Source organism: Balaenoptera acutorostrata, chromosome 16 (assembly GCF_949987535.1).
Source record: "Balaenoptera acutorostrata chromosome 16, mBalAcu1.1, whole genome shotgun sequence".
NCBI lineage: Eukaryota > Metazoa > Chordata > Mammalia > Artiodactyla > Balaenopteridae > Balaenoptera > Balaenoptera acutorostrata.
This window is the reverse complement of record NC_080079.1, coordinates 18,242,826-18,387,004: the sequence shown is the minus strand read 5'-3', so window position 1 is coordinate 18,387,004 and position 144,179 is coordinate 18,242,826. Positions and strand designations below refer to the sequence as shown.

At 43.2% G+C, this 144,179-nt stretch overlaps 1 protein-coding gene across 8 annotated transcripts; it reads right to left on the bottom strand.

Annotated features, from left to right (window-relative positions):
* Nucleotides 1–63,976: 63,976 nt before the first annotated feature.
* On the bottom strand, nucleotides 63,977–132,981 carry GPAM (glycerol-3-phosphate acyltransferase, mitochondrial). Of its 8 annotated transcripts, XM_057531050.1 has the most exons (23): nucleotides 106,393–106,538; nucleotides 105,906–105,958; nucleotides 105,339–105,418; nucleotides 104,450–104,581; nucleotides 102,835–102,957; nucleotides 100,549–100,622; nucleotides 98,087–98,200; nucleotides 96,216–96,362; nucleotides 85,556–85,652; nucleotides 84,777–84,913; nucleotides 81,843–81,942; nucleotides 81,303–81,515; nucleotides 79,400–79,513; nucleotides 78,178–78,263; nucleotides 77,325–77,440; nucleotides 75,278–75,348; nucleotides 74,200–74,464; nucleotides 73,508–73,644; nucleotides 72,263–72,340; nucleotides 71,499–71,639; nucleotides 69,998–70,187; nucleotides 68,622–68,680; nucleotides 63,977–67,788 (listed from the first exon to the last, which is right to left on the bottom strand). In XM_057531050.1, the coding sequence occupies exons 4-23, from the start codon at nucleotides 104,576–104,578 to the stop codon at nucleotides 67,672–67,674; spliced, it is 2,508 nt and encodes an 835-aa protein (XP_057387033.1). In that variant the 5' UTR covers nucleotides 104,579–104,581; nucleotides 105,339–105,418; nucleotides 105,906–105,958; nucleotides 106,393–106,538; the 3' UTR covers nucleotides 63,977–67,671. The 8 variants fall into 8 exon arrangements, with proteins under 8 accessions (XP_057387033.1, XP_057387031.1, XP_057387030.1 ...); XM_057531048.1 differs by lacking the exons at nucleotides 105,339–105,418; nucleotides 106,393–106,538 and adding an exon at nucleotides 132,776–132,981; XM_057531047.1 differs by lacking the exon at nucleotides 105,339–105,418 and having other exon boundaries at nucleotides 106,477–106,547.
* Nucleotides 132,982–144,179: the final 11,198 nt, after the last annotated feature.

Genomic DNA, 144,179 nt, shown 5'->3' with positions numbered 1-144,179 from the left:
AACTCAGGCACTAGTTCCCTCCACCAGGAAGCCTACACAACCCACTGAACCAACCTTAGCCGCTGGGGACAGATACCCAAAACAACGGGAACTACGAACCTGCAGCCTGTGAAAAGGAGACCCCAAACACAGTAAGATAGGCAAAATGAGACGACAGAAAAACACACAGCAGATGAAGGAGCAGGCTCAAAACACACTGGACTTAACAAATGAAGAGGAAATAGGTAGTCTACCTGAAAAAGAATTCAGAATAATGATAGTAAGGATGATCCAAAATCTTGGAAATAGAATAGACAAAATGCAAGAAACATTTAACAAGGATGTAGAAGAACTAAAGAGGAACCAAGCAATGAATAAAACACAATAAATGAAATTAAAAATACTCTAGATGGGATCAATAGTAGAATAACTGAGGCAGAAGAAAGGATAAGTGACCTGGAAGATAAAATGGTGGAAATAACTACTACAGAGCAGGATAAAGAAAAAAGAATGAAAAGAACTGAGGACAGTCTCAGGGACCTCTGGGACAACATTAAACGTGCCAACATTCGAATTATAGGGGTACCAGAAGAAGAAGAGAAAAAGAAAGGGACTGAGAAAATTTTTGAAGAGATTATAGTTGAAAACTTCCCTAATATGGGAAAGGAAATAGTTAATCAAGTCCTGGAAGCACAGAGAGTCCCATACAGGATAAACCCAAGGAGGAACACGCCAAGACACATATTAATCAAACTGTCAAAAATTAAATATAAGGAAAGCATATTAAAGGCAGCAAGGGAAAAATAACACACAAGGGAATCCCCATAAGGTTAACATCTGATCTCTCAGCAGAAACTCTGCAAGCCAGAAGGGAGTGGCAGGATATACTTAAAGTCATGAAGGAGAAAAACCTACAACCAAGATTACTCTACCCAGCAAGGATCTCATTCAGATTCGATGGAGAAATTAAAACCTTTACAGACAAGCAAAAGCTGAGAGAGTTCAGCACCACCAAACCAGCTTTACAACAAATGCTAAAGGAAATTCTCTAGGCAAGAAACACAAGAGAAGGGAAACACCTACAATAACAAACCCAATACATTTAAGAAAATGGGAATAGGAACATACATATCGATAATTACCTTGAATGTAAATGGATTAAATGCTCCCACCAAAAGACACAGGCTGGCTGAATGGATACAAAAACAAGACCCATACATATGCTGTCTACAAGAGACCCACTTCAGACCTAGGGACACATACAGACTGAAAGTGAGGGGATGGAAAAAGATATTCCATGCAAATGGAAATCAAAAGAAAGCTGGAGTAGCAATTCTCATATCAGACAAAATAGACTTTAAAATAAAGACTATTACAAGAGACAAAGAAGGACACTATATAATGATCAAGGGATCGATCCAAGAGGAAGGTATAACAATTGTAAATATTTATGCACCCAACATAGGAGCACCTCAATACATAAGGCAAATACTAACAGCCATGAAAGGGGAAATTGACAGCAACACAATCATAGTAGGGGACTTTAACACCCCACTTTCACCAATGGACAGATCATCCAAAATGAAAATAAATAAGGAAACACAAGCTTTAAATGATACATTAAACAAGATGGACTTAATTGATATTTATAGGACATTCCACCCCAAAACAACAGAATACACATTTTTCTCAAGTGCTCATGGAACATTCTCCAGGATAGATCATATCTTGGGTCACAAATCAAGCCTTGGTAAATTTAAGAAAATTGAAATCGTATCAAGTATCTTTTCCGACCACAATGCTATGAGACTAGATATCAATTACAGGAAAAGATCTGTAAAAAATACAAACACATGGAGGCTACACAATACATTACTTAATAACGAAGTGATTACTGAAGAAATCAAAGGGGAAATCAAAAAATACCTAGAAACAAATGACAATGGAGACACGACGACCCAAAACCTATGGGACACAGCAAAAGCAGTGCTAAGAGGGAAGTTTATAGCAATACAAGCCTACCTCAAGAAACAGGAAACATCTCGAATAAACAACCTAACCTTGCACCTAAAGCAATTAGAGAAAGAAGAACAAAAAAACCCCAAAGCCAGCAGAAGGAAAGAAATTATAAAGATCAGGTCAGAAATAAATGAAAAAGAAATGAAGGAAACAATAGCAAAAATCAATGAAACTAAAAGCTGGTTCTTTGAGAAGATAAACAAAATTGATAAACCATTAGCCAGACTCATCAAGAGAAAAAGGGAGAAGACTCAGATCAATAGAATTAGAAATGAAAAAGGAGAAGTAACCACTGACACTGCAGAAATACAGAAGATCATGAGAGATTACTACAAGCAACTATATGCCAATAAAATGGACAACCTGGAAGAAATGGACAGATTCTTAGAAATGCACAAACTGCCGAGACTGAACCAGGAAGAAATAGAAAACATGAACAGACCAATCACAAGCACTGAAATTGAAACTGTGATTAAAAACCTTCCAACAAACAAAAGCCCAGGACCAGATGGCTTCACAGGCGAATTCTATCAAACATTTAGAGAAGAGCTAACACCTATCCTTCTCAAACTCTTCCAAAATATTGCAGAGGGAGGAACACTCCCAAACTCATTCTACGAGGCCACCATCACCCTGATACCAAAACCAGACAAAGATGTCACAAAGAAAGAAAACTACAGGCCAATATCACTGATGAACATAGATGCAAAAATCCTCAACAAAATACTAGCAAACAGAATCCAACAGCACATTAAAAGGATCATACACCATGATCAAGTGGGGTTTATCCCAGGAATGCAAGGATTCTTCAATATATGCAAATCAATCAATGTGATACACCATATTAACAAATTGAAGGAGAAAAACCATATGATCATCTCAATAGATGCAGAGAAAGCTTTTGACAAAATTCAACACCCATTTATGATAAAAGCCCTGCAGAAAGTAGGCATAGAGGGAACTTTCCTCAACATAATAAAGGCCATATATGACAAACCCACAGCCAACATTGTCCTCAATGGTGAAAAACTGAAACCATTTCCACTAAGATCAGGAACAAGACAAGGTTGCCCACTCTCACCACTATTATTCAACATAGTTCTGGAAGTCCTAGCCACAGCAATCAGAGAAGACAAAGAAATAAAAGGAATCCAAATCGGAAAAGAAGAAGTAAAGCTGTCACTATTTGCAGATGACATGATACTATACATAGAGAATCCTAAAGATGCTACCAGAAAACTCCTAGAGCTAATCAATGAATTTGGTAAAGTAGCAGGATACAAAATTAATGCACAGAAATCTCTTGCATTTCTATACACTAATGACGAAAAATCTGAAAGTGAAATTAAGAAAACACTCCCATTTACCATTGCAACAAAAAGAATAAAATATCTAGGAATAAACCTACCTAAGGAGACAAAAGACCTGTATGCAGAAAATTATAAGACACTGATGAAAGAAATTAAAGATGATACAAATAGATGGAGAGATATACCATGTTCCTGGATTGGAAGAATCAACATTGTGAAAATGTCTCTACTACCCAAAGCAATCTACAGATTCAATGCAATCCCTATCAAACTACCACTGGCATTTTTCACAGAACTAGAACAAAAAATTTCACAATTTGTATGGAAACACAAAAGACCCCGAATAGCCAAAGCAATCTTGAGAACGAAAAATGGAGCTGGGGGAATCAGGCTCCCTGACTTCAGACTGTATTACAAAGCTTCAGTAATCAAGACAGTTTGGTATTGGCACAAAAACAGAAATATAGATCAATGGAACAGGATAGAAAGCCCAGAGATAAACCCACACACATATGGTGAACTTATCTTTGATAAAGGAGGCAAGCATATACAGTGGAGAAAAGACAGCCTCTTCAATAAGTGGTGCTGGGAAAATTGGACAGGAACATGTAAAAGTATGAAATTAGAACACTCCCTGACACCATGCACAAAAATAAACTCAAAATGGATTAAAGACCTAAGTGTAAGGGCAGACACTATCAAACTCTTAGAGGAAAACATAGGCAGAACACTCTATGACATACATCACAGCAAGATTCTTTTTGACCCAGCTCCCAGAGAAATGGAAATAAGTACACAAATAAACAAATGGGACCTAATGAAACTTAAAAGCTTTTGCACAGCAAAGGAAACCATAAACAAGACCAAAAGACAACCCTCAGAATGGGAGAAAATATTTGCAAATGAAGCAACTGACAAAGGATTAATCTCCAAGATTTACAAGCAGCTCATGCAGCTCAATAACAAAAAAACGAACAACCCAATCCAAAAATGGGCAGAAGATCTAAATAGACATTTCTCCAAAGAAGATATACAGATGGCCTACAGACACATGAAAGAATGCTCAACATCATTAATCATTAGAGAAATGCAAATCAAAACTACAATGAGATATCATCTCACACCGGTCAGAATGGACGTCATCAAAAAATCTAGAAACAATAAATGCTGGAGAGGGTGTGGAGGAAAGGGAACACTCTTGCACTGTTGGTGGGAATGTAAATTGATACAGCCACTATGGAGAACAGTATGGAGGTTCCTTAAAAAACTACAAATAGAACTACCATACGACCCAGCAATCCCACTACTGGGCATATACCCTGAGAAAACCATAGGTCAAAAAGAGTCATGTACCAAAATGTTCATTGCAGCTCTATTTACAATAGCCAGGACATGGAAGCAACCTAAATGTCCATCGACAGATGAATGGATAAAGAAGATGTGGCACATATATACAATGGAATATTACTCAGCCATAAAAAGAAATGAAATGGAGGTATTTGTAATGAGGTGGATGGAGTTAGAGTCTGTCATACAGAGTGAAGTAAGTCAGAAAGAGAAAAACAAATACAGTATGCTAACACATATATATGGAATCTAAGGGGAAAAAAAAAAAAAAAAGGCCATGAAGAACCTAGTGGCAAGACGGGAATAAAGACACAGACCTACTAGAGAATGGACTTGAGGATATGGGGAGGGGGTGGGGTGAGATGTGACAGGGTAAGAGAGTGTCATGGACATATATACACTACCAAATGTAAAATAGATAGCTAGTGGGAAGCAGCCGCATAGCACAGGGAGATCAGCTCGGTGCTTTGTGACCACCTAGAGGGGTGGGATGGGGAGGGTGGGAGGGAGGGAGATGCAAGAGGGAAGAGAAATGGGAACATATTGTATATGTATAACAGATTCACTTTGTTATAAAGCAGATGCTAACACACTATTGTAAGGCAATTATACTTCAATAAAGATGTTTGGAAAAAAAAAAAAGATGATTGGATAAACAAAATTTAGTATATCCACACAATGGACTATTATCCAGCCATAAAAGGAATGCAGTACTGATACACGCTATAACATGGATGAACCTTAAAAACATGATGCTAAGTGAAAGAAGCCAGTCACAAAAGTCTACATATTGTATGTTTTCATTTATATGAAATGTGCAGAACAGGCAAATCTATAGAGACAAAAAGTAGCTTGGTGGTTTGCTACAGCTTGGGGAGTGGGGGAATTGGAGCTAAGAGATTCAGCGTTTCTTTTTGGGGTGATGAAAATGTTCTAAAATTGACTGTTGAAATTCCACAACTTGTGAATACATCAAAATCATCAAATTGTACACTTGAAATGCGTGAATTGTGTGGAATGTAAATTATAGCTCAATAAAGATGTCCATGGTTTTCCTTGAAAAAAAAAAAAAATATTAGTCGATTTATGGAATGAATGATCAAAAAAAGAAAAAAACGTCAGACGTCTCTGGAAAGTGTAATTGATCTTATGGGTTCAGAATATCTTCCACTGGCAAGATGTTTACCCTTAAGAGAAACCTCAGGATGCAGATGAGAGCTGTCTTCAGGTATCTACAAGGCTGTCATGAGACAGAAGGCTGAAGCTTATTCTTTGTGGCTCCAGAGGGTTGATCTAATACCGAACGCTTACAGAAAGAAAGAAATCCAAGATTTAAAAAATCTGAGTATCTGAAAACAGGACAAATTTCTGCATTCGGTGGAGAAATGCCTATAACTTAGAGATATTTGAACGTAAGCTAGTAGTGCATCTGGTGAAGGGCAGAAAGGGGAATTCAAGGACCAGCAGGGCAATTAAGTGGCCTTTGAAGTCCCTGTGAGCTTTGAGATTCTATGGAGGTATGATTTGTTAAAAAGATTATCTCTGTCTTTGCCATGCTGATTGCATTCTGAGACCAATGCTGAATGGAGTATGGGTTCTTCCTTAGAGTTTTGGAGAATAAGTTTCACTGTGTTTAGGACTTGAAAGAACATGTGATTTCCTAACATGATCTGTACCACTAATTTCAGCTTAGATTTACATTGTCAACCTCTTCTTGGGATACACCTGAAACAAAATATAACTAAAACTTGCTTTAGATACATTATTTTCTCTGATAACTGAAATTACATTTTTTTATTTAACTTTTACTGCATCACTGATAACATTTACTGATAAACTTTTGAGAATACATTTGGTTTTGGGAACAATAAAATTTGTTTTTTTTTTTAAAAAAAAAAAAAAAAGAAAAGAAAACTGAAATCATATCAAGCATCTTTTCTGACCACAACGCTATGAGATTAGAAATCAATTCCAGGGAAAAAAACGTAAAACACAGAAACACATGGAGGCTAAACAATACATTACTAAATAACCAAGAGATCACTGAAGAAATCAGAGAGGAAATCAAAAAATACTTAGAGACAAATGACAATGCAAACACAACGATCCAAAACCTATGGGATGCAGCAAAAGCAGTTCTAAGAGGGAAGTTTATAGCAATACAATCCTACCTCAAGAAACAACAAACATCTCAAACAAACAACCTAACCTTACACCTAAAAGAACTAGAGAAAGAAGAACAAACAAAACCCAAAGTTAGTAGAAGGAAAGAAATCATAAAGATCAGAGCAGAAATAAATGAAATAGAAACAAAGAAAACAATAGCAAAGATCAATAAAACTAAAAGCTGGTTCTTTGAGAAGATAAACAAAATTGAGAAACCATTAGCCAGACTCATCAAGGAAAAGAGGGAGAGGTCTCAAATCAATAAAATTGGAAATGAAAAAGGAGAAATTACAACAGACACTGCAGAAATACAAAGCATCCGAAGAGACTACTACAAGAAACACTATGCCAATAAAATGGACAACCTGGAAGAAATGGACAAATTCTTAGAAAGGTATAACCTTCCAAGACTGAACCAGGAAGAAATAGAAAATATGAACAGACCAATCACAAGTAATGAAATTGAAACTGTAATTAAAATCTTCCAACAAACAAAAGTCCAGGACCAGATGGCTTCACAGGTGAATTCTATCAAACATTTAGAGAAGAGCCCACACCCACCCTTCTCAAACTCTTCCAAAAAGTTGCAGAGGAAGGAAGACTCCCAAACTCATTCTACGAGGCCACAATCACCCTGATACCAAAACCAGACAAAGATACTGCAAGAAAAGAAAATTACAGACCAACATCACTGATTAATATAGATGCAAAAATCCTCAACAAAATACTAGCAAACAGAATCCAACAACACATTGAAAGGATCATACACCATGATCAAGTGGGATTTATCCCAGGGATGCAAGGATCCTTCAATATATGCAAATCAATCAATGTGATACACCATAGTAACAAATTGAAGAATAAAAACCATATGATCATCTCAATAGATGCAGGAAAAGCTTTTGACAAAATTCAACACCCATTTCTGATAAAAACTCTCCAGAAAGTGGGCATAGAGGGAACCTACCTCAACATAATAAAGGCCATATACGACAAACCCACAGCCAACATCATTCTCAATGGTGAAAAACTGAAGGCATTTCCTCTAAGATCAGGAACAAGACAAGGATGTCCATTCTCACCACTATTATTCAACATAGTTTTGGAAGTCCTAGCCATGGCAATCAAAGAAGAGAAAGAAATAAAAGGAATACAAATTGGAAAAGAAGAAGTAAATCTGTCACTGTTTGCAGATGACATGATACTATACATAGAGAATCCTAAAGATGCCACCAGAAAACTACTACAGCTAATCAATGAATTTGGTAAAGTTGCAGGATACAAAATTAATGCACAGAAATCTCTTGCATTCCTATACACTAATGATGAAAAATCTGGAAGACAAATTAAGGAAACACTCCCATTTACTACTGCAACAAAAAGAATAAAATACCTAGGAATAAACCTACCTAGGGAGACAAAAGACCTGTATGCAGAAAACTGTAAGACACTGATGAAAGAAACTAAAGATGATACCAACAGATAGCGAGATATACCATGTTCTTGGATTGGAAGAATCAATATTGTAAAAATGACTATACTGCCCAAAGCAATTTACAGATTCAGTGCAATCCCTATCAAACTACCAATGGTATTTTTTACAGAACTAGAACAAAAAATCTTAAAATTTGTATGGAGACACAAAAGAACCTGAATAGCCAAAGCAGTCTTGAGGGAAAAAAACGGAGCTGGAGGAATCAGGCTCCTGGACTTCAGACTATACTACAAAGCTACAGTAATCAAGACAGTATGGTACTGGCACAAAAACAGAAATATAGATCAGTGGAACAGGATAGAAAGCCCAGAGGTAAACCCACACACCTATGGTCAACTAATGTATGACAAAGGAGGCAAGGCTATACAATGGAGAAAAGACAGTCTTTTCAATAAGTGGTGCTGGGAGAACTGGACAGCTACATATAAAACAATGAAATTAGAACACTCCCTAACACCACACAGAAAAATAAACTCAAAACAGATTAGAGACCTAAATGTAAGACCAGACACTATAAAACTCTTAGAGGAAAACATAGGAAGAATGCTCTTTGACATAAATCACAGCAAGATCTTTTTTGATCCACCTTCTAGAGTAATGGAAATAAAAACAAAAATAAACAAATGCGACCTAATGAAACTTAAAAGATTTTGCACAGCAAAGGAAACTACAAACAAGACGAAAAGACAACCCTCAGAATGGGAGAAAACATTTGCAAGCGAATCAATGGACAAAGGATTAATCTCCAAATATATAAACAGCTCATGCAGCTCAATATTAAAAAAATAAACAGCCCAATCCAAAAATGGGCAGAAGACCTAAATAGACATTTCTCCAAAGAAGACATACAGATGGCCAAGAAGCACATGAAAAGCTGCTTAACATCACTAATTATTAGAGAAATGCAAATCAAAACTACAAGGAGGTATCACCTCACTCCAGTTAGAATGGGCACCATCAGAAAATCTACAAACAACGAATGCTGGAGAGGGTGTGGAGAAAAGGGAACCCTCTTGTACTGTTGGTGGGAATGTAAATTGATACAGCCACTATGGAGAACAGTATGGAGGTTCCTTAAAGAAATAAAAATAGAACTACTATATGACCCAGCAATCCCACTACTGGGCATATACCCTGAGAAAACCGTAATTCAAAAAGAGTCATGTACCACAATGTTCATTGCAGCATTATTTACACTAGCCAGGACACGGAAGCAACCTAAATGTCCATCGACAGATGAATGGATAAAGAAGTTGTGGTACATATATACAATGGAATATTACTCAGCCATAAAAAGGAATGAAATTGGGTCATTTGTAGAGACGTGGATGGATCTTGAGACTGTCATACAGAGTGAAGTAAGTCAGAAAGAGAAAAACAAATATCGTATGTTAACGCACATATGTGGAACCTAGAAAAACAGTACAGATGAACCGGTTTGCAGGGCAGAAATTGAGACACAGGTGCAGAGAACAAACATATGGACACCAAGGGGGGAAAGTGGCAGGGGGTGGTGGTGGTGTGATGAACTGGGAGATTGGGATTGACATGTATACACTAATATGTATAAAATGGATAACTAATAAGAACCTGCTGTATAAAAAAATTAATAAAATTCAAAAAATAAGCCAGGAAGAGAGCTCACAAATAAAAAGAACACAGTGACAGTCTCAGGTCCCTCTTTCCCAATTTACTCTACACAGGCTCAGGCAGGTTTATACCCTCCAGACAGAAAATTGGAAAAATTTTCCTCTGGGAAAAGTTAAAAGCCCAAGAGAAATGACCTATGGATATTGAAACAGTTGGAAGTTCCCCATTGAAACAGAGCTCCCCAGTCACCCAAGGTGGAGCCCACCACTGTACCTAGCTGCCAAACATTCTCATCTGCTCCAATTAAGGACCAAAAAAGCTGAGCAGAGAGCCAAGGATCCTCAAACATTTGAGAAAAGTGTCTACTAGGAAAGGTAGAAATCAAAATAATAAACAGAAAAAGAAACTCCAAGGAAATAGAGTATGCTCTACTTAACTACTTAACTACGGAAGCTGTAGTTAATATTCTCAGAGTGATAGGAAAAGATATTGCAACCATGAAAGAAGAACATGATGTTATCTTTTAAAAAGGAACATGCAGATATGAAAAATATATTGAACATTTAAAAATATGATAGCAGAAGTGAAAAATTCAATGAAGGTCTGGAAAATGAGGTTAAGGAAATCCCCCACAAAGTAAGTCCAAAAAAGGTGGGAAATAATAGGGGAGGAGAAAAGATAAGACAATTAGCATAGATCCAGGAAAACCAACTAACAGGAATTCCAGAAAGAGAAAGCAGGAAGACAGGAAGAGAGGAAATTACCAAAAAATTAATTAAAGAAATGTTTCAGAACCAGAGGTTTGAGTTCCAGATTTAAAAGGCCCACCAAGTACAGTTCAAAGAAAGAAAAAATGAATCACACCAAGACCATCATCATGGTCCACGGTTCACAACATTGTGGACAGAGTGTGGACACTACACACTTCCAAAGGCGAAAAGCAGGTCGGTCACAGGACTGAGAGTCAGAATGGAATCACATTCCTCAATGGTGACAATGAAGGGGATAACAAGGTAAAAGGAAAAGTCTTTAAAATCCTGAAGGAAATGATTTACTACCCAGAATTCTGTACCAAGTCACACTACTGATCAAATGTGAAGACAGAATAACATCTTCAGTCACACATGTTTTCAAAGGTATATTTACCATGCACCCTTTCTCAGGAAGCTACAGGAGAACAATCCTCACCCAGACAAAAAATAAAAATAAATAACAAATGGGAGACAGAGGAGCTGGGAAATGGGGGCTCCGGTATGGAAAACAGGCAAAGGGAACCACTAAAATGGTGAAGGAGGGAGATTCCAGAATGACAGAGTCTGTACACATGTATGTGTGTGTATGTCTTCTCAGTTGGGACTACATATATTCACAATAAACACTGGATGTCGAATTAACAAAAAATTTTAACTACTGAGAGGCAGAGTAGAGAGAAGATGTCATGATAAGAAAGTATATCATTATCTTCAATACAAGGAAATCAATGGATAATACCTGACATTGAAAAATAAAAAATAACAGTATATATGCCTGGTACTTAGAAATATGAAAGTTTTTGTGGGAGGAATGTAACCGGTAAAGTACCAATGGTCATTGCCTCTGGAATGAGGGTCAGAGGTGGAGACAAGTGTGACACAAGGCTGCCTCTTTTTGTTATAAATCTTAAGGAAAAGATTGGATTAGCTAAACTGCAGTTCCTTGAGTTTCTAATTGGATTTTTAGGACACCTATTTTGTAAAATGAGATGATTTGTAAGTTTGAATTCCAAATGTCTTACGTGAATCCCTCTTGCTCTAACTAAACCCTTTCACCTCATCTGTTATGGAAAGAAACTGCTCCTGCTGCCCCATTCGTGCCCAATGCCAAGATTACACACACCCCATATTCTTGGAGGCAGACTGGGCTCCCACATAATTATTTACAACTTTCAGTTTTTTGGGTTCCTGTTTGAGCAGTGACTTGGAGTAGGTTTGTGTCATAAAAGGAAATAAAGCAGGTGAGGAGGTGCCTTAGCGAAGCAGACCTAGAATAATTAAGAAAGTCAAACTACTTGTTTGAAAAAAAGAAATAAAAAACTTCTTTTTCCATCTCATCCAACCTTCCAACCTCAAAGGGACCTTGTGGAATTTCTTTGACCATCACTAAGCAGGGAGCATTGGCAGGACCAAAATAGGTTTATGCCCTGGCTAATTTTATTTTAAATGGAAATTTCTCTGTGGTACATTGTTTAATGATGGAAAACAGGAACAATCACATCTTAAAGCTCTCAGCCTGGCCATTGGCTTTACAAAGTGAGAAATAACCTGCCCGGGCTTCCGAGCTGATAGCCTCTGGCCTCTGGCCTGGCTGTCGCCTGGCTCTCCATTCCTCTCCCCACCGCAGGGCGCGGACCTCCAGACAGAGAAATTCATCTCACTTCACCTCGCTGCTTGTCTCTCTCGGCCGTCTCCACTTCACCTTCCAACACAACAACCCTCGGGAGCCCCAACATGGAAAGCAAAAGCAGAGATTGTCCCCTACCCTGCAAACCGATTCCCCGGGGAGCAGGTAGCTGGATTAGGATGTAGGGTAGGCTTTGTGGCAGGAGGCAAGGGTGATGGATGGGAGGGGCGTGAACGTGTGCTCTCACACCGGGGCACCCAGCTTTCATCTTAGTAATGAAGATGCATGCAGTAGACGGGAAACTGTCTGTCTCACTCGTGTTCCCTTTTGCAGTGACAGGACATGCTCAAAAGGCCAGCCTCGAAGTGCAGAAGTCTAGACATACTGGGAGTGTAGGTGGTCTGTCAGGGAGCCCTCAGCATAGCCCTGGTGGCCAAGGCATGTGCCTGCTGCGCCCACCCGCCACAAGCCCCAAACACAAAGAGTGCAGCCCCGCCACATTTCAGGGAGATCGAGCCTCTGGTTTCCGCAATCTCTTATCTTATGGCCTAATTTCAACATAAATATAACTGCTTAGAGCACAGTCCTGGTTCGGGTGGAGGAAAAGACACAGTGAAAATATATGCGGTGTTGTCCCTGTTCTCTGTTCTGATATGTATAATAGGACCTTATAAGCATTTAAGGCTCTGGCACAAATCAGCCCTCACCCCACTCCATACCCTCCCCCAGCCGCCTCCCCAAAAGATAAAACTATGTGTCACCAGAATGTATTTCATTAGCCTGTAAAGGCTAATTAAGTCACCTCATTTCAACACGCTGTACTTTCCAAGGTTTGTTGGGTTTCAAACATGTTATTGCCCTGGACAAGGCTAAATGAGCCAAAAATATTAGCATCCTTACGAGAGTTCATTCCAACCACCCGGTGCTTCAGAGAGGACTCCTGTGGGAGATGCATTCAGTATCAGGATCGGGGCACTTTGATAGGGACCCTCTCATGAACACCCTCACCAAATCTTACGGATTCTACCCCACCATTCCTTCTTGAGTGGGTATCCTGTGCTGGACACACAGAAGGTTTCAGGCATGGCGGACACAAGACCTCTTTTCTCAAGCAAGCTCCCTGTGTTAAAGAAAAAGAAACAAACCTAAAACCCAAAGAAAAAAGAAGTAAAGATTCCTGGAGTGGCACAGAGCACTAGGAGAGTACCAAGGAGAGGGCAGTTCATACTGGCTGAGGGAGCCTGGGACATAGAAGGTGGTTCTGAAGATGAGCCTTGGGAAGCCACAGTATTTCCAAGAGCTTGGATGTGAAAAGAGGGTGTGCTGGGCAAGGGGATGGTGGGAGCAAAGGCCCAGAGATGAGTGGACGTGACCCACTAGGGGAAGGTGAGCTCTCCGAAGCTGGCAGCTTGGGGCACATGCCGAGGATGGGATGATGGTGGAGCCGGATCTTGCGCTTGTGGAAGTCACAACCTGAGTCTCAGTTTTCCATCAGAGTAAAGGAGTTAGACTAACTGATTTCTAGAGTCCCTGCAGCTTTGTAATTCCATGAGACTGGAAAGAGGGCTGCTGAGTCTAGAACTGGAGAGCCTTCGACGTCAGGATAGGACACAGGAGCTACTCTCTGAAGCTGATGGACCCTCACGGCAGGGTTTCAACCTGACAAGAGCTGGGCTGTTTTGATGCAGTGGCAGCAGCAGAGTAAAGAGGAACTGGAGAAGGCAGATGTGAGAGGCAGAGGCAAGGAAAGGAAGGGCTGGAGCCCAGATTTCAGCTCATAATGTAAAGGGGAGCAAGCACCGCCCTCCATCCCTTAAAGAAAAGGAGGGTAAGCAGCTTTACTAGCTAGACCTGTAAAGGACCTTGATAAAATCTAGCTCCTCGACTCACTCATTTTAAAGATAAAGAAATTGAAGTTCATATAGCCAGCCGGAGACAGAGCAGGGCCAGGATTCTGTTCTCTAGGTTTCCAATTCATCATCCTCCAGGGGGTGCCTTCTCACTGGTCCACCCTTCCAGGAGAGCTCACTGGCAGCTTTTACTAATCTTCACGTTCAGTCCTCTGGGCTCCTTCTCTACCCTCTGAGATTCCCCATCCACACATTGTATTAATTAGGGATCGGTTATTAATCAAGCTCAATCAAATAGAAGGGTGAATTTATTAGCCTTCACCATCGGGAAAACAGCTCAAAAAATTGAAGAACAAGATGCACGAACCAGAGCCAGATGTTCATCACTATTCGGTACGTACTGGGCGTGTGTATCTTTTTCTTATCCATGTTCATTTCTGCATTGTCTTACGTGTCGCCATTTGTATACGCTGGGAACATGGCTGCCAGCAAATTCAACTTAGCAAACCCAGCAGAAGGGGAGAGAAACTTCTTCTCTGTGTTCATATATCAATCACAGAGAAGGACTCTGGTTGATCTTGCAATGATTACCTGCCCACCCCTTAGAGGTGTCATTGTTGATTACAATTAGCCATGCCTCTCTCACGGGATCATCCTCTAGCCAGAAGGGCAAAGTCTGTTTCTAGAGGAAGAAACTTGGGGAAATCTTTTATGTAAACAAAATGGAATAGCTACTCTAACTTACTAAGCCCATCTCTATGTGAAGATCCTCAGGAAGTTACTATAATCCACTCCCTCTACACAGGGCACGTCTCCCTCATGGTAGGACACGAGATTGGAAGTATATACTGGCCACCTGGGCAAGCAGGTTCTAGCATGAGCCACTGAAGAATATTCAGGCAGTGGCATGATGTTTCACGCAACCATTTTAACGCAGCTCAACTGATGTTTAGGTAAGAGAAATGCATATAAGGTTCACACTGTGGGCAGGTTTACGCCAAGGTATCAGACGTTGCTGAGATCAAACCTGTATAAAATACCTCTCTCCAGAGCAGAGGCCAGCTAGCCTCTGTCTTAAGGCTCCACCTTGCCTGTTCTCTTGACACAAGCCTGTTTTCAGGCAGGAGGCACTTGGGCGACTCCGGCATCACATTTACCCACTTCCTGGGTGTTCTGGCCCTAACTTTGAACCCAATTTGAGTAACTGGTGTCTGTCTTGTTCCTAAAACTCAGTGCCTCATTCATAGAACCTTGCCTCTTTCTCCATGCTTCAATTCCAGACTCGGACCTCCATCCCCAGAGGACTGAAGCTCAACCTTATTCTCATCTGTCCTCTCTCAGACCCTGATAGACGTCTCAGCCCAATCACAGAGGACTCATACCCTTACCGGTACCATCCGCCTAGGTCTCCAAGCATCACCTGCCCCCGAATTCCCCACTGTCCTGCTCCACCCCAACACTCCAGCATGGCCCGCCTGGTGCTAACCATCAGAGAAGCCACTTCTTTTTTTTTTTTTTTTTAATATTTATTTATTTATTTGGCTGCATCGGGTCTTAGTTGCAGCACGCGGGATCTTCTGTTGCAGCACTCGGGCTCTTCGTTGGGATGCGTGGGCTTCTCTCTAGTTGGGGCTCGTGGGCTCTAGGGCGCGTGGGCTCAGTTGCCTCGCGGCACGTGGGATCTTAGTTCCCAGACCAGGGATCAAACCCGCGTCCCCTGCATTGGAAGGCGGATTCTTAACCACTGGACCACCAGGGAAATCCCAGCCACCCCTTATTTACTGACATTTCTTCTAGATACTGCCTTGAGTGCCTGTCCCCACTCAGGGGCGTGGTCTTGCCTGGTCCCAGCCTGACTCATCCAGCTATATTAAGCAATATGCACCATGGCAGCTCTGACACTAAGTCAACAGTCCCATAACCCCATCCCTTAAACCCAGCCTGCACACAGGTGAGGGCTGAAAGTTTAGAAACGCCCACAGTCAAGTGACCACCCGCCCAATGTTGTAGCTACGTTTGTACTTGCCCACACAAGCACTGTAAGATACACTTACGCAGTGGAGTTCACATAGGAAAAGAATTATGACAATCTTGTCATGGCCCCTAACTAAGCAATGAAGGACTGTAGACCAAACCATTTGTGACTTTCTAAAACTGTTTCTGGAGCTAAGGCTCTCCAAGGAAAACATACTACTAATCTGATTTGTCTTCAAAGTTCTTCCAGACACGGTGGAAGGAAAGACTTGAGGCCTCACAGAATAAGGTTAGAGGTGCAAATGCATCTGGCACCGGTATCCTAAGAGCGTAGAGCAGTGAATCTCAAAGTGTGGTCTCCGGAACAGCAGCAGCAACAGCATCGCCCGAGAACCTTCTAGAAATGCATATTCTCAGGCACCACCCAGACCTACTGAATCAGATACTCTGGGCCCCTCCTCCAGTGTTTGAACAAGCCCTCTGGGGACACTCACGTCCATTAAGGCGACTACACTAGGAGTTTTAAAAAATACAGATGCTCACTCCCCACTCCAAAGATTCTGATTGGGTCCAGCCTAGCTGGGACCTGGACACGTGTATTTTAAAACTCCCCAGGGTGACTCTAACAGTCACTATGGAGAGGCATGCCTCGGGGTATGCGGAGTCCTACAGTTTTGCTCCAAGACAGGGCTGTATCCGCTTCCTCCTCCCCACCTGTCTTGCTTCCCTGCACATGGACACCTGCCCTTACTCTGCTTGTTCAGCCCCTGCAGAATGGACCGGCCAGGCTTGGCAAGGCTCATTTTCAAAGGCTCCATAAATGTCAAGCTTCTTGTTATTCACAGTGTTTTTGTGTTAGTTATGGTTGTTAATATCACCATCAAATCAAATCAGGAGATTTCACGGGCATGCTGTGAAACTGCATCCAGGTGTCTGCAGACCGAGCTGAAGTCCTATTTAGGTGAGGTCACATATGCGATCTGTAAGGACTGCAGTTTGCAGGGAGAAGAGATGCCAGTGTTAAATAAGAAACGGAGAAGCAGGAGGAATCAAAGGAAGAAGACATGAGGACTTCAGTTAAATCCACCCCCTGTTCTTCATGGAAGTCCACTTAAAAGCATCTGTTTGGGTTGTATCCAAACCTGTACCCAGTAATCAATCAGGGCCCGGTGATAGGTGGGGTCTGAGGCTACATTTCATGCTTCCCTCCAAAAGGTTGGGTGGTTCTCAAACTTTAAGTATGAGGACATTTTTAATGACAAAATACTTCTCAGAGCCCCACCTAATAGTAATTTGCCTTGTAGCTTTGTTGGATGGCGAAAATCCACAAAGAAAACTACTCTGCATTCATCCCACTTAGAAATGAATTCATATTGTGTTTATCACGTGAATTTGAAGATTCACATCTGCATAGTAAACGTTTGTTTACTCAGCCTAGAGGCAATGCTTGAGGCATAAATGGATTCCAGAGGCCACTGCAGTCACTCCACAGCCCCAGAGGAACCACTGCCTTATAGGAGCAGGGGTAATGGGAACTCAGCAGCTGTTTTGTGCCAGTTTTGTGTACATAAATGTCACAATTCTCTTGCATCCACCACCAGCCGCAGCCCTAGAGCTGCTCAACCATCACCAGGTAACCTGTGATGTCTAAAAAAAGCACTTTGAGGAACCCTCGTACACTTCTGGCAGGAATGTAAACTGGTGCAGCCACTATGGAAAACAGTATGGGTTCCTTAAAAAATTAAAAAGAGAACTACCATACGATCCAGCAATTCTACTCCTGGGTATTTACCTGAAGAAAACAAAAACACTAATTCGAAGAGATATATGCATTCCAATGTTCATAGCAACACTATTTACAATAGCCAAGATATGGAAACAAGCTAAGTGTCCATGAGCAGATGAATGGATAAAAAATGGGGTATATATATACAATGGAATATTACTCAGCCATGAAAAAGAATGAAATTTTGCCATTTGCCACAACATGGATGGACCTGCAGGGTATTATGCTTAGTGAAATCATTCAGACAAAGAAAAACAATTACTGTATGATTTCACTTGTACGTGGAATCTAAAAAATAAAACAAACAAATATAACAAACAAAAATAAAAAAAGTCCTGTCTACATTTTTCTGAACCACTCACTCTTAAATCTGGTCTGTTTAACTGCAATTCCTTAAGAGAAAAGAGCAAATAAATTAAGGTTGACTCTTTCTTTTCTTAGAATGACTTGAGCCTGCATCTCCAAGGCTGGGCCACCTCCTCACTCTCCCAATCTGTTACCAGCCTCTCTGTCTCCTCCAGTTTCTTGTCCTCCTGCAATAAGAATGGACATTCTAAAATGCAAGTCTGATTGTGACTTTTCCAGTCCCCCACTGGCCTTGGGGAAAATCTCAATTCATGACCATAGTATAAAGGGTGCTTCAGGAGCTGGCCCCTGTGTATCTCACTCATCTTCTGCTTAGCACACCCTGTCTTGTAGAACATGCTAGATCCTACCTAATCACCACCAGGCTTTCTGTATCCCCCTTTCCCTGACTAACTCTTCCTTATTTTCATGCCTCATCCTAACCATCTGCCCCCCCAAGCACCTTCTATGACCACCACTGCTGTGGACTTGGTTTCCCTCTTGGATATTCTCATCGCACCTTATTATTCCCCAGTTTTAGCATTCAATCACACCATATTGCATTTGCTCATTTTCAGTGAATCCTAGAATATATCACAGAGCAAGAAGGCAGGAAAAATTGATTCAAGTGAGTTGTGCTCACACATGAGATGTAGAGACAATAGTCCCCAGATAACATTCTCCTTCTTGCCTGGTTCTTTGGGATGAGTCCAGAGATGCCTACTGAGGCTACAGGACACACAAAGGCACTTTCCATCCAATTCCTCAGCTCGCTCCACTCCCCACCCTTGTCATTATTTGGGCAGGATATGACCAGCCTGGCCAGTCTTTACTGATTGAGGGACTGGAGTTGTCCCCACCGTTAGGAAGAAATTAAAAGAATATTTAGCAACATTTCTTCCTTAAGGGTTTGGGATCCAGAGGCCTCCCATGAATTTCTAAAACCCATCTGCTTCCACCAAGGGGATAAAAAAATGTTCTTTGAAGAACAATTCAGATCTCGTATTTTCATGAAAGGGAAAAGGCAGAGTGAATCTATGCAATCAGTCCTTTGCAGGGTCCTTCTTGATAGTAAAATAGAGCATTCCTATGGCCAATCCAAAATAACACACAATACAGAGAATCAACTTCCCCTGGCAATCTAAATAAAGCCTTGGATAATTTCACAATTTCCTTATTATGCTCAATTCATGGAGCTTTGGTAAGATTTACATGCCATTTTCAGAACAAAAGCTCTAAGCCACCTAAGTAAATATTCTAGACAGCAAACATGTCTCTTTTTTTTAAGCAAAGATAAATTTATAGAACTTTTCCCATTGGACAATAAAATATGTTCATTATATGTATATTCACAAAATAGATATTCCTAAAGAAGAAAGTAAATAAAACTCGAAATTTCAACACCCAAAAGTACCAATGCTATTTTTTTTTTAACTGCAAGCCAAGCTGAGTTTTATTCAGTTCCTCCAATCAAGGCCTCTCTCAAGCCTTCCTACATGGAGACCCCTTGTCCGAAAGAGTTTTCTCATCCCTCCAAACCCCTGCCTTCAACCTCCTTCCCTGGTCCTAGATTAGACATTATTACTGACAATAATTAATTATTAATTATGTCATTGATTATGTGATACCATGCAATAAAATACAGCAAAGCACACTGCAACACAATATAATATAATAATTATTGCATATAATTTCCTCCAGGAAGCCCTCCCTGACTCCCCAGGGCTGGGGTGGTTGGTCTGCCTTGTACTCTCAAAGCACCAATCACAGGACTGTTCACCCTGTCATAATGCAGTTACTGCTGGTTCTTCCCTTTCTCCCACCAGACTGTAAGCTCCATGAGGGCAGGGGCCAGTTCTATCCAATCCACTGCTGTCATAAGTGCCCAGCACACACCCGCTGTCTCTTTAAGCAAGGGGCAACTCTACATAAACTGTAAACGGACTTGTTTCTCAATGACAGTGAGCATACTTCTGTGTCAATCAAGACAGAGCTATATTGTCATTCTAAATGACTTCATTCCATTGCATGGAAAGCATAATTTCTTTAACTGTACTGACTGTTGCTATAACATTCAATGAGACCAGAGGATCATTTTTTTCAGAACTCTGGGTTCAACAGGGGTCGCTGAACTGTAAGTAAAATCTAGGAATTCTGATATGAGGAAATTTAACACAAGAGTTTTCTTATGCCTTCCATCTGCTCCAAAGGTCTTTTGTTGCTTACTTCCTGTGTCTTAGCTGCATTTTGATGGTTGATTATCACCAGATTCATGACCTTCAGCTAAATGATGCAACACTGTTTTAAAGTACTTAGTATTTTCCAGGCATCTGTAAACTGCTATTTTGTAGTGTCAGCCTAGGGGAAAGATTCCATTCTGAGATAAATACTTTGCCTAGAAGAGACCATGAAATAGATAACCCACACTGACAAAGTAAAATTGACCTTTTTTGTACATCACCCAAAAATCTTCTAAGAATCGAGCACATTCCAGCCCTAGAGTTAAAACAGGCCATCTATTCCCTATCAAACTGGATTTACAGAGCTCCTGTTGTAACCCCAGGACCACGCTAGGTACTATGGAAAGGATAAGTCAGACCTTTTTTGCTCTGGGAAAGTTTATAGTCTCTCTAAAGGATAAGATGTTTATATCAAAAGCTTTGGACCTCCAACATTCAATTCAGAGCCCCACAATTGTACAAACACTCTTGCATTTGTGAACAAACATGACCCACCTTCTCTTGGAAAAGCAGATGAGTCAGTATAACAGCTCTCTGAAAGTAATTCAAGGACTTAGGGGAAAATGACTCATTGCGTTAAGAAAGGAGTCTTTAGGGCTACTGAACCAAGGCAAGAGGAAGCTGAGCAAGGCTGTAGGGCATCATTTTTCTCTCTAAATGTAAATAATATCACTTTTTGCCATGTCAGGATGCAGACACACAGCTGAGTAATGACTGGAGCTTCTGGTACCCTCAAACAGCGTGGTAATGACACCAAACATTTACATATTTCCTGCCCCCGAGGTGCTCAGAGGCTCTTTACAAATGTTTTTTTAAAGATAAAACAATCTTATGGCCACCAGAGAAGACTTCTCTTTCTACTGGACTTGAAGCAAGTCACACTTGAAGACCATCATGCAGGAAAATCTGCCTAAGGGAGAGGCCAAGAGAAGGGGAGGACAGATAAACTGGGAGACTGGGATTGACGTATACACACTACTATATATGAAATAGATAACTAATAAGGACCTACTGTATAGCACAGGGAACTCTACTCAGTGCTCTGCGGTGACCTATATGGGAAAAGAATCTAAAAAAGAGTGGATACATGTATATGTATAACTGATTCACTTTGCTGTACAGCAGAAACTAACACAACATTGTAAATCAACTATACTCCAATAAGCATTTTTTTAAAAAGATATAAACAAAAATCTCCCTAACGCACCAGTGCAAGTGGCAACTGGTATTCCATCCCAGCAGCAGAGAAAATGGGAGTCCAAAGAGATTGGAAGCAAAAGCTGGTCACACAACCAACAAGCATGTTTGGACCCAGAACCCTCTTCTTCCTCTGAATTACGCCTCTATTTCTGATTTAGTTGCCTGCTATGGAAAAGACCGCTAGTTCTCATGAAATTCTCCACGTGTTCCCCAACACTTCCCAGACACCCTTAGAGTTAGGTCAGGACTCACTGACTAGATCCAGTCAACAGACAATGAGCAGAAGTGAAGTGTGTCACTTCCGGGTTGGAAGTTAAAATCAATGCCTCTGCTATCACTCCCTCCCCTGTTGCAGAAATCTCGGAGGCCACGTGGTGAGATGGGGGCCTCACAAGATGGAGGAACATGGGAGCAGTGTACCAACTCACCAGTTAGAGAGCTCTGTCTCACCTGAGTCAGACTTTGTGCTTGTGAAGGAAACTTTGGTTGTGCTAAACCACAGGGATGCTGGGGTTTACTTGTCATTGCAGCACAGCCTACCCTCTCTTGCCAGATACTATCCACCAGCCATTCCTACCCCCTCATTCCCTCCTGACAAAGTCCCAATATTGTTTGTGGTTCGCTCTCTGCTTGGCCACAGGCTCAGAGTAAGTGACTGCCTCTCCAGCCCAAGGAGAGTGAGCCACGAATTGATCTCAGCAGATAACAATGGTTTTCCTTGCCTTGCCAGAGGCTGGTTAAGGCTTGGACATGTGATCCTATTCTGGGCAAGAGGTTAAAAGGGAAATCTCCTGGGGGAATTCTGGGAAAGGCTTTATTCACTCTTAGAAGGAAATCTGTGTGGAGAAGTCACCCCTGTTACGTTTCAAGATGCAACTCATCAGGAAGTGATGCTTGGCACCACTGCAGCCATCTTGCAACCATGAAGCTGAGGCAAAAGCCAACAGGGTAAAAACGGCAGAGAAGAAATATGAACATAACATGAGTTCTTGAAATAATTGAGCCATAAATGAACCAACCCTGCAACCACTCTGCTCTTTTTATTCTTTGAGATGTGAAAAGTGCCTGCCATTCAAAGTCAGCAAGTCTCAACCCCTGCTGCACATTAGGAAAAGCCGGGGAACGCTTGAAACATACCAGTGCCCCAGTTCCCTGCCCTGCCCCAGAGATTCTGGTTTATCAGACTGTGGTGGAACCCAGACATCGCTCTCTTAAGCTCTCAGGTGATTCTGACAGAGAGTGACAGACCACCTGAGGAATTTAAGCTTCCTGAGGATAGAAACTACGTCCTTCCGATATTTGTGGTCCCTGTAAAGCACCAAACACAGAGCCTACTGTGCAGACAGGTTCCTCCATAACTGGAAGATAATAATCTATAAAGCAGGTAACCTGGGCTCCTCTCTGGAGGTATATTTTCTCGCACAGGAAAAACAGAGCTCCATCTTAGAAGGACATTAGTCGTGACTGGTAGCAGGGGCCTGGGAAGAGGGGTCAGAGGCAGCTCTCCACTAGATGTCTGTGTCCTTGGGTGCCCAGGTGCCCTTCACTGCCTGACACCCACCTTGCTTCTCTGTGCCTTCACCATTCAACCCCTCGCACTTCCCGGGCCTGGGGAATTTTCTGGTCATGTGTGGGCAGATCTTTTTCTATGTCTGTGTCTACTGAAACCTGAGAGAGTGAGATTCACCAATATTGCCACCAACTAACATAGGAATAAACACCAATCTGGTGTTCCTTTATTTTGAAGCATCCAATTCCATAAAGTAAATGATTGCTTTACTTGATGCTCAAAGCTCAGATTCTGTGGATTCAGTGAAAGCAGAGCCTGGGCTGCAGAGAGCAAACAGCCTGGACTCGGAACATCCCCTTCCCTACCCCACGGGCCCCAGGAACTGGCACAGACTTCCCTCCAAAGATAAGAACTGCCTCTCTCCCTCTTCCCATATTCCTAGAACCAGTAGAAAAAGCCCTGAAAAACCTCCACCTACCTATTCATATTTCCTCTCCCTCCCAGAGGGACACAGAGGCTGAAGCCCTCTACAGCTATTCCAAAACAAGCTCAGACTGAGCCTGACCGTAAATCCTCCGTGTGAATAATGACTGACACCTGTTACCACTTATTCTGCACAAGGCACTGGGCTGAGAGCTTCAAGCATTGCTCTGAGGTAACAGTTCTATACCCATTCTTCAGTCAAGGGAACAGGAACCAAAAAACTAAGCAACATGTCCCATGGTGACTTCACTAATGTGTCAGTTAGCTATTGCAGAATTACAAAAATTCCCAAAACTTCCTGAAAACTCAAGCTTGCCTCAATTTTGCATTTTTTTCCCTCTTGGCTATGATCCTTCTGCTTTTGCCATCACCTGCAAGTTGATGTTTCTGAATGTTTCTAGGCATCTCTGTTTCTGGCTGTTGGCTGAGGTGCCTCTGTTATCCTCCACATGGTCTGTCGTGCTCTAGCAGGCTAGCTCTGGCAAGTGCACAGGGCAGAAACAGTGTTCCCAAGTTCACAGGGCAGAAATAGTGTTCTGAATGAAAGTACAAGTATGTAAGGACTCTTAAACTAAGGTGTAGCCTTGGAATTGACACAGTATCATTTTCCCTGCATTCTGTCCACTGGAGCAGGTCACAGGGCTAGCCCAGATTTACGGAATAGGGAAATAGACTCCATCCCTTAATGGGAGGAGCAAAGACACATTGCGAAGGGCATGGATTTGGGGAAGCTATTAATCTTCCACAGCTAAAAGTAATGGAACTAGATTGGAATCTGGGCAGGGTGGATTCAGGCCCTGAACTCTACCCACTACACAACCCAGTAAGTGCCCACACTCCCAGATATCCAGATTCTACAGTTCTGCTTTGAGTTCCCCACGTATGCTCCTTCCAAGTTAAACTTCCTAGATATTATGCAAACATATGTTCAATGCCACCTCTATAAGCAGTAATTTGCACCTTAGTCAGCCATTCCAAAAACTGGAATTAACAGAAGGGGGAAATATAGAAATCTTTTTAAAGCCAATCTCAATTCTACCCAACTAAGCATTGCCATTGCTAAAAACCTCAAGAACCAACAATATCATAAAGAACATCCACAGGATTACGTGCTGTGGTAAAACTAAGTGCTAAGAAATGAAGAGTCCATTTACATAGAACTGCAAGAGAAATCATTGAACGGTGAAGGATTTTCAGAATAGTTGCTTTCCTCTTGGTGAGAGCAGAGTTCACCCCAAATGAAGAACCCAGTCCCTAGACTGACAGCTCAGGACTCAGACTGTAATTTCCAAGAGAGCTTTTACCCAAAACTCCATCATGTAAAGACTGTTTGATGTCCTTGAACTCCCAGTACAAGCACACTTCATTTTTCTTCAAATTACCTCCAAACAATTACATTTGTATTGCACTCATGTCCTGTAATCCAAACTCCATCCCTCCAAATTGTCTGCAATAGGAAACATGACTAACTCTTTTCCTGCAAGAATTTTTTTTTTTTTTTGGAACGTGTGTGTTGACATCTTTTAAACAGATTCTTACAAACTGAACTTGTTACACAGTCTATAAGCGCTACTTGGAATATGCAAGGAAATCTTACTGCCTGAAGCTGGTAGCTCACTGAGAACATGAGCTCTCGTCCCTACTCTGCCCTCCCTTGTCTTTGACCACATTGAAGTTCCTGGGCAAAGCTGGACACACCCAGAGCACTGCACACACCCCTGCACTCACCCTCATGGCCCCAGGAGGTCCAGATGCAGGAGATGTTATTTGGTGAGTGGTTCCTAGACTTTTTCACATTTTCAAGGTAGATGGAAATTTTTGCCTGGAGCAAAATGTCAAGATCATCTTTCTCACATCTTCCTTCTCTTTCTCCCAAATAAAAATATTAAGAAAATATCGGGAGATTTATTTCATTGAGAAAGAGAGACTCAAAATGAGAACCCCACTTGGCAGCCAAAAGAATTCAAATGGATTTCGGTAATAAAGGACTTGAACTTTCTGGTGCTACAGGCATCGTCCCTGATCTAAACATTCTCTTCAGCTCTTCTCTACTTGAGGCCAGCATGTGCTTCCAGTTCCACAGAACCACCTCGCCTTTTTACGGACTGCTGGCCCGTCCCACAGCCTTTAGGTAGCCCCACACACCTACACCCTGACCCTTCAACACCTGACTACTCCCCAAGGTTACCTGGGTTAGGTGCCCAAGGACTGGCTGAGGGCTCTGCACTCACCTGTGGCTCAGGTGAGTGTCCCCAGACGCAGAGGGTCATCACCATCACTGACTGAGAGAGCCCCTCACAAGTTCAGATTCCTGTCCTGACTCATCAGAGGCCCCAGAGGAGAGGGCTGGGCATGTCTACTTTTAGAAGGCTCTCCTTAGCATTTTGATGATCGGCCAGGTTTAGACACAAGTTAAGTAGAAAACCTTTGAGGAACCAGACATTGCCAAAAAGACACAAAACAGAGACTCTGACTTGGAAGGGCTCTGGGAGGCACCTCATGCACCTACCACTGCCCCCAGACTTTATTCTGAGGACCCTGGTGGCCCACAAAACCACACCATTATCAATTGCCACCACCCTTAATTTTTTTTATCTTAAACCCTAAATTTCCAGGGGCACATAGAAGAAAGCCCTCCTCACAGAACTCAACATTCTCAAATCATTTTTTTTTTCCAGGAATTAGTCCATGATGAGTTAGGCAACGACCAAGTTCCTCCCTTCCAGTGGTTCAAAGAGTGACAGATCATTGTGATAGAGTCTCATCGCTATAGGTCGTCATTATAACTTCTGACCCTGGTCTCTGTCCCTAGGTCACCTAGAAAAGCCGAAGTTGATTTTTGACCCCAGGGGACATTTGGCAGTGTCTGGAGACATTTTAGTTTGGTTTGGTTTGGTTTGGTTTGGTATAACTCGGGGCAGGGGTTCTACTGCTATCCAGTGGGTAGAGGTCAGGGACGCTGTTCAACCTCCTCTGATGCATATCACAGCACCCCTTCCCTCAAAAGAATTATCCAACCCGAAATGTCAGTTATGCCCAGGGTGAGAACCTCTGGCTTAGAACAATGTTCTGCACTGTATTTAATCAGCAATTGCTAAACTTCTTTTAGTTCTAACTGAATGAAAATCCTTCTTTATTCTGATGATGGAGTAGACAATGTGACAGTTATAGTTGCCACAAACCTTTTGTTCATTCACTCAATGTCTGTCTGAAATTCCAACTCTAAGCAAGCATCATGCTGGGAAGAGGGGTTTAGAGCAAAGAAGACACGGCTCCTGTCCTCATGGAGCTGACAGCATTGTTGGAGAGATGGGCACTAGGCAAAAAATCACTGAAAACAGTGTGAAATTGCAACTGTAAGTGCTATAAGGAAGTGTGATAGTGAGCGATGGTGGGATTTCACCTAGGGGTGTGTGTGTGTGTGTGTGTGTGTGTGTGTCGGGGGATGGGGGATGTCAGGAGAAGCCTCCCTGAGAAAATGGTCATTGGGCTAAGATGTGTGGGATGTCTAGGAGTTCACTGGAGCAAGAGAAATGAAAAGCGCATTCGAGGCAAAGGAAAGAGTGCATCCGAAGGTCATTGGGGGAAGGAGTGTGGTACATACAAGGGGCTGAAAGAAGGACAGAGAAAATGAGGGTGGTATCAGAAGAGGCTGGAGAGGGGATGTAGAGTCGAGATCATGAGAAGCTTTGGCTTAGGGAACGTTCAAAGTGTGGGTCTTTCTCTTAACAGCGATGGGCAATCATTCAAGTCTCTTAAACTGGAGCTGGGGGTTATGAAGGATTGAGGTATCTCCTTGTCCATCAGTTCCTAACCCTGTTTACACACGAGAAAAACCCTGGGGAGCCCTTTAAAAATACACATCTTCAGGCCCCACCCCAGACCAAATGAATCAGAATTTCTAGGGGCGTTTCCCAGGCATAGGTCATTTTTTAAAAGGTTGAGAAACAGTGTTCTAAGCTATCACAAACCCCACATTCATGTATTTCTCTGTAATCCATCATTTAGTCCTTTAATATATGCCTGAGGATGAATAAAGATGAAGTTACCTAGAGGCAGCTAGTACCTTCCATGGATGGAGAGGCAGTTCTATGCAAAGGTTTGGGGTCAGGAAGGTGGCTTTATTAGCAGAGGGCCTCGCTCTAGCTTACCAGCCTACGGTAGATACAATTCTAATTCTTGTCTTTATAAAACTACAAACAACATCAGGGCCTCTAGAATATAGTTAATCCCATGAGTTGGGAAATCTGCAAATGCCAAGGATCTGCTGTATTCAGAAGATGCAAATGCTGAGGCAGAAAGCAGATTTACATGATGCAGCCAAGCAACGGTAAAAGAGGGAAAAAGAAAAGGTGAACCAAACAGCAGACTCTGCAATCATGCAGAGAGATGTTAGGTTTTTAAGTAATTTCAAGGGGAGTAGGGATGGAATTTGTTTCTAAAGTTTGAAGTTTCAACACTGCCCGGAATTACAAATAATTTATGAAGTTACACGAGATACTTTCATGTAGTATGCTCAAGCAAAGGGCATGGTCTTCCACTGACTTACCCCACTACAGTACAAAGTAGGGACTAAACCACAGTGGACGTGACAAAGACCATTGCAAATCACAGTAAAACCTATTCTAAGCACCAACAGTAAAAAAGACCCAAGTTTTAAGCTAATAAAGGCAGGCAGAGACGTGGGAAGTTTTTCAACACAACTTATTAGACCAAACAGTGCAACTAACTCAATTAAACAAAACTAGTTCCATGATGTCAGCTTTATACCAGCAGATAATTCATTTGCTTCCGTTGATCTCACACACAGAGCACTGATTATTAGAGACACCTGGGAACTACCGCGTGTCTCAGTGGAGTTCATGACCCTGACTCCTGGTCGCGGCAACTGGCAAAATGAGTGAAAGGTGACCAATAATTCCTTTGGTGCAGCTTATATAAGGACAGTGGGGGAAGGCGCAAAGGAAAAGAAGAAAAGAACGCATTTGGCTTCTTGGGCCAAAGTCAGGCCCAAGTACCTTCAGCTTTGAACACAGAAGACCAAAATGGACTGAGAATCTTTCCAGAAGCTTCCAACTGGGGATGCTCTCAAAGTACTATACTGAGCTAACATTCTATGATTCTACAACAACAGATATCTAAGACTAAGGGAAATAGAGCAAAGGAGAGTACCCAGGCAACCGAGATACTAAGAAATTTGGAATATTTTGACCAAAAGAGAGGCCGGTTCTTACTTTTTATTCCAATTATTTGTAAAATAAAACAGTAGGGCTCCTTTAAACCCTTTAGTAATCCAGTGATCTGTACCCATTTATAAGCCAAACTCCTCTAGTGATATAAATTTCACTACCTATCACAACCCATCTTTTCTATTCCAACAACACACACTTGAGAGTTAGAAAGGGTCAAATCGCTATCAGGATCACAGATTATGATATCACAAACTAAATAGAATTTTCTCCAGGAAAGAAAACAACATAAATATTTCATAAGAATTGCTTATTTTGTTTTCTCACCAGTCAATCAATTGATTAATGGTGAGTGATACACAAGGAGTTTTGGATTTATAAGACAAATTGTGACTTAAAGCATTAATCGGGAAAACTCTGTTTAATTATGGATTTCTGTAAGATGTGCATTTGCACTGTTTGCTTTACCTTTTAATATATATTCCTCTCAACTTAAAGATGCAGATGACATTTACAGAAGGCACACACTATAATTTCCAAACAAGTATTTTGTCTTTTTTGATTAAATTTATAGCTCCATCAGCTATGGTGGAGTCGTTCTGTTTACATTTCATTTACAGCTAAATGAAGCAGATAACTGGTAATGTTCCTGGAAGGAGCCCCATTTCCAACCAAAGAGGCCAATGTCCCTCACATTTAGGAAAGATTTTGCTATGGACAAGAACAATTACTGGCAAACAGCAAATCAAATGATAAACTTTTAATAAAAGAACAAGCCCATATACTCTGTATGTATTTCTTGACCAAGCAACTTAATTTTTTAAAGGTTTGGTTCTTTGTAAATATACAGTTTCATTATTTGAGAGATGTCCCCGTATGTCAGAAAAAAACAAGGTTACGTCTGACATGTCAGGCTGAGGAATGGAGAATTAGGGAGCACACAGGACTTGCTGTGCTTTCATCTTCCTCTTTGTCCTGAGGCCCAGATCTCCACGTGGAAGGTCCACTGTCAGACATACCATCGATGAACTGTAGCTAATTGATTTCCTAAGACACACTGAGACACAACAGGAAGCTATGAAATTATTCCCACCTTCCTTTACAACTGTGTTTCCACTTACTCCTTAAACAGTGACTAAAAGTCTACTGTTCAAAGTCTATTCTTTCCCCAGCACCATTATAGGAACTAAGGAAACAAAATCAACCTGTCTTCATCAGATCTGGTCGAGCTATGGGTTCACAGACGTAAATAAGGACACGTGAAGGCATTACCTTCCTAGGTTGGGAACTTGCTCAGAATATCTGGGGGCTTCAAATCGTAGGAAACATTTACTGAGGGCTTCCCATGTGCCAGGAACTTTACATGGATTATTTCATTTAACCCAGAACTGAGCAGGGTACTATAATCTCCACATTTTAAGAGGGAGAAACTGAGACCTAGAGAGGTTCAGTAAGCTTCTCTGGGTCACACATAGAATAAATGATGGCACTAAAGTGTGGACTGGGATTTTCTGCCCCCAAACCCTCTGCTCTTGATTTCTCTGCAATATAATCCTGCAAATTGGAAGTGGTGAGTCTCATCTTGGATGGGGTCTGAAAGAAGAAATCATGAAAGGCTTCATAGAGGAGGTGACTCTTGAGCCAAGTCTTAAAGATGAGGGTATAACACAGGTAGGCAGAACAGGAGTGGGCAGCGTGAGCAAGACAGGGGTGCAAACATCTTAGCCCTCAGGGAAGTTTCAGGGCAAGGTTTGGAGAGGTGGCAAGCAATACACTGGAGACATCCACGGGGCCAGGCAGTGGAGAACCTTAAATCCACGCTAAGGAGTATGGACTTGATCCACAAGCATTGGGGGCCACCAAAGGCTTTTAAGCAGGAACATTAATGTGGTCATATTAGCATTTTAGAATGATCTGGGGACACAGTGGAAGATGGGTTACAGGGAGACCAGATGGAAGGCAAAAAGAGCTGGTAAGAAGCCATCGCATTGGTTGTGGGGTAAAATCACTCACACAGCAGCACTGGGGATAGAAAAGAGAGGATAAACTCAATGAACTATATAGAGTGTGGTGAATAGGAATGTGATTGATTAGCCCTGGGAAGATAGGGAGAGGGAGGTAGTTTGGAAGCCACTCAGATTTCCAGCCCAGGGAACTGAGTGATGCCATTTACCAGGTCAGAGACTATAGAAAAGGACACAGCTGGGGAGGTGGAGGAGCACAAGGTAATGAGCTCATCTGGGGATATTTCAATTACCAGGTTTCTATGGAGCTTCTAAGCGGAGACATATCCAGTAGGGTGATGGATATGGAGTCAGAATGCATTACAGAGACTTCCCTGGTGGCACAGTGGTTAAGAATCCACCTGCCAATGCAGGGGACACGGGTTCGAGCCCTGGTACGGGTCCAGGAAGATCCCACATGCCGCGGAGCGACTAAGCCCGTGCGCCACAACTACCGAGCCTGCGCTCTAGAGCCCGCGAGCCACAACTACTGAGCCCACGAGCCACAACTACTGAAGCCCGCGCGTCTAGGGCCTGTGCTCCACAACAAGAGAAGCCACTGCAATGAGAAGCCCGCGCACCGCAACTAGAGAAAGCCCGCACACAGCAACAAAGACCCAACACAGCCATAAATAAATAAATAAATAAATTTATAAAAAAAAAAAAAAGAATGCATTACAACAAGCACACCTCAAAACAATAAAGGTAATAAGCAATGGAAAAGGACACCATGGGTTCCCTAATGGGCCAGTACAGACCATTGTCCATGGCATATGCGTACAGAACACTGAAACCTCAGAGGCAGCGGCGGGGCTGGAGGGAAGCATTCTCCACTTTCACCACATGAGGGCAGTTGCTCTCCTGCTTCTTGGCTGCATTCGGGCCTTACTTGGTGATACAGGACACCAATGTTCCACATAATAAAGATGGTTCCCAAGGAGGCCCTATCCGTTTGCCCTTCCCGCCTTCAACAGGGAGGCAGGCTGGGACACGCAGTCTTCCTTTCACTGCATTAGTCCCGACCATCTGAGCCCTGGTGACAGGTGAGGTGAACTAATTTCTCCTTTGTCTAAACACATCCCCTCACAGGGACCAAAAGCGTTCCAGACGTGAAGTTTATGGGGGTTTCATGCGGCCATTCAGTCATCAATAATTCCACATGCCCCCGCATATTTCTCCCTTAAAGCACTTTACAGTTTATAATTGCATCTTTATGTGATTATTTGATTAACATCTTCCTTACTATTTCTGCCAGGGTCTGTGACTGTTTGTGTCACCCACTGTGTCCTCCTAGTTAACATGTACCATTCAAGAAACTAATATTAAATGCCTACCATGTGCCAGAGGCAATGCTGGGTCCTAAGGATACCCAGTTGGCTGAGACCCAGTCCCTAACATCAAGTTGCTTACGGCCAACTGTGGCTCCAATGTTGTCCTCTTGGTCAGCTAAGGACATTGACTCTGACTCTGTTGAAAAGAAGCTTCCTCTGGTGCCCCCGCACCAGCCTCCAAAGTGCCCCCCTAGGTCTGACCCTGACACTAAAAACAAGACAGCAGAGCCTGGGGAGAAAGGAGCCCCCATAAGTCATCGCACTAGGCAAGACCTGAGAATAACAAAACACTTTGAATTTCTCTTATAAATGATAACATTGTTGATTCTTGAGAGAGAAGTGATACTTCCTTTAAGAGTTTTATTTATCCTCTTTCATTCTGAGCTGTGAGATGCTTCCCCAGTACTTCATAATCAAAAGGCACTGCCCATTTCCCACAGCAAACATAGCCTCATGGACTGACGCCATCAAAGTTAAGATGTACGTTTGTTCTTTTTTTTTTTATTTTAAAAAATTTTTAGTGGAGTATAGTTGCTTTACAATGTTGTTAGTTTCTGCTGTACAGCAAAGTGAATCAGTTATACATTACATATATCCACTCTTTTTTAGGTTCTTTTCCCATATAGGCCATTACAGAGTACTGAGTAGAGTTCCCTGTGCTATACAGTAGGTCCTTATTAGTTATCTATGTTTTTTAATAGATCTTTATTGGAGTATAATTGCTTCACAATACTGCGTTAGTTTCTGTTGCACAACAAAGCGAAATCAGCCATATGCATACACACGTCCCCATATCCCCTCCCTCTTGAGCTTCCCTTCCATCCTCCCTATCCCACCCTTCTAGGTCATCGCAAAGCACCGAGCCGATCTCCCGGTGCTATGCTGCTGCTTCCCACCAGCCAACTATTTTACATTCAGTAGTGTATATATGTCAATGCTACTCTCACTTCGCCCCAGCTTCGCCCTCCCACCCCATGTCCTCAAGTCCATTCTCTATGTCTACCTCTTTATTCCTGCCCTGCAGCTAGGTTACATATTTGTTCTTAAAACTGAGGATTTTAAATCTTTCTGCTCAATAACAAGAACCGTTATAAATTAGTATAAAGAATTACAGACCTAACACATGATCAGAAGTGATTAGCTTGGGGGGAGAACAAAAGGACATTGTACCATTACTATTTATGAAGTAACTTCAACACTGAATTTTTTCTTCAGCTAATGTCTACAGTCATCTCTCTATATACAGATAGATACATGTATATATATATAGATAGATAGAGATCCATTTTACTGAGATCCAATTTGCACACCATAAAATTCACCCATTTAAAGTGTGCAATTCAATGGTCTTTGGTATAGTCACTGAGTGGTACAACCATAACCACTATCTAATTTCAGAACCTTTTCATCACCCCCAAAAGAAACACCATACATAAAGCAGTCATTCCCCATTCCCCCCAGCTGCTGGAAACCACTAATCTACTTTTTTCCTATGTATTTGCCTATTCTGGACATTTTATAGAAATGAAATTATGTGATATGTGGTCTTTTGTGACTAGCTTCTTTCACTTAACATTTTTTTTTTTTTTTTTTTTTTTTGGCTGTGTTGGGTCTTCATTGCTGTGCGCGGGCTTTCTCTAGTTGCAGCAAGCGGGGGTTACTCTTCGTTGTGTTGCACGGACTTCTCATTGCGGTGGCTTCTCTTGTTGCGGAGCACGGGCTCTAGGCGCATGGGCTTCAGCAGGTGGCTCACAGGCTCAGTAGTTGTGGCTCGTGGGCTCTAGAGCACAGGCTCAGTAGTTGTGGTGCATGGGCTTAGTTGCTCCACGGCATGTGGGATCTTCCCGGACCAGGGCTTGAACCCGTATCCCCTGCATTGGCAGGAGGATTCTTAACCACTGCTCCACCAGGGAAGCCCTAGCTTGATGTTTTTATGGTTCATCCCTGTTGTAGTATATATCAATACTTCGTTCCTTTTTATTGCTAAATAATATTCCATTGCATGGATAAACCATATTTTGTTTATCCATTCATAGTTGATGGACATTTGGATTGTTTCCACTTTTTGGTTACTATAAATAAAGTTGCTATGAACATTCATGTACAAGTATTTGCATGGATATGTCTTCATTTCTCTTTAATGTACAACTAGGAGTAGAATTCCTTGGCCACATGGTGATCCTATGTTTAACATTTTGAGGAACAGCAAGACTATTTTCCAGATCACTGCACCATTTTAAATTCCCACCAGAAGTATTTGAGGGATCTACTTTCTCCACCTCCTTGCCAACACTTACTAATATCCATCTTTTTGATTATGGTCATCCTAGTGAGGATGAAGTGGGATTTTGTGGTTTTGATTTGCATTTTCTTAATGACTAATGATGTCCATGGCTTTTTGAAGCCTAAAGTTCTGGAATAGGATTTAGACCTCCTCCCCCCCAACATCAAAATGAAAAGCTGTCTTCTGAGAATGTAAGGACCATATAAAGCCATGGGATCTATAAGACCCTGATAATATCAGTAGAACCTGAGAGTGTCATCAGTGATTTCAGGGGAGACGAGGGAATATGCAGTGAAGATAAGTTGTGGGTAGAAAGTGTTCATGTTCTTGGGCCTCCAAAGAGTAGGGAACCAAGAGTCCCATCAGCCTCCACCAAGCAGGGCGGCTCCAGCTGAGGCTACACTGAGCAGCACCCCATGTGCTCCAGTCATGTCCTCGGTGAATGAGGCAAAAGTCAGAACCCAACAAAAGAAGTGAGAATTTGGGGTGCAGCCACACGTGGTCTTGCTGACTGGCCTCGGGGAAAGATCTGGCTTGGAGTCTGGGAGGTGGGGCTGGCACAGATCCTCTTTAAGACCTTGTTTTGATCCTAAAGGGGCTTTGGACCAAAGATAGGATCATAAGAAGATAGTCCTGGGTTGTAAAACCCAAAGTGCGGAGGCTGTACTGAGCCTTTCAATCAGAAACTTCTTGGACCGGAAACCAGTTGTCACCACAGCTGTGGTCAAGGCCACCATTAAATAAACTAAATGTTCATGCGCCCACCTCCCCTCCCCTCTTCTGCCTGGTGGTCTCACCACAGGATGGCAAGGCTTTTCTGTTCCTGAGGGCTGTGTGAATCAGCTTGCGTTACAAGAAATTGTCGGAGCCACTGGGTTGGGCGTCGAAAGACTTAGGAGAGACACAAAGACCTGGTCTGCCTTTAAGAAGCTCACACGTTAAAAAATCAGAGGAAAGACAGAGAGAAGGAGGGAGGAAGGGAGGGAGGGAGGAGGAAAAGAAAGATGTTTTATGTTCATCTCTATGATTTCATGTGGTGTTTATCAGTAAACCCAACTCTGGATTTTACTTTTTTTTTTTAAATCAGTAGTCAACAGTTAGCATCCTAATGCAATTTGATTTACTTAATCCTAAATCAAATTGCTAGCCCAAGCTTATAACAGAAAGGGAAATTTAGGGACAGGAATTGTTTGTGTGAAGCCCATATGATCAGCAAGCTTGTGGCTGTAGATCACTGTTCAACATGGAGCAGAAAAGATCCAGTTGCCCATCTGAATCCATCAGAAAGAAGCCCATGAGGTTTCTCCCCCTCTAGCCATGTGGTTTGGGTGGGCCTGACCTAAACCCCCAGTTTGGGGAAAGCACAGAGCCCAGTACTGGCCAATGAGACTACAATCAGGGACCGTAGCTGGAACCAGTGACAAAGAGAAGACTTCTCTCTCTACTGGACTTGAAGCGAGGTACACTTGGGGACCAGCGTGCAGGAAAATCTGCTTATGGGAGTGGCCAACAGAAGAGAATGATGTCAAAAGACAAAGAGACACAAAGCACTACTGACATCATTTGAGCTTCTCGATACACTTGTGCCTGAAGTGAATTACCTCTGGAATTTTCCATTAAGTGAATTAATGACCCTCCCCCTCTGCACATATACAGTTTTGTTTGTTTTCTGCTGCTTCTTTTTTATTTTCACTTATATCAGTTTAAATTGGGTTTCAGTCACTTGCAAACAAAGATCTCAATGGACACAGGACTCGGAATTTTTTTAATTTCAGCAATCATTATCCTATCCATGTGGACCCCCTTCAGCACCAGGGCTGCTGTTTTGACACACCTGCTTGTGCCTGGACCACATTCTCCTTATGTATGGACAAGGCAAATCCCTTTCATGTGCCAGTACACAGGCCAACTTTCTTTGCCACCGGCTTGCCCTTCGTGATGCCTCCTCCTCTGTCCTGTAACAATCTGTAATCTGACCCACCCCCAGCAAGGATCTGCTCCACTCACCATCCTGCTGCTCCTACACCATCCACTCAAATGCATCTTCAGCTCCAGGACAATAAACTTGACACACTGGTCACAGTTTGGCACACGTCAAAGGCATTCCCAGCTCACCAGGGCTCTGGGACGATGCTCATCTCCCGGTCCACTGCTCCTTGCTTTTCTTATTTCCAGGACACGTAGAAATGAAGGATTTTAACTATTATAGCAATATGCTCATTAGCAGATGCAATAACCATTCTAAATGATGCTGTCACTTTCTCCCTACTTGGTAATCTGTAGGGAATAAGGCCAGTCACCGTGGGAATCCTCACAGCACCACCCAACCAAAGTCCCTATTATCCCACTGGGTTTTTCTGGTGGTATTTGTAAAAATTCACAAAGAACTTTACCTAAAACCTCCCAGTGGAGAAGACAGATGTATGCAGATGTGCCAAACCCCACTCAATGTCCTCTTGCGTGTCACCTCCCCTTCCCCACTGCTTCTCTTTGCTCCCTGACACTCCAAAACTTTTCAAGCAGGGAGGAACATGGACAAAAGGAAGTGGCTGGTCACGTGCCCTGGATGGGGTTTTATCCCTATGCTGCTCCCCAGGCTGATGTATCCTGGTCCCCGGTCAGGGAGGCTTAGTTCAAAAGGCATCCCTTACTTTTTATTATAATGTGATTTCACCTAAAATCACATCTTCCTGGTGTTTGGGCAAGACTGAAGTCTATTTTTCAGGAAATGTAGAGAGACATGCATATATACACAGCACAGTGGTTTACAAGGTGTCCTCTGGAGTCAGATTGCCCGAGTTTAAATCCCAGGTCAACCATTTGTACATAAGATTTAACACACTTTTCTTGTTTAATAGAGATCATAATAGAAGTAGCACCATAAGGTTGCTGGGAAGATCAAAAATGATAACGGACACAAAGCACTCAGCACAGCGCTCAGCCTAGAGCAAATGCTAGAGGGACATTCGTTAGTGGGATGCTGACTTTCCAACTGATGGAGAAGCCTGGTGGGTCCTGGTGCTCATGATGTCCAAATGCTCTCAGTGTCCAATTATCTCCAAATGTGCGCCTATAGGTCTCAAGGAGAAGCACCGTCTATGGCACTGGTTCTCAACTGGGGTCAATTTTACCACTGGGGCTCAATTGACAGTTCCTGGAGACATTTCTTTTTTTTTTTTTTTTTAAAGGAATTCCTTTATTTTTTTATTATTTATTTATTTATTTATTTACTTTTGGCTGTGTTGGGTCTTCGTTTCTGTGCGAGGGCTTTCTCTAGTTGCGGCAAGTGGGGACCACTCTTCATCGCCATGCGCGGGCCTCTCACTATCGCGGCCTCTCTTGTTGCGGAGCACAGGCTCCAGACGCGCAGGCTCAGTAACTGTGGCTCACGGGCCTAGTTGCTCCGCGGCATGTGGGATCTTCCCAGACCAGGGCTCGAACCCGTGTCCCCTGCATTGGCAGGCAGATTCTCAACCACTGCGCCACCAGGGAAGCCCCTGGAGACATTTCTGATTGCACCAATTGGGAGGTGGAGGTTTCAACTGGCATCTAGTGGGTAGAGGCCAAGGATGCTGCTTGACCACCCTACAGGATAGTTCCCCACAACTAAGGATCATCAGCCCAAATGTCAGTGATACCAAGGATACGTAACTCTGGTCTATGGCTACGTCTCTTGAAGTTTGGTTCTCGGGTTACCTGCACCAGAATTAGCTTGGAGTATGGAGTATGGAAATGCAGATTTTGAAGCTGAACCCCAGATCTACTCGTTAGACCCTCTAGGGCAGGAGCACCACGGTTTCATGGGACTCCTTCCACACATCATGCCAGTCTCCGTGGACACCCCCAGACCCATAATCCTGCTTCTCTCTCGCTGTTTCCCTGACTGATTTAGGAAGATTGCAGAGAATTAACACCGGAAGCTGCTTTAGGTACCGACACATCTCTCTACCGGGTTCCAGAATATGCTGGGGGTGGTGAGTCAGGGGAGGGGCTGTAACTGACTTGCAAGTCGGAAGGGACCAGTGAGATCACCAGTCCAACCCCTTCTTTTTCAAAGAAGAAAACTGACATCATTAAGGGAAAAAAAAAATCCATACTTGGTCAAATTCCAGAGTGGGTCACTGTTTGGTTTTTTTCCTATTTTTTTTTCCATCTTAATCAAAATCACATAAAAAGGAAGTGGAGGAGGAAAAGCTGCATGGCTGGAGGTGGAAAGCAACGGGACTGCTAGTTGGAAAGGTGAGAATAACGTGAGTTTTTCCGTAATGGAAGCGGAGGCAGCAAGAGAAGAGATTTTAGGCTCCGAGCTCCCAGCCAGTGTAAACGCTGAGCCCTTGACCCCTTCCTCTGTCATCTCAGAGTAGCTGTGCTTCCTGCATAGTCTGGGGCCTGAGGTGCCTCCAGCTGACAAGGCCATCAGCTGTGAACAGCCAGGAAAATGCCACTGGCCATGTTTTTCTATCCTTCCTTTTAGCAAGGAAAAGCAAGAGTATTATCAGCCTCGGATTATCACATAAAAAGGCAAACATCTTTCACATGTTTTTTATTCAGCAAGACCACCATCCAGGGAAAAACTTTATGTTCTGCACATACATACGCATACACACACATATGCACACAACAAAGACATATATATACACACAGAGACACACACAGGCACACACATATACATGCACACAGAGAGGCACATATGTATACACACATACACAACATACAGAGACCCACATACATATGCACACACTGAGAGTCACAAATACATATACACAGACACACAAGCACACATATACACGATAGACATACATACACACAGACACACATACACACACTCATATACACATATATACATAAGATACACATACACACACACACACACACACACACACACGCAGTCTTAGTAAAGACAGCACAGGGGCAGCAAACCTACTTTTCCCCTCCTCCAAGCCTATCTGCTCAAAGAGCTTTCAGAAATGGCATCTCTAATAAGCGATCCATATGGCTTACTGGAAATAGAAATCAATGTCCCTGCCCTCAAGGGATTGTAATCTGGGAAGAGGGCAGATGCAGCCCCCATGAACACGGACAAAGCCACACGAAGCAAAGTCGGCTACGACATTAGTGGGGTCAGTGTGTGTGTTAAAGGGACCACCTTCGTTTGTGTCCACCCCTCCGGGCCTGGAGCAGCCTTCCTGCCCCCAGTCTGGACTCTGGGCGAGTCCCAGAGCCTCCTACCCCTGGCACAGTAAGGAGATACTGACCTGCTATAAATCTCAGGGCCTCAAGGATTCCCGCGTCCTTGACCTCTGCTCCCCACATTCTCTGCCACAGACTCCTTCAAAGGGGGGTTGCCATCCTGGCGTGCCATGGCTGGAGCCAGGACTACACTGTGATCATCCTCACGGAACGGAATATTCGGTTCCCCTTCGGAGGAAGAAGGCCTGTTTCGCTCCACAGGAGCACCCTGCCACAGTGGAACGGGCTGTTGGGAGAGGAATGTCCCTGTCTCTGAAGGAACCCTGGCTTCACCAGGTTGACTGGGTACCAGGAGGGCACATGGCAGAAGTGCTCACCCAGTGCTCAGAGCACAGCTGGGAGAACATGGGCTCTGGGGTCAAGCAGAATCTAGTTCAAAACCTCTCACTGTCACTTAAGAGCTGTAAAATTTATGCACGTTATTGAAATGTACTGAAGCAGATGCTTACTTTCTTCATTTCTCGGTTTGCCTATGCATTGTCTCTTTCTTCTTCTCTAGGTAATAGAACCATCATTTTCCTTCAGGTAGAAGGTATCTAACTACCCCATCCCTAGCTCTAGAGGTGGGCATGTAGCCCAAGAGTTCAGTCAGCATATTCCAGCCTCTCAGCCACATGGATCGAATCAGCAGGACCTATGACCCAAGTTAGACCAAGGTGATTCAATCCTGGGATTTGGAGTTGGGACCTCTGAGAAGGAAATCTCTCTTTTTACTATATTTGAAACTGAGAAGTCATAAACCTGAAGTTTCTGAGGCTGTCACACCAAGTAAGCCCACCAGCACAGCAGAAAGTAGAACCAAGACCGTGAAACGGAGTCCTGATGACATCACGAAGACCCTAGATCCAGCTATGCCTGAAGCCTTAGAATTTCTACTTACATGAACAAATTCCTCTCTATTTGCCTTACACCAATTAAAACTGGGTTCTTAACATTTGCAACCATGAGTCCTCAGTAATACACCCTCCAAGCCTGTGTTTCTTCATATTATAATGGAGACAATATCAGTTTTAATCTTAAATGGTTGTGGAGTTTAATCAAGATGTAGCAACAAACAGAAAGTGCTGGCCTTTAATGCCGTTTTCTCTTAGGTAAGAAACTCAATAAGATTAGATTAGAGGCTGTGGCAGAAATAATCATGTTCCTCAAACATTCCATGCACTCGCCTATGTTTCCCAGCCCTCCTGCATTTAAGTGAGGCTATATAACCAGTCCTGGATAATGAGCTGTGACCAACATTGCAGATCTGGCGTTTGACCCTCCGTCTCTCTCATCTCTTGCCCCAGTGACCCAGAAACTTCACGAAGAGGTGAAGCACCTCTGCGCCGCAAGATCAAAGCAGTCAGAATCGCTGAGTTACTGCACGAAGGACAGCTGCCCTGGAGAGCTGCTAGACCCACGTCTGCTGCGTTAAGTCACTGAAATTTGGACAGCATTGGTTACCACGGCATAGCCCATCCCCTACTGACTAAGAGAGTTGTCTTCCGAAGAAAGACTTCCACAGCCAGGGGGATGAATGCAGTGAACATTCAAGCCTGCGCGAAGGGCAACCCATCCAAGGAGGTGGACGCTCCACCCCCAAGACCAACTTCACACATGTCCTAATTTTGCAGAGGGGCTGCCCATCCCCTCTCCTGAGGCTCCACCTCAAACATGGCAAGTGCCAGGGCAGGCCAGGTTTAGATATCAACCAGAGGGAATCCATGGCTGGGAGGAGGGACAGAGGTTCGCAACGCTTTGGCAATGCTCTGAGGATTAAATGTTCAATACTATTTCCTTACTATGACTCAGAAAACCCACTACTCCATGCTGCAACTCATGCGTGGCCCCCTCAGTCACCACACCCCCACCTCATTGACCTTCCAACAATTTCCGGAATATCTGAGTCTCATTACCTCCTCAGGGCTTGTGCACAGGCTGTGGCCTCCTTCAAATGCTCTTCACAGGGTTGGCTCCCTTTCATTTTTCAGGTCTGAACTTCTATGGCATGTCCTTAGACAGGTCTCCTTGATCTCTCTCGGAAGCAAGTCCCTTCAATGTTGACCCTCTCAGCATCCTTCTTATTCTCTCCTCCTCCTCCTCCTCCCCCATACCTTCCTCTTCTTCATCAACATAACTAACGTTGATTGGTTGTTTTCTATGCGTTGGGTGGAACTCTAAGCTCTCTACATGGATTATCCCACTTAATCTAGCAACAACCCTACGTACCAACTGGGAATCTTGATTTCATCGATAGAAATGAAGCTTATTCAGGCCGAAAATACATTTACTGGAGGGGTACTGAGTAGCTCAGAAAATCAGTGGGATGCCTGGAGCCAAGCAAGACTGGATGGTCAGAATCCCAGCCTTGGTCAAACCATAGGCAGGAACTGGCTAAGAACAACTGCCACCAGTGCTGGACATGGGTCACCATGGTCGTCACCACCACCCCTGGATGTGGATATACTCACTGCTGCCTCAGTCAACTCTAACTATTCTTGCACCTCTGAGGCACTTCCTTGCTCGAGTCAAAGACTTAAGCAGAAGCATCCAATTTTCCAAGCTAAGACCAAGGCCCTTCCCAGGCTGCCGTGGGGCGGGATATCATCTGGCTGAGTCAGCCCACGTGAATGGCAGTAGGGCTGCCTACTGAGATGCACAGTGGGAGAGTCACAAAGCAGAAGAAGAGCTTCGGATGCTGTCCAGTTCTAAAAGTTGCGAATGCTCACTCTCCTTGAGGCAGACAGAACATTCAAGTCACAGTTTTTAAAAATCCTTGCCAACACCAATGACAACCCTACTAAAAAAAAATACGATGAACAAATACTTAAAGACTATCCATTTGAAGAGGGGTCTAATTTTTAGCCTGACGAGGGCACCCACACTTTCCAGTCTCATTCTACTGATGAGGGCAAACAGAGAGGTTTCCCGGATGGATGTCTGCAGCCTGAGTTTCTCATGGATGTGTAGCTTCCGACGGCAGAGCCAGACGGCTGAGGCTTCCAGGTCTTGCTCCACAACGTGTGGTCCCAGAACCAGCAGCATCACCTGGGAGCTTGTGAGACATGTAGCCTCTCAGGTCCCACTGCAGCCTACTGAATCCGAATCTGCATTTCAGCAAAATCACCAGTGATTCATGAAAGTTTGGAAAGTACTGTCGTAGCCCAGTGATTCTCAACCTCACCCACATGTTGGAATCACACCGGCAATTTGTACAAAGTTATCAATGCCGAAACTCACGCCCAGAGATTCCACTGGGATTGCTCCAGGTGTGACCTGGGCATAGAAATTTTGAAAACTCCCCAGACAACTCTAATGAAAATCCAAAGTCAAGAACTACTTAGAAAGACATGATTCCATCCAATCTAGAGTAGCCTTGGATTAAAAAACAACAACAAAAACACCACAAAAAATATTCTTACAAAAATCATGTCAACACAGGGAGTCACTTTTCAACCTCTCCCACCTAAAGTTTCCCTGAGCAACATCCCTCACTAGAGTTTCATTCCCGGAGACGTAATTCTAAAAATCAAAGGGCTCTGATTGGTCACTGACACTTTGAGCTAATGATTCTAGACCTTGGTGCTTTTTATTTTTCCTGCAAGTGTTCAAGTTTAATAAATCAGTAAAAGAAATCCCAGAGGTCACAGGGTCTAACCCTCTCATTTTATAAATGAGTAAACTGAGGCACAGAGAGAGGAATTGAGTTTTCAAGCATAACCAAGGATCTGGACTCCACTCTTCCGATTTCCTAGGCAGCCCCTTTCCGCCACACACACTGCCTCTCCAGTGAAACGTACTTAAGAGGAAGGATGTTTGATGAGCGCATGGTCAAAAGTTCATCACCAAAACATTTATTATTAATAATGAGGTTAAAAGCTTCAAAGCCAATCCAGTGCCAGTGGCTCCCATGAAAGCCATTTTTCAGTTTGTTCTCATCTAATTACTGGTAGGTACAGTAATTGGAAACAGGCTGCATCCGATGGGCAGGGTTTCAGGAAATGGAAATCTCTAACACAATTCTGCCTGGGAAGAGTCAGCTACCACCATCACGTGCAGCTGGGACTCTCACAAGGCCTGCCCTGCGGAGAAGGAAAAGAGAGCACATTCCAGAAGTGGGGAAAAGAGGCATACAAGACAAGATCGCGGAGGTCTGGAAGAGTTATGGTCCCAACAGGAACGCCAAGTGTTGGGCTCCTGTGCTGTGGGGACTTTGTGTCGTGCCGATGCTCCAGGGACCGTCACTGTGTCCGGGGTTATGCGTGGGTGCGGTTGGTTGTAGTCTTTTTTTTTTTTTTTTAATAAATTTATTTATTTATTTTTGTCTGTGTTGGGTCTTCGTTTCTGTGCGAGGGCTTCCTCTAGTTGCGGCAAGCGGGGGCCACTCTTCATCGCGGTGTACGGGCCTCTCACTATCGCGGCCTCTCTTGTTGTGGAGCACAGGCTCCAGACGCGCAGGCTCAGTAGTTGTGGCTCACGGGCTTAGTTGCTCCGCGGCATGTGGGATCTTCCCAAACCAGGGCTCGAACCCGTGTCCCCTGCATTGGCAGGTGGATTCTCAACCACTGCGCCACCAGGGAAGCCCGGTTGTAGTCTTGCAGTTACACTTGCTGAGTAGGTGCCGGGTACTGAACTAAGCACTCTGTTTCTATTACCCCATTTAATCCTTGTATTCATTCCATGAGGTAGGTGACCCCTTTTGACAGAGGAGGAAACTGCGGCTTAAAGTGGTTTAGTCACTGGCTCGCGGTCCCGCAGGTAGGGCGAGCCGGGACGGATCCAGAGCTCTGGCACCCACTGTGCTCCACCGTCCATCTCTCCTCATTGCAACACTCTCAGTTCCTAATCAGGACCAGCCTGGGCCTCGCAGGTGGAGGTAAGCGGAAGCCCCAGGCTCCGTCAGAGCCAAAGCGCAGAGGCCGGTCAGAGGAAAAGAAGAGGAAGGAAGAAAATGGCATCCACAGAGTGAACAGATGCGCCTCTCAAATGCTCCGGGAGCTCCGGCAACGTGAGATCGGCTGACCCGGGAGCTGTCAACCCCGGCATCTGCCGCAGCGTGTGTTCGCTGCATTGGGACCCCGGGACCCCCGCCGCCTCTTGCGCCATCCGGCCTTCCAGCGACAGAGATTCCGCCGCCGTTTGCAGCTGAGCGTGAGCTGAGCAGGTCTCCAGCGGCTACCATTTAACAAGTTCACGGCTCAGTGGTTCCCGAGATGGATTACTCGAAGCCGCGTGCTCGGGTGCCAGATTTTCCGCCAAGCCAGCTGCAGGTGGTTTCTCATGGTTGCCATCAGCCTCGTTAACAGGACCTGATCTGTAGATCATCGTTTTCCCATCTGGTGCCCACCATCTGGGCTGCTGTCAGCTTGGGGATTGATTTTTCAATCTCTCTCTCCCTCCCCCTCCCTCTCTTCCCTGCCCTCCCCTTCTCCCTCTCTGCAGTTTTCTTCCAAACCAACCTTCTCAGCACTTCAAAACACCACACCTCATTTCGTCCCGTTTGGCGCTCGTTTTCAAGCCCAAATTTGCACCAGCTAGGTGAAAATACTCCTTTTGGTTTGATCAAGCTGGTGGAATACCTTCAGCTAATTCAGGCCCACCCTCCTTATTCCCTGAGATTGCACAGAAGGTTCAGGAAGGCCTATGCAACGCTGAGGTTTGGTGGGGGAGGGAGAAGAAAGGCCACCTGGATGTTGCCGTCACCTGCCCCTGCAGGACACTGCGGGGTCATCTCCACCCCTACCCTTGAAGCTGCTCTTGGCCTCATGACCCCCTAGAATCATCCACTGCTCCTTTTTCACTTTAGGTTGCGGATACTCTGAAGCTATCAGGACATTGCTTATCAAAACTCCTCAGGAAACCATTTCTTCTCTAAGGTCCTGCGGGCTCAGGCCGGAGTCTCCTCTGCCCTCGGCTCCCACAAACACATCTGTATGGTTGCTTCTCCAGGGCTCAGCCAAGCCCCTCGTGGGGTCTCTCCATGTCTACACCATCCCTGCATCCCCTCCAAGTCGCCTCTCTGCCTGCAGCCCTGAGAGTCTCCTTCTGGTCAGAGATAGAAACGGAGAGGGTCTTCCTTTCATATGCCTTATTTCCTCCAAAATATTTTTCCTCTGATATGAGTCCTTTCTGGTCCTCAAAGGGTCTAGGCTATTGAAACTTGAAAGCCAGGAAGAGGGTTCCTTTTCCTTCCCCTTTCTGCTGTCACAGGGAGGGATATGGGGAAAGAGAAGACGCACCGATGAATGGAAGGGCCAAGAAGGAAAAGGAAATAACAGTTAATATTTTCAAAATGTGATCCTGTCATAGGTTGAGATAGAGACATCAGGTCTCTTGCCCAAAGACACAGAACACATGCGTGTGGAGGAACTTGAACCAGAAATTAGCATCGAAAAGATATGAGATATGAGAATTCAGACACCTTTAATCCAGTGGGTCCAGCTGTGAGTCAGAATCACCTGGTCTCACGTGGAGAATCTGACTTTAACAAGAGCCCCAGGACATTGTTCAGCAGTAATTCTGTACTCTTTGGAAATCATTTTCCAGATGAAGACACTAAGGCCCAGAGAGAACAAGCTCTCACAGTTAGTCAGTTGTCATTTACAATCTACCTCTGTCCAAAAAATGGACGCCATTTGTAACAAGTTCATGGCATCAAGGCTAGAACATGATGCTCAGGGTTCCTTCTTCCAGCAACTAGCCTGTCTCTCCTCCATCCTGTCTACTCCTGGCAAGGGAAAAGTTTTATCCATTTTTAATAAGTTGTAGCCAATTTATTCCCCAAAATTATCCAGGAGGCCAACAGGTTTGGAAGAGAAATGGAAGAGCTTGTGCCTAGGTGCAACTGCCGTGAGCAAGAAGTGATGTAAACACACAGTCGGCACTCATCTGTCCTCCAGGGGTTATGTCCATGGGTTTGGGGTAAGTAGGCTAAAGATAATCCAAAAACACTGATCTGACCAGTAACTAATTACTCGATTAGTCCTAGGAAACTACTGGGCCATGTCATCATTTTTTTTTTTATTTTGGTGAACAAATAATTGAATTCTTCCTATATGCCCAACCGCATGCTCAGACATACAGGTGTGAATACGTCCTATAAGGCCTCCATGCTCTGGGAATTTACATTTCTATGGGAAGACAGATCAAAAATAAAAGTAAACATGAAAATATACACATTGATTCTTTTTTTAATAGTTCTTTTTAAATTTTTTTAAAAATTTTTAAAAATTTTATTTTGTTTATTTATTTTTGGCTGCATTGGGTCTTTGTTGCTGTGCGTGGGCTTTCTCTAGTGGCGGAGAGCGGGGGCTACTCTTCGTTGCAGTGCACGGGCTCTAGGCGCATAGGCTTCAGTAGTTGTGGCTCACGGGCTTCAGTAGTTGTGGCTCACGGGCTCTAGAGCGCAGGCTCAGTAGTTGTGGCGCATGGGCTTAGTTGCTCCGTGGCATGTGGGATCCTCCCAGACCAGGGATTGAACCTGTGTCCCCTGCATTGGCAGGCGGATTCTTATCCACTGTGCCCCCAGGGAAGCCCATACATTGATTCTTATATGTGAAAAATGATATCAAGAAAGCAAGTAAAAGGCTGAGCTACAACAGGAGTCGGCAAACATTTTCTACAAGGGACCAGATGGTAAATATTTTATGCTTTGTGGGCCATATGGTCTGTGTCGCAACAACTTGGCTCTGCCATTGTAACCCCATTGCAGCCAAAGTCAACAGGTGAAGGAACGGCCGGGGCCGTGATCCAATAAGCATTATTTACAAAACCAGGCTGTGGTCAGATTTGACCCACGGAGTTTGGTGACCCCTGAGTACTGTGCGTTGGGGGTAGAGGGTAGACCTGCAGGGTCTTGAGGAAAAGCAGCCACAGGAATTGAGGGGAGCGCCTCGGGCAGGGGAGCCCAGGGCAGGGGCGGGGTGAGAGTAGGGGAGGCCTGGCAGCAAGACAGCAGGTCGAGGCTGGTGAGGAGCTGCAAGGCTGTAGGCGTCGCCAGGGACCCTATCTGTCGGCTGTGAAAGGAGTGGGAATTTTATTCCAAGTGCAAAAAACGCCATGGACAGTTTTAAGCAAAGAACTGACATAATTTGAGTGACTTTCCTCCTAAAAGCATCGTCCCTTTTAAAGCTGCTCTGTGAAACATGGAAGATATGGGAGACATGGGTAGCAGGAAGCACCAGTGAAAAGGCTTCTCTCGGAGCAAGATGATGGTGGGGCCTTGGTGATGGAGAGCAGAGGGGCATTGGAGATGCAGTGCAGAGATAAAGCCACAGCTCCAGTGGGTGGATTGCACATGGAAGGGAGGAAAGGAAAGACTCAACGATGACTGCCAGGTCTCTGACCTGGACAGATGTGGTGGAGGCGGGGATGCACTGCGTGGTCCTCTTAGCTCTGAGATGCTGCGTTTCTATAAGTGAGGGAGACCATGATGATGCAGCAGATGGGTAAGTCACCAAAACCATCATCTCAACTACCAGTTCTCAAGGCTGTTCCTCGCCTCAGTCAATCTTAATTAAGCACCAACTGTGTGCCCAGCACAAAGCCGGGTTTTTAGGCTCCACTTGGATGGGGTGGGCTGCTGCCAGAACAAGGAAACGAGACCACAGGCCTCCTCTGGCCTGTGCCTCTCTGCCCGCTCCACCCCCCGTCCATCTCAGGTTCCGAGACATCAAAGAATCAAATCGGCAGTGAAGGCAGAAGCAGAGGCTGCAGAAGGACAGGAGTGACTGATCAGCATTGGCTGGCTACATTGGTGGAAAAGCTAAGAAGTTTTTAAAAGTTTAACTTTTAAATAAAACAGAACTGTTACCTTTATTATCTTTAAGTAAAAGCTGGGCCAGTTCAAGTGATTTAAAGGCCAGCCCTCCAGAGAGCCTAGGGAGGGTTTCTCTGCTTGGTTTTTGCTGGGTTTTTTTTAAGAGGAAAGGCCATGGGGAGGAAGCATCAGCCTAGGGAGCCCTGGGTTCTGGTCCTGCGCTGCCCCAGAGAGGATGCCTGCGTCTGATGCCGGGCTAGTCATGCGCCCTCTCAAGGCCTCGGTGGACCCATCTGTAAACCTGGAGATGGAGCAGAGGCTCCCCGAGGCCCCGGTGTCTTGCCTGTGCCGTAAAGCTCCTCTGTCGGGTGATGTAATTGCCCACAGTCGCTTGGCCCAAATGGTCTGAGGCTCATGTAAATCATGATCACCTGCCCTCTGTCTGGGGCCCGTAAATCACAGCCCAGAGAGCTGAAAGGCCGTTCCTGCTCAGACTCGGGGCATGCCTCACCAGCAAGCAGCGCCAGCGTCTGTTCATTTGGCAGAGGGGGCTGGCACGTAGGGATGAGCCTCCCCGAGTTCACAATGAGACAGAGAGCTGACACGGGCCCTCTTTCATCAGTGTCTTCCCTGGGCACTGTGCATTGGATCATTTGGGCCATTTCTGATCTCCCTCAAACTCACAGGCCTCTCCTCTCCATGTCCTACTGACCCTATTTGACCCTCTGTACAGTCTCAACCCATGAAATGTTTTCACTTGTACATGTTGGGCTCATTTATTCAGCAAATATTTATGAAGCACCTATGATGTACCAGACACACAGTCTAAAGAGCTGGGGATCCAGGACCAACAAGACAGACACACGTGCCCACCAGGAGCCCACAGTCCGGTAAGGAAACAGCATCGCAGTCTATTCAAAATTACAACTTGTAAAAAGTGCTATGATGGAAGTTAAAAACAGAATACCAGGGAGACAGGGAAACATGAAGTGTGAGAAGAGCACAGGTCCTGGGTGGCAGGAGAGAGGGGCCCAGGCCTTGCTGGGTCTGGTGGGACATGCCCATGGTTTTGGATTTTATTCTAGGTATAATTTTGAATGCCATTTATTAAGGGTTTGGTTTCCTAGGGCAGCCATAACAAACTGCATGGCTTAAAATGACAAAAATTTATTCTCTCACAGCTCCAGAAGGTGAAATCTGAAATCAAGGTGTTGGCAGGGGCCGTGCACCCCCTGAAGGCTCTAGGGAAGAATCCTTCCATGCTTCCTCCCAGCCTCTCCTGCGTGCTGGCGATCCTTGGCCTTCCTTGGCTTCCACACATCACTGCAGTCCGCCTCTGCCTTCACGTGGCTTTCCTCTCTCTGTGTCTTGCGATGTCCTCTTCTCATAAAGACACCAGTCACTGGGTTTAAGGCCCGCCTTAATCTAGTGTAACCTCATTTTAATTACATCTGCAAATAACTTATTTCTAAGTAAGGTCACATTCTGGGGTTCCAGATAGACATGAATTTGGGGGGAACACTATTCAACCCTCTACAGCATTTTAGGTAGAGGAGGATTATGATGGGATTTATGTTACAAAAATATGACTCTGGCTGAGGTGTGAGAATGGATTAAAGTGAGTAAGAGAGAAGGTAGAAGTTGACGGGAAGCAGTGGGGAGATGATGGAGAGAAGGGGACCAATTTAAAATCTGTTTAGGGGGGCTTCCCTGGTGGCACAGTGGTTGAGAATCTGCCTGCCAATGCAGGGGACACGGGTTCGAGCCCTGGTCTGGGAAGATCCCACATGCCGCGGAGCGACTAGGCCCGTGAGCCACAACTACTGAGCCTGCGCGTCTGGAGCCTGTGCTCCGCAACAAGAGAGGCCGCGACAGTGAGAGGCCTGCGCACCACAATGAAGAGTGGTCCCCGCTTGCCGCAACTAGAGAAAGCCCTCGCACAGAAACGAAGACCCAACACAGCCAAAAATTAAAAAAAAATTTTTAAATAAATTAATTAAAATAATAAGAAAAAAAATCTGTTTAGGGGACTTCCCTGGTCCAGTGGTTAGGACTCCACACTTTCACTGCCGAGGGCCTGGGTTCAATCCCTGGTTGGGAAACTAAGATACCACAAGCTGTGCGGCATGGACAAAAAATAAGAAATAAAATAAAATCTGTTTTAAAGGTTGAGCTGACACAGTTGGCCATGGATTGGATGTGAGGGACAAATGAGAGGGGTCAAGAATGCCTCCCTGTTCTTTGTACACTTGGTCATCAGCTGGCCATCGGACCATAGGCATGTTGAGGGTATGAGATGACCCTTTTTTTCCCCCAGCACAGAAGAAGTGCTTAGGAAATACCCTTGCGTTGATGGATGGCTCCCAGAGCAAGCACTTCAGTTGCCAGGACAGGCATCTTAGAAGTTGAGCACAGGGCCTCTTTCTCCACTTTGCAGCTGACATCTCCAGGCTCAGTCTTCCGCCTGGATGGTGGTTTTCACCCCGTAGGAGAGTCAGAGAGCAGACCTGTGCTTCCTGACCCTCCCCAGCTCTCCTCCTCGGTTTCCAGGGCATCCCCAGGGACCTCTGGCTGGGCGTTTGGGTGATGGTTGTTGCTGCAGTTTCCATGTCAGTCTGCCCCATCAGCCCACAGGACCTCCGGGGTAGAAGCAGAGGTTCACATCTAACTTCTCAGCTTTGGCAGAGAGCTGGGGCTGAACAACGGGAGGGAGTGGGGGGAGGATGCTGGGTTCTCAGACCTTCTAGGGTCCCTGACAGGAAAGACCCTGGATCAAAATATGGGCAACGGAAGGAGGCGGCAGGAGGAAACTGGTACACAGACATCAAAATAAATTCTGTCTCCACTGAAGACGACTTCTCTGAGGCAGCATCCCAGGCGACCGGCTTTGAGAAAGGGAACACTTTGTATTTGTTCCTTGACAAGTAGCCTTGAAGCAGTTTTGTAGCCTTGAGAGGAGCCTGTGGTCATGGGAGAGCAGTGGCTTCTAGGAGGCGGCCGAAGGGAGGAGAGAACAGCCCACGGGTACCGGCACATGCACACGCACGTGCACACACACACACACACACACTGCTCAGCAGCCTGCCTTTCGATCTTGTGCTTTGAGAATGCTGGTGCTACAAAAATTGAACCTAAATCAGATCAAGCCTCCAGATCCAAGTTCCAGATTACAGGAAATATGGGGGACAGAGGAACAGGCCTGTACAGGACCTCAAAGATGCCAACAGCCAGAGCCAGGTGTGGGGAACCACAGAATAACTGACCAGATTGCTTAAACAAGTACGTTGCAGGGGAAAAAAGAGAGGGAGAGAAAAACTGCAGCTCAAAAGAAACTGAAAAGACTTTGCTTGCCATGTGTGGCTCTTACTTGGATTCTGAACACCTGTTAAAAAATAACTGAGGCAACTGAACGCTGACTAGAGTGATAATGACACACCTGATATCAGGTGTGATAATGACATTGTGATTACGGTTTTAAAACAGAATCATTAGCCTTTAGAGCTGCCTGCCGAAATACTTATGGATGAAATGATACGATGTCAGGGATCTGCTTTGAAATAATCCGGAGGTGGGAGAGCAGAAAGGATACAGATGAAATGGAACCGGCCCTGGGGTTGGCAGTTGTTGAAAGTAAGTGATGGGAGCACGGGGCTTGTTCACTACCCTCTCCACTCGTGTGTGTGTGTGTGTGTGTGTGTGAACTTTTCAGGATGCAGAAGTCTGCCTTCCGAGCCTTGCTCTGTCTCTGCTTTGCTGTATGGCCCTGGGCAAGAATCTCAACCTCTCTGGGCCTCTCCTCATCTATAAAGTCATACTTACAGTCACACTGCCTTACAGAATGGATGTAAATCTGGCCACTGCCCACTGCCTCTTGTTTCCTCCCGGAACCTGCATTCATAACGCGACCCCCTATCACCCTCGCCTTCAGAAGCATCACCATCTCCAACCCGCCGGTCCTCCCTTTCATCGGATCCCCTCGTGTTCCACAAGGGCTCTGCAGGAGTCCTCGGCCTCCGGACAATTGCTTTCACTAAGACTCTCATTATGATGGAAATCATCTGCCAATGATTTTTAAAATTAACATTCCACACAAGCCCATTACACTACTGACCCAATGAGGGATTATTTTCAGACCGGAGAAAGGGCTGCTGGAGACCAGCAAATAAGCAGGGTCCTCCGGCTGCAGAGCAGAAGCTGCATCCACTGGGAGAAGAAACTGCAGCCTGGCCAGCGTGCCTATAACCCACGTTATTAAGGCAGGAAACCCACGCAAGAACTCGCTGCAGCCCCATGGCCTGCGATGCTCAGAGATGCCGGCGACGAGAACCACACCAACCGACACCTCTGCAGACGGGACACCTGCACCTGGAGCCCTCGGGGCCTCTGTGGATCCCGTGGGGCACACAGGCCCCAGTGGCCCAGGACAGTCCGTCTCCCCGGCTCCTCCAGAGAGCTCGGCCCCATGGTTGAAGGCCAGAGCAAAATAAGGATAACATTCCCCCTTGGTTCCCTGGCCCAGAGCAGCCTGGAGGTTAGAAGGCTCTGGAAGCCAGGAGCAGAGCCAGCTTTATGAGTTGGTTTCCAGATTCTCAAACAGCAGCAGGCTGGGGTGGCCACTGGGCCAAACCTTCTCTGGATGGAGACCCCCCCCGGAGGTCAGAACGCTCGCCCGGGCTTCCAAGAGCAGATCACTGCCCTCTCCCACCTCCTCCTCCTCCTCCCCCTCCCCTCCTCTTCTTCCTGCTGTTTTCCCTCCCCCCTCCCCCCTCACTGGGTACCCCCAGCCTTTCAGCTGCTTCTGAGCCCCATCCTGCAGGACCAGCACCTTCTCACCCACTCGCTGTCTCCCAAGGGGCTGCCAACACCCTAGGCAGCTGCTCGCCAGAAGCCAACACCCAGTAGGCACCCGGGGCCAGTGGATGTGATGAGTTCCTACCGAGTGCAGGATCCAGCTAGGCCCTGAAGGGCAGAGGAAAAGGGACAAATACTCCAAAGACAGATTCTCTTTCCCAGGACAGTCACCCCACAGGGAGGAGGCCACAGGCACCCCCAGGCTCTTGGGCAGGCAGCCCCAACTGCGCACACTGGGGCCAGCTCGGGGAGCCCCTCTGAGGTTCGTCACAGCAGCCCAAAGCCCCCAGGCACCGGCCAGGGGTCCCCACTCCCCAGAGCTCATGTTGGCAGTGGTGTGGCCAGACCTGGTCTGTGAGATGCCCAAGCAAACAGCAGCCACATCTGAGCAGCAGATAGGAACAGAGGGCACAGGGGATACAAGGTCGCAGTTCCAGGCACGGTGGCATCTCTGAGGGCCCTGAGACCCCCGAAACCTCTCCCACAATCAGTGGCCTTGGAAGCTGCACCAGCAACTGCAGGGTGCTGGCGCCCTCTAGTGGCTGGAGGGCGCCACCTGGACCTTCTTCCCTGGCCCCGGGAGGAAAGTGAAGGTTCCCAGAGAGATGCCAGCCCAGGGCAAAACTGCGATGTACAGGACACCAGCCTTCCAGCCTCAGCATTACTCCCCTTGCCCCTCCTCAGCGTCCCCCCATCTTCCCACTGGTCCCAGACACAGTGCGCCTTCCCCCTACGGCCCTTCCCAGCTTGCTATGTGGATCTCAATTTTACTACGGTGCAAACTTTACACTGTAGGACTGACTGTGAAGTCAGTTTAGTGCCGGCAAAGTCTTTGTTAGGAGTGAAGTTCCGATATGATTCAGGCATCCAGGAGGCATTTCTGGGAAGCATGGGAGGCACCCACTCTCCCCTTCGGCAAGGCGAGCCAGATTACAGGACTCCTGAAACCATCAGCACCCCACTTTTCAGAGGAGAAGTATGCAGGTAGACCCTGAAGGGGGAGGAAGAGGGATTGGAGCTCACTGCTTAAGCAATAGCAGCGAGGGCCGAGAGGGCTTGGAGTCCCACGCACAGAGCCAAGGAGAAAAGCCCGCCCTGGTCCCATCACTCTGTAGCCACCCCAGGCATCCTCAGTGCTCCCAAGACAGTGGGTGGCAGGCAGCAAAGGGGGCCCTGCTTCAGTCCCCTTGACACCAGCGTCTCCAACAGTATCAAATCTTTATGCTTGTTCTACCAAAGGGAGGCCACCCAGGAGATGCTGCTCATGGTCACAACAATTAATCAAGCGCAGTTCCTGCCCTCAGGGAGTTTTGAGTCCATTAATCAAACGTCAGATCCACTGTCCCTGCCGCGTGGCCCCCTGCACCTCCCTAGAGCTGGCTGCTCAAGCACGTCACTCTGCTGCCCAAGACTGCACGTGCTCGGAGCCCCTCCCTCACAGTGCTCGGGAGGGAGTGACCCTCCCCCCCAAGCCCCGGCCACCGGAGCTAGTATTCAACCTGACCCTAGGCCCCATGCCTTTGTGACAGGGCACACCTGCCCATCAATCTCCAGAACGTCCCCAAATCCACCCGTCCCAGATGCCATCCTCTCGCGCTGCACCTGTGGTTTCATTTCCTCCCCTTTCCCCAGGTCATGTACACAGAGCAGCAACAATACTCTTTAAAGGGCTTGAACCTTGATGTTCCCCTTCAGTGGCTTCCCTGCCTCGTGCTCTGGTAGCCTCGTGGCTCAGGGGCTGCCCAGCCTCTCCCAGCTTCTCTGTGGTCCAGTAGGGCTCTGCTCGTGCTGTCCCCTCTGCGGGAACGACCCACCCCTAAGCCCCCTTTGCAATACCGGCTCTTTCTCAGCCTTAAGGCTCTCAGCTTAAATGTCAGCTTGCTCAGGGGAGACTCCCCGAGCCCACACCCCACAATTACACTCTCCCACAGCACCCCAATGGTTTCATTCACTGCACTCATTACAATCTGCATTTTATTTACACCTCTGTTTACTCCTTTTAGACCTATCTCTCCAAGGAGAATGTGAGCTCCATGAGGGCAGAGATGTCAGTATTGTTCACCACTGCATCCCCAGCACCTTGCTGCATACAGTAGGTGCTCCATGAGTACTGGAATGAATGAATGAAAGGGTCCAGTGCCATAGGAGAGATGCAACGAGGGTTCAGAAGAAGGAACAATCACTTCCAGGTGACCCAAGGGGGAAAAATAAGATTTGAACACGCAGAGGTGGTGACAGAGAAACTCAGAAGCAAAGGCGTGGAGGAGGGTAAGGGCGGGTTGGGTTTGACTGTAGTGAAGAGTGAGGGTAAAGAAAGGAGAGGTGGTCTTGGAGAGCTCTGGGGGTATTAAAAGAGGAGCAGAAAGGCGCATGGAAGATGAACCGCAAGGCAGAGGTGGGCAGGGGGCCGGAGAGAGTGACAAAGTGACCAGAGCCTGGACTAGCACAGAGCAACTGGCAGAGACAAGGCCATAGATGGGAGAGCTGGGGCTGCAGGAACCACGCCCGCTGCTGCCCCTTATACCCCATCCGTCCCCGTTCCTGTCTCTTCCTTTCCCTTTCCTCCCCTTGCAGGATCCATCCCGGAGCCTCATTTGTGGCAATCGGTGAGAAGTCCCATTGCTAAGGAGCACCTAAAGCCCACCCCACAGGAAGCACACACTCCAGACCCAGGGTCTGGACGGCGGCGTCCTTCTTTCAGCCCCGGGTTAGGAGCCCAAGATGAAGTTCCAGCGCCACCTCGTGGACGGAGCTGGAATGCGGGGCGCGGCCACACCCTGCGTCCCTGCATCCCAGATTCAAGCAAAGTCGCCCCTGAAACTTCCCGACCTCAGGAAGGCTGAGGGGGCTGGGGAAGCACAGAGCATTAGGGTCAGGTCCACGCGGTGGCTTGCACAGCGTCTGCCAGAATATTCTGCGAATCGCTGGCTGAGGGAGCGAGAGGGCAGGTGGAGGTAGAGAAAGCAGGGGGTCCCAGGGTAAATTTTCTGAGTCATCAGGAAAGGGGAAACCTTTAACAGGGTTAACGTTTATAAAGCATTTACTATGTGTGTGCCAGGCTTGGTATTAAATGCTTCGTGAATATTCATTACTTCCTCGTAAACCCAGTTAAGTGGAGACGGTTAATCAAGAAAACAGGCGCCAGGTCGCGGGGCTGGTGAGCGCGGAACTGGGATCCGAACCCAGGGAGCCCTCGCCAGATCCTGGGCACAGAATCCCAAAGTTAAAAACGCTTCGACCGCAGTCACATCACAGAGATAACCCGGAAGCCCCCAGACTCCTGCGCGGGGACCCTACCTGTTCAGAAGAACTCTAGTTGTTTGGCGGGTCGGAGCTCTGTACCCCCAAGAAAGCCGTGAAAACGGACTCGCCCGTGACTTCGCGGTCATGGCCTTCTTTTCACCCCCGAGAAGCCCCACACCTGCGATTGGCCCGCGCATCACGTTCAACGCCAGCCCTCTATTCCCCTCCTGAAACAGCTGCGGCCTCTTTGTCCTGGATTGGGCACGTTTAACTCCCGAGGCAAACGTGTGAGTCCTGGGAGGCGGGCTTTAAATTATGGGGAAATCATAAAGCTCCACATCTCAGTTTATCACCCTCCTTTTCCCTCCCACCACCCTCATCCCTATCCTATCCCACCCCCAAATGTGGTCACAGCGGGGACTTACCACACCCAGATCATGAAATCCAAACAGGAAGAAGCTCAAGGTCAAGGAAACTCCCGGGTGCCATAGAAAGAACAAGGGTTCGAGCGGCGGGTTGGCCATGATTCCCTTAAGATGCCTGCAGCGCTTCCCAAGACTTTCGCGCCTCCACTTCCCGGCGTGTAAAGTGGGGAGAAGCTAGTCGGGCCTGTAAAACTGTTAGCGCAGCGACTGGCAATTCGCTTATGCTCGATACGTATTACTTTATTCTCTGCACACTCAAAGGGCTTTCTTTTTTTCATTTTAAATAAAGACGCGCATTTAGAGACTCTGCTCTTTGCTTTGGAAAAATAAACTGCACAAGCCCAATGATTCAATGACCCCTGACATTACGTGCGGCAGACAATCCGGCTGGCGGAAATATAACAAGCATGCCCCATGTAAATGACCTCTATTCATTATTAACCCGTTGTTCCATGGGGAGTACAGACCCAGTGCTGCCAGATCTTCTAATAGTTTTAACACAAGCTAGAATTTTGCTACAATTTTAGAGAAATCTGATATCTTGAACTTTGACTCCATTTGTTTGACATTTCGAAATTACCAAACTAGGCAAGTCTGCAGGGTGAATTAAGGCTATGTACACAGGTTTCGCACATGAACTTTAATATTAAGTTTACTCAAATTTAATTATCAGGTGAGGTTTTGAAAGGACTCGTGTTCCCACTGTCTGGTTCTTGCCCTTCTTTCCAGGCCCAATTAAAGACTGACTCTGCCATGTGCCCCCTGTCACCACCCAGATCTCCCACAGCAAGTTCTGTCTTTGCCTCGACCAACTACAATATTATTAGCTAACCTTTCTTGGGTAAGGTCCTGGGTCCCCTAGGAGACAGTGTTCTGCCCCCAGGTGAGCACATGCTTTACACTTGGCCTCCTCTCCCCTGCCTACCTCTGTCAATGTTGATTACACTCCCTGAATCTTTGCCACCCTGAATTCTAATCTCTCTAACCACCGTGTTGATCCTTCTCACTGGCAACCAGCAAAGGAGGCAGGACAGTGTTTACAGATCCACTCCTCATCACCATCTTCAAACATGGATGTCAAACCAGGAATTAGAAATGCCACGTTCTCTCTGGCTCTACTTATCCTGCGTCGACAGCGCATGGGTGAGTCCAACTTAACACTCTTTGGAAACACTAGCTCTTGACACCACTGTGCTCAGCACCTAGTCAATGAAAAGTCGCGAGGACTGCCTCAGTTTGGGTTCCCCTGAAAAGAGCTCCTGAGACAGGATTCAGCTGCCCGTCCTTGACGTGTGAGCTGATGTCAGGAAGCACCAGTAACGGACAGGCAAAGGGAGACGTGGAAGGGGGAGAAGGATGATTACACCCCAAGAAAAGGGAATAATGAGTGGGTCACTGCTATGGCCAGCGGGAGCTTAACCCCACTGAGGAGCCTCTGAATTGTTCCAATGAGGGGCTGTTTATCTTCTAGCTCCACACCCCAACCCCTGCTGGATGGCCATGACTGCTGGGGTATTGACTCACCGGCAGCTTCCAGCAGGCTCTGGTGGCTCCCAACGCTCCCAAGTCAGGGACCGCCCTCAGCAGGGAGATCCAGGCAGACAAAGGTGCAGGAATGTCCACAGGTGACCCGGAGGTGGCCATGGGCATATAGGTAGGGTCCTACAGAATCCACTGCAAGGGGCTTCTCTGGCGGCGCAGTGGTTGAGAATCTGCCTGCCAATGCAGGGGACACGGGTTCGAGCCCTGGTCTGGGAAGGTCCCACATGCCGTGGAGCAACTGGGCCCGTGAGCCACAACTACTGAGCCTGCGCGTCTGGAGCTTGTGCTCTGCAGGAAGAGAGGCCGCGATAGTGAGAGGCCCGCGCACCGCAATGAAGAGTGGCCCCCGCTCGCCTCAACTGGAGAAAGCCCTTGCACAGAAATGAAGACCCAACACAGCTAAAAATAAATAAATAAATAAATATATTTAAAATACTCCCTCTTTTAAAAAAAAAAAAAAAAGACTCCACTGCAAGAACTCTGCCTCAGGAAAACCCAGCACCAGAACAGAAGCCAGTCCTTACATTTAGAGAATAAATTACACTTTCAAGGCATCGCCCACTGGCTCAGGTGGTTTTCCCAACACTCCCGTGATAGACGTGCTAGATGTGGGGACATTATTCTTTGCCCTAATTTACAAATGGGCGAAATCAAGTGTTTGCCCAAAGTCATATAATCAGTTACTAACTCTAATTTGCAGACTTGATGAACTTCTTATAAAGACCTTGCCAGCGGGGTTACTTTAAATAGCAAAGCATGTAATCCTTTAAAATTATTTTGCAATTTTTAAAATTGATTTCCTAACAGCTTTTTGGGAATTCATCTGATTCTTGGCATTGTCTGTCTTTGTGTGCTTGTGTGGTGGGCTTTGCTGCAGTGACTCCCATACTCAGTGTCTGCAACTTTCTGGCCCCTCACAGTGTCCTGAGACTCAAATGCCCTTTCTGACAATTACTCTTTCAACCTCTGCATTTCACCTTTATTTATGTAAAGTTATTTTCTGGGCACTGACAAGACTCTACTGTTAATTAAATTGACTTAAAACAGGAACCATGGATACACCATGTAAACCTACCTCTTGGTTCAGTAGCTTAGGGAAGCACAATGAATTTTCATCAAGAATGACCTAAATGCACGTTGTTGCCAGTGAAATTAAGTTTCATCCTGATCAAAGACAATGGCTGTGTTCTATCACCCAATTTAGACATACTTTCCAAATTAATTTGCCTGCTTTATGCCTGCATTGTGCCAACGAAAAGAATGTCATTCGCCGTCTGGCTCTACAAGGATTAAGTCATTAGCCACTGCCGTTGCTGACCTTTAACATACCCTGAAAGGAGATTGGGGCAAAGATCAGGAATGAGGCACTCTGTGCTCTGGGAAAACTGGCAGAACAGGCCTTCAGAGAGTTAGATATTTTCGGGAGAAAATTTTATGAACCCAATTTCTTGCATCTTCTCATACTTATACAAGCACTAAAATCATTAACTGAGATACCTGTTTCTCGTGACTAGCAACAACCTTCTGCGGAGATGTGTGCCTGATTACACCTACCCCTTCTCCAAAATCACTCTCATGCTGACCTCTCTCCCCACCTCTTTGGAGCAGTTCCTCAGAGCTATCTGAGAGGCTGTCTCCCGGGCTATAATCCTCAGTAAGTCCCCACATAAAACTGAAACTCACAGCTCTCATGTTGTGCGTTGTTATTTCAGTCGACTATTGGGAGGGAACGTCTATGGGGAAAAGTTAATGAGGCTGCAAGACTTCAACAAAAGAGATTTTGTAAAAATTCCCAATCCAGAGATGGAAACAAACTTTATGTAAAGAAAAAAAAAAAAATGACTTGCAGTTTAGAGCCTTAAAGCGTTATAAAACTGTGGCCCTGTTAATACCATTACTGTCTCAGGATTGCAGATTTAGAAGTGATTTATGCAGTGTCTTGGAGGAAAGGGCTATCTCCTGACCCCAAGTGGAGGGGCCAGGACTGCGGCCTGCAGTGTGGGAGGCCAGGGTGGAACTGCCCCCTTTTCTTTCTGCACAAGAGGCAGAGACTTTTCCAACTCAGTGAACACAGTGGAAGACTTCAGAACAAGCCCAGCCAAAGCCTGCCTTGTGCGTAAAACTCCTCCCAAGTAAACGCCATCTCCAGATTCTGTTCCAGTGTTATTTGTTCTCTCTTCCAGACAGGGACCCACTGGGGAGGCTGAGTGCCTCCAATGAGCCCTTGTAAAATGCAGTGTTGAAGATCAAGTTTGGAAACCAGCCCCACAGCCTGCCATCAAGATGACCGTGAGAAATAGCTTACATTCAGTTTCCTCTTAGGGTCTTTAGGACCCCTACTACATGATCAGCGTGGTGCCCGGCACACACGTTCATAAAAATACTATTACATTGTTGGTTTGCAAACTGGCCCCTGTACACAGAGGGCAAGGAGAGAACAGAGGAAGAGGCAGACTGTTCCAGATTGGTAGGTGGCAGGTTTAATAAGCAAGGGAACTTACCTACGAGGATTGTCTTGGGCGGTGCAAGACAGTAGATCTCTGCCCCCATCAGCTAGAATCTTAAAAGTCTATATAGAGGCCTTAACTGGGTTCAATCACGTATTCAGTCGAGCTGGTCTCGGCAACACCTTACTCTCTCAAGGCTGCATCCTTGAAATGGCTGCCAGCATGGGAATAGTAAGCAGCACATACATTCCAAGGACAGAGGAGGGGGTGAGGAGCCTCCTGCTGCCCGGGTCTAACTCTCCAGTCAACCAATGGTCACTTCCTCTCCGTGATCCCCTCCAACACATATGCTAATCATTGCTGAATTCTGGCTCTGCATCATGACAAATCCACAGTAAGTGGCGACAAGTTCTAGCCATCTTCAACCTCAAAAGCTCTCCTCCTGCTTAGCTCTGTGCAAAGGGCACAGTGTAGGAGGGCTTCTGAGAAATCCTTTGAGCTGGATACATCACCATAGTGACGTGGTTGCCCTCTGAATTGTACAAGGACACCCTTAACAGTGGATTTTTCAAGAGGAAATTAGGTGGAGTGAAGGGAAAGAATCCTTACGTCCTTTTCCCCGTCCTGATGAGACATACTGCTTTCTGCCTTATTCCTCTGTGCCTGTCGGCTGTTCCAGGACAAGGGCAGAATCTGCAAACCCAGAGAAAATATGTCACTATGATGGAGAGCAAATTTGCACTCTGCCTTGGCAGAAGCCTTCAGCAAACTGCTTCACCCCTCAGTTTCATCAGTGGTAAGATGGGGCTAATAGTATTGTACCTACCCCCAGAGGACTGAGGTGATGCATAGAAAGTTCTTAACTCAGTGCCCAACTCTGTACCCACAAAGAGGTCCCAGGTACCAGCATGTCAAGCACATTGTTTTGCTGGAGCCAATAAACTTCCAGTTTCACAACCTTATGTACCTATAATTTGCCACGTTCAACACCAAACACAAAGATGGTCCCTACTTCACTGGATGGGACTTGATCATTTGGCTTTCTTGTCCACCTTCCATTTGGCTGGTGGTCATTGAAGTGGGATTGAAGTGGGTGGGATTGAAGTGGGGTGGAATTGAGGGTCGAACGATGCTGCTTCTGTTCTAGATTCTATCATCACTTACTGTGCAAGCACCAGTGATGTCTTCTTCTGTAAAACTTGGGTGCCAGATACCAGGTGACTCCTAATTTCCCTTTCAGAGCTACATTTTCTTTCCTAAGTAGGAAATCGAGAAAACCAAATACCACACATTTGCAACACTCTTAAGCTTACAAAACACTTCTGCATTCATTCCACCTTATTTCATCTTCAACAATCCACTGTTGTGGGCTTCCCTGGTGGCGCAGTGGTTGAGAATCTGCCTGCTAATGCAGGGGACACGGGTTCGAGCCCTGGCCTGGGAAGATCCCACATGCTGCGGAGCAACTAGGCCCGTGAGCCACAACTACTGAGCCTGCGCGTCTGGAGCCTGTGCTCCGCAACAAGAGAGACCGCGATAGTGAGAGGCCCGTGCACCATGATGAAGAGTGGCCACCACTTGCCACAACTAGAGAAAGCCCTCGCACAGAAACGAAGACCCAACACAGCCAAAAATAAATAAATAAATTTAAAAAAAAAAGAAAGAAAACTGTGGTAAATTAAAAAAAAAAAAAATCCACTGTTGTCCCCACACAACACAGAGGACACCCATGTATGTTCACTTGGGAGAGGTGACCAGCTCAAAGTCTTCCAGCACGTGCACAAGAAAGCCAGACTCAATCTTAAGTTTTTTGCTCCCCAAACCCCATGCTCTCTCTGCTATATTCCTTTTCTTAAAAATAACAACAACAGATTTGAAAGGCTATATAAAATCCACACACAGAACACAACTTGGACGAGGCTTCCTTTTCCTAGATTGAGGGCTGAGAAGCATCCAGATGCCAAGCTTTGTGGTACAAGTCACACAATGCAGGAGCTATGCTGGCATCCAGAGACGGCTAAGCAGTGGCCGTTGCATGGACATCACAGATGCTGTGGACAATTAAGAAAATGCCTTTCTATTTGTACATTAGAATTTTGCTAGTTAGGTGTGTACCAGACAGCCTGTAAGGTGTTTAAAAGGGGCATAACTAGGACTACAATTAGTGAATATAGGACTAAACATTAAAAGACTAGACTTCAAAATTAATATCCACTTAAAAACGAGTGGTTGTAAAAGTTAGAATTTTGCCTTGATGAAGGGAAGGCAATGTTTGGCAAGAGCAAGAAAGTTGCTAATGCAAAGGAAAGAACGAATACACCAAAGGGTGAGGGCATAGTCATGGCAACAACATCCCAGAGGAAATCAAAGGGGCTACAGTACAAAGTTCAGATCGAGAAGCTGGTGCAGAACAGGTGGGTTGATCCTGGGTGTTGATCAGGTTCACAGCCCTGTCACGCACTGTCATGCACCCAAAGGGCACAGATGGCATCACCAGGCACCTGTTTAACACCCTTTCCAGGGGGCACACTTTGGAGAGAAGGCTGCATTTGAGCAGTTTCAAAGCATCCAGAGAAAACTGTGCTCTAGTAAAATACTTGTCTTACTTGTCAAAAAAAGTAAACTATTCTGAGCAACTATCATGAACTAGTGGGAAAAACCTAAGACTTCAGTTCATGCTTTTATAAACTTAAACATATTAAAATATATCAGAAGCACCACGTTTAAAGGAATATTTACAGAAATCCAAAGAATCTCTCTGTGATGTGAATATTTACTGAGAAGGGCAGTAGCCAAGCTGTAGATATCTACATCCCCAAATGCTTGATCAAATTTGAAGAGCTCTGGGTCAATAATAAAATCACGCACTGTAGGTTCACAAATTTATGTAAGATTATTTCTTATAAGCATTTTAATAAAGGCCTATGTGAAGTCAAACAAGAACCGTTCGTACAATGAATTATGTAGGGAACTTTTAACTACAAATGCAAGACATCAAGAATATATTCACTTTTTGGTTTATTAAAACAAAACTACACTTCTGTGCTTCTTACAATACACTGACAAGCATAAAAATCAATGTTTCCAAATAAGTTTCACTCACAGCGTCACATGGTACTTTATAATAAATCTTTTTATAACAATCTGACACTTCTCTGTACAACGGGCAAATAGTTTAACACCTTCCATCAAGGCTTTTCAGAACTTTAGATGTTTAGAAATAAAGTCACAAGTCTCTTTCAAATTCAATCATTAGTTTGTATTAAACTGAAATGCCAGATGCTAAGTCTCAAGTTCCTAAAATGTGTTTTAAAAAACAGATTTACATCCAAGTTAAGTCTTATAAACCTCAGTGGTAAGTCCTATCGTTTCTAAACACTAGAACTATTTGTGGATAAAAAGCTGCATTCGATTGTGCAATATTTTCTTCTAGGTTTGAATTAAAATCTTAATTTTTTTATCCCAATTAATCCTAGTGTTAACTTTGCTACTTTCAGTGAAAAACCCAGATACGTTAAGGGCTGGTCTTTCATCAAAGAAAAGAGCTCTGACCACCTATACTATAGTTTTCTGTGCTTATTGTCTCCAGGGGAGGAAATACACATCCATGAAATGTAACATTTGATTATACAAAACGCATATGCAAATTCTGCCTCTGTGCCACAGGGCAGTTGTTGTTTTGACCCCTTACAGAACTACCTAACATAGTGTTTCCCAAAATGTTTTCTGTGACCCTAAGGAGAGGTCCATAAGTGTCCCAAAGGGGGAAAAGGCCCTGGGATCACACAGACTGGGAAATGCTGGGTTAAACGGGCTTGGTACTGGCAGGCCCTGAGCCCTTACTGCACTCAAGTGCACTGTGAGTTTCTAGGAAAGAGGGTCCGTGTGCAAATTTATTTTACCAGCAGCACTTTTTCTATATACAAAACACCTATGAAGATCTCACAGAGCGCTCACATACACGGAGAACTTTGGGAAATGCTTTTCCCCTTCGGATTGGAAATCCCACAATCTTACATTCATTGCAATCCCTGATGTTTTCTCCACTCACTCTTGTGGCTTTGTGAGACTTAAAAGATCTGAGAAGGAAGACTCACAGTACTAACTTACTAGTTCTACACACTTCATGCTAGTTCTTTCCCTTGGTTCTTCTTTAAATTTTGAGAGTAAAAATTCCTTCCCCTCTTTTGAATTTCTTAGGATTTTCTCATTTTGAAAGAGTGCAATTTCACATTGCTTATTATTGGGTCTTTTTGTTTGCTTTTTAACTTGAGTCACAGCTTGTCTTCCCCTGGAGGACATGCATTTCAGTTTTCTAGAAATGCAATAGAGTAAACTGTAGTAAATTATTTACAAGCACCTAGTTTGTGTCATCTTACATGAAAGACACTCGCTTTTGGAAAACAAGAATAAATCTTCTAGCAAAACAGTGCTCTCTGGAAGCCTTACTGGGCTGATGGATGTTCGTTAGTAACGAGGCACTCAAGAATGAGCTGTGCTAAAGTTAACTCGAGGGTGAGCTTGTCTGGATGAGTAGAACTTTGGTTGAGATTTGTCTTCCTTAAAAAAGGTTTTCAAAGCACCAGTTAATTACAGAAAGCATGCATATTTATTCTCACAGTGAGTTAAGTGGTGAGAGAGCTAGCAAATCATATATTGCATTCCCCAAAGCATCTGAGTAGATTTCTAGAAAACAAACCAACTGAAAGGGAAAAATAAAGCCAGAGAAGCCACTGTTCCCTGCTTAGGCTGGTGCAGCAGTAGCTCTTAGCAGAAGTCACAGGCGGGGCAGCAGAATCCACTGGGAGGTCAGTCCCAACCTTGACTTAAAGGGTCTGAGTAATCCTTGGTCTATAATTTAGCGGATGAGTAAAAGAGACTAGTGAAATATTTGCTTGCCTAGACAAGGAACACACAAGGGGATAAATAAGCCTCCCTGGCTGTTCCCCCAAATACAGAGCTCCATCCTACTTAGGAAAATGGAATGCTACACGGGGAAGACCCCGCTCCACACCAGAGACGCTGCAACACTGACAACTGCTTAATGGTACGTGAACGCCTATAAAGAAAACATATATTTTAAACGCGGAATTTGAAAAGAGTGGAAGAAAATCACAAAAGCATGACATTATTGCTCTGAGTTTCAAAAGTTTCATACAATGTGAAATACCAATTAGTACCTTTCCCTCTTGCAACACACACAGAATATTCATGAGATATTATTAGTGTTTAAAATCCAAGCTGATGAAAGCACGAACTTAATTCTCAGTACTTTTCGATTGAATTCAAAGATTACCTGCAATATTCATCACGAAAAATTCCTATTCCATAATACCATGGAGAGAAGAGAAGGAACAGTAAGCTGTTAGAAAACGTTTAATGTTACATGATTTTTAAGAAATCACTATAATTACCACAATTAGCTAACAATTATGATCCCTGCTCACAAAAAGGCACCTACATGTTACGAACAATTTTTCATAATTATTTGCCACTATGTGGCATCGGGGTTTAGGAAAATAACCCACACACATTTTTAAAGAACCGTGGTTTTTTTCTTCCTCAAAGCTAAAAAATCTATAAATGCCTCTGACCATTTGCCAGTCCGCAGGGCTATCACATATACTGTCCAGGTTGTACTCTGCCCAACGTGAGTGGGTACCAGCCACCCAGAAGACGTGCAGTGCACGACCTGTCTGCATGGCATGAGAGGACTGGGTCAGTAGCCTGAAGCCAGGGCACTTTAACACAGGCTATCAGGCCAAGCTAATAAGTTAGTACAGTTGCTCTCTCTAAGAAACAGCTGTACCTGAGAGAGGCAGGTACTACCTGAGGGGTGGGAAGGGATACAGACATAAAATAGGAGTTGTTCCTAAATACTTGCTGGTCATTTAAAACTCAATGGCACTTTTTCATATGAACAAACGTTTTCAAAGTCAGTTTTCTGGCCAGGTTTATCTTGAATTTCGCCAGCCAAATTTATTTCCTGGTGTTAGCTGTTTGGTCACATTATCTCTATTCCTGACCTAAACTAATATTGTGTCTTCACTTAGCTCTTAAAACACTTTCTGTATCTGACTGCGACAGACAGCACAGTGATACCTGGGTGCGATGTATATTAGCCCATTCATTTGTAAAGCACTTTAAGATGAAAAGTGTTCCCACTTAAAATTTAGCTACGATTGACAAAGATAAAAAAAAAAAAAAAAACACAAACAAACAAAAAAAATCCAGGGAATGGATGACGCAATTATTTTTAAAGGAAGCATTAACCATTAATCAGAAAATATACCAACAAATTACCTGACAGCATTAAGTATACTATACATGATTCAGTTCTAGAATCAACTACATTTTTGTGTCCATCACAGTAATTAGTCCTTAACAGTTATACTTAAAATGTAAATCTTTAATAAACTCCAAAATAATCGTTTGTGATTTCATTTTGTAATCTATTGATCATGAACTGTGAACGGAGGCTGAGGGCCCCTAAAGTGTGATCTGTAGGCGGCTGTGTCATCTCAGAGTCCGACGGTCACAGATCACGGAGGCGAGAAGGCACTTGTCTTCCAGGAGGTCACATCAGGACAGGTCAGGCCCGACCACACAATGGCACCTTCCACTCTCGAGCCACAGGCAAGAGCCTGCAAGGGACTCACCCCGCACTCGTCACTGGCCAGACGTGTCAGGAGTTACCTACAGCACCACAAAACTCAGAATATATTCTAGGAGTTTTTGCCGGTTGCACTGAGGTAGAAAAGTGCTGCTGAGTTCTAAAACAGACACTCTCTTTTGTTTGGTCTCTTTGAAAACCTAGAGAGAAAGTTTAGATTAAATTAAAGACAAACCAAAAAGGGTGGGTGGGGGGGGGGGAATTTCTGTCACCAACCCTGTTCTGTGTCCTAGACCAGAAAATGCAGTAAGGCACGTAGAGCCATATGCGGGCTTTAAGTAAACGTCCATGTAGGCGTGTGCGAGTGTGGGGTGGGGAGGTTATGGGGGCAGATGTGGGGTTTTTGGGGTGGAGTTCAACCAGTGTACTGTATTTTTAAATTTATGTTGGAATAAAGTCATAAATATTCCCTTACAAAGACCACTAGTACCTTCATGGAACTCATGTCCCAAATGATATGTGAAGATAAGGGATACCTGAGGATGCTTCTAGAAATATTGGTAAAAGCACAAGAAAATAACTGAAGGGACTTCCCTGGCGGTCCAGTGGTTAAGACTCCACACTCCCAATGCAGGGGGCATGGGTTCGAATCCCTGGTTGGGGAGCTAAGGTCCCGCATGCCGCACGGCGCAGCCAAGAAAAAAAAAAAAAAGAAAATAACTGAAAATCATATGGCATAATTAACATCCCCATCAAAACTGTAGTAGAATCTTGAAACACACTGACACCTTCGTTTGGAATGAAGGTGAAAACCAGGAAAATTCTGAAACGTTCAAATAAATCTGTGCTGATGGGTCTCACCTTCAACGTGCCCCTTCTCCCAATCCCCAGAAATGCCTGCATGATTAATCCAGCAGAAACTGCTTCTCCCAGGGTTCAGCCCAACACAAAGGTGCCTCACATAGACTAGATCTAAATAGAAAGAAGACAGACGTGAACACACTCTTTTATACCATAAGCAGGGGACACTCACCCCAATATCCTTAAACATTTTCACAGCATTCTTCACAAGACAATAGGTGGCACTCTCAGCTGTGGAGAAAGAAAAAGCCCCTGTCAAACGTTTAGGCCCAGCAACAACGTAAACCCCCAATATCCACAGTAAGAGCGCGGGAGGCTAGGGAGAGGGTCAGAGCAAGTCCAAGGACTGGGTCAAGCTCCCTTTCGCTACTGGCAACCTGTGAGGCCTCAAAGGATCTGCCATTTCTTTAAACCTACTTTTCATCTTTTAAGGAAAAAAGAGAAGGAGAGAGGGATAAGGAGAGAAAGAGGGAGGGAAGAACAGAGAGAAGAGGAAGGGAAAGAGAAATACCCAAAACATCCCTCTTGAAGGATTTTTGTAAGACTCAAACAAGACAGTGTGTAGAAATTCTTTTAAACTACACAGTGATGCACACATGACTACTACACCAGTGGGACCAGAAAGAGCACAAGTCTAGAGGCTGGAAAAAAAGAATTCTAAACCCAGGTTGCCCTTTAACAAGCTATGTGATCTGGAATAATGTCCTCATCTATAAAGTGAGGTGATTCTAGCTCTAGATAGCAATCTAGAGATATATCTAGGGATATACCTACACATCTATCTATCTGTCTATGTATCTATCTATCTATAGAGAGATCTAGATACCTCTAGATAACTATAACTAGATATCTCCAAATAGATTACCTCTAGATCCCTCATGGCTCTAAAAATTATTGATTCAAAGTAGTTTCAGTCCTAAACCGTTAACTGTATAAAATGCTACTCCCACCCCAGTCACACCTCTTCTGCAGCAGACAGTACCAAGTGCCGGCCAGTATGGGGGGCACATGAAACACCCACTGCTACTAGGAGTGCAAACTGGTTCAGCACTTAAGAACTGCTTGGCAGTACCCACTACAGCTGAACCCACCACACCCTCTGACTAGGCAATTCTCCTATACAGCCCAGCATAAATGAGTCCCTGTGTTCACCCAAAGACACATTCAAACATGTCCACAGCAGCACTATTCAGAGTAGCTCTGAACTGCAACACCCAAATATCCATCAATGATGGATGTGAATAAATAAAATGTGGTAAATACTTACACAATGGAATACTACAAAGCAACAAGAATAGACAAACAACTACATGCAACGACATGTATGAATCTCAGTTACAAAGTTAAATGAAAAAGGCCAGACATAAGAATATCTATCTGTATCATTCAATTTATATAACACACCCAAACAGGTAGTAGTAGTAATCTATGGAGTTAGAGGTCAGGATAATTTTGCATTCTTTTTTCCAATTATCTACAATGAGCAGATTCCTATAATCGAAAAATGTGTATAGCTTTTAAAAGAAGCCAAAATAGGGTCACACATACCATACACTGCAACACTTCTTTCTGTCCTGGTTATTAGGTATTTGTGCAGCTTCTGCAGATATTCAGGCTCTGGAACAGGACCACTGAAGTTGTGAATGAAGATGGCAGCAGAGCTGTAGGCCTCCAGCAAAGGCCCAAGGAGCCTCTGCAGGAAGGTGATGAACTGCTGGTGCTCCTTGGACTGGCTCACCTGGGAGGGCAAGGGCGGGAGACCCAGTCACTGGGAGACGAAGGAACCCCCTCGGAGCACCAGCGGCTCGAGAGGCTGGCCTCTCACCGTCTCCACACGGAAGCAGCCTACTACTCCGTGTGCACAGAATCGCCCCCGCAAATGACTGCTGGTTTTGAAATGCGTCCTTTGTTGTAATCACTGACACTCACGGTACTTGAGGTTTGCGTTCACTGAACAGCTGCCTAGGAGAAATTGTCACACTTGAATGACACAATTACGCCATACTGTCATCACTGAAAATAGCTGGTCCCGAGGCTGGACTCTCCAGACTTTGAAGCCTGGCTCGACGGTCACTCAAGTGCGCAAAAAGGCCACATGCCGAGACCCCCGAGATCATCTCAGTCCCTCCCAGCCCTCGCTGCCTGCCATCCCCACATGGCTTCGGGCCCACAGTCCGGCACAGCGGGGAATGGTGGTGGTGGTGGTGGGGTGCTTTGGGCAGTGGGCGCTCTCATTGCACCCCTCCCCCGAAACATGCACGTTCAGACAAGCCTCTCTGGAGTGTGGAAGCAAGATCACTGCCCCATCTCGAAACTAATAATACCCAACATGGAAAACCTCCAAAAGTCATTTGGACTCTCCTCTGGGTGTGTGTGTGTGTAAACTAGGGGTATTATCCTGCTGCAAAGAGAGTAATCCACTTAGGGTATTCAGAAAAGAAGGGTCATTATTACTAATTTCTAAAATTACAAATCAGACAAAATTGCTTTTTCTAAAGCAGGGACAATCTTTTAAAAATCAAATTTTCCCCTGTGATAGGATTTGTCTTAATTGAAGGCAAAGAGCTTGATGTAGGCAATTTGGGGCGAGACGGCAAGACTGAGCGTGACTCACAGAGAGCAACTGGGCCGGTGGCAGCTGAGTATTAATCCTCTCCCATACCTGGTACGGTACTGCCTTGCTTCAGTGATGACTGAACAAAACCACTGCCTCTTTAGGAGTGAGTGCAGGTGTGGGTCAACAGGTTTGCACCTGTGCATTCTGATGAGAGGCTCATGAAAGGTATCATCTATGATGTTCATCTTCCTGAATTTTCAGACTCTTGTCTCTTTTTCCATTTATCTATACCCAAACTGAACAATTTAAGGTATTAATTCAGTTCAAACAGTTTCGGTATCCTAACTGAGCAGAAAGCACCCCAGCTAGTTTGTGAGCGTGCTGAATGTGAATTAGTCACCAGAGTCCCAGTTTATAAGAACCTCATAACTTGTGGCGACATAAGCCTCAACTCATCACTGTCATGTCCACCAGAATTCTTCGCCCAAGTACCTTCAGGTAGCAATCTCGCTGCTCCTCACCAAAATCGCTGTCTTCATCTTCTTCATCACTTCGCCAAGACAAAGGTTCAGGAAGCTTCTTGTCCCACTGCTGCTCAGCAAGACCGGGACTGGTATCTTCCTGATCATCTGGCTATGCCAGGGAGATGGCCGAGAGTAAATAAACATGCACAGGCACGCAAACACCTGCCCGCTGGACCCCGGACAAAGCAGTCCTCTCTCATTCCCTCCCCTAATCTGCTCTGTTTAGCCATTCACAACATCAATCCACTGCCCTCTCCAAACTCAAAATCACTCGGAAGACAGCAGGGGAGGGAAAAAAGAAAGAGTGAGGGCGAAAGCCACCAGACAGATCAAATAAAATACCCTTCTCTCTCCTAAATTGGTACCTATTTTCCCAGGCCATACCCTCTATACTAAAGGTGCCAAAATTAAAACAAAATCTCAAAAAAGAAAAATGCACATGTGCAAGCTACAAGCACACAGGTATGCAGAAGAGCTGATCTTGGAAGGCAGACTTCTGGATGTCAGGGAATCAAGTCAAGATACGTCTTACACAACACCCATTACACAAAAGCAACCAAAATATTAAGCAGTCCCGAAAGACATTTATTCTCCCCGTTCTTATTTTTCTCTTCATCTCATCTGGACTCGACTATATATCAAGCGGAATTATTGGTTCAGGTGGCTGGTAGGAAAGATAACGAAGAGCAAGAAACTAAATAAAGGCAAACAAAGGCAAGCGTGTCCTCTTACCTCCGCCACTATAAGAATGCCATACTGGATAAACCTGCCTACTGTTTCATGGCAAATTTGGTAAAACGTCTGGCAGGGCTAGAAAGAAAAGGCATTTCAATGTAAATGTCACTGTCCTCCACTGATTTTTTTAAAGACAGAAAATAGCATACAAGGTAGCTGCTGAATACTTCCACGGCATCACCTGCCTCCCTCCACTGGGCAAGCCCTAAGAGTTCCGACGCCCGCCCTCTTGAGTGCATGTCGTGGACGAAAGAAGAGACCTTGTAACCTGACTGGCAGAGCACCCAATGCAGCACCACCTGCAGAGGGGGCTCCTGAGCTGTGTCTCCCCGAGTGGAGCAAGGCCTTAGAAGGGCTGCTTGTCAGGACCCTACACCTGTTTCTTCCTTTATAAGACAATTTCTCTGCAAAAGCTATCTTACAGTAAATGTTGTACACAAAGGTGGTGGATGAGGAAACACAATATGTATTCAAATAACTCAAAAAAGACCCAAGTGAAAGACAAGGTCAAACTTGAGAGCCTTATCTACCCTGTCCCCTCCCACCCCGCCCCCAAGATTCATGCAAAACAGATTCCCCAACAGGACCACAAACGTAACATGTATAAAGAACGCTGTGGAGGAGAGCTGCACTCACAATACCTGCTCTCATAAATGTCCCAGGACACATTCATGTTAAGTGGAAAAGAACAGACTTCGAAATAAAATATAAGTTCTATCTGTTGATGATTTTGAGGAAAAAATCTCTCTACTGCTTAATATGCATGCCTCATTATAAATGTCTAGAAGTATTTAAATATAATATAAATGCTCATTAGTTCCGCTGGGCCTTACTTTCCCCATTTGTAAAGGAGAAAGGGTTGAGCAGATGAGTTTTAAGGCTGTTTCTGACTCTTATCTTCTACAGTTCTATCATCCACGAGTGGGCATGGTAATTATTTACAAACCCCTGGCCCAGTGGCTTAAGCACAATAAGAGCTCAATAACTCTGGATCTGAGTGATAGAGAACGCTGAGCCATCTGTCCTATCACACCTCACAGCACGCGAAGGGTTCGCTGGAGCAGTGACCCCAATAGCAAACCAAGACAGTAACGACATAATGGTTTGGTGGTCACTGAGACCCAGGAGCAGGATAAAAGCTTCAATAATGGGCCAAAAACTCTCTAAAAGGAAAGCATTTTATGATTTCACAAAGATGCTCAAGAAAAACAGAAGAGGCAACACTAAAGAGTCTTCACTTACGAGAGAGATGGTGCCTTCGTTGGAGAGCAGATAGCACAGGCTGGCGGCCTTGCGCACCAGCTGCTCCTGGCTGATCAAGCTGGGAGACGCAGGCGCCCCCGGGCCCCTCTTCTTCAGAACTGCGTAAAGGCTGCAGGCTGAGAAAGTAAAAGCATCAATGAAGCTGGCAGCCTTAGATCTCCAAGAAAAACTTCAACTGGCTCAGATTAGTTGGATTACCTCAATAGATTATTAATACATCAAAAATAATTATCTGCATTCACTAGAGAAATTTAAGTAAATCCCTTCAGAATTTACTTCTTGTGATTCCATGTGATCCCAACCCTATCAAACCTTCCTCAGAAGCTTCCATCCCATCTGCTCTCCGTCTCCTCTGTTGCCTCCACTCACTTCACTGTTGTGTATGTCTCATCTCACTTAGATTTCAGCTCATGAACAGCAAGACATCTTACCTCTCCTCCCTAGTAAAACGTGTAATACTATGCATACAGTAATCCAGTTACTACTTGTTGAACAGTAAATGTAAGAATAAGCTATAAACAGGGACATAGCAGATGACATTTTTATTTGAAAACTAAAACTATAGCAACACATTCCCGCAAACAAGGGGCTATCATCCAAACTGAAGTAGACACCGCCATGTGCTTTTGGCCATTTTACTTGCCACGAAAATATTTCAGGGCCCGACATACCTATGATGGCCTCCATGATAAAGACGTGGAGCAGCCCATTGCTGTAGAAGTTGAGTTCAAAGACTGATGGGACAGTTGTGCTGGGAGTAATAAAAAATTCGTCGTTCCTGCTGGTGTGCGTGATTGTGATGCAATTTCCCAGCAGCTGTATGGCATGCATGACTACATCTTCTGAATTTCCTGAGAAACCCAGGTCAAAATCGCGAGCCAGGACTTCCTCCTTCATCACAAAGAAGTCCTCCACCAATGTGGAGAGATCAATTCCCTAGAGAAACAGACAGAAGTGGTCTCATGAGAACAGAAAACCTCCTTCCCAAAAGATGAAGAGACCGTTCCAAGGATGTTTTTTCTTGCCTTGGCTTTCCTGCAGCTCACTGTTGGCACATACGGAAAAAGAGCCAAAACACCGCGTAAAGAAAGTCAGAAGACTGGTTAAAGAGCTGTCCCCCAGGAATGTCAAGGTACTCCACATCCAGAGACTACTCTAGCCACAACACATGATACAAGCACGTAAGATCACAAAAGGGAGAAGCCACCATCTGAAAGTGAGAAGTACTTATTTTTTAGCAAGAATTTCCCTCATTCTAAATATTTATCTGACAAATATTTATTTGGTGTCTATATACTGGCACTATGTTTGGTGTTGAGAATATGACTGTGAGAGAGGCAGACAGACAGACAGACAGACACAGTCTTTCCCATCACAGGGCTTAGACAAGTGTATTGTGGGAAGGCAGAGCACAGGTCCAAAATACAAATCAAATAGCTTGGAAACCATGAGTTATCAGAATACTTTCCGCATGTTGATGAGATACGCCTTATTTATGTTAACTGTATTACTCAAAGAATGTCTTACTGTCATATAAAACAGTCTCTGAGGTTTTTTTATGTCGATTTCTTCCTCCATTTACACCTCCACAGGTGTAAGGACCTGTGGGCAGAGTCCTTAGCTTATTCTATTGTTTATCTCACAGGACTAGCTGGAAGGGGGCCAAATCTATCAGTGGACAAGTATCTGAAGAGCTGACAAAGCATTTTCATGCTTTCTATTGAACTCCAGGTGACACTGCAGACATACCTGCCTGTGTCTGTAGAGGAGCAGGCAGGCCACGATGTGTGTTGACATAATGGCACAGGACTTGCTAGCGGCTGGAAGGCAAACACAGATCTTTAGTTGCACTTTTTTTTTAATATAGCTAAAACTTTTTAAAAGTACCTAAATCTTAATCAGGAGTATTTAAAATTATAAAAGTCCTCTGCCACATTTCCTATAACCGATTTACCAAAGGGAAGTTACAACATTATACCATGTTCTGGGCCAAGGGAACCTCATTAGAGATCATTATTCATCACATAATAGAATTCAGCCTAAGACGGGTCTGCCCTCAGTCCAAACCAATGGAAGTTAGTTACTCAGTGACCAGGAGACATCTTCATGGAAATACCAAGACCCAAAGTATGAGCCTATTCTAAGAGCTCTACAGGATATCCTACTTTAGTGTTTCTTGACTTGTTCCTGGCCTCAGTCTACTATACCTGCAACTCTACTTCACTCCTCTTGCAGGTATTCACCACCACATTACAACAAAGTCGGGGGGGGGGGGGGCGGGGGATGGGGACAGGTATTTAAAGTCAGAAATCTGGGCTCAAATCCTAACTTCTACACTAATTTCACGACTTGGGGGAAATGTCTTAAATTCCCAAGCCTCAGCTTCCCTTTGGTACAATGAGCATCCACCTGGTTCACTGAACTGTGTGAGCACGAAATGACTGGCCTGGCACAGGACGCATAGTAATGGGTGCTCAATACGTTTTAATTTCCTCTTTTCAACCTGGCCCAGAGGCAGGTCAGAGGTAGGAAGGAAGGGGACAGAAATACATTTGAGAATGGCTAGAGTCCATAACTCAATATTCTAAATTTGTAGAAAATTATTAATCATCCGAATCAAATATGAGAACATCTATGGAATAATCTAAAATAAGACACCATCTGTGGGTTTTCTGAGATGATAATGAATTCATGAATACTTCATTCACAATTGATGTTGTCTCCAGTGTTTAAGAAACAAAAAAGTACCGAGTACCATATATATTTGGCCTTTAAAAAGAATATTTATAAGTTTTTTTTTAATTAAGTATTTGTGTTATAAATGGAAAATAGCACAATACAGAACGGTAAAAAAATATTTTTATAGACTAGGCAGCAACACATCTGGTTATTTGGGTAGTGAGTTTTATCTTCATTTTACAACTCTTCAACATTTAAGGATGAATTATTTTTAGCATCCAGAATTTAAGCAAGGGAGAGACACAAACAAATGTGCTCCAGAAAGACTATCCTGGCCCAGCGTAAAGCAGGAGTAGAGGCAGCTAGAGTGAAAGGAGGGGGACGAGGTGAGGAAGCCTACACACTGGTGTCGGCAGGAAATGCTGAGAGTCTGACCTCATGGCGAGGAGGCACAGGGAATGGCGAGGAGATCGCGCCTGGGTGGCACCCCAAGGGCCCCGCGCTGCTGCTGCTCTGCGACCTTAAAGCAGCCTCCACAACATGACACCATGCTGCAATTCGGAAGTTAAGGACAGCTAATTCTGCAGGTAACTCACTCCACTCTAAGTCACGCCCATTTGCGTTATTTGTGTACAACTATCCCACTGAGAAGAGCATACGTCTTTAAGTACAGAATGATTATTCAATTTGTATTCCCCACAGCTAAAACAAAAATTTACACATAATAGCCGCAAAATATTTGCCAAATAAAAATGATCATGTGGTCACAGGGGAAAGGGACATGCAACTGTAAACCTAGATGTTGCACCACAAGTTAGTTCAAAGAGACTAATTCATAAGCAAAAGAAGCAACAAATCACTTTGGCAATTTTTTTAAATGCCTAAGAACTACCACATGAGTACCTGCTAATTACCAGGCACGGTGTGAGATGTTTCACTGGGTTACCTCAAATCCTCTCAGCACCACTTTCTTTCTAATAACTTACCTATCACCCCCTGTGTATTAGTACTAGAACCAGAAGTGGAACCTAACTTCGGCAGATTCCAAAACCTGTATGGTTCGTACTGCATCACACCGAATCTGAATTATGGAATTAAAGACTGGAAGTCTACTTACTGAAGAGAATGTGCTCAGCCAGATCTGCAATCAGTCTTCTTCGGAAGGATTCATCTGTTGCATCTCTGGACTCGTTAATGGACGAGTCTGTACCTTCAGCAGCAGCATCATTGGGTCTAAAAAGTTTTTGTTTTTGTTTTTTTAATTAAGACTTCTATAACCTCACTCTTTCACAAAGCATACTACGTGGGCTTAAGATACAATGTATTAGACACTTTAAATTTCTACATATTCTAAATTTAAGCCACAGATAATTTCTGTGGGTTGTTTTACTCCATAATATACCTTATTATGTTTAATACACTCTCCTGACCAAAACGTGTTATTTAATTATGACTAAATAGTCTGTTGGTACATCACTTCCAGAACTCACCGGCAGAAAGAATGCACAAAGCAAGATGCCTCATTTTAAAACATTTTCAAAAATTCAATACTTGAACATATATTAAAGGAAGGGCTTAATAGTCTATTTCTCTAAGTGACAATTCGATTTGAATTCTGGAAAATTCACATAGGAAAACTCTTTCATACGTTGCATGAACATGCAATATGCATAGCCTAAGTTACTACCAAAAAGAACATTTCAAACATTCAAAAATATAAATCAGATAAGAACTCTTACATGATTCACAAAATCAAAAAGATTTTATGATGCAAGTAATCAAAAACCTTCAAACTAATGTGGAAACACATAATTTCAAGATTCTTTATCAGACCAAGAGAAAAGTTACTCAAGTGAGGAAGTAAAATCAAGAACATGAATGTCCTTAATAAAGTTAACAAATTCTTCCATGCAATAGAAGAAATAACAGATATTTGATGGGTCAGTATAAAAAATTTCCAGGAACCTTACCTTGAAGGAAGTATAGCTGGTAACAACGCTTGCTCCAGAGAAAGTGGAGAAGAAACAGGTTTCTGACTTTGGCTTTCTAAATATTCCTGGAAAAATAAAATAAAATATAATCATTTACTCCCACTGTCTCACTTCCATAAATATATATATAAAATATAATTTCACCTTCAAAAAGTAAAAAGGGAGATGTTAATCAAATGAGCCATATTACATAACATGAGAAATACTTTCTATATCCTAAGCCGTCTTCAGAAGTGCAGAATAACTCATAAAATGTTGTTAAGCATGAAATCTAAGAACAGAAACTCCAAAAAACAGGATGATGCTTAAGCAAAATCATTTAAAAATTAAGGGGAAAATTTAACTTTTCTCATATCTTCATGAAATTATTTGGAATTCCCAATATTACTAATAGTGATAAGTCATCAACCATACCTTCTAAAGGAAATCTGACAACCTGAAGGTCACGTTATACTCAAAAGAACCTCAATTCAAAAGCAAATCATAAACAAGAGAAGCTGTGCAATATTAACAACAACAACAAAAAGTGATAAGAAATGACGAGGTCCCTAAAAGTCAAAAGCACTTAAGGCCGGAAAGCATGCAACTAGCATAGCAGTTTGACTCTTTCAAAGTAAAACCAAAAAGTGGAACAGGAGGAGAAGCAGGACATCTCTGCACCTTATCTTTAGGTTCCCAACTCCCCATCCTTCCCTTCTCCTTTACCAATTTGAAAATCTGAAGAATTTAAAACTGCAGGACCTCAGGGACCCACCAGCCCCAGGCTTCTCCGTGACGTTGGCACTATTCCTCTGAATATGTAGGTATTAGACTCCACTCAGTAGAATACAGCATCATCCTAGACTATCAATGTTACCCAGCTGTGAGATACGTTTTGAAAAATTTCTCTTAAGGGCAATTTTAAAACATAATATAAAATACTGATATAGATAAAGCAACACGCAAAATTCTCATAAAAATAGCAATACATTTTGAGATTGATATCTCCCAAACATAGACATTTAGGCTCCTTTGTCAACAGGCACATTTCAGTGGAATAATTTAGGAAACACTATCCTTGTCAGAGTCCCCGTTCTATAAGAGAAGAAAGTGAGGCCCCAACTCACATGGACAGGAGGCATCAGAGGCCGGACTAGAGCCCAGATCTTGTGACACTGAGCTACACCAAGGCTGACACAGCTTCATTTCAACAGACACTCACCTTTAAGGAAAACGGTTGTGCAAAGTCCACTCTGACACATCCATAGTTTTTTCGTAACATTCTGATAACGCCTCTTGCTACGCTCCAGAGGCTCTCATTCTTCTTAGGTTTTCCCTAATTTGCAATTTTGAAAGCAGAGCGTGGTAAGAAATAACGCTAACAAATATACAAACATCATTATCCAAAGAATAAAGTTTATTAATTTTTTTATGGAAACCGATGGTTTGTCTGGAAAAAGATAATAACGAATGAAGGAAAATAAGTATTCATTGACTGAGACCTGTCAGAAAATGTTTAGCACTCAAAGATGCTAAAAGATGTAATCGCATCACTGGGGAGGTAATTTGGCCAATGAAAAAGGAAACATTTAACACAACTTCATTTAGTGCATTGTTTACATCATTCACAAAAATAGAACTACAAAATACTGAAGGACAAAAATGACGTAACAGCCTGAAAAACTGTTTTGCAGTTCTCAGATAAAAATAAGATGTCAGAGAGGCCACCTTATTGTGGTCTGATGATCACGATGGTCCAAATATGTAACATTAGACAACCAAATGCCAAATTCAGCCCCAGAGTGGCCTTTGAGCCAATTATTCATTCAGTAAGTGTTTCCTGAATATTTAACATGCATAAGGCACAATGTCAGCTGTATAAGGGACACAGGACTCAGATATGATGTCATGAGACGCAGTCAGGGTGAGTGGAGCATATGTTCAGAATTGACACAGGCAACACAAGGAGGGGTCTCACAAGAGATAATAATAATAATCCAGGTCTATCACTTTATTTCTAAAGCCTCCAATTATTAGGAGTCCTTGAGCTTCTGATATGCTTTGGGCAGTAAGCTTGAAACAAGTACCATGACCAAGACTTCCACACTAAATAAGAACAAAACTAAATTCCTCTGGAACTTGCACACTGCTGGGAGGAACAGTAAGTTGGTAAAACCATTTTGGAGAACTGTTTGGCAGCATCTACGAAGCTGAACATACATATACTTTATGATCCAATGATTCCACTCCCAGGCATATACCCGACAAAATGCATACATATGGTCATCAAGAGAAATGTACAAGAATGATCACAGCTGAAACCAGGAAACCAAACATTTTTTCCAACAGTAGAATAGACAAATTGTATATTCATACACTGCAATACTGTACAGCTATGACAATGAACAAATTGTAACTACCTGTAACAACAAGCAGGTGTTGCCTGAGCAAAGGAAACCAGAGATAAGTCCACACACTACATTATTCCATTTATATAATGTTCAAAAATGGGCAAACTAATCTATTCGGTAAGAAGTCAAGATAGGTGGTTACCCTTGAGGGGAAAACAATGAGAGAGGGATAAGGGAGGTTTCTAGGGTCCTTGACCTGGGTCCTGGTTATGTAGGTGTATTCATTTTGTGCTAATTCAAGCTACATGCGTATGATGGGTGCATTCTTCTGTAACTATTTACTTCAGTAAAAAAGTTCACTAAAAAAATTACTGCAGGCTCAAAATTAGTTTGTAGTTGCTTTGCCAACATGATCCCACCAGTTCTTTAGGTTTAACTTAAACTCTACACATAAGCAACAAGCCCTGGGGAGACCGAGCCACGTATACCCTCCCCAGGGCAGAGGTGGCAACTCAGTACCAAGTATTCTTCCACTTCCCGACCCCATGACCAAGGCATGATTAATCTAATCATGCCACTTCCTCCAAATGCAGGAAATTACCACATCAGCACTACCAATCAGGCTGCCATAGGGGATGAAAGCCCACCCTACCACGTTTCCTACAGTGTTATAAAATTAGAGAGTAACAAAACTTTTCTTAATTCTAAAAGCACTTATCTAAAAGCAAAAGACTGGAAAAGCAAAGATGACTTTTGTGCAGGTGGTCCTCTTACCAGTTGTTCACCATTGTAATGACCCTCAATAATACGGTCGTAGGAGATCCCAACAGGTATTATCAAGATGTCTGGGATGGTATTGGTAGACAGAGTATCTACTACAACTGACAAAAGTCCAGCCCGAGCACAGGAGATTTTTCCACTCCTAGAGCGTGTGCCTTCCAGAAAAATCTCCAAGAACTGCTGCTGTCGAAGTAGTTCAACTATATGCTGGAATATAAGGAGAAAGTAAAACATGAACTCATGAACTCAAGATCCCCCAACTTAGAATAAGCTCAGCAAAGTTAAACCTAAAAAAAAAAAAAAAAAAAAACTGTAACTTTTGACAAAATATTTTGCTCACGCAGATAATATCAAAAGAGCTTCTCCAATGTTATATTTTGGTGATAACAAAAAGTAATCATCAAACCCATATCCAAGCAATAATCACTGAAATAATTACTCAGACGTTTTTAAAAAAATCTCAATCAAGTCTCATTTTCTTCTACTGTGATAGCTACCATAACGACTTTAAGAATAATTAGAGATCACACGTACCCCGTGGAGCAAAGCTCTATAGAGAATATCTTTCCGTCCATCTGGCGTCTCATCTAGCCTCCGTCGTATGAAAAAGCCCCCAAGCTTATGGATCAGGGTACTATAAATTTAAGAACACATTAATTTTTTAAAAAGAAAAATTTAAAAAGAGTACTCAAATTCCAAGTTATTCGAAACGTGTCATTTGGATATAAACGTCATGTGTTGTTTGAGTTGCTGATTGTGAAAATGTGGACATTTTTCCATTTTCCATATATTGACGTGTTTCAGTCATTTACATTATTCATTAGCCTTCAGAATATCACTGTGTATAATGAAGCTCTGTTACATCTGTTCTAAGCCAAAAGGAGTTTACATGATATATTACCCCGCAAAGGTGCTGGTACAGACTTTAAGAGGATTATAAAATACTGCTAAATTTTAAAACCCTGTCCAGGGTCTCAAGACACTGACCTTTAGACATCCCAAAATTTTCCTACGGCACATTTACTACAAGATGAATGTGATGTTACAAAAGCTCCTTTGGGGAAACCTTCTCAAATAAGTATTTCTTAAAGAGTATCCCAGTAAGACAAGGGTAACTTTATCAAACTGGAACCAAGCATAACCATCCTCCCAAAACATGAAACCAAAATTTGCTTCATTTACTCATACATAGAATAAAACAATTCGCACAACCCCACATCTCTGTCTACAGCACTGATGAATTATTTTGATATGAGGTTGAAACTTTCCAAAACTTAAGTCAACCTTTCCAAACTCAGAGCCTCCTCCTATTCTGTTCAAACAGAGTGATATTAATAAAAATATTAATATATAGTTTTGGAATCTTCTACAGTCAGCATAAGGAGGCCACAGTAAGATATATCCAGAACTTAATGTCACTCTTTGAAAGTAAAACTCTGCAGAATAAATTCTTAATAAATGAGATGAACCATCCACAAAAATAAGCCCCCTTGAAAAGTGGTTTGTGAATGTACAGACTGGCATGTAACAAAAGAACACTGCAAATAAACTGGCCAGGTTACCTAGAGTCTGTCATGTCTGAAGGAATGATAAGCTGAGCAATGACTGGCATAGAGGTCCTGAAAAGGGAAGTTGGATTATGAGAAATTATCAATGTTTATTAAGTACTTCCCCAGAGATCCACCTTGAGAACCAATCCAACCTGGAGGGAATGAGTACATGAGTTGTTCTGATTACAGAAGAGGCAAACTATTATGGGGCAAGGCTTCTCTAAGAGCCCAGCTGGAACAGTCCTCTTCACGCCTAAGCACCTTTCTGATGACTTCCTAATTCAACTTTCCAGGTTCCTTGACACTGGGAAGAGGTACCCATGAGAGAAAACACAGATATTCTGATACCTGGAAAAGCGTGTCTGCCCTGTAGGGTCATATCACACTGGATTAGAGCTAGGTGTTTGCCTACATTCCCCATTATTTTATGAGCTATTTGAAAGTAAGGACTATGTATCTTGTTCTCCCTTGTCTAGAGCACATTTGGGTAAGTACTGGCTTACTGCATGAATGAATGGCTTCTGTCAGTCATTCACATGCGTCACATTAGCTACAGAACTCTGAGCCAAGGGATTAGGAAGGAGCTCCTTGGACCGTGAGGCTGAGGATCAGATTTCATGGCATGCAAAGCAGTGACTGCCCCCTTGTGAAGCGCCACCTGCACAACCTGCTTCCCTTCCGGTCCCTCCACATTCATCCTCTCGTGCTCTCTACTACTCACAGAGCTGACCTTAGAGATGCTTTGTACTTTGAAGTATGAAACTAAATACTTTTCAAACCTGTGACCTCTTCTCCAAGAGCACTATTATACTTTTATTTAAGCCTTCATTATCTTTTGTCTGAACTATTGCAATAGAGTCAGAATTGATCTAACTCCCTCTAATCCAGAATGACTTTTCAAAATGCGAATCTGAACGTATCATTTCTCAAGTATGGGATACACTCTAAACTCTTGGCTTAGAAACTGTTTTGACCTAACTCTCACTACCTATGCAGTCACCACCTCCAGCCTCTGATCCCTCCTAACGCACCCTACATTCTAACCCTAGAGTCTAAGAATTGTCTGCTGTTTCATGACCATATCATGCTTTTAAATCACTCTGCCTTTTCACATACTATGCCCTCTGAATGGAATGCACTGCATTCCCCTGAAAACCTCTAAAACATACCTTTTATGTTATACTGTAATTATTATGTTTCTAGCTCTACTAAATTATGAGGTCAAAGTAACAGGTATGGTTCTTTCTTACCTTTATACCATTACCACCTGCCTACCACCACCCTGACCCCACCTGTGCACTGCCAAGTCAGATACAGTAATTTGCTATCTTCTCTTTCTAATTGCCTTTTATATGTCTGATAAATACTGCTGATAAGTTTAGCTATTCACAGTTCACCAAATATCCCATATAAAACACAGAAATAATGATGATAGTCTTTTTTTGTTGTATTTTTTTTTTATTGGAGTATGGTTGCTTTACAATGTTGTGTTAGTTTCTGCTGTACAGCAGGGTGAATCAGCCACATGTATAAATATATCCCCTTTGTATTTCCTTCCCATTTAGGTCACCGCAGAGCACTGGGTAGAGTTCCCTGTGCTATACAGTCAGTTCTCATTTTATACATAGTAGTGTATATATGTCAATCCCAATCTCCCAATCCATCCCACCCACCCCTTCCCCCGTTTGCTCTCTACCTCTGTGTCTCTATTCCTACTTTGCAAATAAGTTCAAATGATGATGGTCTTAATGCTTTTCTGTACTTTCCAAATTTTCTGCAATAAGCATGCACTATTTTTATAACAAAAATAAAAAAGCTAATGTCCTCATTACAATAAATGTATCAAAATGTATAGTAAAAAAAGAAAAATTCAAAATATAATCTTCATACCTTAACTTTCAAAATAAGCTGATCTTACCTGAAGATGGGGATGTTGAGATTATTGCCTGAAGCAATGTATGGCGCTTTGATGTTATGGCAGAAGAGAATGAAAGTGAGCAGGAGATAGTCAATATGTGATCTATGAACTGGTAGAAATATAAGCGGCAAATTCATCTAGCAAAAGGAAAAACACCAAATTTAAAATTCAGATGGAAAGTTCAATTACAGTTTGCAACTTCACATTTGGTTAAAGTCATTCAAACACGAGCTACTTAGTGACTCATTCTTTAAAAACATTTTTCCGTAATAAGAACATCTTTCAATTTAATATCATCTAGCTAAAAACAACTACAACAACAGAAAAGAATCAGGGAAGGAGGAGAACAATCAAGAGTTCAAGTTGCCTATGTATCTTCTGAGAGGAAGCCCTAATCATATAAAAAGAACATAGTTTTTGGACACAAGCTTGGTTTGGTTTGAAATCCTGGGCAAGTGACTTACTGGCTGTGACTTGGGACAATTTCTTAATCTATATGCACCTTTATTTCCTCATTTATAAAATAAGGATTGTTCTCCCTGATTTTCAGAGTTATTGCAAGATAACTTACAGAAGGAATCCTGCATATTGCTGGAAGGTGCTCCTTTACCCCACTTATCCCCCACAAATACATAACTACTGTAGCTCTCTCACACGGGGGAAAATCTTGCAAATGTGTAGGAATGCACAACAGTATACAAGAAAACATTTCAAAAAGAACTCAAAAATCACTCTGCAAATGTGGAGAATACAGAATGACAGATTCACATAATTCTTACCTCAGTTGCAGCTTTAACCATCTCAAGTTGACCCTTGTGAATTTGAATATTCCAAAAGAAGCTGTTGAACAGTTTTAGCAGCACCCATCCGGTCAGTCTGAAAGGAAGTTAAAAAAATCTTTTAATGTATATACATATATTTATATATATAAACATATATATTTGACATTTGTCTACCTAAAGTTTTGAACCTACAACATGAGAGTGATTGTAATTGACTTCATGTTATGAGCACGTGTGCATGTATGTGTGTGTATATGTACATCTGAACTGTGAACTTAAATAACTGACTTTACACATATACTACTTATAGAAGCATCCACTTATTATGTACTAAGATCTTACACTTCCCTCTAATTGCACACTTTATACTTCAGGAGCTAACGATCAAGCAAATATTTAGGTGAGTAGAGTGATCCCTCTCCTGCACACAAATCACTCCAAGACATGGGCATGTGCAGATTCATAAAGAAAAAAAGAGAGAGGGCCCAAATAAATAAAATCAGAAATGAAAAAGGAGAAGTTACAACCAATACTACAGAAATACAAAGGTTCATACAAGATTACTACAAACAATTATATGCAAATAAAATGGATAACCTACAAGAAATGGACAAATTCCTAGAAATGTACAATCTCCCAAGACTGAACCAGGAAGAAATAGAAAATATGAACAGACCAATTACCAGTAATGAAACTGAGTCAGTAATAAAAAAAGAAACTCCTAGCAAGCAAAAGTCCAGAACCAGTTGGCTTCACAGGTGAATGCTACCAAATATTTGGAGAAGAGTTAACACATATCTTCTCAAACCATTCCAAAAAATTGCAGAGGAGGGAACACTTCTGCATTCTGCTCATCCTATGAGGCCAGCATCACCCTGATAGCAAAACCAAAGACATCACAAAAAAAGAAAATCACAGGCCAGTATCACTGTTGAACATAGATGCAAAAATCCTCAACAAAATATTAGCAAACCAAATTCAACAATACAGTACATTAGAAGTATCACACACCATGATCAAGTGGAATTTATCCCCGGATGCAAAGATGGTTCAATATCTGCAAATCAATCAATGTGATACATCACATTAACAAACTGAAGAATAAAAATCATATGATCCTCTCAAAAGATGCAGGAAAAGGTCTTGAGAAAATCCAACATCCATTTATGATAAAAACTCTCAACAAAGTGAATATAGAGGGAACATACCTAAACAAGAAAGGTGATAAATGACAAACCCACAGCTAACATTAGACTCAATGGTGAAAAGCTAAAAGCATTTCCTCTAAGATCAGGAACATGTCAAGGATACCCTTTCTCGCCACTTTTATTAAACACAGAATTGAAAGTCCTAACCACAGCAAACAAACAAGAAAAAGAAATAAAAGAAATCCAAAGTGGAAAGGAAAAAGTGAAACTGTCATTGTATGTACATGATATGATACTATACTTAGAAAATCCTAAAGAGGCCATCAAAAACTACTAGAACTCATCAGTGAATTTGGTAAAGTTGCAAGATACAAAATTAATATACAGAAATCAGATGCATTTCTATAAACTAACAATGAACTATCTGAAGGGAAATTAAGAAAAGAATCTCATTTATAAATGCATCAAAATGAATAAAATACCTAGGAATGAATCTAAATTAGCAAGTAAAATACCTGTACTTGGAAAAATGTAAGACACTCATGAAAGAAATTGAAGATGACACAAGCAGATGGAAGGATATACTGTGTTCATGGACTGGAAGAATTAATATTGTTAAAATGACCATATACCCAAGGTAATCTACAGATTCAACATAATCCCTATAAAATACCAATGGCATTTTTCACAGAACTAGAATAAATAATTCTAAAATTTGTATGGAAACACAAGACCCCAAATAGCCAAAACAATCTTAAGAAGAACAAAGGTGGAGGTATCACGCTCCCTGATTTCAAACTATCTTACAAAGCTACAGTAATCAAGATAGCATGTACTGGCACAAAAACAGACACATAGATCAGTGGAACGGAACAGAGAACCCAGAAAGGAACCCACACTCATATGGGCAATTAATCTATGACCATGGAGGCAAGTATATACAATAGGGAAAAGAGTCTCTGTAATAAATGGTGCTGGGAAAACTGGACAGCTACATGCAACAAACTCAAACTGGACTACTCTCTCACACCATGCATGTAAATAAATTCAAAATGGATTAAAGATTTACATCTAAGACCTGAAACCATAAAACTTCTAGAAGAAAACATGGGCAATATACACTTTGACATCAGTCTTAGTAATATTTTTTTGGATATGTCCCCTCAGGTAAGGGAAACAAAAGCAAAAATAAACAAATGGGACTAAATCAAATTAAAAAGCTTTTTCAGAGTGAAGAAACTATCAACAAAACAAAAAGGCCACCTACTGAATGGGAGAAGGTGTTTGAAAAGGATATATCTGATAAGGGGCTTATACCCTAAATATACAAAAAACTCAAACAACTCAACATGAAAAAACAAACAATCCAATTAAAAAATGGGCAGAGGATCTGAATAGACATTTTTTCCAAAGAAGACATACAGATGGTCAACAGGCACATGAAAAGATGCTCCACATCACAAATCATTGGGGGAACACAAATCAAAACCACAATGATGGGACTGGTTCAAGATGACAGAGTAGAAGGACATGCTCTCACTCCCTCTTGTGAGAGCACCAGAATCACAACTAACTGCTGAACAATCATTGACAGGAAGACACTGGAACTCACCAAAAAAGATACCCCACATCCAAAGACAAAGGAGAAGCCACAATGAGATGGTAGGAGGGGCACAATCACAATAAAATCAAATCCCATAACTGCTGGGTGGGTGACTCACAAACTGGAGAACACTTACACCACAGAAGTCCACCAACTGGAGTGAAGGTTCTGAGCCCCACATCAGGCTTCCCAACCTGGGGGTCCGGAAACGGGAGGAGGAATTCCTAGAGAATCAGACGTGGAGGCTAGCGGGATTTGACTGCAGGACTTCGACAGGACTGGGGGAAACAGAAACTCCACTCTTGGAGGGCACACACAAAGTAGTGTGTGCATCGGGATCCAGGGAAAGGAGCAGTGACCCCATAGGAGACTGAACCAGACCTATCTGCTAGTGTTGGAGGGTCTCCAGCAGAGGCAGGGGGTGGCTGTGTCTCACCATGAGGACAAGGACACTGGCAGCATTAGTTCTGGGAAGTATTCATTGACGTGAGCCTTCCCAGAGTCCGCCATTAGCCCCACCAAAGAGCCCGTGTAGGCTCTAGTGTTGGGTCGCCTCAGGCCAAACAACCAACAGGGAGGGAACCCAGCCCCACCCATCAGCAGACAAGCGGATTAAAGTTTTACTGAGCTCTGCCCACCACAGCAACAGCCAACTCTACCCACCACCAGTCCCTGCCATCAGGAAACTTGCACAAGTCTCTTAGATAGCCTCATCCACGAGAGGGTAGACAGCAGAAGCAAGAAGAACTACCGTCCTGCAGCCAGTGGAACAAAAACCACATTCACAGAAAGATAGACAAGATGAAAAGGAAGAGGGCTATGTACCAGATGAAGGAACAAGATAAAACCCCAGAAAAACAATTAAGTGAAGTGGAGATAGGCAACCTTCCAGAAAAAGAATTCAGAATAATGACAGTGAAGATGATCCAGGACCTCGGAAAAAGAATAGAGGCAAAGATCGAGAAGATGCAAGAAATGTTTAACAAAGACCTTGAAGAATTAAAGTACAAACAAACAGAGCTGAACAATACAATAACTGAAATGAAAACTACACTAGAAGGAATCAATAGCAGAATAACTGAGGCAGAAAAACAGATAAGTGACCTGGAAGACAGAATGGTGGAATTCACTGCTGCAGAACAGAATAAAGAGAAAAGAATGAAAAGAAATGAAGAGAGCCTAAGAGACCTCTGAGACAACATTAAATGCAACAACATTCGCATTATAGGGGTCCCAGAAAGAGAAGAGAGAGAGAAAGGACCAGAGAAAATATTTGAAGAGATTATAGTCGAAAACTTCCCTAACATGGGAAAGGAAATAGCCACCCAAGTCCAGGAAGCACAGAGTCCCATACAGGATAAACCAAAGGAGAAACACACCGAGACACATAGTAATCAAATTGGCAAAAATTAAAGACAAAGAAAAATTACTGAAAGCAGCAAGGGAAAAACGACAAATAACATACAAGGGAACTCCCATAAGGTTAACAGCTAATTTCTCAGCAGAAACTCTACAAGCCGGAAGGGAGGGGCATGACATATTTAAAGTGATGACAGGGAAGAACCTACAACCAAGATCTACCCAGCAAGGATCTCATTCAGATTTGATGGAGAAATCAAAAGCTTTACAGACAAGCAAAAGCTAAGAGAATTCAGCACCACCAAACCAGCTCTACAACAAATGCTAAAGGAACTTCTCTAAGTGGGAAACACAAGAGAAGAAAAGAACCTACAAAAACAAACCCAAAACAATTAAGAAAATGATAATAGGAACATACATATAGATGATTACCTTAAACATAAACGGATTAAATGCTTCAACCAAAAGACACAGGCTCACTGAATGGATAGAAAAACAAGACCCATATATATGCTGTCTACAAGAGACCCACTTCAGACCTAGGGACACATACAGACTGAAAGTGAGGGGATGGAAAAAGATATTCCATGCAAATGGAAATCAAAAGAAAGCTGGAGTAGCAGTACTCATCAGATAAAATAGACTTTAAAATAAAGAATGTTACAAGAGACAAGGAAGGACACTACATAATGATCAAGGGATCAATCCAAGAAGAATATATAACAATTATAAATATATATGCACCCAACATAGGAGCACCTCAATACATAAGGCAACTGCTAACAGCTGTAAAAGAGGAAATCAACAGTAACACAATAATAGTGGGGGACTTTAACACCTCACTTACACCAATGGACAGATCATCCAAACAGAAAATTAAGAAGGAAACACAAGCTTTAAATGCCACAATAGACCAAGTAGATTTAATTGATATTTATAGGACATTCCATTCAAAAACAGCAGATTACACTTTCTTCTCAAGTGCGCATGGAACATCTTCCAGTTTAGATCACACCTTGGGTCACAAATCAAGCCTCAGTAAACATAAGAAAACTGAAATCATATCAAGCATCTTTTCTGACCACAACGTTATGAGATTAGAAATCAATTACAGGGAAAAAAATGTAAAAAACACCAACACATGGAGGCTAAACAATATGTTACTAAATAACCAAGAGATCACTAAGGAAATAAAAAAATACCTAGAGACAAATGACAATGAAAACATGACGATCCAAAACTTATGGGATGCAGCAAAAGCAGTTCTAAGAGGGAAGTTTATAGCAATACAATCCTACCTCAAGAAACAAAAAACATCTCAAATAAACAACCTAACCTTACACCTAAAGGAACTAGAGAAAGAAGAACAAACAAAACCCAAAGTTAGTAGAAGGAAAGAAATCATAAACATCAGAGCCGAAATAAATGAAACAGAAACAAAGAAAACAATAGCAAAGATCAATAAAACTAAAAGCTGGTTCTTTGAGAAGATAAACAAAATTGATAAACCATTAGCCAGACTCATCAAGAAACAGAGGGAGAGGACTCAAATCAATAAAATTAGAAATGTAAAAGGAGAAGTTACAACAGACACTGCAGAAATACAAAGTATCCTAAGAGACTGCTACAAGCAACTCTATGCCAATAAAATGGACAACCTGGAAGAAATGGACAAATTCTTAGAAAGGTATAACCTTCCAAGACTGAACCAGGAAGAAATAGAAAATGTGAACAGACCAATCACAAGTAATGAAATTGAAACTGTGATTAAAAATCTTCCAACAAACAAAAGTCCAGGACCAGATGGCTTCACAGGTGAATTCTATCAAACATTTAGGGAAGAGCCAACACCCATCCTTCTCAAACTCTTCCAAAAAGTTGCAGAGGAAGGAACACTCCCAAACTCATTCTATGAGGCCACCATCACCCTGATACCAAAACCAGACAAAGATACTACAAAAAAAGAAAATTACAGACCAATATCACTGATGAATATAGACGCAAAAATCCTCAACAAAATACTAGCAAACAGAATCCAACAACACATTAAAAGGATCATACACCATGATTAAGTGGGATTTATCCCAGGGATGCAAGGATTCTTCAATATATGCAAATCAATCAATGTGATACACCATATTAACAAATTGAAGAAGAAAAACCATATGATCATCTCAATAGATGCAGAAAAAGCTTTTGACAAAATTCAACACCCATTTATGATAAAAACTCTCAGAAAGTGGGCATAGAGGGAACCTACCTCCACATAATAAAGGCCGTATACGACAAGTCCACAGCAAACATCATTCTCAATGGTGAAAAGCTGAAAGCATTTCCTCTAAGATCAGGAATAAGACAAGGATGTCCACTCTCGCCACTATTATTCAACATAGTTTTGGAAGTCCTAGCCACAGCAATCAAAGAAGAAAAAGAAATAAAAGGAATCCAAATAGGAAAAGAAGAAGTAAAACTGTCACTGTCTGCAGACGACATACTATACATAGAGAATCCTAAAGATGCCACCAGAAAACTACTAGAGCTAATCAATGAATTTGGTAAAGTTGCAGGATACAAAATTAATGCACAGAAATCTCTTGCATTCCTATACACTAATGATGAAAAACCTGGAAGAGAAATTAAGGAAACACTCCCATTTACCACTGCAACAAAGAGAATAAAATACCTAGGAATAAACCTACCTAGGGAGACAAAAGACCTGTATGCAGAAAACTATAAGACACTGCTGAAAGAAATTAAAGATGATACAAACAGATGGAGAGATATACCATGTTCTTGGATTGGAAGAATCAATATTGTGAAAATGACTATAGTATCCAAAGCAATCCACAGATTCAGTGCAATCCCTACCAAATTACCAATGGCATTTTTTACAGAACCAGAACAAAAAATCTTAAGATTTGTATGGAGGCACAAAGGACCCCGAATAGCCAAAGCAGTCTTGAGGGAAAAAAAACAGAGCTGGAGGAATCAGGCTCCCGGACTTCAGACTATACTACAGAGCTACAGTAATCAAGACAGTATGGTCCTGGCACAAAAACAGAAATATAGATCAATGGAACAGGACAGAAAGCCCAGAGATAAACCCACACACCTATGGTCAACTAATCTATGACAAAGGAGGCAAAGATATACAATGGAGAAAAGACAGTCTCTTCAATAAGTGGGGCTAGGAAAACTGGATAGCTACATGGAAAAGAATGAAAATAGAATACTCCCTAACACCATACACAAAAATAAATTCAAAATAGATTAGAGACCTAAATGTAAGACCAGACACTATAAAACTCTTAGAGGAAAACATAGGAATAACACTCTTCGACATAAATCACAGCCAGATCCTTTTTGACCCACCTCCTAGAGAAATGGAAATAAAAACAAAAATAAACAAATGGGACCTAATGAAACTTAAAAGTTTTTGCACAGCAAAGGAAACTACAAACAAGATGAAAAGACAACCCTCAAAACGGGAGAAAATATTTGCAAACGAATCAACGAACAAAGGATTAATCTTCAAAATATATAAACAGCTCATGCAGCTCAATATTAAAAAAAAAAAAACAGGGCTTCCCTGGTGGCGCAGTGGTTGAGAATCTGCCTGCCAATGCAGGGGACACGGGTTCGAGCCCTGGTCTGGGAAGATCCCACATGCCGTGGAGCAACTGGGCCCGTGAGCCACAATTACTGAGCCTGCGCGTCTGGAGCCTGTGCTCCGCAACAAAAGAGGCCACAACAGTGAGAGGCCCGCGCACCGCGATGAAGAGTGGCCCTCGCTTGCCACAACTAGAGAAAGCCCTTGCACAGAAATGAAGACCCAACACAGCCATAAATAAATAAATAAATAAATAAAATTAAAAAAAAAAACAACCCAATCCAAAAATGGGCAGAAGACCAAAATAGACATTTCTCCAAAGAGAGCATACAGATGGCCAAGAAGCACATGAAAAGCTGGTCAACATCACTAATTATTAGAGAAATGCAAATCAAAACTACAATGAGGTATCACCTCACACCAGTTAGAATGGGCATCATTAGAAAATCTACAAACAACAAATGCTGGAGAGGGTGTGGAGAAAAGGGAACCCTCTTGCACTGTTGGTGAGAATGTATATTGATACAGCCACTATGGAGAACAATATGCCATATAACACTATGGAGAACGGTATGCCATGTAACACAGCAATCCCACTACTGGGCATATACTCAGAGAAAACCATAATTCAAAAAGACACATGCATCCCAATGTTAACTGAAGCACTATTTACAATAGCCAGGAAATGGAAGTAACCTAAATGCCCATCGACAGACGAATGGATAAAGAAGATGTGGTACATATATACAATGGAATATTACTCAGCCATAAAAATGAATGAAATTGGGTCATTTGTAGAGACATGGATGGATCTAGAGACTGTCATACCGAGTGAAGTAAGTCAGAAGGAGAAAAACAAATATCATATATTAACGCATATATGTGGAACCTAGAAAAATGGTACAGATGAACTGGTCTGCAGGGCAGAAATTGAGACACAGATATAGAGAAAAAACGTATGGACACCAAGAAGGGAAAGTGGTGGGGGGAGTTGGGGGGGGGATGAATTGGGAGATTGGGATTAACATGTATATACTAATATGTATAAAATGGATAACTATAAGAACCTGCTGGGCTTCCCTGGTGGCGCAGTGGTTGAGTCTGCCTGCTAATGCAGGGGACACGGGTTCGAGCCCTGGTCTGGGAGGATCCCGCATGCCGCGGAGCGGCTAGGCCCGTGAGCCACAGCTACTGAGCCTGCGTGTCTGGAGCCTGTGCTCCGTGGCGGGAGAGGCCACAATAGTGAGAGGCCCGCGCACCGCGATGAAGAGTGGCCCCCACTTGCCGCAACTGGAGAAGGCCCTAGCACAGAAACGAAGACCCAACATAGCAATCAATCAATCAATCAATAAATCTTTAAAAAAAAAAAAAAAAAAAGAACCTGCTGTATAAAAAATAAATAAAATAAAATTCAAAAAAAAACCACAATGAGATATGACCTCACCCCTGTCAGAATGGCTATTATCAAAAAGACAACAAATAACAAGTGTTGGGGAGAATGTAGAGGAAAGGGAACCCTTGTACACTGTTGGTGAGAATGTACATTGGGGTAGCCACTATGGAAAACAATATGGAGATTCCTCAAAAAATTAAAAATACAACTACCATATAATGCAACAATTCCACTCCTGGGTATTTATCTGAAGAAAATGAAAACACTAATTAGAAGCTATATATGCACCCCTATGTTCACTGCAGCATTATTTATAATAGCTAAGATATGGAAGCAACCTAAGTGCCCATCAATAGATGAATGGATAAAGAAGATGTGGTATGTACACACATACACCCAAAAACACACAATGGAATATTACTCAGCTATAAAAAAGGAATGAAATTTTGCCATTTGTGACAACATGGGTGGACCTAGAGGACATTATGCCAAGTGAAAAAAGTCAGACAGAGAAAGACAAATACTGTATGATTTCACTTATGTGTGGAATCTAAAAATCAAAACAACATAATAAAACAGAGTTATAGATACAGAAAAAAAACAGGTGGTTGCTAGAGGAGAGGCAGGTGGGGATGTAAGAAATAGGTGAGGGAGATTAAGAGGTACAAACTTCAGTTGTAAAATAAATGAGGCACAAGTATGAAATGTAGTGTGGGGAATACAGTTAATAACTATGTAATATCTTTGTATGTTGACAGATCATAACTAAACTTATAGTGGTGATCATTTTGAAATGTACAGAAATATTGAATCACTATGTCATATAACGGGAACTAACACAGTGTTATAGATCAATTATACTTCCAAAACTAACAAACTCAGAGAAAGAGATCAGATTTGTGGTTACCAGGGGTGGTGGGGGGAGGGGGAATTGGATGAAGGTAGTCAAAAGATACAGACTTCCAGTTATAAGATAAATAAGTGCTAGGGATGTAACATACAACACGATAAATATAATGAACACTGCTGTATGTTATATATGAAAATTGTTAAGAGTAAATCCTAAGAGTTCTCACCACAAGGAAAAAAATTTCATTCTATATCTTTGACTTTGTATCTATATGAGATGATGGATGTTCAGTAAACTCATTGTGGTCATCATTTCATGACGTATGGAAGTCAACTCATTACGCTGTACACCTTCAATTTATACAGGGCTGTATGTCAGTTATATCTCAATAAAACTGAAAGGAAACAAAAAGACACGGGCGTGTGAAACCCAGCTCACAACTAGTCTAGAAGATGTCAGCAGTAATACAATGGCTGCTAACAGCTGACAGAGATGAAGGCACCTTGAAGCCTCCCAAGTGCTACTTCTCATGACAGTTAAATAAGAATAAAAAGAGGAGTTGGTTTTTAACATCAGAATACGCTAAAACCTCTTTTGGACCAAGAGCGTTGTGCTAGGAAAGTCCAACGGTTCAGTCCTGTCTGCTCAAAACAGGATGACTCTTGCTGAAAGTTTTCTGCTTTGCCTTTTATACCTGATCAGTGCCGGTGAGACAGTGGCAACCATTTCTTGAAGGATCCTTCTGGCTTTCTTTTTCACTTTATTGACAGCTTTTGATTGCTGCTGAGCAGAACCATCAGGGTTTAATTCAGCAGCCACTTCTGCAATTGCCTCCTGTACTCTGATTTCAAAATGGAAAGACAGACAATGTAACTGGCTCTATGCTACATTCTGTATTATTTTCTAAACTACAGCTATAAATCACAAAACAAAATATACTTTCTCTTTTATGTGATAACACAAGAAATAAGCTCAAGTTAGAAGTGCTTTCCTTGGCTGTCTATTAAACATTAAGGATATTATATTCCTAAATCAATGAATTCCTGAGGAAGCTGGAAGGCAGATTTAAAAATTTAATTCAAATTCACTGGGTAGCAACTATGTGAATTTGAATGTTCCTGTTATGCTGTGAGGGACACAAAGTTACACTCTGGCAGAAAGGAAGAAAAGGAAGATTATCCCTTTAGGCATATAATTCAGAGGTATCCCAAGCCCACTGCCAAAGTAATGTGTGATTTTTCTTTTGGAGACCAAACTTATTATTCACATTGTGGCTTATTAGTGGAACTATTTGTAAAACTCTCTAGGAGGGATCAAAGGTGGACATAAATATTTACAAGTATTTTCCAAATCAAACCAGTAATTTTAAAAAGGCACAGCTCTAGATTTAAACAGCACGGACCAGTAAGCAGTAAGCTAAAAGGGAAGATTTAACCCAGTCTTGTAAATCTTCCACATGACTTAGGGAAGAATGAATGAGGTTTAAACCTCCTTACATCACTTCTAACATCCTAGTTATTACTCAAAATATCTGGATGGAATGAAACATACTCGAGGGGCTTTACCTAGAAAACAGAATATATAATCATCCAAGGGAGTTTCAAATAATTGTTTTTTTCTCCCACTGTTGCTGATTTTAGACTAGTGTACAGCAAAACTCCACAGAGCCCCATCATTCGTTACTACAAAAAGATCAACTCCACACGACACTTATGCACCATCCCTAAGTCTATTCCATGAATAGCATTTATTTCAATACAGCCAGGAATGTTTTCACAAGTAATTCATGTAATTATTATATCTCCATTATCAACTATTCACTCATTTTTTCAATAAATATAAAAGTACCTACTATGTGCCGCTACTGTTCAGCCCTTAACAACCATACCACTGGGCTTGCATTTCTAAGCATCTTTCAATCCACTCTGGTCTCCAGCTTCCCAAATCCAGGTAGGTGTCTAACATGGGCCACAACAATGAGGTGGAATAGAAACCAACCTTCACCCAAACTCCCATAGTCTAATGGCTGAGCTTCATAACGATTTCCCCAATCCTTTTGAGTTCAAGTCAGTCTCTCCCATTTTTAAGCAAGATCCTCTGAGGGCAAGGACAGTTATCTCACTCTCTTAAAATTTCTAATAATGACTTTCTAATACAAGAATTTGTGCCTGGGTACTTAACAATTATTTGACAGAAATATCAAACTCGCTTCTCTTCTGGCTCTAAAATAGGAAATGCATTGTCCCAAACATTCATATTACAGAACACTTAACAGAGAACTCTGGAAATATGTGCATATCTGAACTCCAACTCGCCTTTCATTTATTGGAAGCCCATTCAATTATTAATGCATAAAACAAGACTGCTATTCCCACATGGCACCAAAACCATCTGTTCTCTTGCCTTTCCTTGCTTCCTTCTGGAGCGTGAACATTGAACGTTTGGAAACACAAACACCTCTTGAGACAGAGTCCCAGAGAAACTAAAGGTTGATAAAGGAAATTACTTCCCCACGCCCACCGCCCATTCCTACATTTCCCCTTTACAGCAACGTCCCACCCTTACCTACTGCTGTTCAGTACGTTTTCAGTCACGTTGGTGGCAAACATGCCTTTATGGACATCTCGCTCTTGAACGAAAAGCACGTAAGAAAGACGTCTTGCCAGCCATCCTCGATGCCTGCAACGTGAAAATGATTTAGCAGAGAAGTACTCTAGGAATACCTAAAGCAAGCTGCTTAAACTATACAGGTTCCCCTCCTGTAAAAACAAATCCTCATTTCATCTATTCCAGAGATTTAGGGTTCTCCTGTAGCAAATTCTCCTCAGTAAGTAGTTCAGGATGCTATGCAGTTTTATTTCTAATTTCCTTCATGTACTCTCAGCTAAAACTTAAACTTGGAATTTATGTATTAATGCTTGAATAGTGTTACTCCGCAAACTAATAATCCAAATATAAAAACAAAAATAAAAGCATCTTACTTTAATACGATTTGAAAAACCAAATATGTTGAATGCTTTATATATAAGCTATATAGCTTGTATCTATAGCTACGGGCCATAAAAAATAATTTGGGAGTCTTTTCCTACCATGAAGGGCTAATTCTTTTGTTGTCATTACAGTAATTCTTCTAAGGTGATCACTGACTGTCAAATTGAATTGACAAAGCTGATCAGTTGAGAGAAGTCAAGGAAACTAGACAGTGGTCTGAATATTTGTACTCTGGGCTTATGAAGCCAGAAGTTCTTACTGTTTGGGTGGCTTTTTTTTTTTTTTTGGCTTTTTTTAAAAACACATTCAGCAGACCTAAGGAATAGGACATACTCCCATCAGTGACAGTGACTATGTGTTATCTGGATGGGGGTTAAGGACAGGGATCTAGAATAAGAATGCTACAAACTTTCATTATGTGATGATCTGAAACCATTTGTAATGATTATATAATGCCTCATTATCATTTCCTCCATAATGATATGCATATAGATGGTAGAAGATTTCAATTATAAATTAATTCTGGAAAGATCCAAAAAGCCTTCAATTGAGGAAAAGTAATTTGAGGGAGAACTGTTTATGAATCACATGTTCCTTCATCTCTCCTTCCTGACATTCTTTTTCTGCCTCCTTTCCTTTGTCTCATTTCTCTGAAAACTTAGCCCAATATGTTAAGTGTTTAATTCTAAACTCTTCTATCAGTGAACATTTTAAAAATTATTACTGGAATGTACAAAGTCCAAACTCTTGATGAAATCCCTTCACAATGGACTGAAAGCTGTGTGTGTGTGTGTGTGTGTGTGTGTGTGTGTGTGTGTGTAAAAATGTTTAGGCTATGCTTCATGCAACACACAGAAGAGCTAAATAGCCAACTCACTTGCACAGGTAGCTTATTACACTGAATAGTTCCACACTGCCTGGTCAATACAACATACGCTAAAAAGTGTGTGTGTGTGTATGTGTATCTCATATGCTTTTTTTTCTTAACTGCCTCCAACTGAGGACCACAAATGAACTCCTCGGTTTTGTATGTAAAATATCTACTTACGTAAAGAAAAGACTCAATGGATCCTTTTGCTTAGGATCTTAACCATGTCAACCAAAGGAAAAAAAAATTTCTCCTCTTTCCTTTAAACTTGAGAGCAAGAGAGAGAGAGAAGAAAGGGTAGCATGGAAATTGGAAAAAACACATCCCTTGACTTTAGTTCTATTTTTTAAGAAAAACTTAATATATACCCAAGTATTATCATGCTCACTTATAATATTATCATCAAAATATGAGTAGTAAAATCAGAAAGACTTAAAATTTAAGTATTTAACTTCTTGGATCAGTTTTTTAATGGAATTTCATGTATTTCTCATCACCTGAGCCTACTACTTACCTACTCCAGGCATTTACTCTTAGAATTATAAGGACTGGTAGCATTTTTAGCCGCCGTTTCTCTCTTGTCTCGCAGACATTCCCCCTCCTTCCTTATCCCGTAGCCTAAATGCACTTAGAACAAAGCCTCTTTTCTCCCACTCTGATGCCTAATAGCCCATCCCCATATGCCTGGAATTTGGAAGTAAGAATTCTAAGAAAAGTCTTAAGCTAATAATAAATCAAAGAACATTTGCTCAATAGAGAAAAATATCTTCCAAAACTCTGTAGATTAGGCAGATTTCAAAAAGTTACACTTTCTTTGAGGTATAAAATAGTAATAGATCATAAGACATTCAAACCTACACCTCTCCTCACACAAATCTCTGTCACATTTTGGCACATTTCAGCTGCAACATCAATATCTGAATAAGTTAAAGAAAGCCAGAAGTGATATCTACACACTCATGAAAATATTATATAATTACAGCAGAAAATAGCAATAGGTCTTCTCAGGTTCCAATTTTTAGATAAAGCCTTTTGTGTCAGAAGTTAATATCTTATTAACTCTAAAAAAAATAAATAGAATAAAGAGATTCATCTTAAAGTGTGTTAACTGGTTATTGTGGAATTTTTCTCTTGACATGCATTAGAAGTATAGGAAATGTCTTTTTACCTTGTGTGAGTTTCATTGATATAAATAACATTCCGCAAACCCAAAGACGGGATACTGGGGTTGAAAAATTTATCCTACATAAAACAAAATAAACATAGACATAAATATACGACTGGATTGCTGGTGAAGGACTCACATTACTAGTTCTTGAGGACTTTTATAATTCAAGCATAAAGTAAGGCATTGCTTCAAAAATCTGAGATGAAGAAAAATGTTTTATTGAAAACTACTTTTTAGCCTTCAAAGAAGGTCACAAACTCAAAACTAATCCTCAGCACCTTGCAAAGGAAATACTGCCTCTCACTTCCCTGCCCTACTCCCCACCCCCAGCCGAAAAGAGTTAAAGCCAGAGATGGCTTAAGTCACTGACAGGAATACTGGAGATTTCAGTGTTTTCAAAATACAAAAATACTATGCTAAGTACCATGTAGTTATTGTGAGATTACTAAATCTCCCAATAATCCTGACACATAAGAATTATTATCCCCATTTTATAGATAGGAAAACTGAGGCTTGCAGAAGTTTAGGATTCAATCCCAGATCTTGCTTCAAAGAGTGTGGTCTTTCTATTCCCCTAAAATGACTGTCCACTTAATGAGAAAACATATGGCTAAAGGTCACCCTCTTTACAGGTAATCTTGAAAGATAATCCAGAAATAGCTCTGCTAAAAAGAGAAAGGCCATAACTTTAACAATGTGGGCAAAAAGGTAAACTTTCCACAAATAAATGCTGAGAAAGCACAATGTACCCTCAACAAAAGACATCAAAATACTTAAGTGATATCTCCTTAGAGAAAAGGAAAATAGGATTTCATAGAAAAAGTAGCAAATGTCAAAAAATTACTACAAAAATACTGTCAAACAAAAATTATTTTAGAAAAACATGCCATGGAAGAATATAAGATCAAGCTTAGCTCTATCAGGTACTATATTTAGGCAAAAATCAATTATCTGTTATACTACTCACCTATCTCCACCCCAGACCATCACCACCACCAAATAATTTCTTACACTCTCTTCTGACTGAAGAACACATTAGAGTTAAGGTATTGTTTTGATCTTTTAAGCATTCAAAATTAGAATTAGATGAGATGCTAGATCTAAAAAGAAAAGCCACATGATCTATTTAAATCTTTATTTCTACTGGCCTATTAATCTGAACTGGCCTTACTCCTAGACTAGAAATGTTCATGATCCTTCACCTCCACCATATTCTTGCAACAAGGCACTTGTGATTTAAGAGGAACAATATTTCTATCAAGATATTCTTGAGCAGACCTGAATATTTAACATAAACTGCTTGGGTATCACACAAATCTCTCTCAGATTAGTAAATTCCTTATACAAGACTTTCTGCCAAGCCAACCCTGAGTGGAAAATTCTCACAGCACCGTTAGCTATTCACACAGGTTATAAGCAACTTCTATAAATGGCAGGGTTAATAAATGGCACTTAAATGTCCTGATAACTGGCCCATCCCAGACAGAGCTTACCATCCAGGTATACGTTTTAAAAGGTAACTCTACTGCCTTAGAACACAGCCACATTAGAGTCTACATTCCTGTGCTAACTCATCCCTCTGGCAAAATGCCCTCAGAAGCATACTTCTCATCCAATCGACTCTTCTCAAACACTACACTCTAATGTGGAAGATTTTGCATGGCTTGTGTTTTTTCATCAAATACAAACAATGAGCCCATGCACACTCTTTCTTAAACCTTCATCGTAACATTCTAGTGACCATCCTTCACTACCACAGAGTCAACCGAAACCCCCTCCCCCCCCCCTCCACCGCAGGAACAGACACTGAGCAAAAGGGCAAAGCCGCAGCTTTAATTTCTTATTCTGTCCTGCTCACGCTCGTGTGTGCGTGCTCTCTCGCTCTCTCTCTCTCTCTCTCATTCATCTTGCTAGGATTTTAACTTTCAGTGCTAAATTTCAACATCTTGAAGTTACATGAAGGTTCCCACCAACTCTTTGGAAGGGTTATCTTAAAGTAAGATCTACTCTCCCTCTAAAGTCATACTAAAATGAAAACACAAAACAAAATATAGCCTGGCATCAACTATTAGACCAATATTCATTGAATAAATGAATGGAAAGAAAAACTGAGCCAACATCTTTACTTGGAATATTTGGTTTATAAAGATGGGTCTAAGTTCTAAAAATGCATTAAGTCCATTAAGACTACACAATAATAAAATTCACACTAAGTGGGAAATCTATGTCACATGTTTCACTCTGTTTATTAAAGGTCAACAAAGGTAATAAAGGTAGCATTCTTACCCAGCTCTGGGGAGTACAGGAATAACAACATCTTCCTACAAAGGGCCTTTTCCGGCTCATTAGACTTTCTTTCCACTTCAAGGTTGCAGATCTGAAGACAGTCGGTCTGAAAACACACTCACCCTAATAAATATTAAGGAAAAATAGTGTGTGAATGACAAGAAAATTATACTTGTCCACTTGATCTCTAAGCTATTTCAGATAGAAGAGAAACTTCTGACATATTTTCTTTTTGGTGGCATGTGTTTCTCAGAGTGATTTTTCATTCAAGGTGCTCCCTCTATGACCAACATTTGGAACATAAGCAAAAATTGAGCACCTAAGAATAGCAATAGCTGGCGACACTCAACGCAGCATTCAAAGGTTTAAAAACTAAGTTATAAAAGGTCAGCTAGCCTTCTGACAGTAGCAGAAGGAATAAAGTCAGACTCCTGGGGCCCTATGCTAACAATTCACCTCACTCCCTCTTAAATCACACACTCCCATAAAAGAACTACAAAGGCCTTACTTAGAGAGTAAACAAGTTGTTACAATATAGCTTAAAATATTTTACTTTAAATGAAAAACAAGGTAAACTTATATAATATTCCTTTATCCTAAAAAGAGAGTTTAAAGTCTGGAATTGAAATTATAGCCATACTATCCAATTAGGGTCAAACTCTGCTCTTCTGTTTTAAATAATTTTCTCTTAACTTTGAGTTCATCAGTTGCTCAAATCCCACTGATATCACATTCTCAAAAATAAACCAAAAAAACCACCCAAAACTCCAACATCATTTTTTATCTAAAGCAGATAGTGTCCAAGAAACATTTAAAACATGCCATGTTATATTGACATAGGGAAAACAATACAAAGAAAAAAAAAAAAAAGCATGCCCTTTGGATTGAGATTCATACTAAAATCTATTTTCAATTTTTGAAATAAAGTTTATTTCCATTACAAAATTCACACTTGTGAAATATAATTATGGAAAACAGATACGAAAAGAAAAAAAATTCTCTTTATAATTACACCACCCAAAACAACTAATAGGTTTTTTTTCGGGGCTTCCCTGGTGGCGCAGTGGTTGAGAATCTGCCTGCCAATGCAGGGGACACGGGTTCAAGCCCTGGTCTGGGAAGATCCCACATGCCGCGGAGCAGCTGGGCGCGTGAGCCACAACTACTGAGCCTGAGCGTCTGAAGCCTGTGCTCCGCAACAAGAGAGGCCGCGATAGTGAGAGGCCCGCGCACCGCGATTAAGAGTGGCCCCCACTCGCCGCAACTGGAGAAAGCCCTCACACAGAAACGAAGACCCAACACAGCCAAAAATAAAAATAATACATAAATAATAAATTAAAAAATTTAAAAAAAAATAGGTTTTTTTTCCTATGCAAAACTGTTTTGCTTTTTAACATAATCACTGTACTTAAATTTCCTACCCAGTTTTCTCTTCCCAATAATACCATAAGAATTTTAAAATAGACTTCATAAACAAATCTTCTAACAGCTGGAGGTAGTTTCTGTAGCTATTAACCTCTATTTGAATTTATGTTGCTTCCAATGTTTCCACCTTCATACACGCTGAAATGAACATCTTTAGGCTGAACGCTTTTAACCTGTATCTTAAACTTACCCATTCCTCGCTTGCATGCTTACATCGACCAATACTGTATTCAGATGAATTTGGCAAATAAGCAACATCTATTGTGCCAAGGGTCAGTGCAGATTCATCCATGTCACAAAGCATTAACTCCCAAATCATGCGCTATAAAAAATGTATACCATATAAGTTAATGAGGGATCCAGAGAGCAAATACTAGAACTCAAAATTCTGATTTCTATATTATTTTGCCCCATGAGAGGATGTCAAATGAACTATGGAGGACTTCCCCATGTTTAGTCAATGCGTAAAAAAGGACTCTGATGTGTATATATGAACCCAGGCCATCCTGATTTAAAAAACAACAACAACAACAACAACATTCGTATCTTTAGACTTCATGAGCAAAACAGCTATGAATTCACGAGGGTAAATAACAGCTGATTTCAGGTATGTGACAAATAATTATTTCATCTGTGTAATTGAATAGTTCCTGGAAGTATGAAGATACGCATTTATTAAATTAAATATAAGTTACATGTATGCACACAAGTAGATAATTTTGAAAAATTATGTGCTGGGAATTTTTAGTCATACACACTATGCAATGTAAAACGGGTAAAGGTAATGAGGGCACCTCTCAAGTTTCCCACTTCAACTGAATTAAGCTCTTAATTTTCTTGTGCTGCCTTAAATGAAATGATGTTTGCACTTTTAATACATCTACAAAGCTCTAAGACAAAAGTACACTGTTCTAAAATATCTGATTTATAAGTTTTCATATCTTTTCAATAAGCCTCTCCCTACCCTAAGAAAAAATGTTCACTAACCGTGAACTGCTAAAGAAAATAGATATTAACTTAAAATATAAGAATTTTCTAACATAATTCTCAAATTATTTTAGCTTTTGACTATTTCTCACCTGGCCTTAAATTCGTCCTTTAAAACCTTGAAAGGTCATGTCCAGGTTAACAGTGTTCCTTGGAGGGCAGATTCTGATTTCTTTACAATCCCCATGTGGGTTTACAGTGGTAACTGTTATACTCAGCATGACTATACACATTCTTAAACAATTTTATGAGTAACAATCTACCATAATAGGCAAGGGGAGGGAATAGTAAAGCAATGCACCTGGCATGAAAGCTCTGCTGTATTATAAAATAAAACTCAGCTATCAGTTTCAGGTGCAGAATGTAGCTACAACCGGCGGAGCCGGCTGCTGCCTGGGAAAATGAAGACTCTTCTGGCCCCTGTGATGAGGGCAGGACGAGAGGGGGAAACAGTCTTGTGCCAATAGGAAGTCCACGCTTCACCCCTCCCTCCCCACCTTTGTCCAAGGTTGAAAAGTACCCCCCCCCCAAAAAAAAGAGAATCCTGGAGGCGCCAGGCTGTGGGCTGAGGGGAGCCAACTGTGGGTTTTAAAAGCGACAGAGACAGGAGGGCCAGCTCTGAAGCCAAACAGATCCGAGTTCGAATCCCCCCTGCTTACCATCTGTGTGACTTTGGACGAGTTGGTTAACTTCCATGCCTTGGTTTCCCCATCTGGAAAATGGGCATGATATGATAAATCTTACCTCCTGGGTTGCTGGGAGGACTCGATAATACCCCTAAGACGCCTGGCACAGTGTCTGACGCACAGTGAGTGCTCAGTTCAATCAGTGGTCATCTGTCAACGGACTGTCCCCAGCACCAGCTGCTCCCAGAGCACGCTTGCTGCCTCAACGCCAAAGCCAATGACTACACGTGCCCTTCGGGTGCGCGGGCGACTGAGCCCACAGGGACTTCCCTCTCGCCCAGGGGAAGCCTGCCGCAGCCCGGTCTCCCGGGGAGAGAAAAAGCCCGACCCCCCACGCCGGCACGAGCCGGGCCCATCTCTCAGGGGGAACCCGGGAGCTCGAGGGAGAGGGCTGGGGGGAGCGGACCGCCCGGCAGCTTGCTGGAGTTGCGCCGGGCCCGGTGAGAGGGCGCCCACGCACCTGTCCCGGCGCTCCCGGCGCGAGCAGCCTCCCGCAGCCCGCTCCCGCCCTGGCCGCTCGCACCCTCGGCTCCGCCGGCTTCACCTCTGCAGCTGCCCGCACTTCAAGCCTCCGCCGGCGCTGCTGCAACGTCGCGCCCTGATGACGCAACCGGCGCCCGGGGTGACGAGCGCAGCCGAGAGCCAGCCAGTTCCGGGAGGGCCAGGGCTGGGGCCAGGGGCCAGCGGCCGGGGCTCCGGGCGGCTCGTGGCCTTGTGCACTGGGGACAGGTCCGAGAGTAGAAGGTGTGCCCGCAAGTGTGTCTGTGTGGCCAGGTACGGCGTGTGCTGCCTAAACGCGCGGTGATTCTGCCTGGGCGCTGAGTCACGTGAGTGTGGGTGCATGTGTGTCTGCGTTGTGTGAACGCTGTTCCTCTGGAAGTTTGTATCTCCGCCCGGCTCTCCTGGGGGCCTGCACGTGGGCCGTCTTTTTATGAGATTTGTAAGACTCTGCAGAATTTATTGGGCATGAGGGAGGTAGGCATTGGGAATGACCCTGTTGTGTAGTTTTCCAAACAGTGGCTGAGTGCCTTTTCCCTAAAGGAAGAATATAAGGAATTAAAAGAGAAATAAATAAGGCTTGGATGAGCCCGAGTCCAAATTTCTCTGCCTTTGGTCCTTGAAACAAATTAACAAGGGGCACAAAGAGTTTCTTTCATAGTATTTGTTGTGCCGTTGACAAGGCCAGTGGTTATCAAGAGATTAGCAGTTTAGAAGGGAAAAGATAACCTTTTACATGCACTTAAGCAACAAAAATTAACTATGAACTAGCAGATGGTACAAAGATCGTTAAGCCATAATCCCTGCTCTCACACTTCTGCCACCAGTCATCTCCTCTGCACACATGAACCCCAACCCTCTCTTCCAAACAGTCTCTGCCCATGTCCATCCATCAGAAACCATCCACAGCTCCCACAGTCCAAATGCCTGAGCGGGGCATCTAAGGCTTCCACAGAGAGGCCTCTGCTTTTCCCACTGTTCTCCATCAAGAGCCCCTGCTTCAGCCTTTCCCATTGTCCCTTGTCAAGACCTGGGCCCTTATACTCCTAACTGTGCTCACACCTCTCTCAGCTAAATTTGACAAGTTCTGTGTTGAACTAGGACTCCAAGCTCTTTCCCTAATGTCTCCAGCCCTCCATAAACACACTGTCATTTAAGTCTTTACTAAATTTGTTACAGTATCGCTTCTGTTTTACATTTTGGGTTTAGGGCCACAAGGCACATGGGATCTTAGCTCCCCCACCAGGGATCCAACCCACACCCCCTGCGTTGGAAGGCGAAGTCTTAACCACTGGACCGCCAGGGAAGTCCCAATGCCTGTTTCTTAGGTAACACTATGATACTTTGTTATAGTAAATACATAACAGTAAACACAGCAACTACTTGTTGAAGCTAAGGAACAAGAAGTAAAACAAGAGTTCTTTCTCTTGCACTTGCTACTTCTGTTTATAAATCCATCCCAAAACAATTCAAAACAGCAGGAATCGTTATTCATTTAAAAAAAGATTTTGAGCTTCTTGAAGTCAAGGACCCTGTCTTAATTCAACCCCCCCTCACACACCTTAGCTCCAAGCACACACCTAAGTATTTAAGGCCTATGATGACTAGACTAAGATGAATTCTCATCCCAAAAATATCATGAAATTTGTGTACAGATTACTGACTCCTGACATTTAAAAAAAAGAAAGAAAGAAAGAAAAAGAAAAGGAGGGGAGGAAATAGAGGAAAGTCACAGGATTTGAAGTCACTGTTAAAGAGAAAGTAATGAGAAATGAAGTAGAGCACCACAGGAATTAAAATGTAAGCCAGAGGGGAAAATTAGGTTCTTATATAAACTTCATTTGTAGGCAACTCTTCTGCAACACCCATTGCACAAGAGTTTACAGTACTTGGAGGAGATGTGGATTGCAGTGCACAGATTACTAAATGAGAACTGTTTTGGAAGCAAGTGACACCCTTGGCAGTCTTTTATCAACAGAACCACAATAATTTATAGTAATCCAGATCCAATCTAGTCAGCCAAGGTGGAGCAACAAGGACTGAAGGACTGAATTTACTCTCCTGCTAAGATGACAACAACAATAAAAGAAAAAAAAAAAGCAAAATATATAAAACAGGAAGCAGTGCAGGACAGTGGTCCTTAAGGGAAAGGAAATGAATGAGGTTAAGCACTATGATTGCCTCAGCCTACTGCCTAGAAAGAGTTGCCAGGCTATAGTGCAGACAGGGGTAATCCAGGAAGAGCTAGGCAGACTTTCTGAGTTGAGGAGCTAGAACTGGGAGACCAGGAAGGCCAAAACAGCTGGAATTGGGAGTAGAGTACCAGAGAGGTGTGCCTGTTCCCACAAGACAGAGTGAAAACATAACCAGTGAACATATGGGACCAGGAATAAGGCCTGATCCTGGCCCCCAGACCGGAAAATCCCATAACTCGCAACTCAAAAAGTCTTGCCTCAGTAGTGGGGTAAAATTAACCTTAGAGTAAAACTTCTCCGGTCCTACCTAACAAATCTTAAAAGGCAGCCCCCAAAGGATCAAACTTGACAAGAACAAAACATCCCAAAACAAAGTACAAGAATACTTAAAGGATATCAAAAATATCTAGCACCCAACAACGTAAAATTCACAGTGTTATCTTCCAATCAAAAATCATCAGGGATGCAAAAGGAAGCAGGAAAGAATGAACCACAATGAGGAGAAAAGTTAATTAATTGAAGGAGTCCCAGAAATGACAGAGATGATAGAATTGGTAAATAAGGACACTAAAAAATACTTACAACTATATTCTGTAAGTCCAAGAAAGTAGAGAAAAGATTGAGTTAAGTAGAGATGTGAAAAACTTAAAAAAGACCCAAATCAAACATCTAGATATTATAAAACCATTGTCTGAGATTTTTAACACACACACATGCACACATCACTTGTACAGGATGAACAGCAAGTTAGACGTTACTGGAAAAAAAAAATTAAAGAACCAGAAAATATTGCAATAGAAACTATCCAAAATGAAACACAAAGAGAAAAAAGTAAAGCCTGAAAATAAAAATGAACAGAGTATCAGTGAGCTTAATATATATGCAATTGGCATCCCTGAAGAAAAGGAGAAATATAAGAAATACATATTTGAAAAAATAATGGCTGAAAACTTCCCATATTTGATTAAAACTATAAACTCACAAATCCAAGAAGCTCAACAAACTCTAAGTAGAAAGAAGAAGAAAACTATACCAAAGAACATCTCAATTAAATTGCTTACAACCAGTGATAAAGTGAAAAATCTTTAAAACAGAGGAAAAAAGACACATTTCAGTGCAGAGGAACAAAGATAAGAATATCAGGAGACTTCTCATCAGAAATATGCAAATGAGAAGATAGTGAAGCAGCATCTTTAAAGTACTCAAAAAGAAAACTGTCAATTTAGGATTCTTTCCCCAAACATGTATTTCCAACACAAGACAAAATAAAGACATATCTGACACATAAAAGCTGAAAGAATTCACCACCAGCAGACACTACAGGAAATGTTAAAAGAAACTCCTTCAGGTAGAAAGAAAATACAACCAGATGGAAATTTGAATCTACATAAAGGAATTAAGAGCTCAAGAAATCATAAATCTGTAGGGAAATAATTTTTTCCCTTTTAAAACTCTTTTAAAAGATAATAGCTTAATGCAAAAATAAAAACAATATTTTGGAAGGGTTATAATATATGTAGAAATAAAATGTATGACGACAGCACAACATCCAGAAAGGGGGAAGTATCTGTTGTTGTAATATTCTTATACTAAGCATAACGTGGTGTAATATACTTGAAGGTAAACTGTGATAAGTTAAAGATGTATACTCCAACTCTTAAAACAACTGCCATAAAAGTAAAACAAAGAGTTGTAGCTAATACATCAACAAAGAAAATAAAGCAGAATCATTAAAAAAAAAAAAAAGTCACTCGAATCCAAAAGAAGGCAGTAAATGAGGAGAAAGGAAAGAAAAATGGATTGATAAAGAAAAAACACATAGCAAGATGGTAGATTTAAATTCATGCATATAAGTAATCACCCCAATTAAAAGGCAAAGATTGTCAGACTGGAGAAAAAAGCAAGAACCAACTGTATGCCATCTATAAAAAGAAAAAAAAATCACTTTAAATATAAAGAAAAATAAGTTAAACAATTGAAAAACAATGTATCATGCTAACGATAATCAGAAGAAATATGGGTGGTTATATTAATATCATACAAAGTAGATTTCAATACAAAGAATATTACCAGAAATAAAGAGGATCATTTCATAATGATAAAGGAGTCAATCCATCAAGGGGAAAAAACAATTTTAAATATTTATGCATCTAGTACAAAGCTTCCAAATATATGAATCAAAAACTGACAGACTTTCAAGGAGAAATAGAAAAATCCATGATTATAAACAGCAATTTCAGCACCTCTCTTTCCATAACTGAGCAAGTAGGTAGAAAGTCAGTGAAGATATACAAGGCTTGTACAATACTATCAACCAACTTGGCCTAATTGACATTTATAGAACGCTACACCCATAGATAGAATATCATTTTTTCAAGTGAATACGGAATGTGTCTTGGTAAAACTTGCCATAAAACAAGTCTCAATAGATTTATAAGGATTCAAATCACATAAAACTTACTCTGACCACAATGGAAATTAGAAATCATTAACTTAGAGGTATCTGGAAAATCCCCAAATATTAGGAAACTAACACGCTTCTAAAAAACAAAAACAAACAGACAAGAAAACACACCACCGTTTAAAGAATAAATAAATAAGAATGAAAATTAGAAGGTATTTTGAACTGAATGATGGTGAAAACACCCCTTATAAAGGCTGGGACTCAACACCTTGAAATACCACCCTGAGATCAGTGATTTGAGTTGAGACCTGTCTTCTTTTCTAATACAAATATATTAGTGCTATAAACTTCTAAGTTTTGCTTCAGCTACATCCATCAAATTGTGACGTATGCTTTTTTTTCTCTGCAAGAATATTATGAGGAACAGTGTCAACTGACTTGCCGAAATCCAATGATAAAATATCTATGACATGCCCTGATCTCAAATGCAACAATTACTCCATCAAAAACTTTTAAAGGATATAAAGTTTGGCCTGACTTACTCTTACTGAATCTATGCTGTTCTCATCATCTACTTTCCTCTAGATTTGTTTTCTTCATTCATTTATTTAATAAATATGTATAGAACACCTACTGCCTGCCAGGCAGCATAGGATAAGATAGCCTAGGAGACTTACACAACTGTTTGATAATTGTGTCCCGAAAGATTCAAAAATCAGCATCAAGTTCAGTAGCCTGTGGCTTCTGCAACTCAGTTGATTTGAGGCAGGCAGTGAGACCTGTCTGTCCAATATCCATTCCTTGCGGGTTCCTGGCTATTAGAAGCCTGATTTTATTCAGAGTGATCTCTTGCCCAACCCCGAGAAAAGAGTGAATCAAAGTATCTGAGTTAATTATGATAATCTTGTTCTCTAATATTCTAACTGTCCCTGCAGCCAAGACGGTCTTATGACCCAGTTCTGGGCAATGACACCTAAGAGAAAATCAAACTTGAGGATTTCTGGAGAAGTGTTTCTTTCCTAGTAAAATGGAACAGTTACAGCTGGCACTGCTTCTTTTTCACTTTTTCTCCCCATTTGCTCTGTAATTTAATGTCCAAACCCCACATTACCAATCACACACCTCTGGATTTTAAGCCACTGAAATCCTTTTTCTGTTACTCACGGACAAATTGCATTCCTGACTCATATTTAATTTTTAAGCACAGTTATTCCGGCTGCTAGAATAACTCAAACATATGGGAGAAAAAGAGCATTGAGAAATAGTCCCTGCCAGTATATCACACTGGGGGAATGGCAATGGACGTGACCTTGGAGCTTGCCATTTAGAACGTACCTTAGGCCAGAAGAGAATGGAATCCCCTCTGACTCACTTTTACCACGTGTGTGACAGAACAGGTACTTCAATTTGACTGAAAACTGCTTCATAGTAGATTAAGCCACAAACTTCAAATAAGCCAAGCAGGAGGCAGTCTTGCTTCTGGGAGAGCTGGCTTGGCATCTTCTACTGTATGGGCTGCATGACCAAGCTGATCCACCCACCCCAGGAGGCAAGGCCAGTGGGAACTAGGTAGGGTTCCAGGCTTTCAGCCACAAGCAGGGCCTCAGGGCAGGGCACCAGCTCTAGAGTTGGAAGCAGGGCACTGAATCAGTAACTGCTAGGGCTGGGTAATTAAGAAATTAGCTTCCAAGTCAATTTCTTTTGTTTACAACTGTTAGCTCATTCTTAAAAAGGAAAGTTACTTTTCCTTCTCCCAGGAGTGTAGCCAGGCTCTGTGGTTTAAGTCCTGAGGTTCTGTTGAAAGAGGCTAAGTCATTGCCATCAGCAGCCTTTTTGTTACTGAAAGACAAAAAAATGGGAAACTATTGACTGTCGTTGGTCACCAGAGGAGACAAAACCTGAACGGGCCTTCGCTTTCTCTGTGGAATCAAGCTGGATTGTGTGACAGGGAGAGGTTCCCTGAGGGGGTAGAGGCAAGGAAGGCCCAGGTGCTGAGAAGGGGCTCAGGATGGAGGGCTCTGCTTATGGATCTGATTGGAGATGGCTCCAATGTAGGCCCTAGAGGTGGCAGATCTTCAGAAGGAGGGTGAAGGTGGAAGCACTATGGAGAGAAGTGAGAGTCTTGGGAGCCTCGGTGAAGGTCGCGGTGTCTGAGCACGTTGGGAAAACAGAGCTCCACGCACCGTGCAGGGTGTAGGCAGGGAACAGTGGTGAAGAGGGCCAGCCTGAACAGAGCCAGGGCCTCTGGCTCACAGCACATGTGCCAGGGAAACGGAGAGGAGGGGAGTCCCAACACTGATCACCATTGGACTTCTAGGGACCCTTGACACGAGCAGTTTGGAGACAGATTAATTCAACATCAATTCATTCATAACACATTGACTGAGAGCCTGCTTTGTGCCAAGCATCTTTTTCAGGCACCGAGGATACACACTTGAGGCTGCCCTCATGGAATTAATAGTCTAACGGCCTACGGAATGTTGGGAGGGAGACAGTAGGGAGAGTAATAAGCAAGCAAACAAATAAAATCATGACAAGTTTTGGAAACTGCAATGAAGATCCAACAGCATCTGTCACAGAGAGTAACACAGGTGACCAACATTAGATAAGGTGATGGGAAGGGCCTCTCTAAGGGAGGAGCAGCTACCTTGAGTCTGGGGTGTGAGAAGGATATGAAAGGAGACCAGGAAAGATCTTTCCAAAAAGGGGGAACTATACCTGCCAAAGCCCTGAAGGAGAACAGAGCTTGGCAGAGAGAAGTGAACAAAGGCCAGTGCGGGCTGGAGGGAGTGAAGGGGATGTGGCAGAGGGGGGGGTTGGGAAGACAGAAGGGGCCAGATAGAGCAGGGCTTTTTAAGCCTTAGTAAGAAGTTTGAAAAGTTAGAAATAAAATGGTGACGTGTCATAAATGTCGTGGCAGAATCCACATGCCCTTTACCTTATAAAGATTAGAAAAGAATGCATCAAAACAAACCCAGGTCTGTGGACCTGGACAGCCCAGAAGGAGAAGAAATGGGCATTGATTCAGGAGCTATGATGTAGGCAGGGGCCTACCTGCTGCAAACTGGCCTCAGAGAACTTAGGCAAGAGGTAAGTACATTTTGTAAGCTACGACTTATTGGGCACTTACTATGTGCCAGGCACTGTCCTAGTACTTCATAGGCATTATCTCAAGCAATCCTTTGTATCAAGCATGGTGCTGTGTGAAAAATAGCCTGTGCCAGACAGCCGCTAGTGGACTGTAATACAGAATTCTACTTAGAAAGGTCTTAGAAGAACTGAAAGGACAAAAGGGGATAGTGAGGCAGCCTAGAGATTAGCAACAATGGAAGAACACTACCCTCCCTAGGGCTGGAGTGACAAAGCCAGGTGCTAACAGAGCCACTAGGCAACAGCTGGGACCAAGGAGAGAGGGGCTGCCTAGGGGGAGCCGAAATCACAGAGCTGCCACCACTGGAGATGCCCCCTGAGAAAGAGGGGGGATACCCTCCCTGGCTTTTACCTCTTTCTGGCCTCGTCTGCCAGCCCTCCTACTGGCTGAAGCAAACTGCAGGGGAATCTAAGGAATGAATTTGCAGGGGTCTACCTCACCCACCCACCCAACCCCTCCCCAGACATAGAGTAGAGCAGAGAAGGATGGGGATTGAATCTGAGAGCAAATAGGCAAATAAGGTGCCCATCCTCCCAGCAGCCCCATGAGCTAGGAACTATTATTACCCTGATTTTCCATATGGGAAAACTGAGGCACAGGGAGAGGTTAGGTGAATTTGGTATGTGGAAGAACCCTTATTTGAATTCAGATCCACCTGATTCTAGAGCCGAAACATGGAACTGATAGCGTTACTCAGCCAGCATAGGTGACAGCCTGGGAGTTAGGACTGGGCCACCAGATCCCAGGTCTGAAAAGCTTATCTTTATGTTAAACCCCACTCCATGAAGGAGCTGAGGGTAGTGATACTAAGAGATGGTTGGCTTAAAAACTGAGCTGCTAGTTGGGACATCAGTGGACTAACCCTGAGTCCTTCCAGCAGAATGTCTGAGAGTTGTGACAGGACTTTGAAGCCCAACAACCTGGGTTCCAATCATGGTCTGCCATCTACCAGCTGTGTGACCCTGAGAAAGTTATTTAACCTCTCTGAGCCCCAAAATTCTCTCATTTTAAAAGTGGATTTGCTAATGTTCACTTACTGGGTTATTTTAAGGTAAAATGGAATAATGTATACAGATAATTAGCATATTGCCTGCCACATGGTGAGATTTACTAGATAGTAACTATTATTATGATTGTTGTTAGTCTCCTCTTGCATAGACTCTGGAGACAAAAGAGAGGTCCTATTCCTTTGAGCTTGAATCCTAGTGAAGAATTTGTCCTAAAATCTTTGGAACTCATATCAACCATTAAGGTTACTTTGTTCTGGGAAGAACGTCTCTGTATCAGTCAGGATGGGCTAGGTTATGATTCAGTAACAAATGTCTCAGAGTCTTGAGACAACAAAGTTTATTTGCCCATGCTACATGGACACTGCAGGTTATTACAGGGGCTCTGCTTATAAGGTCACTAAGGGAGGCTCCATCTTGACACTTGCTTCCTTGACTGCTGAGGCTGGGACCAGAGAGTATAGCGAACCATGCACTGGCTCTTAATCCACACATCACGTCTGTTCCCATTTCATTAGCTAAAGCATCATATAAAGCAAGAGAGTGAAGCAAGAGGTGGTGTAATCCCACCATGTGCCCAAAACAAGGTAACTAAACATTTATGAACAACCCTAATGACTATCAGAGCAACCTCAGTGAACCTTCTGGTTGGGCTGGATAAAGCAAAGGCCCCAATCTGGAATGAAGGGATTCAGGAGCCTCTAACAGGCCAGACTACCCTATATGACATCACAAAAGTTTGTCCTTGTTGTGCCTAGAATTGCATCTCCGAAGACATTGTCTTTTAGGGAAAACTTTTCTTCCTAAATATTGCTTAAGACCACTTCTCTGAAAACCGCTGTTGGTTCTTGGAACATATGATCCAACATGGTTTGTGGAGCTGAGATGCTGACGGTAAACAAAGCATCTTGTCTTCTGGGAGAGGGATCCTAATGTAGGCTAGATTCTTCATGCCCAGACTTACCCGGGACCTTTCTTCCACTGTTGTATAACCTGATGTCAGATTATTGCGTACTGATGGCTTGTGGAGCAAGTTCAAGCTCTGGGTGTAAGCCTCTCCTCAGCTCTCACAACCCCATGTCCTGCTGGATTTCTTTCTACCTACCTGAATGTTCTTTCTTGGCATCTTTTGCTGGTTCAAAGCCCTCCTTCACTCTCATTCCACACTCTGTCCTTAGCAGACCAGGAACCTAGGAGTCATTCTTAACTTCTTCTCACATCCAATCGAATGCTAACTTCTGGCAATTTTACCTTCTAGATAGCTTTAAACTCATCACCTTTTTATCTTCCTCTCTACTTGAACTGTCTTATTCCAGGCCACCACCATCTTCCCTGGGCAGCACAACAGCTTACTACCCGGACTCCTCATGTCTGCTTTCTACCCACCACCCTCCCAAACACCCCACATATCAGCCAGGATGAACATTTGAAAGTACAACACTGACGATGTCAAACACCCCCATTTCTCTGCCTGATCCCCGATTTTTAACCGATTAAAATCTTTTCAATTATTCCTTATAGTTTTTAGAACTGCCAATGCCTGGCACATTCCACCCTTGTTAATCTCATCACCCTCATCTCCTCCCACTTGCCCTCTTTTTCTCCAACTTCAGTCACCCTTTCTTTCTTTCAATCCCCAAGAAAAACGGGCTCTACTCTTCCATTGCACAAACTGCTTTCTCTGTCAGCAGAGAGAACATAACCCTTTTTTCTCTCCAACTCATGCTTCATAACGTAGCTCAGATCTCACCTCCTCATGAAAAACTTTTTGACCCTCAGACTAAGGCAGGCCCCATATCATATGCTTCTTCCCCAGGGGACTTATCACAATTATAATTGACTATTAATTAATTGTAGAATTAGCCATTTAAGATCTGCCTCTCCCTCTTGAATGTCCATCTTGATTTCTCCCATTCCTTTCCTTTGTATTCCTAGCACCTAACAGTACCTTGTACAATACAGATTCTTAAGATCTATTTGTCAAATGTCTAAATACAACATGATTAATTAACAATTAACAAAGGAGGGTGTGAATGGCTATGACAACGGTCAAGAGTCCTGGACAAGGGTAGCTCTAGGAACAGAAGTATTCAAGGAGAGATATATGAACCTAGAGTTTTGGGTGCTCAGGACTCACGGGTCTTGGGGAAGGCATGTATCCAAGCTTGACAGGGAGATAGGAAGCAGATTTCCCATTCCACTCCCACCCCAACTTCCTGAGCCAGAGTAGAGGGAAGAACATAATACAAGGGAGAACAGGGGCCCAACTCTCCAGTGGTAACCAGCAACACAGCGGGAGGTGGTCCACAATGGATAAGAACGCCACAATTAAGAACAAGGCAAAGCACACTAGTGCCCAATACACTTGAAGGAAGGAATTTGAAAATACTTGAAAGGGAAAGCTAGACATGGCTGGAGACAGACTTATTTTTATTTTTCTTCCCTCAGAATCAGTCTTTGTCAAAAAAGAAAAAAAGTTTCATGAAGGGGACAAGGAGAAACGGGCTTACTCTGCATTTATTCTTTTTCTAATGAGTTCAAAGTAAGCTAGAAACTTACTTATTAAGTCTAATTGAAAGGAAGATCAATAGAAGTTCAGCTGAGGCTCATTTTTAGAATACTTTGAAATAAATTTACTTTCATTACTTTTGGGGACATAGAAGCTCTAAGATTTTCTTTTGGAAAATTATTCTCCTGGGTATTCTAAACCTACTCCTTAAAACTGTCTCTGGCTTTTAACTTACAGATTTCCCAAAAGAAAATTTTTCCAAAGAGTGTTATCAACCCAGTTTCCAATTTCTAAATTGCCTGATATAAAGTGAAACCTGAATAAGCATGATGCAGCTGACTGCGGTTTTTTTGTTTTTTTTTTTAATGCACATTAGCATGCTAAAGTCATTAAACGTCCTATCATTTTTTTTTAATTTTATAACTACTTTATTTATTTATTTATTTATTTTTGGCTGTGTTGGGTCTTCGGTTCGTGCGAGGGCTTTCTCCAGTTGCGGCAAGCGGGGGCCACTCTTCATTGCGGTGCGGGGACCGCTCTTCATCGCGGTGCGCGGGCCTTTCACTATCGCGGCCCCTCCCGTTGCGGGGCACAGGCTCCAGACGCGCAGGCTCAGCAATTGTGGCTCACGGGCCCAGCTGCTCCGTGGCATGTGGGATCTTCCCAGACCAGGGCTCGAACCCGTGTCTCCTGCATTAGCAGGCAGATTCTCAACCACTGCGCCACCAGGGAAGCCCCTGACTGCTTAACCAAATATTTTCTGATGGTCCTCATCATATTATTCCATAAAATATTTGAAATTTATTACAAGGATGACCTCCAACATGAAGGTAAGATATTAGAAAACAGGCTTTCCATAATTGAGGGTCACAGGGTGCAATCCTCTCTCCCAACCCCGCTTTGTTATTCCGCTGTCTTGCAGGGGGATTAAGTCTGACCCTTCACTCAGTTAGGATGACTTACACCTCACCTGTTCCTGTTGCGTATCCAATTCTGCTTAGGAGATGGCAAAACATTTTCCCCTTTATCAAATTATTTTACAGTTACTTTTTCCAGAGGCTTTCTGTTCTGGTCCAGTGTTCCTACTTCACCTCTATCTGTAAATTTAGCCCACATACATGAATTGTAGAATTCCTAGTAACCACTATAGGCTATGGGTGGGATTACACAAACCTTAATATCCACAATGTTGGTTTTTCTACAGATTATTTATAAGTGATTTTCTTAAGAATAGTCTGTCTAAATTTCTAGGCCACCTGCTCATTAGCTGTTGATGATATTGGGTTGTCCAAAAAGTGCCTTTGGTTTTTAAGTAAAAATATAAGACACATTTTTCATTTTCACCAAGAACTTCATTGAACAACATATTCACTCTTTTGTTCCACTACCTTCTGCCACTTTTCAGGCAACTTCATAATTCCATCTTCCCAAAACTTTTTATCTTTTTTGAGCAAAGAACTGTTCCAGGTACCTTTTACAGTCTTCCAGGGAATTGAATTTTTTTCCATTAAGAGAATTTGGTAAAGACTGAAATAAATGGAAATCCAAAGGTACAATGTCTGGTGAATAAAGCGATGAATCAGAATTTCCCAGGCAAGGTGTAACAGCTTTTGCCTGATCATCAAAGAAACATGCGGTCTTGCATTATCCTGATGGAAGATCATGCGTTTTCTGTTGACTAATTCTGGACGCTTTTCGTCGAGTGCCACTTTCAGTTGGTCTAATTGGGAGTGGTACTTGTTGGAATTAATCGTTTGGTTTTCCGGAAGGAGCTCGTAAGAAGACTCCCTTCCAATCCCACCATATACACAACATCACCATCTTTGGATGAAGACCAGCCTTTGTTATGGTTGGTGGTGGTTCATTTCACTTGCCCCACAATCTCTTCCATTCCACATTATTGTACAGTATCCACTTTTCATCGCCCATCACAATTTGTTTTTTTGTTTGTTTGTTTGTTTTAACATCTTTTTGGAGTATAATTGCTTTACAATGGTGTGTTAGTTTCTGCTTTCTAACAAAGTGAATCAGCTGTAACACACGGAAAGGTCAGGGAATGGACAACAATGTATTTGGAGACACTTGAGCTGAGACCTCAGCCATCTCATCCTTGGATTTGTTTTTTTTTTTTAATGCTTTACAGAGAAGCATATATTTTTGATTAACAGTGCAGCAATATCTATAATGACTGAGAGGATCTGCCAAAAGAATAAAGCCTCCTACCCACCCCCACCAAAAAGAAAACTCTTAAAACAAATTGTGTGGATGGACCTAGAGTCTGTCATACAGAGTGAAGTAAGTCAGAAAGAGAAAAACGAATAACGTATGCTAACACATATATATGGAATCTAAAAAACAACAAACAAAAAAATGGTTCTGAAGAACCTAGGGGCAGGACAGAAATAAAGACGCAGATGTAGAGAATGGACTCAAGGACATGGGGAGGGGGAAGGGTAAGCTGGGACGAAGTGAGAGAGTGGCATTGACATACATACACTACCAAATGTAGAATAGATAGCTAGTGGGAAGCAGCCGCATAGCACAGGGAGATCAGCTGGGTGCTTTGTGACCACCTAGAGGGGTGGGATAGGGAGAGTGGGAGGGAGATGCAAGAGGGAGGAGATATGGGCATAGATGTATATGTATAACTGATTCACTTTGTTATAAAGCAGAAAGTAACACACCATTGTAAAGCAATTATACTCCAATAAAGATGTTAAAAAAAATAATAGTTACAATAATAAAATTATCTACTTGGTCAATAACCTCACTTTATAAACCACGGTGACTCTTAGCCAAATTCAAATTAAGCAGTATAGTCAGCTGATTCTCTTCTGCATGTGACATGCAATCTGTTCTTATTCACAAAACCAAACGTGGCACAAATAGGAATCCTGTTATTAATCAGGCATGTGCTTCACGATTTTACAACATGGCTGCCATTCAGACACATCCAAAATGATAATTATTCTGAGCCATTAATTACAGCTGGACAAACTATATTATGCAGAACTGTGAAGGGTCTTGGAATGTTGAGTATAAAACTCAATCTATGGTTTTAATCTGTGTGTGCCCCATTTTCCTCATCTGCAAAATAAGTCTAATAATAGTACATACTTTATAGGGTTAATGTGAGGATTAAGAGTTAAAATATATAAGGCTCTAGGACAGTGCCTGGTGCATAGTGGGAACTATATAATGTTTGCAGTCATGATAAGAATCCCCAGGAGAATGTGTAGTCCTCTAAAAGGAAGGCTGCATTTGACCCAACAACCATCAATCCCCTTTGCTTTCACAGGTCATAAGTGATAAATGTGGTCTTTGAGAATCACAGGCTTGCCCAGCTCCAACTCAACAAATGTTCCTTTTCCAGTTAGAAAATTTCTAGAATTTTCCTTTGATAACCATGTTATAGATTGAGTCAGTAAAGTCTTTAAAGCAGTAGTTCCTAACTTTTTGGAATCAGGGAACACTTTGAGAGTGTAATGAAACTCTAGACTTCCTCCTGATTAAAAAAAAAATGTACATGTAAAAGTTTGCATTCCATTTCAGGGGGCTCATAACCGCCCCCCCCATGATCATTCATGGACCCCAGATTAAGAATCAGTGTTTGAAAGCATGGCTTGGAAGAGAGCCACCTTTGGATCTTGTTCTTTTGAGAATGTCTGAAACAAAATGAGACAGAAACACATACTTGCACATTGTAAAGGAAGTATTAATTACTGTTAGCCAAGGGGGTTGATAAATAAGGGGTTCTGGTGAGGATAAAGGTGATGAAAGAGGAGGAGAATGAAGAGGAGAACACGAGGGGGAGGAGGAGTCACCCCAAATGGATCAAAGTTGATAAACTAAATGTACACTTTTACCTTTAAGTGAGCAAAGTATGCACACTGCTTGGAACTGGAACTTACCGTATGGCTATAATTATTCACAACTCTGGAGGCAGTTTATCTGATTGTATCAAAGCTTTCTTTTAAACCTCAGACAGGTAAAATATTATCACTGGGGCTCTTCACCCCCTGTTCAATGACTGAGATACAAAAGAAATGCTAATTATGGGAATTGAGCTGTGAATTTTGAGTGACCCTAGGGACAAAATGATTATCTGGTTGTCTTAAGTTGCGGGAAATTTATTAGGGGGTTTTAAGATTACATTAACTGATTTTTACCTTAAGTGCTCCACCTGGAGAAGCATTAAAGTCTCCCCCGATAAAGAATGATTTCAAAGAGGTAATGGCATTGGCCAGAAGACTTTTTTTTTTTGGTGAGCCGGGGGTACTGTAAGGAGAAAGCCCAAGTGAGGCGGAGGTGTCCTGCTGGGGCCATGTGATGGGCTTGGCACTTTGACTAGGGCTCACTAGAGCCCCTACTCATCTCCTATTTCCGACAGTGATGAATGCCAGAGACCAAAGAGGAAGAATAATATATTTACAACAAAGGTCATAGAATGAGGCCAAGGACCCAGTTACATTTCTGCCCCATTATGATCTTACATTGCATCCCTGCCTCTAAAAGTCAAACATCTTCTCAGGATCTGTGAGCGGTGACATGCTCTTACCCGTGCTGACCTCTGTTCCCGTGTCTTCTACCGTCTCCCCCACCCCAAAACCTCCACTCCGCCCCAGTCCCCAAGGCCATCTCCTTGTTCTTGGACCATCCCAAGCTCACCCCTGGCTCAGGGCTTCTGTATTTATTGTCCTCTCTGCCAGGAACATTCCTTCTCTAGATATTTGCATGGCTGACTCATTCTCATGTTTCAGTCTGAGCTCAGTTAGCAAATTTCTGTCCCCTGCTTTGGCACTTTCCTTCATACTGTCCTATTTTATTTATAGCACTTATCACTGTCTGAAAGTAATCTCTTGATTTATTTTCTTCCTATTGTCAGTCTTCCCCATTAGACTGTAAGCTCCATGAGAGCGGGGATCGTCTATGTCTTGATCACTGCTGCAGCCCCCCAGGCTTAGCAGAGGGAAAGCAGTAGAAATACATTTGGTGGGTAAAGGAATGAATGATCATCATAATAGCTACATTTATTGAGCCTTTCCTCTGTACCAGGCACAGGGCCGCAAATACTCTCTCACTGAATTCTCACAGCAACCCTCCAAGGTAGGTATTTCTTATCCCCACAGTACAGATTAGGTTTCAGAGAGTTTATATGGCTTTTCCAATGTCAAAGCAAGAAAGTAACCAAGACCTGATTTGAACCGAGGTATGTTTAACTCCCACATTACACTCTAAATCAGGAGTCAGCACGCTTTTTTCCATAAAGGGCCAGATAGTAAATATTTAAGGCTTTATGAGCCACATGGTCTCCGTTGCAACTCCTCAACTCCGTTGTGGAAAGCAACCACGACAATACACGTACAAAGGGGCCTGGCAGTGTGCCAGTACAACTCTATTTATTTACAAGCAGTGGGCAGGATTTGGCCCAGGGGCCATAATTTGCAGATCCCTCCTTTAAATCATCATTCTATCTGTGCTTTGCTAGAAGGGGGTTAAACAAAACAGGAGGAGGGGAGTAAAAGAAAAGCATTAAAATGCGCGCCCTTCAAATAAGAAAGACAGCAGGTGGATAAACTAAGTTTAAAAAGGCAAAATAGGCGATGGAGTTCTGGTAAGAGTTATGACTCTACTTCTTCAACTTCTCAACTAATATAACCATCACTGAGACCACAGGAGAGTTTGATGCAAATATGGTATTCTGTTTGAACCAAGTTTCCATTCATATTGTAATTATCCGTGATTTCACCTGCCAACACCCTAATAGACCACACATACCCTCCATCCCAAGCAGGCCCAAGATAGGCAAGATTGAAGGATAAAGTATCCCGAGACACTGTGACTATTAAAACTCTTCCTCTCTCAACCACTGAGCCTGAAAACTTCAGTCTTTTCTTCTCAAGCAGAGGTATGAGTTTGTTGGCAAGAGGTGAAAGACAAGACATGAATCACAGGTCAGAGCCAGCCCAGAGAAATCTCCCGCAGCCTCATTGAGAAGGTGAACATATTGGTGCCCAGGTGTTTAATCAGAGTGGCTCTCGAGACTGAATATCAGCATTAACGCGAAAGATCAACTCACCAGTCCCTTGAGCCTGGGCTGCAGGGTAAGGGCTGAACTTTGGGAAGATGGGAGGTAGGGACAAAGGTGGTTTCTATAGCGCTTGGCTATGCTGGAGTCTTGGGGGCAAGACCTCCTCCCTGCCCTGTTTTTCTCTCAGGCAGCCCTAGGGCATTAGAAACACTGTAGACAAAATACTCATTTCTCTCTTACCCTGAAGAAACTGTCCCTCTGGAAACAGCATGTGGCTCTTAAACCAAGAGGTGCATTTTCCTCAATCTGTATGCAGTTTTCTAAACATGGGCTTTAAATGTTTGAATAGTGACAAAGATTCAAACCTCAGTCAGGCTCCTGAAGCTTTTCCGAGGCCCATGTGTGTGCTTTCTTGTAAAATCCAGTTTTTGTAAGAACGCTGCTAAGTCAGTTTCACCAGAGTCCCCATCTTTGATATCTGATTGGGTTCCTTATCCTCTGTCATCCCCCAGGTGATATCTGACACCCGAGACTTCAGCAAAGAATCCTGTTGGGTCAGTTTACCCAGAATCCCCCTCACCCATGATGTTTCTTCTTGGTAATTTTCCACCCACTGACCCCCAACCTGCCCCTTAGCTATAAATCCTCACTTGCCCAGGCTGTACTTGGAGTTGAGCCCAATCTCTCACCCCCACTATAAAAACCCATTGCAGTGGTCCCAAGTAAAGCCTGCCTTGCCATCTTTAACAAGTGTTGTTATTTTTTTTCCCTCTAACACAGGAAGGCAGCCCCAGCATGGTAGAACCAGCATCTAGAGATGCAACATCTGACCCAGCTCTGCCTTAACCAGCAATGATGTCCTGGGTACCCCTCGCCACTCGCTTCCTTTTTCTGAGCCTATTTTCTTATCAGTAACACAATGAGTCAATTTCATACCTTTTCATCCACCCAGACGTCCATCTTTTTGTTGTCTGTTGAACATCTACTATATTTATTGTTGTTAATAGCCACTATTTCAGATCGTTTATATTATTAATAAAAATTGATTTCTATTGAACACTTAGTATTTTACCAGAATTGTGCCATGTGCTTTCCATGTGTTCTAATATTTAATTCCTCATGAGGAGGAACCCTTGTGATTGCAGACTCACAGATATGACAGCTGAAGTTCAGGGAGGTGACATAAATTTCCCAAGGTCAATCAGAGAGTAAGTGGCAAAGCTGGGATTTGAGCCTGAACCTTTTTTTCTCTTTTTTTTTTCCTGAGAACTACACTGCCTTCATGAGCCCTGTAGCCCCTGGTCAGAGTCTGACCAGAGAGAAAAATGCAGATTCAAACTCCCTTGCCTTAACTAATTTCTTTTAATTAATTAATTAATTAATTAATTTTATTTTTGGCTGTGTTGGGTCTTCATTGCTGCATGCGGGCTTTCTCTAGTTGCGGTCAGCAGGGGCTACTCTTCGTTGTGGTGCGCAGGCTTCTCATTGCGGTGGTTTCTCTTGTTGCGGACCACAGGCTCTAGGCACGTGGGTTTCAGTAGTTGTGGCACGCGGGCTTCAGTAGTTGTGGCTCATAGGCTTCAGTAGTTGTGGCTCACGGGCTTAGTTGCTCCGCGGCATGTGGGATATCCCCGGACCAGGGCTCAAACCCGTGTCCCCTGCATTGGCAGGCAGATTCTTAACCACTGCGCCACCAGGGAAGTCCCTGCTCTAACTTTTTATTACTGTACCGTGATGGCTTTCGCTGGGTCAGGCTACAAAATACCAAGATGTTTTGCCTGGAGGAGATAGTGTAGGACCTGCCATGGATGTTCAGCGCATGGCCTTTGCCCTTGAGACACTTAGAACCCAGGAGAGATGATAAAACCCACAGCCCAGTCCATGCCCCAGGAGGAGCAGTGCTGATAACCCACAAAGTGGGAGTTCCCTCATCCTCAATTCCTTATTGTCATTTTTGTGCTCAAGCCAGCATGAAACAGTGGCATCTGCAAATCTCTGGTTATTGGAGAATCTTTTTCTTTGCTAGGGAGAGGCAATCCCTTTAAGGATGGACCAAGTCAACAATCTGGTGGTACAAGAGATCTGGGGCTCCCCTCAAAACAAAGAGTTGAAGATTTATTTTTGAGATGACATATCAGCGTCAGCTTGACAGGGAGGAGTTTGTGGGCACATGGTGGGATAAGCATAGATTCCCAGAAACAGCAGAGCAAGGCTGGCAAAGTAACTGGTTTGTACAGATCTGATTCTCTCAGGGTTGGGGGAGAGAAAAGGGGAATGAGTTTAACTACTGAGTGTCTACTATGATCTATGTGCTTTTATATACACTGAGCATTAGGTCCTCACAACAATGTATAACGTTGCTGTTTTACAGATGACGCTAGCAAGAATCCAAACAGGAATTCTAGCTCTTCTTTTCACACTTTACCTCAATGCCTGTGTAGATACCGTACTAATCTAATTCAGCTTTTCATGAAGTAGATGGCACTCTCTCAATAGAATATCTATAAAAAATATTTAGGCTGTAAAACCTAATACAGTGCACAACACACAGTGGGAGCTCAATAAAATAAGATAAAAGAACAACTCCTAATGTGGTTTCTCAAACATAGGTATCATCTGATCCAACAGCTCTCAGCTGGGGGTGATTTTGCTCCCCAGGGGACATTTGGAAATGTCTGGAGAAATGCTTTGTTGTCACAAAAGGAGAGGAGTGCCACTGGTATCCAGTGGGTAGAGGCCAGGGTGCTGTTAACCATCCTACAATGCACAGGACAGCACCACAACAAAGAATCATGACCCATAATGTGCCGAGGTCGAGAAATTCTGATCTAATCCAGCATGTTTCACGAGGAAGCCATGACCCAGAGAGATAAGGAGACTTGCCCAGGTTCATACATCAGCAACTGGTTGATGACATCCCCTGAAGCCTTCTACAACGGTTCTTGCCAGACCTCAAGGCTAGCCAGCCAGAAGGCTGCCTGCCATAAGAGGGATGGGTTCAGTGGGAAGGAAAGACCATGTTGGCATAATGGCCCAGGCAAACCAAACACAATTCCACAGGTTCAAAAGGACCAAGACTGTCGCTCTTCAGTCTGGATCATCCCCTGAATAAGCAGCCAAGGGAGGTTCTGGAACTAGGAGACCAAGACTCAGAACACAGAGTGCTCACCTAGAGGCCTTTGCTGCCACCAGCTTCACACTCCCACTCCTTCCTTTCCTTAGGGTTGCAAACCAAACACAAGGATCAAGTCAAAGAAAGAATTTTCTTTTAATAGTTAAATAGGCAAGCTAAAAATATTAATGATTGGGTGGTCATATTAGGTCAAGTAGATATTGCCAGAAACTGATTCTCTCTAAAACATATTAGTCCTTTGTATTGCCATTGTTGCCACCAACAATTTTTGGGCCTCTTATGTGCCAAGAGATGCGTTGGGTCCCAGGGGAGAGATGGGCAGAAGGAGAAGAGGTGTCCACTAACATCACACATAAGTTATATCCTTGACCCCAAGAAGTACTCAGTCCAAACATGAGGGTCTCCTTTGCAACCGCCATCACAGAGCAAAGCCAACATTGCAAAATGGGTAAAACAAAACCCTCCTTACAGCTAAATGAGGGTAAAACAAAACCCTCATTTATCCTATTTTATTGAGCTCCCACTATGTCTTGTGCACTGTATTAGGTTTTACAGCCTAAATCATACTAAGCCCAGTATGATTCACTCATTTTAAACAACTTTTAACACAAACACTCAACTTCAGCCCAAGAATTTGGACTTTACCACTTGTGTCATCAGGATTTGGTTTGCCTGGGGGACATTTTCTTTTATCCATCAAGCTTCATGGGGGACTTCCAATGCCCTAGATCACACCTAGAATGACAGGGTAACCAGATGCAATATGGACTTCACTTAACCAGAGGAGATGCTTTGACCCCGAGGTCCCCTAACCTGAGAAGGTAAACAGAGGGCCCCCAAAAGGCTACCCTGAGCCAGGGTACTGGCATCTTTTCCAGCAGTCTCTAAGCTGCCTCTCAGTGGAAGCTGGAGATCTCAGTTAACACAACTCTGAAGATGGACTTTTATCTTGAAATTTCAATGAAAAATTAAACATCCTGATAACACTGAGTACTAATGGCTTTTATTTCCATTGCAACTGCTTTCTGAGACAGATAATTCCCCTTTAGATTTTCATGAGTTTGGCCCAGAAATCGGATATTCAAGGCATTAAACATACAGGAGCCTGGGATGCCAAGAAAACAGTAGTGTCTATTTAAGGATTTGGCTGCCACAGGCAGCTAAATGTCTTGGGGAAGTGAGTGGAATTTGAATATATCAGCTCTGCCACTCTGCTGCAGACTGGAAAATCAGATACTAAGAAAGACACCCCAGGGGCTCCTGCTTGGGTCTGGACATGGGTGCTAATTTCAGGGATGAGCAGCTTGATGGGCAATGATTCCCAGACCTTGAGCTATCACTTTTTTATTCTGCCCAGTCATAATATTAAAATTAAACTCAACAGAAATTGACAATCTACAAACAACATCATTTAATAAAGAAAGAATGTTTTAACAACCCAACAAGCAGGATGGACAGACTCTCAGAACAAGGGGAAGTTTCTCAAATTGAATACCCATAGCCATCTTAAAGACGTGCTACTTTGTCCTTAGTTCTTATGTCACCAGAGACTGGAAAAACCTCATAGACCAGCACCTATCTGCAGTGTGGAATCTGGGTACTGTGAGTAGCCACTGGAGTTGTGTGGAGAAGAATTAGACTCGAGACCCAGGTTGAATGGAGAAGATATTCCAGGCCAAGGATAAGCAGGGGTGAGGGGTAGAAATGGGGGCACAGAAGTTGCCCTGAGAATAAACCACTGCTCTATTGAGGCACCCTCCACGCGGTAATGCTACAGTACATTGCTTGTTTAATTACCCGTCTCTTCCACTGGGCTTTAAGTTCCTTGAGAGTAGTGTCTGTGTCTTGTTGCCCTGAGTCACAGAGCTAATTAGACGTGGTGGTGTAGCAAGCGGGCATTCGAAGGAGCAATGGCAAAGCGCAAGGGACACACAGTGCTGCTTCCAGGACCCATATGATCTGAGGATTAGAAGGCACATTTTCTATTACCTAATCATGCATGCAGTTTCTGCCTGGTGTAGTGGGAGGGGGCCGCACCTCCATCCTACCTGGCAGGCTCACCCTGAACATCCGCCCACAAGATAATTAAAGTGTGCCCCAAGGGGAGCTTGATGGGAGTTAGGACTGTTGCTGCCCCAGGAAGGTACCAGGGGACCACTGAGCCAAGGCTCAGCTCTGCTGCCTACGTCTGAGCAGCTGTCTGAGCAGCGGCAGGGCTGAGGGTGTGGAGAAGCCAGCCTCCTGCCTGCTTGCTGCTTGATCCTCCCGTCTCCCCACTGCCAAGTCCGAGGAGAGTTCTCAGTCCCAGGGTTTTCACTTTTCCCAGGCCCTCGTTCCTCAGAGTCACTTTCTGGAACTGAGTCAAAAAAAACATCACCGACACAGTTACCAGGAGACACCAGGGTTCAGTTCCACAGCAAGTACCCCTTCCCTGCAGAGAAAGTCCAGCCCACAGGGAAATGGATGTTGCTTTCTTTCAAGGCTCATTTTGGGTGTCTTTTTTTTTTTTTTTGAGCCACTCTGATTTTTGGCAGGATGTTGAAGCACAATAAACAGAGCCAGCCTCAGCTAAACATCCTGCCATCCCCACCGGGCACTGGGTGCAGGCCAAATGCAAAGCTCACCGAGCAAGCGCGCTGAGGCAAGGGGAGGACACGGGGTGGGGAGAGGACTCAGGAGCCCAGGAGTGATGATGGAGCGTTTTCATTAGCCAGCTCAGTGTGACAACCAGAGCCCCATTAAACATCTGAAATGCAGCTCTGCAGCTGGAGAACTGAGCTCCACCTTGGTGGGATTAGCAAGGCTGAGGGTTCTGGGAACTGAATGGTGAGAGTGAGTTTCCCATTGCAAATATCCTGCCATTTTCCTCTTACGACCTATTGGGGAGAATTTGCTTTGGGGTACTACTCGCTATTCAAAGTCTTGCTGGAAATGGTCTTGTGTAGTGTATTGTTTATGGCATGGCATCTCTGTTCCTTTCACACCATCCAATCCTCTGTGACTCTCCCACCAAACAGAGGATTTTAAATCCTGAATTCAGGGGAAGACAGTTATGTGCCTTGGGGTATCAATCCTACTGCCTGTCTTCCCACCATGACTGCTCCCTTCAGGCATCACTGGCTAAAACACTGATGAACCTGGGAGGTCCTACTAAGCTTTACTGTGGCAAGCAAGCAACAGGTGGGGGCTGGCTAGCAGACAGCTGAAGGCAAAAGAGTGAGGCCCCAGCTAAGGAAGAGGAGACGGAGGGAGAATTGATATGCCTCTGAGGGTCACGGGGACAGGGTCCCCCACGGGGAAGGTGGGAGAGAATTGAAAATGCTGACACTGTTCTTTCAGGAGCCTGAGACTGACCATTTCCTTTCATCACTCTCCGCAGGTTTAACCTCCCCATCACCTCCCAGAACTTCTGGCTTTGTCTGGAAAAAATGCTAACCAGCTCCTTACAAGAGCCATCACTGAAGCCCCAGCCAGAAGGCTCACAAAAGACACTGTGTGCAGTGCGAAAGGAATACGGTGCTCCTGGGAGGCTGAGTGGGTGAGGACGGGGGCAGCCTTGGGCACACTCATGGGCAGCCAGAGAAGATGATGAGCCCACCCCCAAATCCTCGGCTCCCTGCTCTCCTCCCAGCCTGCTTGCACGTGGAATTTCACCACCAGAGATGACCGCCCCAAGGTAGGTTAGTCATCCAGGACGGACGTGTAGGAAACTGGGGGAGAAAGACACAGAGAGCCTGTTATCTGGCCCCTCCCACCCCAGCGTCCCTGGGAAGGAGTTAGGGATTTTCATCTGATAGAAACGATCCCAGGGGAGTGAGGATACTGGGTTCCAGCTGGGGAGTAGGAGGAAGGCGCTGGAGAAAAGGGATTCTAGGAGACAGAATCGGCCAATTCTTCCTCCTGCCCTCCCTGAGTTTGGGCCCAGCCTCTCTCCAGCAGTGGAGGCAGTTGGGTAGAAGAGCCCTGGACAGGGATTTAGGAGGTTCCCGTTTGATCTGGCTCCATCCTGCTCTGGGTCAAGGAGTCATAAAACACCAGAGAGCAGCGACGCAGTCTTAGGAATCATTCAGTTCTTCAAAGAGGGCTTTCTTGACTAGCTTTCCACCCCCATCCAGATCAGGTCCTTTGTTCTTTTTCTCGCCACAGATGGGGATGACCTATTTATTTGTGTGATTTTTTTACTGCCTATCACGCCCCACCCCATTTAACTGTAACCTCCAGGAGGGCAGGGAGCTTTCTCTGCCTCATTCTCCACTATATCCCAACGCCTCGCGCACAGTAGGCACACACCGCTATTTATTGAAAGCAGAATCTCTATTCGCAAAGTAACCCCATGAGAGAAGTATTATACCTGTTTCACAGAGGAGGAAATTGGGGCTTAGACAATTTAAATAACAAGTTGAAAAAGCAAACTTCAGCAATGGATCTGAATGACCCTTCCCCCATGCTGCACTACTCTTCTAACCAAGATTGGCAGACTAGGGAGATTCCCTTAACCTGTGGGCCTTGGCTTAGGTTTTTGGGGCTGTGATGTTCTAGAACCAGATGCCCAGGACATCTGGGAGAGAGGAGGAGCAGGAGAGGGATCGCTCTAGAACAGAGGACAGCTCAGAGCCGGTGTCCCCGGGCAGGTGCCCGGTCTTGCCAAGCCAGGTGCTAGATCAGGGTCCAGGAAGCATAACTCCGTGTACTAGGCTTATCCTCTACCTCTTGATATTTCCCTTAAAATTATGAGGGGGAAGCAGGATTCACTTTGATGAACTTCTCAGGCCAATTACTCTGAAGAGTCTCAAGAAATCCAATAGGGCCTCAGTAGAGAAAACTCCCTGGGAACCACGAAGCAGTCAGCAAGAAGAACGATCTTCCATCCTGTGGAGCAGTTTTGTGAGACAAAGCCTTGATAGCATCCTGCTGCAGCTAACAAAGCAGGCACAGTCCGGATACAAACACTCAAGAATTAAGACAACACAGATGGAAACATTTGGAGATTAAGACAGCCACCAAGACTAGAGAAAGGAAATGCAGTTGGCATGGCTATTTCTTAACCTAAAATGCATAGGGAAAAATCAGTTTTAAGAATAGCCATGTAGCATAAAAGTATTCTTTTCCAGTTAATGCCAAAATAAAATCGTTTTTCTTATTCTTGTATCATATCCTCCCCTCCTCAACCACCTCCAGCTAAACCTAACAATTAGAGAGGACGGAATCCATACTTTCATCTCCCTTTCACCTTCATTCCAAGTGATGAAGACCCTGTTGGCACCACAAGGAGCCCAGCTTTCATCCGTAGCAAGGAAGTCCTTTGACATCAAGCTCTGTCTGCCCACCTCAAGCTCAAAAAACACCACCGAGGTGGGACTATAATAAGGATGAGAATGGCCGAGTCACATCAGGTGCAGATCCCAGACAAAGTGGGAGACAAATTCTCCTAAGCAACGAGCTTGGTCCCACTCTTCCTTCTCTGATGCCAACAGCACGAGCATTGGTACCACCAAGCAGGGCTTTGAGGATCAGACTTGACAACGTTTCAAGCTGAAGCAACTGGATTTCTCATAAAGTGTGCAGAACCCTCTCAGGACTTTGGGGTTCTGAGCCAGCGGGAAGGATGACAAGGAGACCAAGGGGGCAGCTAGACCTGGGGAAGGATTTCATGGGGGCAAAACACGCAGACCCGAACGATACCTCACGATCGCGCTTACACCTCTCTCCAGCTGCAGACAGCTCATTCCTTGGCTCTGCCTTTCTGTAGAATTCCAAGATTCTGAGTTCTCTTTCCTTCCACTTCCTTCCTCCGCTTTCTCTGCCTTTCCTGCTTTCCAGTTTACTGCCCCAGCCCTTTCCCCACCCCCTTTTCTAATGTCTTGACATCTTAAGAAATTAGACCAACATCCCCAGAAAAAAAATTTTTTTAATACCTGTATCCTTGACTTTGTGCTGTTTGAGGAATTATTTCCAACCAGTTGATTAGCAAAGCTGATGGAGACTCTGGAGAAAACAGCCCCAGCCTGAGTGTGGGGATGAATGAAAATCTCTTCGGGGTGCTTGTTTGTATGGCCAAAGACTGAAGGACTTTGGGTGCTCGGTAGTAACCTCAGAAAAAGTCCCCAGGCAGCAGCAACTCTCCCAGCACAGTGTCGAAACACCACAGGAGGAGGAAGCCCTCTTTAATCAAATAATAACCAGTCAGAGATAAGGCCTTCTAGGCCGAGCTCAGCCAGCCAATCACACGCTTCCTCCTGACCGCAAAGGCAAACAGACCCGGGGCTGAGTCTGAGTTTCAGGGCTTGTTATAATTTAATGATGCTGCCGCTGGTGTCTTCTTGGCTTTGCCTGGCGGGATTTTCTGACTAGGAAGTGAAACCCCAAGCTCAGGAACCTAATTGTCAGTGGAGGCGCCTGGCCCAGGGGCTGCAGCTGAGGGCCCTGAGTGATCACGTGGCACCCAGCTCCCTGCACAGGTGCTTCCACGTCACTAGGAGGACCCTTGCTGCTCCTGGGAAGCAGGCTTGGGTCAGCAGGGGGTGAGCATATTTGACACCAGCTGTGCAACTCCTTGACTGTGACCCTGAAGAGGTGGTGGAGACCCCAGTGACTCTCCCTCACGTATTGGAGATGCTTCACATGCATTTCCTAGGCGTCCTTGATTAGCAGTGACTTTGAGATTTTCTTTATTCTTCAGCCTTCCCAATCACCCTCCCCTTCCAATGCTATCAGTGCTCCATTAGGCCACAGAGGAATCATAAAGAGGGTGGGTTCTGGAAGCTTAGCAGGCCTGGGAGTGAATAATGGCCCTCCATCTCTCCAGCCCTGAACACGCCTCTTAGCCCCTTCCTCATTGCCGCATGCCACGTCCCCGTGAGGTTCTTACGGGCCCTGAGGAGGTGTAAACAAACCCTTAAGAGGTATTGATATATTAGAGGTCAATATCTAAAGGAACTTAAGGAGAACCCCTTTGTTAGGTGAATAACACTAAGCATCAGCAGAATCCATTTTAGGGCATTTCATCACCCCCGCCCGTTAGCAGTCATTCCTACTCCCCGTACCCCAACCTCCCCATCAGCCATTCACTCAACAATATTTATTTGGCGTCTCTCACTGGGGGAGCACCAAGGTGAGTTCCCCAGCCTCACGAAACAATGTTACAGCACAGGAGGCAGGAGTTTATTAGAGTCCTCAGTGCACGGAGCCAACGGCAGGGCAGTGAAGGGGGCTTTGTCACGGAGGATTTGGTCCCGTCCAAAGGGGACAAGGGAGAAACCAGCAACGGCGCACGGGAAATGGACTCAAGTCGGGGGGCCAAGTGCAGCCAAACTTTCCCCAAGGGAACTCCCTACGGGTATCAGACCAGGGGATAAAAGAGGAAAACCAGAGTTGTATCGCCACTCCTTTTAAAAAACTATATAACAGCCTCATGGACATTAATTCCCATACCATACAATTCTCCCATTTAAAGTACACCATTCGGGCTTCCCTGGTGGCGCAGTGGTTGAGAATCTGCCTGCTAATGCAGGGGACATGGGTTCGAGCCCTGGTCTGGGAAGATCCCACATGCCACGGAGCAGCTGGGCCCGTGAGCCACAATTGCTGAGCCTGCGCGTCTGGAGCCTGTGCCCCGCAACGGGAGGGGCCGCGATAGAGAAAGGCCCGCGCACCGCGATGAAGAGCAGTCCCCGCACCGCGATGAAGAGTGGCCCCCGCTTGCCGCAACTGGAGAAAGCCCTCGCACGAACCGAAGACCCAACACAGCCAAAAATAAATAAATAAATAAAGTACACCATTCAATGATTTCTAGTATATTCACACAGCTGTACAGAATGAATTTTAGAACATTTCATCACCCCAAAAAGAAACTCCTTCTCATTAGCAGTCATTCCCCATCCCCTGCCCTCCACTCCCACCTCTGCCAGCTCTTGGCAGCCACCAATCTACTTTGTCTCCCACGATTTGCCTATTCTGGACATTTCACATAAATGGAATCATACACTATTTGACTTTTGTGACTGGCTTCTTTCACTTGCCGTAATGCTTTCAAGGTTCACTTCATTGCTTTTTATTGCTGAATAATATTCCATTGTAAGAATATACAACAATTTGTTTTTCCATTCATCCATTGGTGGACCTTTGGATTGTTTCCACTTTTTTGCTGTTACCAATAATGCTGCTATGGACATTCTCCACTCCCTTTTATCCACAAATTCACAATCTCATAGCAGGGAAATAAGAAGGAAATAAAGCAGGTGAGAGAAGTAGCTTTTGAAGGACATCTCTCTAGCCAGAAGAGAGAATAGCACAACAGTAGCTGCGCATGATATTTGCACAAATTTTCACAACACATAAAGCACTGTCATACATTCCCTCTCATGTAATCCTCCCCTCAAGCCTAGGGATGAGGGAGGTATCCTTTTTATTGCCATCTTAAAGATAAGATCATAAAGAATAAGGAAGTTTGGGTAACTTGCCAAAAGTCACCCAGCCAAGAACTGAGCCAGAATTAAGTTCTACCTTCTTTGTACTGCAGATCTTCACACACAAAACGGGCTTTATTCTTCTCTTACATACTCAGACTTGGCTTCCAGGAAGCGTAGTCCAAGGGAAAAAAAATGAGGAAGAAGAAAGAAAGAAAAAGAGATTTGGCATTATTTATGGAGAAAGCGGCAATTAGGCCAACAAATAGTTGTTACTGTCTGCATTTTAAAAATTTGTACTTAAGGCTCAGAAAGATTAAATATCTTATAAGGCACAGAGCTAGTGAGCCAGCCATTGCCGAGTTAAAGGCAGCTAGGTGATTCCCAAACACAGGTTAGATCACCTTGCTTTCCTCCTAACATCTAACCAAGAGCAGTAACATGGCTCTTCAGATGGAAGGAAGGGTAACTTTGCAGGGGGCACTGCAGGTGAGGGTGGGCCTGGGTGAAGAAGATGCCATCCACAGCATGGGGTGTGGAAGGGGATAAGGGAACGTGCGAGTCTGAAGATGCAGAGACAGCTATGAAGAGAAGACCAGGAGGAAAAAAACAGAGGACGTGGGGAGAGTCCAGCTGAAAGGCTGGCCAAGTTCCCAGCTTGTCCCGTGGCCAGGAATGTTTCATCCAAACCCTTGCGGTCACTTGACAAACAATATGAACAGATGTTCTGAGTGGGATGGTGTGGGAAAGATATCAACCAGGGACAGAGCTAGAGAATCCATCCAGCTTCTTATCACCTGTCCAGCCCCAACCAAAGAGCACAGTCCTGCACCACGGGAGAGGGATCCTCCCAGAAGCCGGAGGGCAAAGATCTCCATGGGGGGAGACGAGGCCAAGCAGGCCAGGTGAGCACAGGAGATGGGCACGGACACAGCTCGCCTCCCAGGTGGAGATTCCAGGGCAAAGTACTTCTTACCTGGGAGTAGGGATCACAGCGTGAACAGCAGGGGTGCGGGCATGCCGGAGGTCTGGAACCAGCCGGGTGTCTCATGGCTCTGGATCTTGATTCATTGCTCCAAGACCTTGCCAACTTTATCTGGTTTCCTTGGGCCCGTTACTTGTAGAATTCAGCACACAGCAGGCAAAACACTGTCAGAAAAATTCAGTTAGAAAATCTCTCTAAGGTTAGGAAGCAGACCCAAGCTAGTCCCAGGCTCCTCAAAAGTCTGAGCCATCTATAAGATCCACTTCTGGAAAATGAAAGGCTATCTTTAGATCTCCTCCTGCATCAGAGCACCAGGGATTACTGGGCACCAGGATACAGAAAGAGGCAAGCACTTATCAGTACGTTCATCTCAGTGGAAAAAAATACAATATTTATTGGCACCTACCAGATAGGTGGCCAGGTCCCAGATAGATGCTTTCCCTGTCACATTTTCTCTTCACAAAAACCTGTAGGGTAGGAATACTCATACCCATTTCACAGGATGAAAGAGTAGAGCTCAGAGAGCTTAACCAGCTCGCTTGAGGTCACACAGTTAATATGTGGCAGAGCAGGAACTTGAGGCTAAGATCATCTGACTCCAAAGCCTATGACATTTCTGTTATTTCATGTTACCACTTTTTTCTTAGATTCATTTTTTCTGTTTCTGACAAGCTGCCACTTATTCCCATTCTTCCTTCAGTGATTTTTCTAGCACTCCCAAAATCATTTGTGTGCATGTGTGCATATATAACATGTATGCATCTAGGTTCGTGCTCATACATATTTGTGAGAATACATATCTGTTTACATATACTCACATGTATGCCTCCTTGCTTTTAGGTATGTGTGTTCTGTTGCCTTCAGAGAAGGGTACAAGTGCCGATACTTTTAACTTCCTTGAGGATGTGTAAAAGTCTGTCCTGAGATGACTGATGGCACATATTGTGTGTCAGCTACTGAGCAGAGAATTTGGCTCCTGTGACCAGGGTTATTTCCCCACTGCAGGCATCTTCTGAGGACCTGGTCCTGGGATGGGGCTTTCCTAAGTGTCCCTGAACTGGATGCTCAGGCTTAAGATTCTCAAAAATAGAATTTTCAACAAGTAAGAGGAGATCAGAGAATTCTGGCTCAAACCTAGAACCAGCAAAAGGCAAATGCTGGTCCACTTTGGAATGGTTCTACCTGCTTTCCAAAGTCCTCTCATATTTATTTTCATCGTGACAAACCTTTCAGAGCCAGCAATCGTCAACTCCATTTCACATAAAGGGATTAAAACTCCAGCAATCTTGCTTGGATATGACGCTCCTGACTTCTGCACCACCATTAGCTGTGTGGTCTTGGGCAGGTCCCTTAAGCACTCCACCCTTCTACTCATCTTTATTTGTTTATTTATTTTTGGCCTGCATGGCGCGGCTTGTGAAATCTTAGTTTCCCAACCAGGGATCGAACCTGGGCCCACAGCAGTGAAAGTGCAGAGTCCTTACCACTGGACCACCAGAGAATTCCCCTATCTCCTCGTCGTTAAAGCAGAAGTGCTCCATAGGGTTGCTCTAAGCACTGGCTGTGTTAAGATATGTAAACTCTTAGAACAGAGCGCGGCACGTGCCAAGCTCACAATAAATGTTGGCAATATACCCTCTCAGTCCCGGTGCCACTGGAGGCGCCCGACAACTCTGCCGCCCACAGACCTTCAAGCCCTGGCTCCCCGCTTCTCAAGACAATCCATCTACTAGTAGTCAGTCCAGGCGGCTCCTTCTGAAGGCTTTTTGTTCACACAAGCGAGTGTGCACTATGATCTTAGCCTCTTCTCGTTTCAACAGTTGATCGTTGAATATTCAAGGCAATCCTGCCTTGAATATGAACTTTCAATGCCTCCTCAGTGTATCTGTGTACTGGGATTAGGTCCCTGAAACCACAGACTCTGGAGCCAGATGGCCTGTCTTCAAATCGCAGCTCTGTCACTTATAGGCTATGTGACCATGGTCACATCACTCTACCTTTTTGTGCCTTAGCTTTCTCATCTGTAAAATGGGGATAATAATGGTGCTCATAGGGTCGTTGTGAGGATCAAATGAGTTAACTTACATAAAGTTCTAAAAACAGCTCCTGGATGGGACTTCCCTGGTGGTCCAGTGAGTAAGACTCCATGCTCCCAGTGCAGGAGGCCTGGGTTCCATCCCTGGTCTGGGAACTAGATCCCGCACGCATGCCGCGACTAAGGAGTCTGCATGCCACAACCAAGATCTCGAGTGCCGCAACTAAGACCCAATAAAACCAAAAAACAAAAAACTCCAAAAACAAAAAACCAGCTCCTGGTATATTAAAGTCTATATTAGTATTATCATCATGACTCATTTTAACTACAGATTTTTTTAAATTTTAATTATGGTAAAATACATATAGCATAACATTTATCATTATTACTATTTAAAAAAATTTTTATTGAAATATAGTTGATGCACAATATTACATAAGTTATAGGTATACCATATATAATTCACAATTTATAGTTATTATAAAATATTGGCTATATTCCCTGCATTGTACAATATATCCTTATAGCTTATTTTAAACATAATAGTTTGTACCTCTTAATCCCCTACCCTTATATTGCCCCTCCCCCTTTCCCTTCATCATCATCATTTTTTTGTTTATTTTTTGGGGGGTTTTTTTTTGTTGTCGTTTGCTTTTTTACATCTTTGTTGGAGTATAATTGCTTTACAATATTGTGTTAGTTTCTGCTGTATAACAAAGTGAATCAGCTATATGTATACATACATCTCCATATCCCCTCCCTCTTGCATCTCCCTCCCACCCCCCCATCCCACCCCTCTAGGTGGTCACAAAGCACAGAGCTGATCTCCCTGTGCTATGCGGCTGCTTCCCACTAGCTATCTATTTTACATTTGGTTGTGTATATATGTCAATGCTACTCTCTCACTTTGTCCCAGCCTCCCCTTCCCCCCCACTGTGTCCTCAAGTCCATTCTCTACATCTGCGTCTTTATTCCTGCCCTGTCACTTGGTTCATCAGTACTATTTTTCTAGATTCCATATATATGTGTTAGCATCCGGTATTTGTTTTTCTCTTTCTGACTTACTTCACTCTGTGTGACAGACTCTAGGTCCATCCACCTCACTGCAAATAACTCAGTTTCATTCCTTTTTATGGCTGAGTAATATTCCATTGTATATATGTGCCACATCTTCTTTATCCATTCATCTGTCAATGGACATTTAGGTTGCTTCCATGTCCTGGCTATTGTAAATAGAGCTGCAATGAACATTGTGGTATATGACTCTTTTTGAATTATGGTTTTCTCAGGGTATATGCCCAGTAGTGGGATTGCTGGGCCATATGGTAGTTCTATTTTTACTTTTTTAAGGAACCTCCATACTGTTCTCCATAGTGGTTGTATCAATTTACATTCCCACCAACAGTGCAGGAGGGTTCCCTTTTCTCCACACCCTCTCCAGCATTTATCATTATCATCATTTTTAAGTGTACAGTTCAGTGGCATTAAGTACATTTGCATTATTGTGCAAACATCACCACCATCCCTCCATGGAACATTTTCCATCTTGCAGAATTCAAACTCGGTACCCATTAAACAACAGTTCCTCATTTTCCCTCCTCCCAGGCCCTAGAAACCACTGTGCTACTTTCTGTCTCTTTGAGTTTGACTACTCTAGATACCTCATGTAAGTGAAATCATACAGTATTTGTTCTTTTGTAACTGGCTTATTTCCCTTAGCATTAATGTCTTCAAGGTGCATTCATGTTGTAGCCTGTGTCAGAATTTCCTTCCTTTTTTAGGCTGTACAATATTGTATGTATATACCACATTGTATTTATACATTCACCCATCCATGGACACTTGGATTGCTTCCATCTTTTGGCTGTTGTGAATAATGCTGCTATGAACATGGGTGTACAATATCTCACTGAGTCCCTGCTTTCAATTCTTTTGGGTATATACCCAGAAGTGGAATTGCTGGATCATGTCATAATTCTATGTTTAATTTTTTGAGGAACTGCCATACTGTTTTCCGTAGCAGCTGTACCATTTTACATTCCCACTAACAGCGTTCAAGGGTTCCAATTTCTCTACATTCTCCCAAACACTTGTTATTTTCTGGGATTTTTTGTTTGTCTGTTTTGTTTTGTTTTGTTTTCATAGTAGCCATCCTGATGGGTGAGAGACGGTATCTCACTGTGGTTTTGATTTGCATTGTCCTAATGATTAGCGATGCTGGGCCTCCATTCATGTGCTTATTGGCCATTTGTACATCTTCTTTGGAGAAATGTCTATTCAAGCCCTTTGCCCATTTTAAAATCAGGTTGTTTGTTTTCTTGTTGTTGAGTTTTCATCATGATTCCTAAGCACTGACCCCTGTAATTTATATTATTTGGAGCTTGGTATCATTCAGAAAATAAAAATTGCTCATTTTCCAAATGGCTTACAAGGAAAAAACCAACTGAAAATTGCTGACAGAAAATAAAAGGAAAGGCCAAGCTATTGAATTCAGTGCCTTTTCTTCTTTGTACTTGTATAAACCCTGAGACACAAGGGCATTAGCATGAAACAGTGTTTGCTACCAGAATAAAAACACTTCCTGCTGCTGAATAATTGTCTGGGGAATTTTATATGAATGGCCAGTACTCCGAGGGAATTAATACAGATCTTGAGACATAAAGATCATTAGTAATAATACGAACTGATAAGACTGACAAAATTCAACTCAAAAGGTCAGTAATTGGAAATTATAAAAGCTACCACATCACCAAGTCAAAAGTGTATAAAAAAAGATGCAAGACCTGTGTGTGTGCAAGACAGATTTTATATGTTTGTGTGATGTTACATGTAGATTGTGTAAGAAAGAAAGAATATATGTGTAAGTGTTAAAAAATTCAGGTAATGTAATTTAATTCTATTCAAAAGAAGAATAATTGGGCAATTCAAGAATTGGGATTCTGTTTGGTCCTTTGTTACCTAGACTAATTATTTAAGTAAGCATTTCTCCCTTGATATAGATCCTGAACATATGAAAATGTCACTGCATTTCATGGCAGAAAACCAAATTCACTAAATATCATCTCCCGTGCAAAGTGTCCTATGAAAGCAGAACTAACACACACAACTAATATGTTTCTTAGTTTTTCTAATTAGACTGGAAAGTCTGGGGTCAGAAATCATGCTTTGGGGTTCTTTTATTTTCCTCCACATTGCCTAGCAATGATCATACACATTATATATAATATGAGCATGACCGTGGTTAGCTACTAGACTAAGCACTCTATATAAAACTCTAACAGCCCTGCAGGATAGATATCATTATGCCCATTTGACAGATAAGAAAATTGAGGTTCAGGAAATTTAAATGTGTGATACCAGTATTGTGGACATGTTTTAAAAGAAGAACAGCATCCTTATTCTTCAGAGATATATACTAAAATATTCACCAGTGAAATTATATGATGTTGCAGATTTGCTCCAAAATAATACAAGATGGTGGAGCTAGATGAGGCTAAAGGTGAAACAATATTTGCTGTGATTTGATAATTGTTGAAGCTGGTTGATGTGTGTGTTCATGGTCTATTATATGACTTGTTTTTCTATTTTTTCATGTTTTTTTCTATGTATATGTTTTTTTCTATTTTTTTTTTTTTATGATGAATGGAAAGAAAAGACTTCCTACTACCACATCGTGCTTTACAGAGCTTAACAGGTATATGGTAAGGAAGCGAATGCCTTTGCCATTGTTGTGCCTCACCATGGATATTAGCAGGACTTCCGTCGTTAGGAGCCCCCCACAAAGTCACACATACTTCTACAGGTTTGTTTTTTTGAAATGACTCATCAGACTACAAGGCCCTTCAATATTGTAAGCTTGTTGATGACCCACATAATTACTGTTCCTGGCATGGAACCTCGTGGTTAGTAGGTACTTGGTGAATGTCGAATGGATGGAGGCATCACGTGGGCATGGGGAAGGCTGAAATGATGCAGAACACCTGGCACACACGCCTGTCATATTGCCTAATGGGAACATCCCAAGCTCTCCTCCAGGGATCCCTCTTTGAACCACCAGCACACATCGCCCCCCACAACTTCAAACTGCTCCATCACTCTCCTGTTATTATTACCTTTGCCATTAGTTAACACACATTCCCTCACTCAGGTGTGCATCTTTGGTCTTCCCAGCTAGATCATGAGCTCCCTGGGGGATGGGAACAATGTTCCTCTGACCTCTGTAGCCTCCAGGCCGAGCATGGAACCTGACACAGGGTGTGCAGGCAAACATTGCACGTCGTGGCAGCGACAGAGGTGCGCAGCTCACCTTCACCTTCAAGAGAACCTGCTGCAGGAGCATAGTTGACTGACAGCCTCTAGGTGCGCGCCTTTGGACCACCGCACATTCCCACCAAGGCCACACCTCCCCCAGGCTGCTGCCGGCTAGCGGCTGGACACAACGGGGGCCCTAGAGCCAGTCCTTTCCTGCCCCCTGGGGCATACCCCCATCAGTCCAGCAGAGACGTTCCAGAGCTGCACTGTGGTCTGAGGCTCTTCCTAAGGCTCCCTTCCCTCTCTCCTTTCACAGGATTCAGACCTGCATCCTGGTCCAAGGCCTGCCTACCTCTGCTCACTCCCCCTTTATCCTTCGGAAGCGTTACCCCCAATAAATCTCGTCCACATCTACTCCTTTAGCACCTCTTTCTCCGAGGACCCCAACAATTAAAGTGCCTGAGCTCCACTAACACCCAGGGACTTCCATACTTCCTTACACATGAAAAAGATGCTACTGACCTCCCAGTTTACATTGGAAGCAATGTAAATAAATTAAATAAATTCTACACCGCACTAAGCTGTTCTCTTCTATGCTGAAGCCACAAGCTGCAGTAGAGTCAATCAGGGCCCCCTATTCAGTTACATATGACCATTGTGACCTTGAGCAAAGCGCTTTCCTTCATGGTGCCTCATTTTCTTTATTCTTTAAATGAGGCTAAAAAGATCTTCCTTATGTTGAAATAAATTTCTAGGCCCAAGATGGAGACATTCCTGTCTAGGGTGTCATGGTCAGCAAACTGATTCTTAGATAATCTTCATTTCCCTGTAAACGCTCTGCTTGTACAACCACTCACCCAATCCTCAAGCACCAAGCCACCTCTGGGCTCTATACTTATTTCCTTTTCCCTTATTAAGGAAGGTCATCAATGGGCAGAGGATGGGAGGGGAAGGAAAAGGGATTTGCAGAGCACAGGAATTAGAACCCAGAGGCTGAAGGGGAGTGGGGAGCCGTTTCCCACTGGAAATATCAAAGGAGGCTTGGAAGAGGTGTGGAGAAGGATCACCAGGTCTGGCATAAAAAAGCCAGGTTGCACCCTGAACCCGTATGACCTTGGGCACGCCACTCTCCCTCCCTTGAGCGTTTCCATAAAAGGCAGTTGGTAGCCTCAATGACCTCCAAATCCCTTTATGTGCAGACATCCATGAGCCTTTCTAACCCAGCCAGCATCTTCTTCCTTTACTTCTTGTGGACCCTCTTCCGATGCCTCTATAAGAAAATGACTTAACGGTGTTTCCATAAATGTGGTCTCTGCATAAAGGAGAGTCCGTTAAACACGAACTTTTACTTCTTAAGGCCAATTAGTTCGGGGGATGAAGGAGCATAACAGAATTTATGTTCTGTTCTGTTCTCTGTTCTGTTCTTTCCAATTAAGCCCTGAGGCCTCTCTCCTGCTTTACCCTCCCCCTGGCACCTCGCCTTCCTGGATCCCAGCCATTGGCTGTCCTTGTTCTTCTCTTGCTCAATTGATTCACCTAATGGGCTGTGAGGCCAAAGCCCCTTCGGCTCCTACAGTCACCAAGTGGCCTTGGCTTTTAGCCCTCTGGCCTCCCACCAGGGAGAAGCCAACAAGACTAACCTC

Excerpts from the sequence above, each read along its gene's own strand:
- GPAM (XM_057531048.1), bottom strand. Across the intron at positions 96,363-98,086 it reads AACGTACTGAACAGCAGTAG|AGTACAGGAGGCAATTGCAG; the intron begins GTAAGGGTGGGA and ends TTTTGAAATCAG. Across the intron at positions 75,349-77,324 it reads GGCTGAGCACATTCTCTTCA|CCGCTAGCAAGTCCTGTGCC; the intron begins GTAAGTAGACTT and ends TTTGCCTTCCAG.